The sequence below is a fragment of the Choloepus didactylus genome, chromosome 27, assembly GCF_015220235.1.
Source record: "Choloepus didactylus isolate mChoDid1 chromosome 27, mChoDid1.pri, whole genome shotgun sequence".
In the NCBI taxonomy this organism is placed as follows: domain Eukaryota; kingdom Metazoa; phylum Chordata; class Mammalia; order Pilosa; family Megalonychidae; genus Choloepus; species Choloepus didactylus.
This window is the reverse complement of record NC_051333.1, coordinates 5314375-5433437: the sequence shown is the minus strand read 5'-3', so window position 1 is coordinate 5433437 and position 119063 is coordinate 5314375. Positions and strand designations below refer to the sequence as shown.

The window sequence follows — 119063 nt, the reverse complement described above, 5'->3', positions numbered from 1 at the left end:
AGAATCAGAGTCCGGATCAGATGGGGTGAACTCCAGGAAGACAAAAATCAGTTCCAGGAGCATCTGCTGTAATATAACAGGTGGGATCTTCCTTTTTAGCACCAAAAGGAACAGGTTGGCAAGCAGGTCACTCATCCAGTGAGTGGGCAGAAGCAAGGTGCATAGTGGCTGAGAAGGGTTTGGAGATCCCATGATCCAAGGAGAATTTGGGACTGGGGATGGATCATAGTCTCTCCTCCTTCTAGAGACTAGGGGGCAGAGGATGTGATAGACTGTGTTTGTGAGAAGATCCATGGAGAGATGCTGGTATGTGAGTACATGGGCCCAGGTCAGGCTGGGCTCTCAACCACAGGTTTTCCTCTCAGTGGGCTCTGCTGGTGCTGAGCCCAGAGTGAAGTTGGGAAAGAGGAACCAAAAGGCACTGGATCCTGGTGACAGCAGTGAGCCAAGGGGTACCAGGGATTTTAGCAAGAGAGGACACAGAAGGTTGTGCATTGCAAAGCGTCAATGTCTGTCCCCAGGACACCAGCCATCACCACCCCAGAAAAGCCCATGGCCACTCGACACTATATCTGAAGCCATTTCATGAAAAAAAATTCATTTACTATTTAATAATATTTAATAAAATATAAACAATAATAGTTGTACATATTGATATATTGTTTTATGTTTCTTCCAATTTCCTATTTGCATTTTCACCTATTCATGGAATTTATTTATCTACAAACACACATATATATATACACACCCACACTATTTAAATATATAAGATTTTATGAAATTAAAAAAATGAAAGTACTTGGCTCTTGACTCTAGTCATTTACTCTTTGCTTAATTTTAGCAAATGATAATTATAATGAAATAAATGTTAATGCTTGCTAGTATTTTATAGTTTAAATAATTAAGTATTTTATCTATATAAAATTGCTTTCACTGCACATGTGAGAGAGAAGTCCCCCTCTCTCCTCACTCCTGCTTCATCTCCACTTGCCCCCCTTGGACCCCACAGCTCTCATTACAAGTAGAGAAGAGTGGTTTCATATTCCAGTGAATGACCTAGGATTCTGGTTTGCTAATGCTACTCTTATGCAAAATACCAGAAATGCATAGGCTTTTATAAAGGGGATTTATTAAGTTACAAGTTTACAGTTCTAAGTGTCCAAAATAAGGCATCAACAAGACAATTCCTTCACTGGAGAACGCCTGATAGCGTCAGAACGCTTCTGCCAGCTGGGAAGTCACATGGCTGGCGTCTGCTGTTCCTTTGCTCCCAGACCGTGTTTCAAAATGCCTTTCTCCAAAATGACTCTGGGCCTCTCTCAGCTTCTCCGAGGCAAACGCTGTGTCTCATCTCTTAGCTAAATGTCCTTCTGTCTGCATCTCCAAGCATGTCTAAGCATCAGTGTCAGCAGGTGTCTGGGCTGTGTGGCTCTTTTTAAAGGACCCCAGTGAACTAATCAAGACCCATGCTGAATGGGTGGAGCCACACCTCCATGGAGACAATCTAATAAAATTATTACCTACCATTGGGTGAGTCACATCTCCATGGAAACCACCTAATCCAAATATCCCACAAGATTGGGAACATAATATTTCCAAACTGGCACACCTAATATGGTGAATTATATTGATTTTCAAATGTTAAACTAATCTAAAATTTCTAAATTACTCTCACTTTTATTTTCCTTTTAAATAAAATGTTACATTTAGTTTGGTAAAAAAATTTTTGTGGGTGTCTGCATTTATCTTTACAAGGCATAATTTTTCTTTTTCCTTTCTACTAATGCCTATGCCTGGTTTTAGCAGGGAAGTCTGGCCTCAGTTAAGATGTTGGGAAGTTTCCTCTCTATTTTCTTAAGGAGCTTGGTAAGTTTGGTATTAATGCTAGAATTCTCTAGTGAAGGTACCCGAGTCTTGAGTTTTCTCTGTGGGGAGGTTTAATTATGGATAGCACAGGTGCTATGTTGAGTGGCTTGGGGCAGACAGGATTCTAAGTGCTGATCCAGAGGCCCGGGTTGGTCAAAGGACCAGCTTGCAACAGCTGTTTTGTTCCTGCCCGGCCCTGGAAGGTGCCAGGAGACCCCTGGGGAGCATATGCAGGATTGGCAAGGGAAGGTCTTTTAGCGCAGGCCATGGGGAGTGAGTTCTCGGAAGGAATCTGGTGCCAGACTGTTTGCTGTGCAGGTGCACTGTGCACGTGCATGGCTGTGGTGGAATCTGCCAGGCCGGGCTGAGGACAGGGAGCTCATAGCTGGTCTCCCTTTCCAAGCCTCCCAGGCTTCTCCATCCCTGTTATGACATCACAAGACTTGGAGTCAACAGACCAGGAGACCCAACGTCAAAGTGCTGGTGGGTAGACCGTCCCTTCACCTGAGAGACCCTCAGCCACGTGGCCGAGCACCGCTGGGTGTGGTTCATGGGCCCCCCATGTGTCCTTCCTTCCATCTGGGTCACTCTCGCTGGGGACACCTGGCCTCGGTGTAAAAGGCCTTTATAACACTATTGATTTGACCTGCAATTCTCTGAGGAATTGAGGGACTATCCAAGAAGATATTCTGTTTTTAGTAAGAATAAAAAGGAGCAGTTGATTTTAAAATATTTTTTTAAAGTAAATTATTTACACTAGTGTTTGGGCTGTTTGTACTGACTTGTAAAAACATGTTTATGTCTGAAATTCAATAACTATTGGGGGTAGGATGCAGACAGTATGTTCTAAAGCTCACCAGGTGTTCTGGCCGGCACGGGCTGCTTTGGCAGGAAGGCCAAAGAATGCATCAGTAACTGAGCGCGAGGTAAACTTTATTATGGGAACTTACTTATAGGAGTGAGGCAGGAAGTCAGTCAAGCTGCTCTGATGGTGGTTGGTTCAGGGCTCAGTGTGAAAGTACTCTGCAATTAGGCAGGAATTAGTAAGGCCAGTTATAAGGGCCAGAAACGAAGACATTCCAAAGAGTATGAGGACATAGATACATGAAGGGGGTCGGGTCTTGTGATATAGGGGGAAGATTACCCTCAGAATGTCAGATAGCACCTCAGGGGTTCTGGAGAAGAACAAAGGCACAGACTGACATCCTACACAGGGGAAAGCCTGGTGCTTACATTGACCATCTGCACACACCTCCTCAGGGAGGTTAGCATAAACATTAGCTGACCCAGCTCACGCAGGCTGCTGTGTGCTTTTGGATTTCATGAGTGTCAGCGAGAGGCCTGGGCCTTGGGCTCCAACACCAGGTGACTCTGATGTGCAGACAAATTAAGAAAAATCCATTTTTCATGGTTATCAAACTTTAATATGCATACAAAACACCTAGAATTCAAAGGGTAGTACCAACTCGGTGGGGCTGGCTTATACCTAAGAGTCTGTTTTCCTTACAAACTCCAGGTTCACAAATCACACTATAGACCAAAGTCCTCTTTACTCTCAGGTAAATAAATTTTGGTGAATTAATTTTTTAATTGGCCTGAAATGATAAGAAAATATCAAAACTCCTGTAAAACATGTCATATTTTTGGATAATTTTATTAATACAGAAAATAAATTAACCCAATGTAATTTTACAATGATTTTTAATAAGAGAATGTGTAAGACCAAGAGAATTATTCACCATTGAAGTGTCCACTAAAATTATCCCTCTGAATCAAAAATTCTAGTCTCGAGAGAGCACTTTGCTTAAAATATGCAGGCCCTTTATACACGCAGAGATGGGTCCTTTACACAGTTACCCAAATTTCACCATGAGGTGAGGGGAAGGTGCTCGGGTCAGGTTCTTTTGATGACAGATTGTGTAGGGCTGAGTGATCTCACGTCAGGTGTCTTAACAGGTGGTCAGTCTGTGAGAACAGTCTTCTTGGTTGTTTGGATTAGCACTGGCCTGGTAGGGTTCTGCAAGGGAAGAAACCTCATGTTAGACACCTCAGGATTCAGGATTATCAAATGGTATAAAGTAAAAATTGACATATTTGACCATATCAAAATAAAAAAATATGAGAAAACAAAAAGAAAGTTAGGACAAAGGGAAATTGGCAGACTAATGTAAAAAATAGGGGGAAAATTAGAAATACATTAGGTTTTCCTCTAACTCAGGGGGGGAAGGTACAGCCCACGGTAGACAGAATACACATATGAACTTAAATTTCACCGAAAAAGCCATGGAAATGTCCCCTGTACATATGCAGAGATTCCCACCTCAGGGATGGTTTGAGGGAGAAAATTAAAACAAATCTGATTTTTTTATCAGTCAGACATGATAATTAAAATTCCATTATGATGTCTGTTGGTAGAGCAGGGTAAACAAGCCTTCTCTAAATACTGTGGCAAGTGTAAGTGACAAATGTCCTTTTGAAGGGCAATTTGGGACTATTTGTCAAAAGTTAAAAAATGCTTCACCATGATACAGAAATGTAGAAGGAATCTAATAAAACATGATCAGACATGCACAGACATGCCTCCACTAGCATGTGCCTTCAAACTTGAAAATAGCACCAAAAAATATTCAAATTTAAAAACTGGAAAATGAAGTGTATGCAAATAAGACAAGAATATGGAGGTTTGTCCCAGTTTAGATGTATTATGTCCTCCAAAAGCCATGTTCTTTGAGGCGATATTAGGCGGCAGACGTATTAGTGTTGATTAGGTCGGAACCTATTGATTGTTTCCATGGAGATGTGACTCAATCAACTGTGGGCAAGAACTTTGATTAGATAATTTCCATGGAGGTGTTACCCCACCCAATCAGGGTGGGTCTTAATTAAGACAGAAGAAGCAGAGAGCAGCTGAGAGTGACATTTTGGAGAGCAGCTGAGAAATACATTTTGGAGATAGCCCCTGGAAGCAGACTTTTGCTGACACTAGCCCAGAGTTTGCTCCAGAGAAGCTAAGAGAGGACACAACATCCCAAGAGCAACATTTTGAGGAATGCACAGGAGCTGAGAGAGGAGCTGGAACACAACCCGGAATCAGCAGATGCCAGCCATGTGCCTTCCCAACTAACAGAGGTTTCCGAACGCCATTGGCCTTCCTTTGGTGAAGTTATACTCATGCTGATGCCTTAATTTGAACATTTTAATGGCCTTCAGACTGTAAATTTGTAACGGAATAAACCCTCTTTATAAAAGCCAATCCATTTCTGGTATATTGCATAATGGCAGCATTAGCAAACTGGAACCAGGTTAATCTGGGTTTTAATATCATCCCACACAGGAGGGGCAGACTAGGGAAGCAAACTGGGGATCTTGAAGAGAAACAGAGAAGGGAATAAGGGGTGAGACTCACTCTCAGATAGTAACAAGTTTCCATTGATTCCTTCCAGTTACTCTGCTCCCTTTCTTGGTATCTCTTGGGAAATTTCTGGTGTAGGTATTTTCTCTGCTGCTCTTCTTGCCTGCAAAACAAATCATGTTAACCGGATGTAGCTGACCTTCCTGTCCACACCAGGGACTGGAAACCAAAAACAACCCTGGGGCCCATCCTAGCCCTTGTTTTGGAATAAAGCCCCTGTGAACTTTGCCAAGTCTGCTCCTCCCCTTGTCTCAGAACTAGTCCCACTTCCAGGAAATTCCCCACACTATGGTTTCTCTAATATATACTCATTTAGACTCTGTTTCTCCTCAGCCATGTGTGACACTTTAAGATACTCCTTGTCCTTTCTCCCTTAATGATTCTGAGGACTAGAATGTGTCTGATGTGGATCTCTGGAGAGTACTGAGTTCTTGTCTATTTCTCTTGAGATAGCCTTACAAAGAGAGGAGGTGGAGATACAATATCCTGGGGTTGCAATGCCCAAGGGCAGTTGTGATCCTGCGGATGCCTCACCTTTGTCTTTGTTCTTTCCTTCTGTGAGTCTTGTTAAAAGGCTCAGATGTCAGGAATTCTTGGGGCTTCCTTGGTTCCAAGTTTTCCTTCCTCTTTCTTGAGGCCAAGGACTGGGGTGCAAGGGCCCCACCCCAGCACTTCATGGGACACCTGCTGCTGCTCGCCTTGTGCCCAAAGGCTCCACAGTTCTTGCACTTCACCTGAGGGTGGAGAAGGAGGGCATTCTGTGAACCAGTACCAACTACAGGCAAGTTCCAAAGGTGGACAAGGATAGATTTTTAGAGTTGGGTATCAGTTTTGGGGAGGGGACATAGACATGTGTCTTATTACTTGCCAGGGAATTCAAGATATTATGGTCCTGCCCAAAGCCCATGTTAGAAAGAAATCTGAGAACGAAGGACTTGTATGTGTCTAAGGGTGATTATGATGAATGAGAATTTGAGAATTGGGCAAACAAAGGCTGAGCATGACACGAAACCGGGAACGAAGTTGCCCTTCAGAGGCTTGGAATGGGCCAATCGGCCAGGTAAGAAGGCATGAGCCAGGCCAGTGTGAATTATGGAAAAAGAATTTTCCACACTCAATAATCCCATTCTCTGAGGTCTATGCAGTCCCGCTGGTTTCTGAGAGGTCCACTCCTCTACTTACCCTGGTATTCTCTTCTTCTTGTGGTGACATTCTCTGACCATCTGATTTCCTCTGTTGCTTCTGCAAGTTCTGGACTGTAGTGGGTCTGTAGAGTTGATGGTGTTTGTTATGATCGGCCACCTGCCTCATGTCCTCAGGCCTCTGGTCACACTCCCTCAGGAACTGATTTTTTGATTTCCTTAGTGACAGAAATAAAAATTTAATGTAGTCCAATAAACTAAAGTCCCTCATACTTTACTAAAGTCCCCTTTACTTCCCCAAGTGGAGTTGGAGGGGGTGCCCCAAGTAATTTGGTCTACTCCTGGATTGTTGGCCCATTGTACGCCACTTGACATCATCTACCATCATGACTTCCTCCCTGAATAGGATGTTGCCTTTGAAAAGACCACTGGATTTATAAACGGTTAATTTGGATTTTCACCATTGAATACTTGACTCTGCAGATTTTGGGATGGTCAAGGCTGACTGTGCTATTTCTCCCGAAGAATTTCAATGCAACTGAGGCCTTTGCTCTGTGGTTATGTTCAGCCATGCCCTCTGAGTGTAAAGCTTTTTCCAGTATTTATCAAAGTCAGTACACAGGCACCCAGCAACTGATTTTTTTCACATAGTTCCAGAAACCTGCCAATTTCACAGAATAATTTCTTACTGAGAAAACCAGCCAAATCCTATGACAAGGCTTTGCAAATCTGATAGCTAAGCTAATGAGCCTCTGTGAAATTTCACACAAGATCCCCATAACCACAAGCAAAGCTTCACACAGAGGCATTCTGAAAGGCACACAGTGACATCCGAGGATGCCTGTGCAAGCAAACACATATGTGCTAGTTCACACCAAGGAACTCACAAATAAAATCCTATATTATAGTAAGGGACACACAAGACAGAAGACTCCATGTATATATAAGAAAAAATCTAGAGCCCTACAGCTATGCCCTATAGGGGGTCCATGCAGATGTCACTTGCATTACTTCCTGATATTTGTCTTACCCTTCCTCCTGGTTTCCACGTTTTTGTGAAACTGTGTAAGGTAAATCCACTGAAGACTGACGTCTTGTATCCGCAACACAACGGGCTGTTGGATCCTCTCCTGGCAACAGAGGAAATCGTAGCAGAACCTCCACAGAGGCAAGAACTACCCATTTCTCTGTCATCAAATCAATCTGATAGAAAAGAGAGTCAAGGTACAATCAGAGTTCTGCATGCAAGTGGAAGCCTAATGATAATAGAAGATAAACTCAATTTCTTGGGTTCTTTAATGTAATGTTAATCAGAGTGTAATGTTTTTTATTCCTCCACATCCCACAGTGAGTTAGCTGCTGATCTCAAAGTCAATAGTATCGGTCCCCAGTTTGGAACTGAGGGGTCACAGCAGGTGCATATTGCTGTGTCTATCCTGATTGGTTGCAGGTTGATTTTAAATGCGCAGAGTCCATTTTTACAGGTTCTTATACACTCGTCACACCTGGGAATGGGAGGAGTCCCTGCCCAGCCCTGACTCTAGACTTTGACTCCACCTCATTTTTTCTGTGTCTTACTTAATCCAATATCTCCCACACTTACATCTCTTTGTGGGATCCCAACCTGCTTTAAGAACTGTTTCCCCTCTTCCATTGAAAGAGCGTTGGGATCCATCAGGGTTGACACTGTCCCAGGTGTTCTGTGGCCCTGTGAAGGAAAAAAAAAGAGACCCCTAAGTTCACCATATTCCTGGAATATTCCAATTGCAGGATTCAGCCTGTCAGCTCACTTTGCACCCACCATCCCCCCTTATGACCCTTTAGTTCCTCCTACATGTACACTTCCTTCTACTAGTAACCTGATACTTACTTGAATGGTGTTTAAGGTGATAAAGCAAAAAAAAATTTGGTCACTAAATTTAGCATAATTTACATATATGGAATGCAAATCCCTTATCTAGAGATATAATACAAATACTTGGAAAAACTGATCATGTAATTGATCTCAAAGAAAACTCAATATATTAGAAAACTGGATCTTTTACAGCCTCTATTCCCCCTTTGCCATAATTTAAAAAAATAAATATAACTAAAATATTTAACTCCTTTGTAAAATTAATGATTTTTAAAACTATGAAATATTTATATTGACATACCTGGGTCAAAAATGAGATTCAAATGGAAATCATAATTTGTTGAGAAAACAAAAACTTTGATCAGAGAGCAAAAGTTAGCTTATAGTTTTAGTCTAAATACCCACATTGTTGAAGAAGAAAGAAGAAATTTATAGGAAGTGCTCATGTTATGAAATTAGAGACAGAAAAATAGCAGTCCAACCAATAGAGGGAATTGGGTGAAATAAAAGCAAATGGAATATAATAGGAAAGATAAATACAATGTAATAGAAAAAAATATCACTTCTTTGACAACATCACTGGAATATATAAGCCACAAATTGTAAAAGATAATAAAATTTAATGTCATAAACAATGTTAGGAAAAAGAAAAGACAATACTGCCATACAAACAGGAAAAAAGGATCGAGGAATGCTATATTTAATCCTGTGGCCAACCTATTTGGAAAACCTACAATAAAATATACTTTCCTATTCAAAACTTAACTTATCAAAATTTAGAAGGGAAGGAGCATTATTTTTCAAGCATCAAATTTACATAATTTCTTCATCCACCATTTGACTGAGAGCTTCACAGCTGAAGCCCTTGTCTGTTTTATTTACTGTTTTATCATCAAGGCCTCCATTTCAACCAGTTCCTACCAAATGCTCAATGCATCCTGGAATGCAGGATGGATGAATCCTGGAATGCAGGATGGATGAATCCTGCATCCAATGCATCCTGGAATGCAGGATGGATGAATAAATACCTTACAGTGTTTAAAAGCCCTCAGGCAAAGGCACCAGGTCTCCATAACTGCTCATCCACCATCCTGCACAAAGAAGGGTACCCAGTGATAATTCCTTGGAAATTCTGGCCTTTATTTAATAATAATCATTTCTGAAATATTTATTAGATCAGACTCTGTTCTAAGATACACCACTGAAAAATTAAATCTGCCTTACCCTGCACTCAGAACCACCCCCTTATAGATTTCTCCCACCCTCCTTTTCTTCTAAAAGATATATCTAAACCCAAAACAGTAAAGCAAACTAACCTGTTGTCCTCTCTGTCCAAAAGCCTCCCGGTACGTGGACAATTATCAAAGTCTGCTGGAGATGGTGGAGCTTCCAGGATGACTGGTGAAGAGACGGATTGGTGGAAGTTGCCTTTGCCTGTGGTTTTATACAGCTTGACGACCCACCCACGTGATTCATTCGCTCTAATCCAATCATTTGAACCTAATCATGTTTGATCCAATCTTCTCTCACACTCCTATGATTTGATGGAATATTTTATTTGGTGTTTATTTTTCCTTAGCATTTTCATTTTACATCGTATGTGTACATCTAAAACAATACACTAGTATAGCATATGCTGTTTGACATCCCAAGGATTAAAACTTTTAATATGTAACTCCATAATTTTAACAAAATATCCTATTTTCTAAGTGTTTAAACATTTATACATATGTCTGACTCATTCCGCATCTTCCCTTTTCACTCAAATAATTGTTTCTAAAATTTCTCCATGTGGATACATGTAGCTCTAGTTTATTCAGTTTTACTATTGTTTCTGATTTATTTTTATAGATGTACTGAACTTTTAATTTTTATTCCTTTATACATTTGGTGGACTTTTATGTTGTTTCAATGTTTCCTTTCCAGCAGAGATACTGCCATGAATATACTTGGGTATATCTCTTGTTAATATGAACTGAAAGGGAGGAATGGAATTGCTAGATCATCATTTTCAGGCATTATCAAATTCAGTCTATGGGACCATCTTGTTCTAAGAAGTGGTTTACCAATTACACTTCCACTAATGCTAGCAGGAGGTGTCCATTCCCCACATCATGGATACATTGTGGAATATCTGAACTGTTACGAATTTTCTGTATGTGAAATGCTATTGTTTTTATTTGCATTTTTCTTATCAAGGTGCAGTTTATGACTTCATATATTATTCACCTCCTGAGGTTACTAACCTCTGAGTTTCCTTTTCGCATACCTTTTAGCATTTTGGAGGGGTTGATTTCCTTTTGCTTTTGAATTGGCAGAAATTGTTTAAAAATCTCTTCTGGATCTTACTACTTTCTGAGTGAACAGCATTGCAAATAAATTCTTCCATTTTGTACCTGGTTTTAACTTCTGTTTTCAAAGGGCATTTACTAGTTGTGGTAGTTTGAAGCTGTTATATACCCCAGAAAAGGTCATGTTCTTTTAATCCATTCCTGTGGGTGTGGACCTATTGTGGGTGGGACCTTTTGATTAGGTTATTTCGAATGAGATGTGACTCACTTCATTCAAGCTAGGTTTTAATCTGTTTACTGGATTCTTTTATAAGAGGATAAGACACATGCAAAAGCTGAGAGACGAAATTAAGAGAAGCTCAGAGAAAAGTCCTGGAGAAGCTGAGGGGACCCACAGACACTCAGAGAGGAAGCCACTGGAACCAGAGGTTGAAAGCAAGGAAACCTGGGAGGGAAGGACCAGCAGACACTGGCCGTGTACAGAGGTGTCCCAGAAGCTGGCAGCCTACCTTCAGAGTCCAGGTATTACCCTGTTGATGCCTTGAGTTGGACATTTTCACAGCCTAAGAACTGTAATTGTAAGTTTATAAATCCCCATTGTAAAAGCCAACCCATTTCTGGTATACTGCATTCTGACAGCTTTAGCAAACCAAAACTCTGGTTTTAATGTCAACTTTTTGTCTTTTCCTTTGTAGTTTATATTTTATATCTTCTTAAAGAACTATTCCTTTGCTGGTTTGAATGTATTATGTCCCCCAGAAAAAGCCATATTCTTTGATGTAATCTTGTGTGGGCAGACCTACCAGTGTTAATTAGATTGTAATTCTTTGAGTGTTTCCATGGAGATGTGCCCCACCCAGCTGTAGGTGATAACTCTGATGAGATATTTCCATGGAGGCTTGGCCCCCTCCATTCAGAGTGGGCCTTGATCAGTGGAGCCATATAAATGAGCTGACAAACAGAAGGAACTCAGTGCAACTGAGAGTGACATTCTGAAGAGGAGCTACAGCCAAGAGGGACACTTTGAAGAAAGCACAGGAGCTGCAGATAAGAGTCATTTTGAAGATGGCCATTGAAAGCAGACTCTTGCTCCAGAGAAGCTAAGAGAGGACAAATATCCCAAGTGCAACTAAGAGTGACATTTTTGAGGAGCTGCAGCCTAGAGAGGAACATCCTGGGAGAAAGCCATTTTGAAACCAGAACTTTGGAGCAGACGCCAGCCACATGCCTTCCCAGCTAACAGAGGTTTTCCGGACACCATTGGCCATCCTCCAGTGAAGGTACCCAATTGCTGATGTGTTACCTTGGACACTTTATGGCCTTAAGACTGTAACTGTGTAACCAAATAAACCCCCTTTTATAAAAGCCAATCCATTTCTGGTGTTTTGCAAAAAGGCAGCATTAGCAAGCTAGAACAATTCCCTTGTGCTGAAAGTTATCATTTTTTAATTTTCTATTTAATGTTTTCCAGTTTCAAACTTGGCCTTGATGCATCTGATATTTATTCATATGAATCATGTAATAAAATTTATTGTTTAAATTGATGAGAAGTATAAATGAATGCTATTAAGCATTAAATGTACATTGATCTTAGACCTAGAAATTTCACTAAAATCTTCAGTTACTTCTAGTAGTTTGGGTATCATTTTACTTCAATTTGCTGTGTAGACAATTGCATCACTTGACAATAACAAAAATATTGGGTCTTTATTTCCAACATTGCATGCTGTCTTATTATTTTATAATTTCTCAGTGCTAGCACAATGAAGCCTATTTACCTGCTTGCCTCTCTTTAAAGGCTCTAAAATTTCATCATGAAGCATCATGTTTGCTATAAGTTTTTGTTATGATAATTAGTGTTCTACTATTTTGTTTTCTATTCTTTGTGTAATAATTATGTTTACTTAACTTTATCAAATTTTTAGCCTTTTCATCAATTAATTTAGTTATAACTTCCCTTTAAATAGGTAATATTGTCAACTACAGTAATACATTTTTCTAAACTTAACACTTATAGCAAGCAATTTCAATGCAGGAATTTTGTTTAGTTCAAGGAACCAGTAAAAAAAAAAAATTACTTGAGTCACTTAAAAGAATGTGAATATAAATTGGGTATTAGATGATATTAAAGATTTTAAAACAATTTTTTATACAATAGACCAGGAGTTTCGTTGTTTTTAAATTTTTGATTAATTATTTGTCAGAGATGAGTTTTATAAGATAGAAATAGTTTATGAGATTCAAATTATTTATGAGACAATGTTGGCTCTATGATTTTCATTGAAGTATTCCATCTCAGCCTCCCTCCAAAAGAATAGATTGGAATAGATGTTTCAAGGCTGGCCAAATGTTGAAAAATTTTGAAGGTGTCTTTCGGGTACACAGAAGTGAACTTTATTTTTAAATTTGTGAATGTTTATTTTCTCTATAAAAATTTTTAAGGAAAAAAATAAAATATTCTTGCATTACTGAAAAATATATTTGTAACAAATTATTTTAAGATCAATAATGGTTTCATTTTGATTTACAAATTGTCACGTATATTCATAGGTATGATTGGCTCACACGTTTTCCTTCAGTGCCATCCATTTGTTCCAGACCAGGTGGGAGTTTTCTCCCTCTTTGTAAGGGACAGACTGCCTGATGAAGCGGCAACCCAAGGTAATGGTTTTCATGTCAGGGAAGTCTGAAATCTACACTTGTTTTTTGATTATGGTGAGACTCTCTTGAAATCAGGGAAGGAGTATTCAAGGAAAAGACAACTTCCATGACTGTGATGGTTGGTTCATGTGTCAACTTGGCCAGGTGAGGGTGCCCAGATATCTGGTCAAACAAGCACTGGCCTAATGGTTCCTGCAAAGACATCTGTGGCTGGTTAATAAACCAGAAAGCTGGTTTATTAAATCATCAGTCAACTGATTGCATCTGTGGTGGATTACATCAACCAGGGGAGTGTCTTCTGCAATGAGAGAATTCAGTCAGCTGGATTTAATCCAATCAGTTGAAGACTTTTAAGGGAGAAGAGAGAGAACGTTCCTTTTTTCTTCAGCCAGCCAGCCTCTCTTGGGGAATTCATTGAAGACCCTCATCAGAGTGCCAGCTCTCAGACTACTCGACAGAATTTCTCTTCTTCAGCTAGCCAGTCTCTCCTCAGGAGTTCATCAGAGACCCTCATTGGAGTTGCCAGCTCGTTACCTATGCTACAGAATTTGGAGTCGTGTGTCCTGCCCTATGGAATTTGGACTCGTGCATCCCCACAGTTGAGTGAGAAACTTTCATAAAATCTAATATTTATATATATATCTCCTGTTGATTCTGTTTCCCTAGAGAACCCTAATACAACGACCTTAGGTTAAAACAGTAGAAAAAGGTCCAGGACCTTATATAGTTTTCAGAATTAAGCTATTTTGAGAGATTTATTTTGAAAAAAAAAAGTTCTAATATTCCCAGGCCCAGTTCTTATCACCATACTTTTAAATTTATTCAGTGCATGTTTCCATACCTCCAGATTTACTTTTGCATCAAGACTTAATTTTAGTAGCTTAAACAATTGACATTATTAAAACAGTATTTCATTTACTACTCCACTAATAAACAAATAATTATATGCTCTATTGTTAATGGCAATTTAATATCTCCTCAGCCATGTTTCATTTCCTATGTCATGTCCCACTGTTACCATGCAATCATTCCATTGTATGTTTTACCCATGGTTTATGTTTATGAGGGTAAATGGATATAGATTAAAATCAGCAAAGGAAAGATCAGATAGGGCAAGGTAGAGGAATCAAGGTGCAAGCTTCCTGTTATCCTCTTCCAGTAGCGTCTTGTGGATAGCCCCGCTCCCTAGGATCCCAGGACAGTCGAATATTTCTAAATTCTGACAATCAAGTTTTGGAGGCTTAAGGCAAACAGTCGCACGGATACGCCCCGCAGGCCCCGCCCCACGCGTCTACAGCAGCTCTTCAGGCCCCGCCCCCCACGCCGCCTCCGCTCTCATGCAGACGCGCACCCCGCCCGCTGCCAGGACCCGCCCCCTAGCCCGCCGCGGCCTAGCCCTGGCCACGCCCCCTCTCACGCGTCGCCCGGCCGCGCATGCGCAGTTTCCTGCAGACGCAGAAGCGGAGCGAGCGGAGCTGAGGAGATGTTCGCGTGAGTGAGTTTCCGATTTTTTTGATTAAAACCTGCGTTTTCTGGCTCAGCATACGCCCACCCTCCACACCCGGGGTCCCTGCGCCTGCCAGTCTTGGCTGCCGGGAGTCGCGGCGTCGCCTTGAGATGTTCCCAGTCCTGTCGCTCCGCGGCGAGGCCGGGTTTTCGCGTCCCCGCTCCGGCCTCTCTGCCTTAGGTCCCAGTGGGCACCTCCGGCCGCGTCGTTGTCCTGCTTGAAGCCCTTCTCTGACTACCCGGGTTCAGCCCCGGCCCCTGGGGCCCTCTCGGCGGCGCCGCTCCGCCGCCGGCCCCGGGGTTCTGCAGACCCCAGCCTTCCTCGCGCCCCGCCGTTCCCTGATCTTCCCCTGCGCAGGCACCGCCTTGTGGAGGCCCCTGACCCCCGCGCTGGGAGGGGGACCTGCACCTGTCGGGTGACCTTCCGTGTTTGTTTCTGTCGAACCCGTCGCATCCCAGCGGCGGTGCCTGCCATGGTGGATTTGCATTCCATATACCACACTGGAAGGTGTTCTTCCCGAGTAAGGGACGTATTTATGCTGTGTGTGTGAGTGCAGGGACGGGAGTAGGGGGAGGAGCAGGGCATGAGACGGAAGGAAACGAGAAAGTGAAGGAGGAAAGAATGAGGGAGAAACAGGGAAAAAGAGAGGATAGAGCAGGTGGACTCGGAGAGAAAGAAGCAGAGGGAGAGAAGAAAATGTAGAAATCTAGAGAAAAAGAGGACTCTCCAGAGAGATTAAGGGTAGCAATATAGGAAGAGGGAGACCTAGAAGAGCCGTTGGGGTGGGGCAATAAAAGAAGGAGGTACATCTGACTGAGAAAGGTAGGGGGAATCAAAGAATCAGGGCCGTCAAAGACAGAGTGACGTGGTGCTGAGACAGAAAGAGGAGGGAAATGTGACAGACCAGATGGAGATAAAAAACAGAGAGGGAATTTAGCAAGCTGAGGGGGCCAGAGTTGGGGAAAGGGCTTATAATAGGGAAACAGGAATGTAGCAGGGAAATCAGAGGGGGAACAAAGATGGGGAGAAACAGAGACAGAAACAAATGGAGTTGGAGGACAATCAAAAAGTTTGGGAAGAAAGAACAAAAGATGAAACAGAGGGGTTGCAACAGAGTGAGGCCAGACTTCATTTAGGAGGACTAGAGAGAGGGGGAACAAAATGATCAGCAGAAACTGGGAGATAAAAAACACAGAAATGGAAAAGAAGGAGAGAGACATGTACAGAGAGAACAAAATACAGAGTGCTAGAGAAAGCATAGTTATTGGTCCTGGAAAGCATGAAAAGGAATCAGCCATAGAAATAGGCTCTGAGCAGTTTCTTCATCACGATCAGATAGGCTCTGATGGAACAAATTTCCACGTCAACCAACTTATCTTTTAATATATGCAGAGAAAGGACAAGGGGAACTGAACTGAGGGGACTGTCTACTTAGTTAGACTTTGGCTCACAGATCACTAATTTAGCAGATCACATAAGGAAAGAAAAGAGGCTGTTAAATGTTAAACAAACTAGTCTTTGTAATTTCATATTTTAAATATTTTATTGGCTTTTTTTTTTTTCTGGAAAAGAGGAATCGAATACTTGGGAGTTTTTTAAACCCATTACAGAAAAGCTTCTCTGACCCAGTGGCATGAAAGGTAGGCTGGAGTATTTAGAGAAGGTATGAGGACAGTCTGCCGACTTCCCCATTCAAGCCATCATTTCAGAATTCCCACTTCTGCTCAGACCTCCTCTGGGCCTTAGTGTGCCCCACCTGGAACATGGAGAAGATGGAGTAGAATGGGAATTCGGAATCTGAGCAAAAGCAATCCTTGAAATGGCTTGAAATTTGGATTTGTGTCTGTGCGTGACAATTTTCTGAGAGAGAGTGCCCAGTTGTATTTAGAATCTTAACTGGTCTCATCAAAAATGATGAAAACTCCTAGGAGAGAGGCAGAGTCAGAGACAATGAGATATCTCCATCTCTCTCTCTCTCTTATCAGGCTAAATCTTAACTTTGGTCACGTTTTTCTCTGACATTAAATCCTCTAGTGTCTTCCATTGTCTTCAGGACAACACCAGACTCTCAGCATGGCCATAACATGGAGCTCTGGAGCTGGGATGGCCCTTCAGAGTTAGTCCAAATTGAATAAAGGGCCAGGGTCTCCTAATCTGCATTGACCAGGCATTGGACGCTAGCTGCTTAGCGGGGTGCAGTGACCCTGGGCCGGGCACTCCCTTTGTCTGGGTCCAGCTCACAGGGAGGGATTGATTTGTGAGTCAGCAGCAGCAGACTCCTGGCAGTAGGGCAGGTAGTGCATTGGGGACTCCTAAGATGTGAGGATAATTGTGCAACCTATGGGGGAACTATAAAGTCTCACAGAACATTTTGGTTTCAATTTGTGGTGGTTTTGGTGGGGAATCTCACATGTATTTTGTGGTACAGAGATGACTAATGTATAGGGTATTTCAGAAGATACTGGAGTCTCATTGGATTGAGTGGTCATTAGAGACATCTGTCTTTCATTTAGACATTATGGAGGTACCAGGGTTTAGGGTGGGGTCTCCAGGAAGGAAAATGTAGGATCCTGGGTCTTTGGGAGTCTTCCTGAAATAACATGCATTATGGATGTTTGAAATTAACTGTGGGGTTCTATGGCACGAGTGTGGATTATTAGGGGTCCCTGTCCTGCATTATTGTGAGCTCTCCAGTGGGTGTGTGGGACCTTGTGAAGCTTCTAGGAGTGTCTGAATCTAGAAGGAAAGCAGTGAGGGTTAAGGCTCAGATGGCACATGGATTTCATGGGGGGTAAATCTCTGGGCACAACTGCAGAGGGACTCTAAGGACCGTTTACTTTAGAGACACATTGTCCCAGGAATCAGAGAGGAATCACCACCACAGTGACCTTGCAGCTCAAAGGGTCACATTTGGAACTGTCCCTGAGGAAATAATACTGATGGAGCTGCCACTTCCTTGCTGCTTGGCCAGAGCTAGATATTCTCTACTGGCCTTAAACTAAGTATGGAATAAGGGCATTTCTCCAGTTAGGAAGGGTCACTAGGTTCTGGAAAGCTTAGGGGAGGAAGGAGAATGCTGTTTGGGGGGTTAAAGCCCCAGTAATAGGAAGGACACTCAGGAAATGGAGAAAGAAAACACGCTGCTCATCCTTACCAGGTGACCCTGTGCTCAGCAGTTACTAGAAGAGATTGACTTGAGTCAGTGGGATCACATTTTGAGGAAGGATTTTGTTGTTCCACCCAACACATACAAATGGACTCACACACACGATAGATACTTCCTGGTTCATCTGATATCTTCTCTGGAAAGGTAAAATTGGTGCTGAAAACATGGTTTTCTCTGGTTTTGCCTATCCTTTTCCCCTCCTTTGGTCTGACAGCTTCCTGTCTGTTCTGGCAAACACTTCCTACTATTCTATAAATTTGCACAATCCTAAAACCCATTCAAGTCAAGAATAGGGGCTATGAATAAATAAGGCAAAGTAAGAAATCTTAGATGCCAGTAACTTTTCTCCAAGGAGGTGTCTAAGCAGCCTGGAGGCCTTTCCTCTTTAGGCCATGTTCCATACCCCATAAAAGACGGTTCTTTTAATCCACTCTTGTGGGGGTGGACCTGTTGTGGGTGGGATCTTTTGATTAGGTTGTTTCCATGGAGATGTGACCCACCCAATTGTGGGTGGAACTTTGAGTAATTATTCCCATGGAGATGTGACCCACCAATTCCAAGTGGGTCTTAGTTTCTGGAGTCCTTAAGAGAGCTCAGGGAGAGAGAGTGAGTCCAGAGATGACACAGACCCAGATGTTTGGAGAGGCAGACAGAAAGACATTTGGATATAAGAGATGAAGTCCAGAGTTTGCCCCTGGAAGAAGAAGAAGCCCAGAGACATTTTGGAGAAAGCCGTGGAAACCAGAAGCTAAACCCGGGAGAGGCCCAGCAGCCTCTGGCCATGTGCCTTCCCATGTGACAGAGGAACCCTGGATACCACCATTGGCCTTTCTTCAGAGAAGATATCGTCCTGCTCATGCCTTAATTGGGACATTTTCATGGCATTACAACTGTAGATTTGTGAACTAATAAACCCCCACTGTAAAAGCCAATCCATTTCTAGTCTATTGCATTCTGGCAGCTTTAGCAAACCCAAACAGGCAGAGTCTAGACCCTTAGTTTCAAATTGGGACTGCTTAGCTTGAGGCAGACACCCAGTGGATCAACTCGCTGGGTTTCTGGTTATCCTTACGCTTGCCCTTCCCACCTGTTCTGGCAAAGAAAGTGGTCTGGGTGAAGGACCCTCTGTACACTCCTCCACTGAAGACCATTCCATGAACAAACAGGACCCCTGCATGCATCAGTCCCCCAATGAAAGGTGTGTTAGAGGATAAATTAGCGTCATTCTGAGTCCTTCTCATTTGTTCATTCAGTATATATGGAGCCTCTATTATATATGAAGGCCTTTTATATTAGAAACAAAAATAGCAAACAGATGACTATTTTCTCAGACCTCATCCAGGTTATCTTTAAACGCTGGAGAAAGAAAACCCCTTTCAGTACTGGTAGTCATAAAGATCAAATGCCCTAAAGCACAGGACTGATGCAGTCATCCCTTCACATGCCTCTGACTTCTTTGCTTCTCATCGCACATCCAACTCCACCTCTGCTGTGCCTGTCCCCACGTGGCTGATAACAGCTGGAGGAAAACAGAAACCAAACTGACTGGCCTCACTTCAGAGGCCTGGCCCAGCCTCTTTGCGTGCTCCTACTTGTCTAATCCGTACTTTTTCCTCTACAGCCCCTCTGCAGTCCAGCTCCGCCATCCCCATCTTTTCTCTATTCCCTGAGCACCTGAAAGAGTGGGAAGAGGTCTTCCCCAGCTGGCCCTCAGGCCTGCCTCACGCCTGTGTCCTCTGTCATCTCTGACAGGGAATGGCCTGGCCCTGTTCCCGGGTGCAGCTGACCTGCTGATTCTCCACCAATTCTGAGCCCTGCTCATGGGCTTGATGTTTCCACCGCAATTATAGACTCAGGACAGCAGGATAACTCTCTCATCAGTTTTTACCTCTAGGCAGTTATTTACTTCAGCATACGCAGGTGGCCAGTATTGTCCCATTTTTTTTTTTAAAAGAGAAAGGGAACGAAAAGCCTTTATTTACCACATTCTCTCATCTTTTAAACAAAAAAAAATCCTCCGTTAACTATACTCCTCCTCTGTGCCGGTTTGGATGTGTTATGTCCCCCAAAATGCCATGTTCTTTCATGCAGTCTTGTGTGGGCAGACTTACTAGTGTTGATTAGGCTGAAATCCTTTGATTGAGTGTCTCCATGGAGATGTGACCCAATGAACTGTGAGTAAAACCTTTGATTGGATAATTTCCACGGAGGTGTTACCCCATTCATTCAGTGTGGGTGTTAATTAAATCACTGGAGTCCTATAAAAGAGTTCACAGACAGAAGGACCTCAGAGCAGCTAAGAGTGATATTTTGGAGCTGCAGCCAGGAGAAACATTTTGAAGAAGGCCATTGAAAGTAGATTTTTGCTACTCCAGAGTTTGCCTGGGAAAACTAAGAGAACGCCCGCAGATGCCTAGAGAGAAATATCCTGGGAAAAAGCCATTTTGAAACAACCTGGGAGCAAAGGAAGAAGATGCCAGCCACGTGCCTTCCCAGACAGCAGAGGTGTTCCAGACGCCATTGGCCATTGTTCTGTGACGGTACCCTGTTGTTGATGCCTTAGCTTGGACATTTTTATGGCCTTAAGACCGTAACTTTGGAACCAAATAAACCCCCTTTATAAAAGCCAATCCATTTCTGGTATTTTGCATAATAGCAGCATTAGCAAACTGGAACGCCCTCTAGAAAGTGCCCCTTCACTCTGCTCCATTTCAGAGCAAAATACCCTCAACTGTGTTTCTACTCTCTGTCCTAAGTTCTTGCCTTCAGTTCTTGCTTGAACCCTATCCAGTCTAAATTACATATCTACCATCACCGATACTTGCCTTGTCAGAGTCATCAGTGACCTCTCCTTTTCAAAATCCACTGGTTGAGTGGGTCTTATTGTCTTAATGTGTCGTATTAGCTACCTGCTGCATAGGTGATCACTCCCTCATTCTTGAAACACTTTTTTTCTTGGCTTTAAGGGCATCACACCAAATCTCTAAACAGCAACTCTCTTATCTGTCCACCTACCTGTCTCACAATGTGGGTGTTTTAATTTTCTTCTCCACTTCCTTACTTCTCCTCAGTTTTCTCCTCAGCTGCCTGGTCCCTGACTGTGGGATTACCCCCGGCTTAGCCCTTTTACCTGTTCTTTGCCAGCACCCACTGCCTTTTCATGTCATGCCATCTCATGCCTTTAAGTGCTCTGATGTCTCTCAATTTCATGACTCTCCGCTGAATTCCAGACTCAGTTATCCAGTTGGCCCCTCAGCATCTCAGCCAGGGCATTTAACTGTCATTGCCACCTTAATATGTCTAAAAATGAATCCCCCAAGTATTCCCATTGCAGTCCTGCACATTTCGGTTAAGCACGACCGTAAACTACCTGGTGATTTTAAAAATGTGGAGTATATTTGTTAGATTATTTATGAAAAAAAAATAACTTAAAATGGATGAGGAATGCATGGCTTCCAAAATTCCTTTGGGGTGTGGGAGAAAAGTATTGAAGACCATGGCCTTCCTGATCAGATTCCTCTAGTACCGCTCTGACATCATCTGATTTTCTCCTCATTCATTCCATTCCAGCCACACGGGCCTCTTCCTTTCCTGTAACTGGGGATACCACTGCCTTAGGCCTTGACATGGGTAGACCCTCTACCTGAACTGTGGTTCCTCAGATGCAAATGACAGCCACCTTCCCTTACTCAGATTCAGATATCACCTTCTCAGTGGAGCGTCCTCTAATCCCCCCCATTTAACATTTCAGCCACACCCTCACCTCAACCCCTGGCAGATAACACATTCTCTGCATGTTTCTGTCTGCTCCTTTTCCTTTCACTGGCTGGATATTGTTGACAAAAGGGCTTTAGAGGAAAGCAGAGCCACAATGTGGAAGGTATAGGTGCTTACCTCTGAGTGGTGCTCAGCACTGGCTTCACATTGAATTGCTGGGGCATTTTGCAAATGTGTTGCTTGTGTCCCAGATTCCCCTTCAGATATTGTGCTGGTTTGTAGACATTATGTCCCCCAGAAAAGCCATATTCTTTAATGCAGTCTTGTGGGGGCAGACTGATTAGTCTGTTGATTAGAGTGGTACCTCTGACTGAATTATTTCCATGGAGGTGTGGACCCTGCCCATTCAGGGTGGGTCTTAATTAGTTCACTGGAGTATTTAAGAGAGAAGCTAAGAGCTGACATAGACCCAGATGCTTGCTGACACTTGGAAATGCTTGGAGATGCACACAGAAGGACCTTTGGAGATGCTAAGCTAAGAGATGGAAGCCCAGAGTTTGCCCTGTAGTAGCTAAGAGAGGACCCCCAGATCTTGGAGAGAAATGCCCTGGGAGAAAGAAGCAAGAACACAGAAGAGCAGAGAGAGAGGAGCTAAGGCAGACACCCAGAGACATTTTGGAGAAAGCCATTTTGAAACACAACTCAGGAGCAAAGGACCAGTAGACACCAGCTACATGCCTTCCCAGCTGTGCCAGTTTGAATGTATTGTGTCCCCCAAAACACCATTATCTTTGATGCAGTCTTGTGTGGGCAGACGTGTTAGTGTTGATTAGATTGTAATTCTTTGAGTGTTTCCATGGAGATGCGACCCACCCAACTATAGGTGATAACTCTGATTGGATGATTTCCATGGAGATGTGGACCCACCCATTCAGCATGGGCCTTGATTAGTTTACTAGAGCAGTATATAAGCTCAGACAGAAGGAATGAGCTTGCTACAGCCAAAAGGGACACTTTGAAGAACGCACAGGAGCTGAGAGAGGAGCTACAGTTTACAGAGACATTTTGGAGACGGCCTTTGAAAGCCGACTTTTGCTCTAGAGAACCTAAGAGAGGACAAACGCCCCGAAGAGCAATTGAGAGTGATATTTGAGAGTAGCTGCAGCTAAGAGAGGACAAAACGCCCCAAGAGCAAGATTTTGGAGAATACCATTTTGAAACACAACCTGGGAGCAAGCGGACCCCAGCCACATGCCTTCCAAGCTAACAGAGGTTTTCCGGACGCCAAAGGCCATCCTCCAGTGAAGGTACCCTCTTGTTGGACACTTTATGGCCTTAAGACTGTAACTCTGTAATCAAATAAACCCCCTTTATATAAGCCAATCCATTTCTGGTATCTTGCATAACGGGCAGCATTAGCAAACCAGAACACCAGCTGACAGAGGTGTTCCACATGCCGTGGGCTCTTCTTCAGTGAAGGTGTCCTCTTGTTGTTGCCTTAATATGGACTCTTCTGTGGCCTTAGAACTGTAAATTTGTAAGATAATAAATCCCCTTTATAAAAGCCAATCCGTTTCTGGTATTTTGCATAACAGCAGCATTAGCAAGCCAAAACAGATGTTAAAGGTGGGGCCCAGACTAAATAGCATTTATAGTGCCATAGGTAATTATAATCTGTATCTAGCATGGAGTACCAAGGGTCTGGGTCATTCATTTCTGAGAGCTCAGTCCAGTCCCTGGTGTAGGGAGACGTCCTGGGGACTCTTCTCTGTATGGGGTTTGGTATCAAGCCGGGTCTATGACCTAAAGGCATAGTAGGGTCAGTCTAGCCAAATCTTGCTGCAGCAGATGTGTAGCCTTCACCAGGAGGGGAGGATGTTCTGAAGAAAGGGGTCAGAAAACTCTCTTGTTGAGCTCTTTGTAGAAATTTATTGTCCCTGAATCACTCCAGTTGCAGTGGACTCTCTTCCCCATGTTACAGTTCTCCCTGTGTGTGTATTTGTGACACAGGAAGGGAATATGATTCTAAGCATTAAGCATCATATTTTTGACACACAGAATGATTTTGGCTGAGAAAGAAGCCCAGAGGAAGAAGAAAGAGGAAGGAATGGCTCTTTCCCAGGTAAAAGTCATATTCTTGGTTGATTGTTCTACCTCTACTTCCTGAAATGTCGGTTATTGGGTTTGCTCATCTTCTCTGAACCTGAAGTGTTCTGCCAGTCACATTAGCTTACACTCACTGAGTTTTCCCTCCATTCCCCTCTTCTCCACGCAGATTGCATCTCACTGTGGACCAGTAACATGGAACTTGTGAAGAGGCTTCAGTGGGGTGGGGCTGGGTGAGGTTGTCATGGGAAGAGTTTCACACCCAGGCATGGATGGAGGTGGGAAGTGGGCCCTGTGCTGTCAGGAAGATTGGCAGCAGGGATTGTTTAGGGAAGCACATTTGGATGCCCTTTCTATTCTCTGTAGACCAGCATTAAGGAAACCGCACATAAAAGTGATGTATTAATGTGCACAAAAACCCAGAAACTCTGGAAAAGGAAGACTGATAAGGGGAAACCAACTCTTTTTGATTTATAATGCATTCAAAAGTAAACAAGTAAATCAGTGTGTTTCTGGCTTCAAAATATTAATGATATGGAATAGAATGGAAAGCTCAGAAATAGACATCAGGATAGAAGGTGTTTTGCTCCATAATCTGTTTTAAGATATGGAATCAACCTAAATGTTTAGCAATAAGAGGTTCTTCAAATCATTCACAGCACATCATCCCCTAGAGACCAAGGTGTTGTTTCAGAGACTCGTGCACCAGCTGTTTAGGTAAAAATGATTATAATTTAGCCAAGATGTAGGAGCACAACTTTCTTTGTTATCAGAAGGGACGGAGCCAAATTCTTGTTCCACTAATTGTGATTAAATATTATATTTCTTTTATTTTAAATACCACATGATGTGTGTATTTGTTGTAAAGCTGCAAACAATGATGCTGCTTAGAAAGTAACATCTCCTTTCCTGTCATGGCCACCATCATCGCTCTTCATCTCCGTCAGGAACCACTCTTGTTGGTTCTCTCCTGTGTAAGCCTTTTAAGAGTACGTTTACACAATGTTATGTGACGTAGAAAAAATTCTTCCGTGAATGTTTTATTGTGATATTTTATTCTACAATTTTTACAATTTCACATGCCATATGTCTTGGGGTATTTTTCATGTTAGCAAACACAGAAATAGGTTGCTTTTTAATGTTCTTTTTATATTTTGAAAATCTGGAAATAATGGTTACCCTTTATGTATATTTCCACTTTCCAACTACTTGTGAGTCTAAGTGGTTTTTCATTATCTTGTGGACATGTACATATAAAATGGAGTTCATACTTTGCTCAGTTTTCCTTTAATGTACTTTTAGGAGCTGCTTTGTATTCTATAGTTTAATTCTTTACATAAGCCCTGGAGTATATTTTAGTTTAGAAATTTTTTTGTGTGCAATGCCATTCTGACACTAGCTACCCAGATTTAGTGTGGATTTCCCAGGTTGAGTTTACCGTCTTCCACAAGACTGCCCTCACTTCAGACACCAGCCCTAAGTGCAGGGATTCCCACTTCTGACCAACTGCCTAAAATTCAGGGATACCCCTCTGTCTTCTCAGGTTCGATAATTTTCTAGAGTGACCCACAGAACTCAGTAAAGCACTACACATAGGATTACAGTTTTATTATAGAAAAAGGATACAAAAAAGAACCAGTCAAAAGAAGAGAAGCATGAGGCAAGGCCCAGAGGGTATCACGTGCAAAGCTTCCAGTGTCCTCTCCCTACGGAGTCAGGATGTGTCACCGTGTGAGCACAATGATGTATATTACCAACCTGGAAACCTCACCTGAGCCTCAGTGTCCAGAGTTTTTATTCGAGTTTGATTATGTAGGCATGGTTGACCGACTCATTGGCTGTGTGGTTCACACCAGTCTCCAGCCCTGCCTCCCCTCCTCAGAGGTTGGACTGATATCACCTAGCTCAAAGTCCTAACCCTAAAATCACAACGTTGGTCTTTCTTTTCCAGTTTGGAACCCCCCACCCTAAGAATACAGATTTGGCCTCCCTACCCCAAGCCATCTCCTCAGCATACACTGTCAGGTATGGTGGGGGGAACACCATAAATAACAAGATGCTTCTATCACTGAGGAAATATTAAAGATTTAGAGGATATCGCCGAGGATCCAGGGACAGAGGCCTGCCAAGTCTTTCATCATACAACACAGTCAAAAATAAGTCTCCTTTCCCTCAGGTCCTCTGCTTTTTCATCCTGCTTTGGAAGGCCTTACCTTCCAAAGGCCATACCTATTACATGATTACAAAACATTATGTACTACTAATGATTATTGTTTAAAATTATATTAGTCTGTTTCTGATTTGAGTTTTTTGTGTATATCTTGTATCAGCTATTATATTTCAGACATCTTAAAATTTCAGGTTATATACATAATAAAAGGATCATGTGTAGTTTGACAAGCCTTTCCTTTTTTTTTCTTTTTTTTTTTTGCAAAATTATGTTCAGTCTCCTTGACTCAGCAGAGACTTTTGTTTGAAATTCCATGTTTCTTTTGCATTTGGATTTTTCTGAATTTCTGTAGTTACTGAGATCTTTATATTACCACATTTCCAATAAAATTTGTGTTTGTCAGTCTTTGATCATGTCTTTGTTATGTCCTTCAGTAAAATTTTTAAATTTCTTCAAATGGGTCTGGAAATGTCTTCTAAATAGAAGTCATGATATTTTTGTTAATGGAAATGCAGGCTGTTTCTTGTTTTGTTTGTATTGTTTTGTTTTCTGCTCTTGAAGAACAGGAATTATTTACAATATGTTATTAGTTTTTACAATCAAAATATGTTCTCGTGTTTTTTCTAGGTTGTAGTCATGTCATCTATGAATAATAATGCCACTTTATTGACTGTTTTGTTTTCCTTGCTTTTCCCTCTTCTCTGGTCCTGGATCTAGAATCCTGTAAGAAGTGAGTGGCAGGAGCCCTGGTCTGCTTCTTGGTCTCCCCTGACCTTTACTGGAAATTCAACATGAATTTTAAGTATCTAGTATTTCTTCAAGGATCAACTTCTATGATAAATCTTTTCTTTCCATTTTAGTCTTTTAAATTAATTTATTACATTAATAAATATTTTTATTTTGAATCATTATTTTAGTAGTTTTTTTTAGTGTTTTTATCATGTTAATGTTTATTAATTAGTGTTTTGTTAGTTACAAAAATATGAAATTCAACACTTCCAGAAACTGGAAGTCAGCAGAACCCAGAAGAGAAAGGACATCAGCATGTGACATGAGGCAAGGATGCAAGCCAAGGAACCCTAAGGATCACTGGAAGCCAGCATTGGAATGCAAGAGTCGAGGAGAAAGCAAGCCTTGCCATTATCTTGATTTTAGACTAAATCTGTGCCAATAAATTCCTGTTGTTTAAGCCAACTCATTGAGTGGTATTTGTCATACAGCCTGGTAAACTAAGATAGACGTTTCAGTATATGAAAATCAGTTATTAAATACACCACGTTAAAAGAATGATGGAAAGAAAAAAACACATGATCATCAAAAAACCTTTGACAAACTGCAATACCCCTCATGATAAAGAAACACTCAGCAAACTAGGAATAGAAGGGAACTCAACCTGAAAAGGGGCATTCATGAAAAATCCACAGCTAACATCATACTCAGTGGGGAAGGACTGAAAGCTTCTCCCCTAAGATCCAGAACAAAACACAGATGTCCACTAATGGCACTGGTCTTCAGCACTTAACTGAAATTTCTAGCCAGAACTCTTAGACAGAAGAAAGAATAAAAGGAATTGAAGTTGGAAAAGAAGTAAAACTATCTGTGTTCACAGATTACATTTCTTATATAAAGCAATGGATAAAGAATCCTTGAAACTATTAGAGCTAATAAATTCAGTAGAATTGCAAGATACAAGATTAATATGCAGAAATCAGTTACATACACTAGCAAAGAACAAACCCAAAAGGAAATTAAGAGAAATGGAAATGGTTCCATTTAAATAGTGCCAAAAAGAATAAAACACTTAGGAATAAATTTAACCAAGGAAGTGGACGACTTATACACTGAAAACTACAAAACATTGCTAAAAGAAAGAAAAGAAGACCTAAGTAAATTGAAAGACATTCCGTGTTCAAGGATTGAAGGTTTAGTACTGTTACAATGTCTGTATTCTCCAAAGGGGTCTATAGATTCAATGCAATCTCTATCAAAATTCCAATGGCCTTTTTTGCAGAAATGGAAAAGTAGATCTTAAAATTCATATTGAGTTGCAGAAGACCCTGTATAGGCAAAACAGTCTTGGCAAAACAAGAACAAAGTTGGAGGACTCAGACTTTCTGATTTCAAGATATACTACAAATCTGCAATCAAAAATATTTGGTACACAGCCTCTTCAAGATCATCAACCAGTTTCATTACTCTACCCCATAAGGTCAACACCCCTTTACAGCACATGGAAGTTAAAATGGTCATTGCCTAGATATCCCTGAAGATTGAGAGAATGATTAAATGAGAGACAGGAGGTGTAACTGAGAAATTAGAATTTAACAAATGATTATGACTGCTGACTCATTATACAGATATTTCTTTTTAGTTTCTAGTGAATTAAAATAGCTAGTAGGAAATACCTGAATTTGTTGAACCATAATCCAGTAGCCTTGATCTTTGATAACGATTGTATAACTATATACCTTTTATCGTGTGACTGTGTGATTGTAAAAACCTTGTGACTGACACTCTTTTTATCCAGTGTATGGTTAGATGAGTAATAAAATAAAGACAGATAAAATAAAGGGGGGGGGGCGGAATGAGGGGTGTGGGATGTTTTAGGTTTTCTTTTTTATTTTTATTTCTTTGGAGTAATGCAAATGTTCTAAAATTGATTGTGGTGATGAATGTACACCTATATGATGATACTGTGAACCATTGATTGTATACTTTGGATGGATTATATGGTGTGTGAATATATCCCAATAAACTAGCATTAAAAAAACACTGTGTGGTACATATTGACCAGTGGAATAAAATTGAGACTCCAGAGTTAAGCCCATAAATCTGTGGTCAACTGATTGTTAAGAAGTGTGGCAAGAACATTCAGTGAGGGAAAGAATAGTTCCTTCAACAAATAGTGTTGGGACAAATGGATATCCACAGGTAAGAGAATGAAAGTGGATCCTTAACTCACCTCTTATAAAATAAATTAACTCAAAATGTGTCAAAGACCTAAGTGTAAGAACTAAAATTATAATACTGTTAGAAGAAAACATAAGGGTAGATCTTCATGACCTTGAATTTGGCAATGGATTCTTAGAAATTACACCAAAAGCCTCAATAAATTGGACTTCATCAAAATCTAAACATTGTACATCAAAAGACACTATCACAAAAGTGAGAGTACAACCTATTAAATGGTCAAAAATATTTGTAAATCATATATCTGATAAGGGTCTAACATCCAGAATACATACAGAACACCCTCAATTCAGCAACAGAAAGGCAAACAACCTAATTAAAATTGGTTAAATGATTTTAATAGACACTTCTGCATAGAAGATACACAAATGGCCACCAGGTTCATGAAAAGATGCTCAATGACATTAGAGAAATGCAAAATCAAAACCACAATTAGATTTCTCTTCAAACCTGCTAGAATGGCTGTAATCAAAGGGAAAATAAGTGTTGGTGAAGATGTGGAGAAATTGGACTCATCATACATTACTGGTAAAATGGTGCATTGCCTGTTGAAAATAGTTTGGTATTTCCTCAAAAAATTAAACATAGAATTACCCTATAAGCCAGCAAGTCCATACCTGGGTGTATACCCACAAGAGTTTAAAACAAATATTCAAATAAACACTTGTATATAAATGTTTATAGCAGCTATTCACAATAGACAAAATGTAGAAAGAACCCAGTGGCCATCACTGGGTTATGGTGATGGAATGTTATTCAGCCATAAAAAGGAATGAAGTACTGATATGTGCTACAATCTGGATGAACCTCAAAAACATTATGCTAAGTGAAAAGGGACAGACACAAAAGGTCACATTTTGTATGATTCCGTTTATGTGAAATATCCAGATGAGGTAAATCTATAGAAACAGAATTAATAGTTGCCAGGGCATGAGGGGAGAGCAGTGTGGAGAGTGACTACTTGTTGGGTATGGGGTTCTCTTTGGGGGTGAGGAAAATGTTTTGTAATGAGACGATAATTGTACAACATAAATGCTACTGAATTGTACATTTTAAATTGTATGTTTTGTTAATATCACATCAATTGACAAAAATAGTAATATAGTTTCCTCCAGTTCTCTTTATTGGATCTGTCAAAATACTTCAACCAAATCAATCCTTACACACCTCTTCTTTCATTTTGTGTGAAAATAAGAACACTCCCCATGTCCATTTGGTGAAATATGTTTTTCATTTTAGGAAGTGTTGACATTCCAGGATGTGGCCATAGAATTCTCTCAGGAGGAGTGGGAATGCCTGGACCCTGAGCAGAGGGCTTTATACAGGGACGTGATGTTGGAGAACTACAGGAACCTGGTCTCCCTGGGTGAGGACATGCCCTTGTATAACTTTGCGTTGTCTCTTGGGATGACCCTGCCCTGTTTCACTGAATTTCAAATCCCTGATCTTAAGGGAAACATTGAAGCTGTGTTCAGAAATGAAAAGCTTCGTAATGCTGTGTGTAGACTTTAACCTTCCCCTTTCTTTGGATGATCTGCAGACTTCATCCTATTATTCCTGGTTCCAGAACTTGAGGAGGCATAAAACCTCATGGCTGGATATTCTCCAGTTGTTACTAACAACTACTGTGAAGTCAGTTGACAGATCTTATGAGTCCCATTCCTACATGAGAAGCATATCTCAGTCTTTTAGGTGCTCTGCCTGGGTCTGTGGGCAGAGCACATGGCCCCTTCTAAGGAACTCACAAATTCTGACCCCCAGGATGCTGAGAATGAAACTGTCTCGAGAGCTTGACTGAGAAGTGGACCTAGATATCCTTCTGGTTTTGTGGACTGTCACAGTATCTCTCAGGGGCAATGTGGCCGTGTTGATCAAATATACTAAATGACCATCCCCTGTAATTGTAATTCCTACAAATTACACTGTAGGAATTTGTCCTAGGGAGAACATTGCCCAAGTTCACAACCTCATATCTTTGAAGCTGTTGATCAGACTATTGTTCATGCCATTGTTCATCCATGTGTGTGCCCTGTTCATTCTTCAACAAATCAGTTTGGACACATCCTATTGAAAGAGCTTATGAAGTTGAATTATGCCTATATTTTTTTAGCTCTACCCTAATTGTTTGGCGTTAAGCCACTGGTGCTTTCATCTGCACATTTCCAACTATTTAAAATGAACTCTTTTTGTATTCATTTAATTATCAGTTATATTTTTTTGATGATACTCATAGTGTTCTTTGTTTTATATCTGTAATTTTGCAGGGTTGTTAAATCAAAGAATGGATATTTGATTTCTTTTGCAAGATTTCTTTCTCTAATGTTTAGGGTTATGGCTCAGCAGCAGTTCCTCTAAAACCTTATACAACCTCCAAATTTTTTGATAAGATAGTTAATTATTCCATCTACTGTTTCATGTGACTTGGTACCTACAGTGAAAGTACATTTTTCTCAATAAATCTATTGCATTTTTTAAATTGGAAAACCAGATATCTTGAGAATATACCTTTTTATTAAGTATTAGTCCCAGAAATATCATTAAGTCGATTTGCCATAATCTGTTACATAAAGATACATTGTGTTTTCTATAGTATATGTTAAGTTTTTTAAACCAAACTTGTTGGGCTTAATTTGAATTACACTGACTTTTAATTTTTAGGTACAGATGCTTTGTTCTAACAATTATTCTCCATATCCAGATTGATCATGTCTATCTTGGCATACTAGGCTAATATTTAAGTATCTTACTGTATTTTATAGAAAGCCAATTTCTTGCACACCAGGTACTTTCTCACCACTGTTGCTTATAACACTGGTGTTTTCCGTAGAATTTCTAAAGTCACATGATTAGTGACACACCTCAGGTCCCGTATCTCCCTTGAAGCGCTTCTTCCTAAGCCCCTGAGACTTGCTGTGACCTGTTGTAATCTGTATTGCCTGAGTGGACATTACAGACATGTTATTTTTGCCTGCAGGCCCAGGTTTCAATCCCTGCTGTCGAATTGACTTTATGTATTAAGGATAAATACGAAAACCCTGTAGACCCATTGTTTTTGTCTGAAAAATTGTGATAATTGAGCTCAAGAATGTTTAAACAAGTTAATACTGTAGAGGGCTTAGAATATTGCCTGAACCTATAGTAAGGACTGAAGAGTTACCTTTGTTCAATAAGATATGTGAACCTTTATGTTTATTAGGAGATTGACCTTTGCCTGCATTATATCTTGCATGTTTTTATTTTGTTATGGGTTCAATATTAATGTTGTCTCAGATCTTAGATAGTAAGTTTTCACAGCTCACACTGTATTATATATATTTTGTGATTACAGAGCTGGATTATTAAAAACTATTCCATAGTTGGGGATTTGCGCTTCTTATTGGCTATTACATAATGGCTGGCATGGAATCATAATTGTGATTTCAGCCTGCCTTCCCCCATTTTTAGTCTTTATAATATTGTATATTTACTTGAATCTGAAATTTGAAAGTCAGGGATTCTCAACATATTTTCCCATTCTCCTATTTTGTGTTCCTTCTGGAATATAAGTTCTTTTATTCTTTCCACAGTCTATATAATCTTGTATAACTGTGATTACTTATTAGTTACCTGCTAGATTTATCAAAAATTACTAGACTATTTTATTTATTTTCATTTTTTATTGTGATATATAACAGGAAAGTGATAACTCAAAGTGCAATTTAACAAGTAGCTATAGAACAAATTTCAAAGAATGTTATGGGTTACAGTTCTGCCATTTCAGTTCTTTCTTTTCAGCTATTCTAATACCCTAGCAACTAAGAAAAAAATTTATATATTCAGTATTTGTAATCCTTTGTTAAATTCTGTCTTTCTGTTGCTACCCCTTATTCTAGTTTCCCAGTCTTCCCAATCTTTCCCACTTTCCCAGTCTTCAGGGATGTCTGGGCAGTGACCACCCTAACTTGTTCATATTGAAAAGGGGTATCGACCTTGTGGGAAAGGGGGAAACATCTGATTGAGGTTCTTGAAGACGCTGTTGCCTCTGGGTTTTGGGACTTATCTGGCATAGGAACACTCTGGAGGATTGACGTTTCTGAAAAATAAACTTAGTAAGTGAAACTTTTATAGAGTCTCAGATAGGGACCAGGGTATTCTTTAGGGTTTTGAGGACTACTATTAATTTATGGATGATGGTTTTCATTATCTGCTTTAGACATAACTGCAATACGCTAATTGTTAATGTTACAGAATGGTTGCAGTACTGTGCTTTAGCATTTATTTGTATACAATAATTATGCAGTAATGATAAAGTAATATAGTATCTTTTTCTCTTGACACAGCTATACAGCTACACCAGTTGGTGTGTGCTTTTGCACTGGTGTGAAAAAGTACCCCTTCTGCTTATTTTCATTTACATAGTGTGAGTGATTTGCTGATAGGATGTTTGAAACTAGGCTTCCCTTAAAATAATTTGAATTACATGTAAGCACCCTTTCTTTATTCGTGATTATTTTTCCCTTCATGTTCCTACATATTTGAAGATAATGGTTGAGAAGTTTCATAACTCTGTTCAATATAAATATTATTTTTGGCATAATATATTTTTTTTGCAGTATGAAATATTCATCTTCCAACTCTAGTTAACAGGAAGCCTCTGGTTCTTTATATCTTTCAGATATTTCTGCTAGATGTATAATCAAGGAATTATCACCAAAAGAGGATGTTAATAAAGGAGAATTATTCCAAACAGTGATGTTGGGAAGCCATGAAAGCCACGACATTGAGCATTTTGACTTTAGGGAAGTCCAGGAAGATATATACGAGTTTAAGCATCAGTGGGGAGATAATGAAAGACATTATGAAGGAGTGACTACAACCCACACTAAAAATCTCACTGGTAGAAAAGAACAGCCGCCTAACAGATCCTGGAATAATTTTCCTCTAAATCAGAGTGTTTCCATAAGAAAAAGTACCTGTCCATATTACAAACATGAGAAGCCATTTATAAGGCATTTGTTAAAACTCAGAAGTAGCACAGGCTATGGAGGAAACAAGTATGTGAAATGTTTTGAAAACAAGATTGAATTAAACTTTCAGTCACATCTGGTTGAACAGAGATTTCAGACTGAGGAGAAAATTTATGAATGTAATCAAGTTGAGAAGTTAGTCAATAATGGTTGCTCAGTTTCACAACTTCAAAGAATTCCACATAGTGGCAAAACCAACACTTATAATAAATATGGGAAGATTGTTATATACCCTTCATTATCTACACAATTCGGAAGAACAAGAACATACATTAGAGAAAAAATGTACAAATGTAATGACTGTGGGAAAGCTTTTAGCAAAAGGTCAAACCTCACCAACCATCAAAGAATTCATTCTGAACAGAGACCTTTCAAATGTAATGAGTGCGGTAAAGCCTTTAAGCAGTGCTCAAACCTCACTAGACATCAGAGAGTCCATACTGGAGAGAAACCATATAAATGCAATGTCTGTGGCAAGGCCTGTAGTCAAAATGCAAACCTTGCAAGTCATCAGAGAATGCATACTGGAGAAAAACCTTACAAATGTAATGAATGTGGTAAGTCTTTTAGCAAATGTTCACACCTTAGGGCTCATGAAAGAATTCATACTGGAGAAAAACCTTACAAATGTAGCAAGTGTGGTAAAGCATTTACTGAAAGTTCAAGCCTTACTCAACATAAGAGAATCCATACTGGAGAGAAACCTTACCAATGTAATGAATGTGGCAAAGCTTTTAATCAGTGGTCACACCTCACTAAACATCAGAATGTACACCCTGGAGAGAAACCACACAAATGTAATGTGTGTGGCAAGGCTTTTATCCAAAATTCAAGCCTCGTGGAACACCAAAGGATTCATACTGGAGAAAAACCTTACAAATGTAATAAATGTGGTAAGGCTTTTAGCAAACGGTCACACCTTTGGGGTCATGAAAGAATTCATACTGGAGAGAAATCTCACAAATGTAATGAGTGTGGCAAGGCCTTTACTGAGAGGTCAAACCTTACTCAACATAAGAAAATCCATACTGGAGAGAAACCCTACAAATGTAATGAATGTGGCAGAGCTTTTACCCAATTTGCAAACCTTACCAGACATCAGAAAATACATGCTGAAAAGAAATGTTGTAAAACTAAAGTATGTGGCAGTGCTTTTATCCAAAGCTCAATCCTTGGGGATCATCAGATAATTAATGATGGAGAGAAGCATTAAAACTAATCAATGCAGCAAAACCTCTAATGTGTGTTTAAGCCTTACTTCAGAGAATACTTAGTGAAGAGAAACCATGTAAAACTAGTCTTTAACCAGGACTCATTTCTCACTAGATATCAGAATGTGTATCTTTGGGAGAAACCACACAATAGTAATGTGCATGGCAAGGCTTTTATCCAAAATCCAAGTTGTGTGCAACATAATTTCTACTAGAGAGAAGTCATAAATGTAAGAAATGTGATAAGCTTTTATCAAATGTTCACACTTTTGAAATCATGAGACAATTCATACAGGAGAAAAAACAAATGCATTGAATGTGGCAAGGTCTGACTTCAGGATTCACAAAAAACTTCATACTGGAAAGAAATCTTACCAGTATAATGAGTGTCATAAATTTTCTAACCAATTCTCACAGTGGACTACACATTAGATAATTCAAATGTAGGGAACTAAGACTAGTCATTTTTGAAGAATTGTCAACCTCTGATGTTTATTCCATAGACAATTAAAGGTGCAAATCATTTAAAACTTATTAGATGATGCATGTCAAATGAGCAGGGACATCTGTGGGATGGTCTTAAGGTTATAAAATATTTTTCAGTTATTGGAGATTTCTTTAAAATGCTATGTTATTATTGATAACTTTCAACCTGAAGTTTGAAATCTGTTGATGTCATACCTTTATTACATGCTTTTCATGTGTCACCATTATGGTCTCTGGGAAGGAATCAGTAAGCAAGGATCTATTTCATTGGGTGAAGTTCAGTCATATCTACAAAACCTGTCAAAACAAGGACACTGAATTTTAAAACAATATGGTTTAAATTAGAGCATGGAAGTAGCAGAGAACAGATGTAAAACTGTGATCTAAATCATCATGATTTATGTAATCAGGGCTCCTCTCCATCATATTTCTTGTTATGATAAAGGGCCATTGTTGATTTTAGAAAAAGGTTGCTCTACCAACTGACCAAGAAACAGGAAAAGCATGCCAGGATACTGAAATTTTCTTGGGAGAAGAAAGAGGTTACTAGGGACTACACATCGTCCCTTTCTTCTTTGAGAGAAAATATCTATTGTATATCAGATATTAATGAAAAATGGTATGATTTTTGGAAAATGAGAGCAAATTTCATAGAGAATAGCTTAATCAAAAGAACCAAAAATAGAATATGCACGTGTAAGATTCACATTTAACTACTGAAACTGCATTTTGGTATCATTTTATTTAGAATGTCATAGTTCCCACGTTTTACTAAAATACAATCTTTTTCATAACAAACATTAATAAGGCATTGTTAGCCTCTATTCTTTACTCTGAGAATTTGCTAAGTAACTCCAGGGAAATTCACAGATTCCAAGATTGCTGGACAATTTATGTCCAGAGGGTTCAAGTCAATAATTTGTTAAAAGAAATAGTGAATACTATTAGGCTAATGTAGTAGTTTGAAGTTACATGTACCCCAGAAAAACATGTTCTTAAACGTAATCTATTACTATGGGTGTGAACCCATTTTAAGTAGGTCCTTTTGATGAGGTTACCTCAGTTAAGGTATGGCCCAATTCAATCAGGATGGGTCTTAATTCTATTGCTGGAGTCCGATATAAGCAGAATGAAATTCAGACTCATAAAGAGCCACAAGAAGCAAGAATTGAAGGTCAGTGGAACCCAGAAAAGATGGAAGAGGCAACTGTTCCATTGCCATGTGTTAGAGGAGCCCAGGATGCCAGTCTTCAGAAAGAGCCTCAAAACCATGAGCTAATAGATTCCCATTGTTTAAGCCAACCCATTGCATTGGTATTTGCTTGAGCAGCCAATGAAACTAAAACAATGTAAGTAATAAAACTAAGAATAAACTTTATATAGAATATTATGAGAAATGGAATAAAAAGACACTTGTTCAGATAATTGACATTATTATTTCAGTGTATATAAAAATGTAAACAGACCCATAACCATTACTACTAATGAAAATTAGATAAAATGGTCAGAGAAGAGATTTAAAAACCCCTCAAGGCTAAAATAAATTAGTTAATAAATTTGAAAATTGAGAAGAAAAGGATAATTTTTCTAAAATGTGGATTACCAAACTAGTATCAAGTGGATTAGAACCTGAAAAATCAGAAAACTCTTTACTACTTTAGATAATCCAATTAAAATTCTAACTTTTATATGACAGTTCCCATATTTTCAAGTTATAGTTTATTCTCTAACTTTAGAAACTTATACATAACAGGAAAACAGAAAGGTATGGAAAAATTTTATGTAGCTGTTATAATAAAACATTTAAGGATATAAATTCTGGATATAGCAGAATGAATAATGAAAATATTCAACAGGAATTTGGAATGTTTATTCAGGAATACTAGACATTAGATATGATCAGTGTGATAACACCATGTTAACTAATAAATGAGAAAATCTGTATCCATTTTGTTCATTTCTAAAAACTACTTGAAAAGTACAAACATTTGTTCATATTAAAAACTACGTCTACACTCATCACATTAGGATCAGGAGGAAACTAAATGTGATATGATATCCGTCAACAACTATTACAAAACTTTAATTTGATGGTCAGATGTTAGAAGCATTTCCATGTAAGTCATGAATTAACTTGTGGAATCACCACTTTTACTCAGGAACATAGTCTTTTCTGTCCATACAATTATACAATAAAAGGAAATAAGATGAATATTAAGGAGTGACAATACTATTTTTATTTGCAGTTCATGCAACTGTAATTTAGTTGCTCTGAAAGATGTGTTTTTAAAAATATAACATTCAGGCTACAGGCTACACCCATGAATGTTTATATCAGAATCTTCTAGAATGGGACATAGGAAAGGAAGTGCCCAAAGCTCGTCACGTGCTTCCACATGCAGTCTATTTCAGGAACCAGTGATCTAATAGAGAATTCCAAGTGAATCTACAGCTATATTATTATAACCAATGTCAGTCAGCCATCAGTTTACAAAGAAAATTCATTACTGTCCTAAAAGGAATTTTAAAAAGCAGTGAGAAAATGTAATAAGCAAAAAAACACATTTCACAAAAGCATAAATATATTTTTGGATAAATATAAATGATCTAGTGTTTTGTGGGAAAAAAATTGCAAAAAAATAGTAAAAGATATTAAAATAGCCTGGAATTAGTATCCTAGGAACCAATGGAAAGTGCAGCATAAAGATTTTAATTCTTCCCAAATGTAATCCATAAATTCAATATAATGCTAATAAAATCCATGCAGTTGTGTGTGTGTATGTGTGTAGCTTGAAAAGCTATGTTTAAAATCTTCAGTGGACAATAATGTCATAAGTTCCAGAAATAGCAGAGACTTATGAAAAGGATGAACAAGCTGGATAGGCTTCACTTAATAAAATAAGCTGTTTTTAAAAAACTTTATTTTGAGATCATTGTAAATTCACATATAGTTGTAAGAAATAATATGGAAGGAACCCATATACCCTTTGCCAATTACTTCTAATAGTAACACCTTACCAAACTGTCATACAATATCACAACTTTGATATTGACATTGATGCAGTCAAGATGTAGGACATTTCCATTATCACAGAATCCTCCATGTCTGAAGTGTCTAGTGAAATGATACCCTGTTTCATTCATTATATGTTGATTATGTCTTCTCTTTTTGTCAGCCTTGATAGAGGTTTTTCCATATTATTGATCTATATGAATTTTCAAGCTGTTTGATTTATAGATTTTCTGTTTTCAGTTTCATTGATATCTGTTCTTTATTATTTCATTCTTTCTGTTTGCTTTGGGCTTGTTTTGCTCTCTTGTCTGTGAAAGTGGGAGCTTAGATTATTGGTTTCAGACTTTTCCCTTTCATTGAAGCATTTTTTTCCTATTACTTTGCCTTTTGGCACTGCTTTAGCTACATCACATAAATTTTGATATGTTGTGTTTTAATTTTCTTTCCATTCAAAATGTTATAAACGTTTTTTTCCTTAAGACATTTTCTTTGACCATGGATTATTTTGCAGTGTGTTGTTTAATTTTCAAGTGTTTGGAGATTGTCCTGTTACGTTTCTGTTCTTGATGTTTGGTTTGATTCCATTTTGGTGAAAGAAAACTGTATTTTTAACACTTTTAAATTTGTTGGGGTTTATGGCAAAGTATACGGTCAATCTCAGTACAGGTTCTGTCTCACTTTAAAAGAATGTGTACTCTGCTGTTGTCAGGTGGAGTTTCTTAGAATGTCAGATCCTACTAGTTGATTTATTGTTGAATTCTATGTACTTGCTGCTTTCTATCTAGTTCTGTCAATTAATGAAAAGAGTTATTGAAGTCTCAAACTATAATTATGGATTTTTCTATCCCTTTCAGTTCTGTCACATGTTGGTTAACACATGGTGCAGCTCTATTGCTTGGTTTACACACATTTAGGATTGCTGTGTCATCTTGGTGAATTGACCATTTTATCATTATGTAATGTCACCTTCTGTCCCCGGATATTTTCTTTACCCTGAAGTTTGTCTGTTATTAATATAGGCACTCACGCTTTGTTTTGTTTGTTATTTGCTTGGTATATCTTTTCCAAACTGTGGACATTTGGGACCAAATAATACTTGTGGGAGGCTGTCCAGTGCATTTCCCTAGCCTGTACCCGCTTGACCCAGTTGCACCCTTCACCAGTTGCGGCAATCAAAATAACTCCAGATATTTGAAAATGCTTGCTGGAGGGCAAAATCACCACTGGTTGAGACCCCCAATGCAGAGGTTAGGAAAGCAAAAATACTACCATGACGTATTGCTTTCAACAGCATCTAACAATATTACAATAAAGTGTAATGGGTGGTTTGCATGCAGGGATTATGTGCATAACTATGTCCCATCTCCAAACAGTAAAACGTAAAACTGAGAAATGCTTTGAGGGGCAAGGGCAAGTTCAAATTCAGAATCATAACCAGGACCAAATCAAGGACGTGGTTCTAATGCCCTTTGAAGCAACCTTCCTGTTGACTAAAGAGGCTCTTTAGGACAAACTTTTTGAACAAAATGCTTTAGTGAAAAAAACCTAGAAGTGGGGTTCTTTTATAGAGGCCCAATGAGCTTAAAGACTCCATAAAACTAACGAGCTAGACTCATTAAAAACTTCGAGCATAACTAATGGAACAATACGTGTGGATGGAGTGCTTGCTGTAATTATGGAAAAATCCATAATTATAGTTTGAGACTTCAATAACTTTTCATTAATTGATAGAACTAGATAGCAGCAAGTACATAGAATTCAACAATACATCAACTAGTAGGATCTGACATTCTAAGAAACTCCACCTGACAACAGCAGAGGAACTGTCCTAATCACTAGTGATCTGGTAGGAAATAAAACCAATATGATATGGTGATAAAGCATGATATGATAAGTACAATGATGGTGTTCCTATAAGCTGATAGATTGACAAGGCATGATAAACATTGTGTTCTGGGAATACCTCATGATAAGGTTACATTTGAGCAGAATCCTGAAGGAATTGAAGCAGTGGGCCATGCAGATAGATACAAGGGATGAAGGGCCATTGGGCTTAGAAAATAGGAGAAAATTCCCAGGATGGAGACATACTTGAAATGATTGAGGAGTAGCCAGGATTAGTGTGTGGCTTGGTGAAGTGTGTGATAAGTTTCTATTGGAGACATTCAAATCTGGAACTTCTTGCAGTTAGTACTTTTTATTTTTTTAGGACTTAAAAGGCAACACCTGTAGAAACTGGTTGTGTATATTTTTGTGTGTTGATGCTTCTTTTTAACAAAAAACAAAAATCCTTAGGAAATAAGGTATCAAAACACAAGTACCAAAGGAAAAAAAAAAGATAAATTGCACTTCATTTAAATTACAAACTTTTTTTGCTTCAAAAGACACTTATCACAAAAGTGAAAAGACAGTCCACAGCATGAGAGAAAATATTTCCAAACCATATGTCTGTTAAGGATCTAATACCAAGATTATAAAAAGAAGACAGAATTCAATGATCAAAAGACAACCCTTTTAAATCTGTGTGACACCTGAAACTCAGCTCGGCAAATAACGAATGTCAGTATAAATGCATGCAGCAACTATTAAAAAAAACAGCTGAAAAAGAGCCCAGACTTCAATTAGAGATATGAATGAAGCAGATCTGGTTAAGACTAGGGCAAATCAAGCCAAAGGGTAAAGGTTGAAACTGACTGTGTTAAAACTTCCAACTTCCATGGGAAGAGATGTTTATTTTTGGTGCGGGATCTTTATTTTCTAAACAATAGGAGTTCTACAGTCAGTTTGTTCAAACACCACAATTACATGGAACTTTGAATAGGAAGTGAGCCATGGTAGGTCTGCACGGACTAGAATGAAATAGGAACACATCCTAAAGTAATTTGGATGGAGAATAAAAATATGTATATGGGGCCCCCGTGAAGAGCTGGGGGAGAATGCAGAGGTGTTGGACTTCCTCACCTGGATCGTTGCTGATGTTCTCACAAACATTGGGGACTGACGGCTTGATATGCTGAGGCCTCTGTCTTGGGGCTGGCCCCTATGAAGCTTGTTACTGCAAAGGAGAGGCTAAACCTGCTTATAATTGTGCCTAAGAGTCTCCCCCTGAGTGCCTCTTTGTTGCTCAGATGTGGCCCTCTCTCTCTCTAACGAAGCCACCTCGGCAGGTGATCTCACTGCCCTCCTATGTGGGACCTGACTTGCAGGGGTGTAAATCTCCCTGGCAATGCAGGATATGACTCCCAGGGATGAATCTGGACCCAGGATTGTGGGATTGAGACTATCTTCTTGACCAAAAGAGGGATGCAAAATGAAATAAAGTTTCAGTGGCTGTGAGATTCCAAATGGAGTCGAGAGGTCACTCTGGTGGAAATTCTTATGCACTATATAGATAACACCTCTTAGGTTTTAATGTATTGGAATAGCTGGAAGTAAATACCTGAAACTATCAAACTCCAACCCAGTAGCCTTGACTTTTGAAGACGATTATATAACAATGTAGATTACAAGGGGTGACGGTGTGATTGTGAAAACCTTGTGGATTGCACTCCCTTTATCCAGTGTATGGATGGATGAGTAGGAAAATGGGGACAAAAACTAAATGAAAAATAGGGTGGAATGGGGGGGGGATGATTTGGGTGTTCTTTTTTGCTTTTATTTTTTATTCTTATTCTGATTCTTTCTGGTGTAATGAAAATGTTCAAAAATAGATTGGGGTGATGAATGCATAACTATGTGATGGTGCTGTGAACAGTTGATTGTACACCACAGATTGTATGGTATGTGAATATATCTCAGTAAAACTGAATTTTTTTAAAAAAAACTCTTTAAAATGTACAGAAGATTCAAATCAACATCTCTACAAAGTTATATAAATGGCCAATTAACATATGAAAAGATGGCCACCATCACTAGTCATTAGGGAATACGAATAATTAAAACTGCAGTGAGATACCACTTGTATCCATTATGTAGTGTATAATAAAAAACATGGACAATAAGTGTTGGTGAGAATGTGGAGAAATTGGAACACTCATATATTGCTGGTGGAGAGGTGAAAAAAAAAAAAAAAAGCATATAGTTACCGTATGACCCAGCATTGGACACCTACATATGTACTCAAGGTAATTGAAAAATATATCCAGAAACGTTTGTAAACAAATGTTCATAGCAGCATTACTCAAGTTGTTCATCAACTGATGGATAAACAAAATATGATATATCCAAACAATGTAATATTATTCAGACAAAAAGTGAATCACTGGTACATGTTACAGTGTGGATGAATCCTGAAGACATTATACTATGTGAGAGAAGACAGAAAAAAGCCACATATTGTCCAGTTGCATTTATTCAAAGTGTCCATAATAGGCAAATCCTTAGAAAGTAGATTATTGGTTGCCAGGTGCTGGAGGGCCCAGGGAGTGACTTCTGTTGGGCACAGTGTCTATTTTTAGATGATAAAAATGTTTTGCAATTATTGCTTCTGTTTTGATTCATATTAGTTAAGTTGGATTTTAAATTTGGGTTCTGGTGAAGATTGGGTGTAACACAATAGGAAACTGAGACCATAGGCATGAGAAAAGATAGTTTCTTACCCACAGGTACCAGAGGGGGGGGGACCCTGATGGGTCAATGGGAAGGGCGATCAGCTCAGGGGGCTCACCCAGCAGGTGGGGAGCACACACAGAGCTTGAGGGACCCATGGGTTTATGCCTTTATTGTTGTCCAGGGGTAGAGGTTAGTAAGTTTCCTGCAGGAAACAAGGATTCATTAGCTCAAAAGCAGACGCACACAGAAAAGAAAAGGGATTGGGGGTCTGAGGGTGGAGGGGATAGTGAGCTTATCATTTGGGACCAGCTGTGGGTTTTGGGCGAGGTGTGTGGGTGGTAGCCATAAACACTACAGTAGTTTATGCCCCAGGGCTGAAAAGCTGCTTATTAATGAGGCCACAGGTCAGCGTTGAGGCAGTTGGCTCAACCCAAGTAAGAAAGATGCCAAGGCAGCACAGGAAAATTTTTGATATTTGTAACAATCCATCCCTTGATGCCTCAGCGTCACGTATTTGGAGAACTGTGGCAGTTTGGATGGCTGATATATTTACTGCTGGGGCATGGCATTCTCTAGCCAGCATAAGGCACTTGAGGATATGGTTACTGTAAAAATGGCAAGAGATGGAAACTTTATGTAGCCATTCCTTCCACCCTTCATGGGATGGTTAGGAGGAAATGTCAGAGGTTTTTTGGGGTCAGAAGTATTTGTTGACAACCCTTGGTTTGTGTGAAAACACCCTGATCTCTTCAGCTGTCTTTTGTAAGTTGATTTTGCCTGCTCCAAATTATTAGTATACATGCAGCAACAGGTGCATCTTATGGCACAGACATAAGTTGAGCATTTTGCCAGTATTTTTGTATTTTTATAGAAAAGTGAATTTTTTTAATTACTGGAATTTTTTCCTTATATTTTTTATTGTTGAGTGTAACATATATACATAGAAGTGATAATTTTCCGAGTGAAATTTAACAACTAGTTAGCAAATTTCAAAGAATGTTATGGGTTACAGTTCCACAGTTTCAGTTATTTCCTTATGGTGAAATATAACATACATATTTCTGGCCAACAGGTAGTCTGAGGCTAGGCAGTTATCCAAGATGATGTGGGCTAAGGAGTATATTTATTATGTCTATAGCCCTTAGTAGCACATAGAGGGACAGGAGTAGCACGTAGGACAGGGGCTCAACCAAAGGAACTGAGGGCAAACCTGTGGGCCTCTAGTTGTTGGAAGATGGTCCCCGCTGTGTGATATTAAAGATTCAAATGTTTAGTATGCCGGTAAGGGAGCGGCAGAATGCAAGGCAGCTTTACAATCCTGGGGGTGCAACCTACAGCAATAAGCATTGCATAAAGAAGAGTAGTCAGAGATGTTTTGTTTTTCATTTCCCAAGGCAGCATCTGGGGTTATCAGCTGGCTCAAGTGTAGGGGTGGCTCTAGTTCATCAGGGTGACAGGAGCAGTATGGGTGACCCTCACTGGAGGTCTTGAACAGTGCGGTCTTCACTGATGAATTAGTGGGCTGGGGTGATGTCCTCCGAGGTGCTGATCTCCCGTGGTCAGTCTGGGGTGGGTATCTGTTCTAGTTTGCTAGTGCTGCTGGAATGCAAAACACCAGAGATGGACTGGCTTTTATAAAAGGGGGTTTATTTGGTTATACAGTTACAGTCATAAGGCCATAAAGTGTCCAAGGTAACACATCAGCAATCGGGTACCTTCACTGGAGGATGGCCAATGGCGTCCGGGAAACCTCTGTTAGCTGGGAAGGCACGTGGCTGGCGTCTGCTCCAAAGTTCTGGTTTCAAAATGGCTTTCTCCCAGGATGTTCCTCTCTAGGCTGCAGCTCCTCAAAAATGTCACTCTTAGTTGCAGTTGGGCTATTTGTCCTCTCTTAGCTTCTCCGGAGCAAGAGTCTGCTTTCAACAGCCGTCTTCAAACTGTCTCTCATCTGCAGCTCCTGTGCTTTCTTCAAAGTGTCCCTCTTAGCTGTAGCTCCTCTTCAAAACATGACTCACAGCTGCACTGAGTTCCTTCTCTTTGAGTCAGCTCATTTATATGGCTCCACTGATCAAGTCCCACCCTGAATGGGCGGGGCCATGCCTCCATGGGAATATCTCATCAGAGTCATCACCCACAGCTGGGTGGGGCACATTCCAAGCAAATCTAATCAGCACAAAACGTCTGCCCCACAAGACTGCATCAAAGATAATGGCATTTGGGGGACACAATACATTCAAACTGGCACAGTATCCTTCCCCAGTAGCTATCCATAAATCATGGGGAATTTCATCTTGGCCTTTTAAATACCATTGGGCAGCTCTATAGGCAGTTGTCATCCCAGAGCTCCATGACTTTTAGAGGGTCATCTAAGACACACCTATAAAGGTTTTGACTGTGTCCCCACACAGCCCCCTGCACTTTCCTCCACAGGGAGACTGTTTTGTCCACACTTATATGCTAACCCTCTCTGCTTAATCTGAACTCTTGTCTAATAATAGTATGTCTGGTAAGCTGGGGTAGAGGACAATTAGCCATGCAGGTTTGACTCGATTACCCTTTGAGGTGCTGGTGCTGTATGAGAGTCTTACTTAGGTTATGCCTGGATTGATAATCATTATTGCCTTGGTGCCAAAGGGCCCATTTGATACATATACAGGCTTGAGAGCTTTGGGTCATCAGCTACGCCCAGTGGCATCTTGGACACAGGTGATTGAGGAGCAACAGCTAGCAATCTCCTGTGTCCCATCCCTGGGTACAATTTTAGGATTGTTTGAGCATCCCAGGGCCTGCATGGTGACATCTTGGGGGTCAGTAAATAAGCCTATGACCCATGCAGTCAGCAAAAATATTAAACCCAGAGGCAGGGTGAACACTGACATTGTACCAGTTGGCAAGAACCAGCTTCTGGGGCTGCTACTTGTATCATGACAGCCGGACCTGGTGTTGTTTCTCCCTTGCTGAGAGATTGCTTGGTGCTTTCTCTCAGCGCTTGCTCTATGCATGTTTGCCGACCCAGGTGTTGTGCTTTGTTTGCGGAATGGGCACTCAGGGCAGGATAAAAGGAGGTCATGTTTTTATTTGCCTGCCATCTACCAGCTGTAACTTATTATTATTATTATTCACATCTATAGGTGACTCAGACTGCTCCAGTGCTTATTTTGGGAGCAATAATCTCTACTTCTGTTGGCTCTGGCAGTATTTGGGAAGTGGTCCTATGTAATTAGTATGGCAATGGGAGAAATGCCTCCCCCTCACACCCATGGACTGTGACCCCATCTCTAGGATGCCAGTATTTAATTTTGGAGCATAAGTCACAGCCTTTAGTAACTATTTTGCTAGTGATGGGCCTAGAGGCAATCCCTTTTAATGGGCCCACTCCACCAGGGTGGAGGAGCCTCTGAGGCCTGAGATACTATGCCCCAGACCACCAGTTGGTAGGGGAAGTTTGCGAGGCCTGAGAGGGCAGTCTCTGAGGGATCTGTCGGACATGCAAGGTAAGAATGGATTTTAGGTATTTTATAGGTTGTGCCATTTAAGTGACTCTAGTGTAGTGAGTCAGGCATGGGTGGCAATGGGTGAGGTTGCAAGCTATTTCCAAATGTGGAACCCGCACTAGGGCCTTTATGAGAAAATTGTTTTGTTTCCATTGGCCTGAATCCCTTTCCAGGAAGCTTTGAGCTGCCATGTGCCCAATCTCTGAATTTTCACTGATTCTTAGGCATTGGCCAAGGGGCTGGCAGGTTGCTTATATAGAAGTGTGAGATATTGTGTTCTGTATAATATGAGACATTCTAATTCTAAATGCACTAGAGCAGAGATGGTGTCTTCAGGGGTGACAAAGTCCACAGTAGCATTTAAAGAAAGGTCAGAATCTAAAAACTGTAATGATTATAATAGCAACAACTAAAATATTTTGGACAGGTCCATGTGCTAAGCAGCACTCTAGATGCTTTGCGTATACTAACTTGTACAACAATCTTAACAGACCATTAGAGAAAGATACGTTCCCACCATTCTGAGTAGAGGAAACAACTGTCACAGATACTCTGAGAAACTTGCCTCAGGCCAAAGAGCTGATAAATGGCACTGTCAACGCCTGAACCCAAAGAATTGAATTGAATCTAAAGATTCAAACAGCTCAGTAACAGATACAGCATTAAAAGTGTGCTGGCAGTGAATTTCCTACTGGAAGAAACTAGAAAAAAGTTCAAGGCTAACAACATGGAGGATGAAGAACGTTATATATGTGCACACATGCAAACACGTAATGAATTACTATCCTTATACTATTAACCCATTAACATGATACTGTAGAAAAAATTGAAGGCCATGAAAAATATTTTGAGATGTATTTTCAACTGGAAACAAATATAAATTTATTTATGAAATGATGGTGTGTGTTTTTTTGCAGTTTTTGACAATTATTTTTATTTTTTTTTAACTTTATCAAAAAATTAAAAACAAACAATAAAAAGAACATTTCAAACAAAACCAAAACAAAGGAATAAGAAAAAACGAATAACCTAAAATAACTACATTGCTTCAACATGTTCCTACCATTTAGATATTTAGCCATTAACTCAAGCAAATGGAATTTATTCCACTAATAAAACAATGATTCAAGATTAGAAAATGTATTAATGGTGTACATTTATTTAGTATATTAACATGGAAAACAATATTTATTATAGCAGTAGATCCTGGAAGAAATCATTGCATCATTAAAAATCATGCTGAATAGGAAATTTTTAAAAACTATTAAGCAAGAAAATGTCACCAATCATCATTATCAGTAGTAAACACTGGAGGCATTTTCATTATAGGTGTGTAAATTGTTTTAAATTTGCAGAATAAAATATCACACAATATTCACTGAATAATTTTTTCTAAGATCACCTAACAATGTAGAAAGGCATTTGTATAAGGCTTATACCAAATTCTTGTCACTGAACTAACAACAGCTGCTCCTGATGGAGATGGTGAGTGATGGTGGAGGACATGGCAGCGAAGGGGGTGTTTTAATTCTTACTCTCTAAGCTGAATCTATTTAGAGTTTTACCACACACAAAAAAATATACATATCATGTGATGTTTAAAATAAAATAAATATAATATTTATCAATTGGAACAAGAATTTGGCTCCAGCCTCTCTGATGACAAAGATAGAACTCTTTGCTCCAATGTCTTCATTGCATTATAACCATTTTTACCTAAAACACCTGCAGCATGAGAATCCCTGTTGAACGGCACCGTCTCCTTGGGGTGGAAGTGCTGACAATGATTTAATGAACCTCCTACTGTTAGCCATTAGGTTGAATCCACACTTCGAAACCCCCTATCGTTTGATGTCTGTTTCTGAACTTTCCATTCCATTCGACATCAATAATTTGGAATCAGAAACATGCTGGTTCACTTGTTGAGCTTAGAAGGCATTATAAAATCGGGCAGAGCAGGTTTCTCTTAGCAGTCTTCTTTTCCAGAATTTTCCAGGTATTTGTGCATATTAATTCATCACTTCCATATGAAATTTCTTTAATCCTGGTCTACAGAGAGCTGACAGTGCATCCAGATGTGGTCCCTAAATAAGCCCTGCTGTCAACCTTCTCTGACACCTCGGGGTCCACTCCCATCTCCAGTCCATGGTAGTGGGAAGCTATTTCCATGACAACCCCCGAATGGAGCCTTTTCATAAGTTCATGTGATGGTCACAGTGAGACGGAATCTGTGTGGAGAGGAGGGGGACTGAGGGAAGGCCCTGGGTGAATGTGAGAAAACATGTTAGACAGGTTACTTCAGAGTCAGAAAAGATTGGCAAGTCCTAAAAATGGCATTTCAGGCAGGAGAGATACTAACAGAGAATGTGGCTTTTACCTGGGAAAGAGCCATTCCTGACACCTCTTTCTTTCCTCTTCCTCCTCTTAGCTTCTCAGGCAAGATTACTCTGCATGTGGAAAATATGCTACTTAATGCTTATATTCAACACACTTCCTGTGCCACAACCATACACATAGAAGGACTTCAACATGGGGAAAAGACAGCCACCTGCTCTCTACTACAACAGGATGGATTCAAAGAGAATAAACTTCTACCTGGAGACCAACGGTGAGTTTCCCACACTTTCTTCAGAAAGCCCTCCCCTTCAGGGCATAGATGTGAACGTGATACCAAACCCCATGAAGAGCAGAGCCCTCTGTACCCCTCCCTGGTTGAGGGGCTGGTCTCAGCCCTCAGAACTGGATGAGCCAGAGCCCAGGCGTCCAATGCAGGATACAGATTGGAATCACCTGCAGTGCTTTCAATCCTATTGAGTCTTGGCCCCACCTTGACTGTATGAATGGGAATCTCTGGGGATGGGGCATAAGAGCTGCATTTGCCAAATACCTCAGCAATCCAGTGTGAAATGAAGTTTGAGCATGACTCAGAGGAGGCGAGCCCAGCACACCTCCCACCTTGTGGCTCTGCTCTCCCCTGAGGTCTTGTGAACTGCATGTGGCCACTGAAAGAAGGAGCAGAGAGACAAATGCAGACATTAAGGGCTAGGGATGGGGGTGAGGGTGTGGCTGGAATGTTAAATGGGAGGGTCAGAGAAGGCTCCCCTGAGAAGGTGGAATCAGAACAAGGACTTGAGGAAGGAAGGGTGTTTGCCAGGTGCACCTCAGGGCTGGAGAGGTCCATTCAGAGGGACACCCATGTGAAGGTGCTGAGGCACCTGTGTCCCCAGCCCCAGGCAACACAGAGAGGCCTGTGTGGCTGGAGCAGAGTGAGTGAGAAGGAGTCAAGAAGGAGGTGAGGTCCAAAGGTATCAGGGGAGGCAGATCAGAAAGGGCCTTGGTCTGCAAACTTTTTTCTCCCACACACATATTCCCTCACCCAATTTAAGTAAACATAAGATGTTTTCTATATTTTATCCTAAGTTAAAACACTAACAAATAATGTAGTATCTTGGACATTTTTAAAACATGCCAGGACGTTCACCTAAGCCTCAGGAAATCTGGACTCACCCTTAACTGAGATGTGGAGGACTGCCAGGGGAACACTTTTAGGGGAGTTCAGGTCATTTTGGACGTTTGAAGGTGGAGATAGTGCTAGAGGACTCTGCAAGGATGTCGGGAAGCCAGCAGGAGCATGAGACTGGATGAAAGGGGAGAGGTCTGGGCTGGATACATTGAGATATTCAAATCAGTGAGATGATACAATACTTGTCCTTCCATGTCAGGCTCATTTCATTCAACCTGATGTCCTGAAGGTTCATCCACGTTGTCGCATGTATCAGGACTTCATTCCTTCCTACAGCCAAGCAATATTCAATTATATGTATATACCACATTTTATTTATCCATTCATCAGTCATCTCGTGATTTTGAAGGCTAGAATTACAAAATCAAGGTGTCAGTAAGGCCATGCTTGCTCCTGGAGTCAATAGTGTTCTCGTGCTGGCTTGCTGCAATCTTTGGGTTACTTGGTTTTCCTCACTGCCTCTATCACATGGTCTCTTCTTGAGGCTTTTCTCTGCCTTCTGGCATCTATGTTTTCTGGCTTCTCCTTTCTGCTCAATTACTACCTCCAAATTTCCTCTTTATAAGGCCTCCTGTAAGAAGACCCACCCTGATTCAGTTTAGCCGTAACTTAACTAATCACAGCATCTTCAAAGGGTCCCTATTACAAATGGGTTCACACCCACAGAAACGTGGACTAGGACTCAGAACATGTCTTTTGTTGGGTACATGATTCAATCTATCACAAATACTACATTGAGCCTGCCTTCATGACTTCCTTGCCAGCCAGAGGGAGCCCTCGTTTATTAACAGTGATTATGTTCATGGTACAGCTACACAACACCTCAGGACAGATGAGTCCCAAAGCGAACAAGAAGTTGGAGGTGGAATGAATGGGAACAGAGGAAAAAGAAGGCAGAGGGGAAAGAATGACCTGTTTGGTGGGAAGGACTGAGAATGTCCCACTCCTACGTGTTGGTGCATTTCCATGTTGGTGCGTGGAGCTTGTCTTTGAGCACAAAAATAGTTTCTGAAGGGTGTCACCACTCATTTGGGGAAAGTCAACTGTTGCTTGCCCTCTAGCCATGTTAGATGACATTATGCAGGAACATATACTTTGTCCAAGCAGTTTGTTTATTGGAGATGAGGGGACACCTTGTCACACACTTAGGGGAGCAGTAGTAGTTCTCCCCAGCAATAACCTCAGCTCACGAACTGCAGGTCAATCCTGCCCCTTGTGCTGAGGGCACTGCAGCACCCTGGAGGACACGTTTCTGACAAGTTCCAAAGGACAATCTTCCAGAATGTTCTGTCAGCCTAGCACTGGTCTGCCATTTAGTGAGTAACCACCTTGCCCTCTTCAGCAATGTCCGGATCTCAGCCCTGGAGTAGTACCTGCTTGTGGTATCCACTGTTTCTCTATACTGAAGAGTTCTTTTGACTTCTTGCTTATCAGTTCTCTTTATGCCAGTGGTGTTAATTACATTCACAGTGTTGTGCTGCCATCACCACCATCCATTACTAAAACTTTTACATCATCCCAAACAGAAATTCTGTACCAGTTAAGCATTAACTTCCCATTCCCCACACCCACCCCTACCCCTGGTAACCTGTATTCTAATTTCTGACTCTATGAATGTGCATATTCTAATTATTTCATATAAGTGAGATCATATAATATTTATCCTTTTGTCTGGCTTATTTCATTCAACATGATGTCTTCAAGGTACAACCATGCTGTCACATATATCAGAACATTCCTTTTTTATGGCTGAATAATATTCCATTGTATGTATGTGCCACCATTTTTTTTTTTTTTCTTTTTACCCATTCATCCATTGATGGACATTTGGGTTGCTTCCATCTTTTGGCAATTGTGAATAATGCTACTATGAACATCAGTGTGCCAGAATGCTTTTATAATTTCCATTTTATTAAATGTTGCATTGGAGAAGATTAAAGTTTGAGACTCCTTCAAAATTGGGGGCTTTATTAATTTGGAGATAATGGAAAATTATATGACTATGTAATAAATTAAATTAAAATTTCCCTGGAATTAGCTGAACAGAGAAGTGTGAGAAGAGTTTATTAACTATTATAGCCTCTGTGATTATTAATCAAGATCCTAAGAAGGAAAAATAATGGCTCTGTAGCAAGTGGCCCTGGATGGAGCAGGATATATATCAGACATTGTAGGACACTGAAGAGCAGTTTTGTATTTTTACTGTAAATCCTGAGAGGAAAGGTAAATCCTGAGAGGAAATATATGACTTTTTGGGTTGTGGAGTGGCATACTTAAAATACTTCCAGGTAAAAATGGGCAGACTCCTCCCAAATGCCTCTTTGTTGCTCAGATGTGGCCCTCTCTCTCTAGCTAAGCCAACTTGAAAAGTGAAATCACCACACTCCCCCCTACGTGGGATCAGACACCCAGGGGAGTGAATCTCCCTGGCAACGTGGAATATGACTCCTGGGGAGGAATCCAGACCTGGCATTGTGGGATGGAGAACATCTTCTTGACCAAAAGGGGGATGTGAAAGGAAATGAAATAAGCTTCAGTGGTAGAGAGATTCCAGAAGGAGCTGAGAGGTCACTCTGGTGGGCACTCTTACGCACAATTTAGACAACCCTTTTTAGGTTCTGATGAACTGGGGTAGCTGGTGGTAGATACCTGAAACTATCAAACTACAACCCAGAACCCATGAATCTCGAAGACAATTGTATAAAAATGTAGCTTATGAGGGGTGACAATGGGATTGGGAAAGCCATAAGGACCACGCTCCCCTTTGTCTATAGTTTATGGATGGATGAGTAGAAAAATAGGGGAAGGAAACAAATAAACAAACAAACAGACAAAGGTACCCAGTGTTTTTTTTTACTTTAATTGCTCTTTTTCACTTTAATTATTATTCTTGTTATTTTTGTGTGTGTGCTAATGAAGGTGTCAGGGATTGATTTAGGTGATGAATGTACAACTATGTAATGATACTGTGAACAATCGAATGTACGATTTGTTTTGTGTGACTGCGTGGTATGTGAATATATCTCAATAAAATGAAGATTAAAAAAAAAAAAAAATGGGCAGAATGACCTGGCTGGGGTGAAGTGTTCACAGGAAGCAGTTTAAGAGGTTTTAACAAGAATTCAAGTCAGAGCTGATGAATTTGAGAGGGAAAAGAGAGACCCAAAGAGGTGGTGACAGACCTTGGTTTACTCAGATGATATCTTATCTGGTATACATCCAAGAGGAACCACTTTAGTTGATTTGGAGAATTATCAAGCACATGTTATATGGGAGCAGAGTATTTGATGAAATAGGTGAGTTGGGGTCCCCCAAGTCAGGCAAGATGGGGCTAAGGAAAACTAGGGGGTTCAGATTTCAGGACACCATTGACCCCAGCTCTTTAATCTGAGTCTCCTTAAAGTAGGTTTGAGTGGAGTGGGCAGAGCTCAGGGGACCTGAACTCAGACTTGGGAATCAAAATGTGAGGTGGAGATGGGACAGGGCCTGTCCTCTCCTTACCCTAAATGAGCCTCAGGGTTGTTTCCGTTTCCTTGCCCAAGAGAAATTTATCCTCCAAAATTTAAATCCGTCGAAGTTCAAGCATTTAATTACCTTTATAAAAATTAATTTTCAATAAAATATTACGGGGGAAATCCCCAAACCCTAAAAGCTGGAGACACTGGTATTATTTCTACGAAAAACAGAATGGTGCCCTCTATTGAAAATTATCTTTTTGAAACTTCTGCAGCCTGTAGTTGTGATCTCATAGGGCCAAAATCCAGCTAGCACCACTTTCAGAATTTCCACAGGGAACAGAAACAGTGATATTAACTCACATTTAAGGGTGTAAATGATGCTTTTGAAGATCTGAAAATCTAGTTTTAATATTTAATTTTATTTTTCACATAAAAGAACAGAAAATCTCAAATGTCTCTGGAAATATTGCAAAATTAATTTTTCATTAGTTCAAAGCAAATTCAAATATCTCTAAAAGAGTACACCTTCTACAAACCTCATTATCTGCCTCTGTCACAGAACATTCAGAAATAGAAAACATAGATTAAAATATCGAATCTCTTTAATTTTCACATTAAAAATACTCTTCCAAATAACTGAGAATCAATATAAATTTGAAATTACTAAATAATGATGTAAGCAAAATTCGGGATGCCAACCAGTATGTCTCCAAAGTATCTGAATTCACCTCTAGAAGTGTAGACTAGAAAAACATGTTAAATGTAAAGAAATAAAAATGAATTTATATCTACACAAGCAGAACTATTTCTTCTTTTAAAGCAACTTCTCAGCCCTCCAGCCCAACAGCCCAGGTCTTGTCCCCATGAAGTTCCTGGAACTGAGGTGTGGGTTGCTCCGCCCGCCACACCCGGGAGAAATGGGGAATAGAAATGGAATTTAGATTCTGATGCGAGGCAAGAGTAAGTTGCATCTTCTGCACAGGCGGACCTAGTTCGCATCACCTACACAGACCACTGCAACTCCTGCTCAATTAGATGAGAAGTCGGGACCCTCGGGCGTTCCGGGATCAACCACAGCCGAGGCCCAGCGCCCCGACGTCCTCGCAAGACACACGCCTACACCCGCCCGCAAAGAGAGCGTGTTAAACCGTTTAAAACATCTCCGTTTCCAGGGCTTCTAATCTTTTCCCGTATATGTCTGAAACAGTTACTTGTTTGTCGGCGCTCCACCTAGAGCACGCCGAAGAGATTAAAAGGTGGAGTTCCAGTTCTTCTCCGCCATTGGACAGACAAGCCCCAAAACGCCGGGGCGCGCAGGCTAGGCGAGACCCCGCCCCGAACGCCCCGCCCCCAGAGCTGTAGCCCCGCCCGTTTGGGGACCTCCCTCACTCTGCGCACGCGTAAATGTCCGCAGACCCGGAAGCAGATCGAGCGGAGCGAGGGGTTACGTTCCGGTGTGAACGTGTCCGATTTTCCGACTCTAACCTGCGTTTCGCGGCCCCCGAGACCCCTGTCCTGCACGCCCAGGGTCCGGGGGTTGTCGACGTTAAGATCCCCACACCCGGTGAGTCCCGGCGCCGCTGTGAGAGGCTCCGAGTCCGGTCGCTCCGCTGCGGGGTCCCGGGCTCCGCGCTCGGATTTCCGGCCTTTAATGCCTTCGGGCGGTGTGGACACAGCCTGTCGCGTGGTTTTCCTGCTTAAACACTCCGCTGACTCGCTCCGACCCAGCCCCCTCCGGCCGTGTGCGCCGGGAGATGGGTTCACGCCCTTCGCAGCCCTCCTACCCCCGACCCCCACTCGGGTTTCGTCCCTCTCGGTCCCTCAAGAGGAGAGACGGCCGCGCCGCTCCCTCGGGAGCCCCAGGACGCCTCGTCCTCTCTGGCACTGGGATCCCACAGACTCCACGCTTCCTGAGACACCCCTTTCGTCGAGTCCTCTGGATTCAGGCCCCAGCCCGCCCTAGTCCTCCCTAGTGGCAGTCACCGCCTTGTGGAGGACCCTCACCCCGGTTCTGGGGGAGGTGTCCCGCACCTGTTCGGTGGCACTCCCTGTTTGTTCTGCGCAAGTCGTATCTTACGGTGTGTTTACATTCCCAATGCGCCCATGGCTAGTGCTCTTCTAGGGCAGGGGACATCTGTATTCCTTACCTCTCAACGTGCAGGGCCCGGGTGGACTCGGGGGCGCAGGGGAGGTTTGGTGGAGGGTGAAAGACCGACTGAGGGAGGAGGAGAAGGACTGTGAGTCTGGGGAATAATGGAAGAATGGGGTTGAATCAGGGCAATATAGAGGATAGAGTGGGTGGACTTGGAGAGAGAGAATTAAGAGTGAAAGAGTGAAGCAGAGGGAGGAAAGGAAAGAAGAGAAATCTAGAGAAAAAACAGTCCCTGAAATGATTTGTAAATCATTTTAAGTGTGTCTCAGTGTGGAAGTTTTCCGGGAGAGGGTGCCCAGTCCTCCAAAATGATGAAAACCACTGGGATCGAGGCAGAGTCTAAAAGTCAGAGATAGACCTTCCTCCCTCCCTCCCTCACCCCCTCATCCCTTTCCCCACCCCTGTAAGGAACTTCTCCACTGAGGGATCTGGGTAGCCAGGAGGCGTCTCCTCTTTCTGCTGAGTTTAGGCTCTTTTGCCGCGTGAGTGGGTCTGCCCAGCCTCAGGCTGCCATCCCAGGTGGTCACCTCACCGAGTTTCTGGTTGAACTTTACACTTGAAATGTGAACTAGTGTCACTCTGACCATCTCAGTCTTTCATCCATTCAGTACCTACGTAGCCTTTACTGTGTGGCAGTATTTTTGTCATAGCATTGGATTAAAAAAAAATGTGAAAAGGTAGAATATTCTCCTGGGCCTCTCAGGTTATTTTTAAACGATATATAGAGAAAAACTCTTTCAGTTACTAATAATCATATAAGCAAGAATGCCCCGAAATCAAAAGACTGACATAATCATTCTCTCACATGTCCCTGAGTTCCTTGCTTCTCCCTCACATCATCATCACATCTAGCTCTGCCTCTGTGTCTGTCCCCTTGTGGCTGATAAGAGCTGGAGGGAATCTTAAACCCAGATTGACGGGTGTCACTTTAGATACCAGTTCCTCTTGTATTCTCTAATTTGCGTGTTCCATACCTTTTCCTCTAGAGCTCCTTGAAGTCCAACTTCTCCTTCCCCATCTTGTCTCTCAGTCAGAGACCTTGCTTCTTACTCCAAGGAAGCAGTGGCAGAGGTCTTCCCCAACTGGGCCACCCACCTGCCCCACATCTGTGTGCTCGGCTTCGCTGTTGACCGGGAATGGTCTGGCCTTGCCCCTGTGATTGTGCACAATTCCCCAGCCTCCCTCATAGCCTCAGGAGAACACTGCATCCTTTTCCCACTGCATCTTCAGTGTTTACTTCTAGGGAATTGTTTCAGTAAGCATACACAGGTGGTTGTCTTATTCCATCTTAAAACAAAAAACCCAAAGCCTTTTATTCAATACATTCTCTTTTATTCACTACATTCTTACATCTTTAAAATAACAAAATAAGTCATCCATTAACTACATCTTCCCTTAAGTGCCCTTCTCTATTTTCCATTTTAGAACAAAATACACTAACAACTTGTTCATCTTCTCTGACTTCAATTCTTGCCTCCTGTCACTTGAACGCCATCCAGTCATGCTTTCACATCCACCATTTCATTGATACTTTCCTTGTCAGAGTCACTAGTGACCCGCCTTTTCTAAATCCAGTTGACTGATTCTCCCGCTTCATCCTTTATTATCAGCAGCATGTTGCACAGTTGATTTAGAACACCCTTCCTGGCTTTCAGGACATCAGGTTATTTTTAAATCTTTCTCTCTGTCTAGCCCAAAACCCTACTCTTGCAGCAGAATTTGTGGGTTTCATTAGGAGGGGAGGGCATTGTGGAGAAAGTACGGGACTCTCTGCTGGTCTCCATGAAGGAGAGTATTGTCCCTGAATCCCTCCTGTTGCAGTGGACAACAAAGGACTGTCTTTTCCCCATGTTGCGGTCCTTTCTATATGTGTGGTTGTGGCACTGGAATGGGGCACATTGAATCTAAGGGATTAAACAGCATATTTTCAACACCTAGGATTAACTTCTCAAGACTGATCTTGCCTGAGAAAGAAGCCTGGAGATCTTACCTGAGAAAGAAGTATCAGGAATGGCTCTTTCCCAGGTAAGAGTCGTATTCTTGGTTGGTTATTTTGTCTCTGCTTCCTGAAATGCTGCTTTTTGGACTTGTTAATCTTCTTGACTCTGAATGCCTTACACAGTTGTTCGCACTCACCCAGGTCCTTCCCTTGGTCTCCCTCCTCTCCATGCAGATTCCATCCCACTGTGACTCAGAAATGTGGAACTTAAGAGGCTCCATTCTGGGGTTGTCATGGAAAGGGCTTCCCACCCAGGCATGGACTAGAGACAGGAGTGAGTCCCATGGTGTTAGTGAAGGTGAACAGTAGAGATTCTTTAAGATTACACCTGCGGATGCACTGTCAGCTCTCCGAAGACCAGGATTAATGAAACTACATTTACTAAATTAATGTACGTGAGCTCTGGAAAATCCTGGAGAAGAAGAGTGATAAGGAGAAATCTGCTCTGCCTGATTTTATAATGTATTTGAAGCTAAACAAGTGAATCATTGTGTTTCTGGCTCCAAAATAGTAATGCTTTGGGATAGAGTAGAAAGTTCACAAACAGGCAGCAGTGATAGAGGATGTTTTATTCCATAATTAGTTTTAAAATGTGGAGCCCGCCTAATGTCTAAGAGTAAAAGGTTCTTAAAATCATTCTCAGCACATCCTTCCAAGGAAACTGTGGTACTCACATAGGGACTCACATGTAGCAGGTGCTTGAGGTAATGAAGCAAAGGATTTTATCTTTGTCATCGGAGACAGTGAGACCAAATCCTGACTCCACCATTGGTTTTTTACTAGGTCATATAGAATAATGTTGACAACCTAGTTTGAATTAAGTACAATTTATGTATGTTCATTGTACCAAAAATGCTGACATGAATATGCATATAAAATGATAGATCATGAAAATTCATCCAAGAAAATTTATCACTCAGAGACAACTACTTGTTATTGCAGTCAATTTAAGTGTGAGTGTGTATGTGTATATGCATGCACAGGAGTCCCTGGTGTGTACAAAAGACACATTGTTATTTCATCAGTGCATTTTATATTCATATTAACATTTGAAAATATGTCTTAGATGTTTTTCATGGGACTTAAAAGTTTTGTACACTATCACATTAGTGAGTTAATATTAGTAAAAATAGTAACTCGTGTTTATATGTGTGTGTGGACATACATAATGACCTTTTATCCAGTTCCCTGTTGTTAGCCTTGAACTTGGTTCTGGTTTTCTCAGTTAGGAAACCTTCTGCAAACATACTTTTAATGCTGCATGTGTCATGCAACTGTTTGATTCTTTAGCTTCAATTGTAAAGCCCGATTTCCCAGGCTCAGGTGCTGGCTCTGCCTTTTATTAGCTGTTTGACCTGAAGCAAGTTCCTTACATGCTTTGTGACACAGTTGTCTCCTCTCTAAGGTAGACTTTGATCATTCTCTAATAAACCTTTATGTCATTATCCAAGTTGACTCAAGAAGAGCATTTAGAATAATGCTTAGCTCATGATAAATGCTGAAAAACTGTTAGCCATTGCTGTTGCTGTCTCCTCAATAATTTTTAGATTCTGACCTTTCTAAACCACTGTGGACTTTGTCGTCCCTGAAGACTCCACTCCTGCTCTAGCTCATCTAGAAATTAACAATCACTTGGTGTGTATATTATATCTAGAACTTCATATAGAGGACCCTGTGTTGAAGACTTTTCATTTAGATTTGTTTATCCTCCACAAAAACTTGAAATACATAGTGATTTAGAGTATTTCATATCCTTTTATGAAACAAAATGTTTGTATGATGAAACAAAATTAGGGAAATATAACTTACTCAAAATTATCTTACATGAGTCTCTCAGAACACTCTCTTCAATCTAGTCTCTCCTTAGCATCTCTCTCCTCCTTTCCTTTTGTGGGAAACTTTCACCATAGCCCCTTGGTGAAATGTGTTTTTCATTTCAGGTACGGTTGACATTCCGGGATGTGGCCATAGTATTCTCTCAGGAGGAGTGGAAATGCCTGGACCCTGAGCAGAGGGCTTTGTACAGGGACGTGATGTTGGAGAACTACAGGAACCTGGTCTCCCTGGGTGAGGAAAACTTCCTTCTAGAAGTCAGTGTGTGCCTTTGGGTATCTTTGCATTTTCCCTTGTGAGCCACTTGGGATCCTCAGCCTTGCTTAACTGAGTTAAGTTGTGTTGATTTCAGAAATGAGAAACATCATACTATAGCATCTGGACTTTAACCACACACTTCACACTCAATTAGTGGTGGTTCTAAGGACTTGAATAAGCACAAAATCTTATGTCACTTTTTCTTAACAGCTTTATTGAGATATAATTCACATACTGTTCAGTTCACTCATTTAAAATGTAGAATTCAGTGGTTTTTCACAGATATTTACATCACCTCAAAAAGAAACCCTTTACTCCTAGCTATCGCCCTTGTATCCCCCCATCCCCTCCATCCTTAAGCAACCACTAACCTTCTTTTGGTGCCTATACGTTTCCCTATTCCCTACTTTTCTTGGGAGTGGACTAGATGTACTCTTGTGACTGGCTTCTTGCACTTAGCACCATGTTTTCAGTATTCACTCATGTTGTTGCATGTATCAGTACTTCATTCCTTTTTATGGCCAAATAGTATTCCATTATATTTCATTTTTTGTTTATGCATTTGTCACTTGATTGGCATCTGAGTGGTTTCCAACTGTTTAATTATAATAAATAATGCTGCTATAAACATTCATATTCAGTTTTTTACATGAACATATGTTTTCATTTCTCTTTGGTATATGTGTAGGAGTAGAATTGCTGGGTCATGTGGTAACTCTGTGTTTAATTGTTTGAGGAAATGCCAGACTTTATCAAAGTGCTGTGCCATTTTACATTCCCATCAGGAGTATGTGAGGGTTCCTGTCTTAGTTTCCCAGCTTCTAAAACAAATACCATACAGTGGGTTGGCTTAACAACAGAAATTTATAGGCTTGTGGTTTCAGAGGTTAGAAGTCTTGCTTCCTCCTGGTGTTTGTATCTTCTTTGGGGTTCCTTGGCTCTTCTGTCACATGGCAATGTCTTTTTTCTCCTCTAGGTTCTCTTGACTTCTTGTTTCTCCCCATGGCCTTTTCTCTTTATAAAGGACGCCAGTTATCATGATTAAAGCCCAGCCTATTTCCATTGGGCCACACCTTAACTGAAGTATCATTGTCAAGACATCTTATTTACAATGGGTCCACACCCATCAGAATGCTGACCAATGCCAAGAACATGCCCAGACTGGGTACACAATTCAGTCCGCCACAGTTCTAGTTTCTCCATATTCTCACCAACATTTACTTATTATTGCCTTTTTGATTCTAGCCATCCTAGTGGGTGTGAAGTGGTATCTTGTTGTGGTTTTGATTTGCATTTACCTGATGACTAATGATCATGAACATCTTTTCATATGTTTATTGACTATTTGTATATCCTCCTTGGAGAAGTATCCAGATCCTTTGCCCACTTTTTAACTGGATTATGTGTCTTTCTGTTATTCATTTGTAAGAGTTCTTTTTAGATTCTAGAAACAGGTCCCTCATCAGATATATGATTTACAGATTGTTCCAGTTTGCTAATGCTGCCGTGTTACAAAACACCAGAAATGGATTGGCTTTTATAAAGGGGGTTTATTTGGTTATAAAGTTACAATCTTAAAGCCGTTAAGTGTCCAAAGGCATCAACAATAGGGTACTTTCATTGAAGGAAGGCCAGTGGTGTCCAGGAAAACCTCTGTAACCTGGGAAGGCACATGGCTGGCATCTGCTGATCCTGGATTGGGTTCCAGCTCCTCTCTCAGTTCCTGTGCATTCTTAAAAATGTTGCTTTTGGGGCTTTTGTCCTTTCTTCGCTTCTCCAGAGCAAAAGTCTGCTTTCAACGGCCATCTTCAAACTGTCTCTCTAAGTTGCAGCAAACATGTGGGCCTGCGTGGCTCTCTTTAAAGTACTCCAGTAAATCAGTCCAGACCCACCCTGAATGGGCAGAGCCAAATCTCCATGGAAACATTAAATCAGAGTTATCACCTACAGTTGGGTGGGTCACATCTCCATGGAAAACTCAAACAAAGGATTCCAACCTAATCAGCACTAACACATCTGCCCCCACAAGATTGCATTAAAGAACATGGCTTTTTCTGGGGGGTGTAATATATACAAACCAGTACACAGATATTTTCTACTGTTCTGTGAGTGGTGTTTTTACTATCTTGCTGATACCCTTTGAAAAGCAAAAGTTTTTATTTATTTTAAACCAACACTCCATATCCACCAAACATACACACCCTCTCTGCCCTCATCCCCTGGTAACCTCTAATCTACTTTCTGACTCTGCAGATTTACTGTTTCTGGAAATCTCTCTTCTACGTGACAGGATACAATATTTGTCCTTAGGTGTCTTTCTTATTTAACTAAACATGTTTTCAAGGTTCTTCCACATTGCAGCACATCTCAGAAGTTCTTTCCTGTGACTGAATAATATTCCATTGTGTGTATTCCATTCATCTCTTGATGGACTTAAGTTCTTTCCACCTTTCATCTATTGTGAATAATGCTGCTATAAACATTGGGGTACCCATATCTGTTTGAGACCCTGTTTCCACTTTCTTTGGTTATGTATCTAGAAGTGGAATTGCTAGGTCATAATGGTAATTCTATCTTTACTTTTTGAGGAACTACCATATTGCTTTCCACAATGGCTGCACCATTTTACATTCCCAAAAACAATATAGTAGAGTTCCAGTTTCTCTGTATCCTCTCTAACACTTATTTTCTGTTTTTTAAATAACATCCATTTTGTAGGTTTGAAGTGGTATCTCATTGTAAATCTGGTTTGTGAGCGATAGTTTTAAATGTTGATGAAGTCATATGTATCTGTATTTTCTTCTATTGTTTGTGCAATTGGTGCCATATCCAAGAATCCATTGTCAAACACAAGGTTACTAAGATTTACTCCTGTTCTTCTAAGAAGTTTATAGTTTTAGCTCTTATATTTAGGTCCTTTTTCCAGTTTGAGTTAAATTTTGTATATGGAGTGAGGATTGTGCTCAGCTTCAGTCTTTTGCATATGGATATTCAGGTGTCCCAGTACCACTTGAAGAAACTATTCTTCACCCATTGAATGATCTTGGAACCTTGTCAAAATGAATAGACCATAGGTGTATGGGTTTATTTTTGTACTCTCAGTTCTATTCCATTGATCTCTGTGTCTATCCTTATGCCAGTACCAATCACAGTTTTGATTACTGTGGCTTTGTCATAAGTTTTGAAATCAGGAATTTTTTTTTTTTTAAGTCAGGGAATTTAAGTCCTCCAACTTTGTTTTTCCTTTTTTGAAATTGTTTTGGCTATGTAAGGTGCCTTGCAATTCCACATGAATTTTAGGACCAACCTTTTTCCATTTCCTCAAAAAGGTCCATTGAGATTTGGTAGAGATTGCACTGAATCTGTAGATCCGTTTGGGGAATATTGCCATCTTTACAGTAATCCTTCAACCTGTGAACATAAGCTGTCTTTCCATTCATTTAGGTCTTCTTTAATTTTTTTCCAAAAATGTTTTGTAGTCTTAGTATATGTCTTTAACCTCCTTGGTTAAATTAATTCCGCAATATTTTACTCTTTGATTGCTATTATAAATGGAATTGTTTTCTTAATATCCTTTTCAGTTTGCTCATTGTCAGCATATAAAATCAAAACTGTTTTGTGCATTTTTTTGTTTGCTAAATTCATTCATTATGTGTCTGTTAGTACTCTTGATAGTGGTCTCCTACGATATGTTCTTTTCTTCATTCTTTTTTCTTTCCGATCATCAGATTGAGTAACTTCAATTCACTTATCATGAAGTTTACCGATTATTTCTTCTTCCTTTTCAGACTTCCTGTTGAAACTCTCTATTGAATTTTTCATTTCAGCTATTGTAGTTTTTCAGCTGCCAAATTTCAGTTGATTCTATTTTGTAATTTCTTTCTCTTTATTTATATTCTTTATTTGGAGAGGTATTGTTTTCATTTTTCATTTTTTCTTTTTTTTGCATTTTTTAATTGTGAAATGTAACATACATACAAAAAAGTGATAACTTTCAAAGTACAATTTAACAAGCAGTTATGTAGCAAATTTCAAAGAATGTTATGGATTGCAGTTCTACAGTTTCAGTTATTTCCTTATTGTGAAATATAACATATATACAGAAAGGTGATAACTTTCAAAGTACAATTTAATGAGTAGCTATAGAGCAAATTTCAAAGAATGTTATGGGTTACTGCGGTCGCAGTTGATTCGTCTGGGGGAGGGTGGTGGCCGGTTGCTAAATCCTAGGCTCTCAGGATTGCTCCGAGGGTACCGGCGGCGGGGGCTCTTTCCCGGAGGCGAGGGCGAGGCGGGGGACTTGGCCAGGTCCCCGGCGGGAGGCGTGCAAGTATGGAGGGCGGCGAGAAAGGAACAGGCGGGACACGGTTTCTTTTAAGGATGATGAAAAACCAAGAGAGAGAGAGGTTTATTAGGGGAGAGTACAAGTTTATATCGGGCGGTTTAGAGGGCGGGGTAGCTGTAAGGGTTAAAGGCTTGGATTGGTTCTGAGAGGGCGCGGAAGCTGTTTGTCGCGGGCAGGAGTTGCTCTGGCAACGGTGCATGCGCACTGGCGGTGGGGGAGTTGCTCTGGCAACGGGGAGTGGGTGGGCAAGGTAAAGGGGGCGGTTTTCTCCGGCAAGCCCTCCCCAATGGTTTTTACTTTGGGGTGAGGAAATGGGGCCTGCATTCGGCTCCACTTTCTCAGGCCCGGGGGGCCGTGGAGGGCGCAACCACCCGTGCCCCACTACCTTTCCTAGGGGCTGATCAGTTCCCCTGGCCCAGGCCCGCCAAGTCAGAACTTGATAACAGTGTCCCGCAGGTTACAAGTTCCACGATTTCAGTTATTTCCTTCTAGCTATTCTAATACCCTAGCATCTAAAAAATATATATTCATATAAAGATTCAATATTCATAATCCTTTGTTAAATCCTATCTTGTCTTTGCTACACCTTCTCATGTTTAATCACTTTCTTGATCTTCAGGGGTGTCTAGGCAGTGACCACTCTAACTTGTTCATATTGAGAAGGGGTGTCAGCATTATGGGGAAAGGGGTTGCATCTGGTTGATGTTCTTGAAGAGGCTTTTGCCTCTGGGTTTGGGGACTTATCTGGCATAGGAACACTCTGGAGGATTTACGTTTCTGAAAAATAAACTTAGTGAGTGAAACTTTCATAGAGTCTCATATAGGGACCTAGGTATTTCGGGAATACTGTAGATTAGGGCTTGACATAATGTGGCTGCATTGTTTTCTGTAGCTCTTTGTATATGGTTTTGTTTAGCTCTTTTTGCATATTTAAGTGGTAGATTTAAAGTCTTGGTCATGTGAAGTCCAATATTTTTGCGTCCTCAGGAACAATTTCTATTGATTTCTTTTTTTCCTGTGTTTGGGTCATACTTTCTTGTTGCTTTGTAGCCTTGTTATTTTTTTTTAAAACTGGACATTTATGGAAATCAGATTTTCCCCCTTACAGAGTTTGTTGTTGTTTCTTGTTGTAACTTTAGTGACTTTTCTGAACTAATTTTGTAAGGTCTGTATTCTTTGCCACATGTGGCTGTTGAAGTATCTGATTAGCTCAGTTGTCAGCTAATTTGAGAAGAGATTTCCTTTAACACATGGAACAATAACAGAAAAGTCTCCCACTCTTGGCAGACGGGCTCTTTGAGTTGGAGAATGCCTTTAACATTCAGATGTGCAGTTTAAAACTATGGTTTAGTCTTCACTTCCTCCTTGTGCAGAGCTTGAAAGTCAGCCAGAAGGGAAATTTTGGGCCTGTTCTCGTGTTTTCTCAGTACGTACCTAAGCCTGGACGCACACATGACCCTCTAGATTTCCCAGGAATATGGAGGAGCCTTTCAAAGCCCTTATTCCGCAAAGCATCTAACTCCCCAGCCTTTCTTCCCAGCCTTTTCAGTTTGTCTGTTCTGTATGTCTGTAATCCCTTGCTCCTGACGTCACATACATTTGCCTTTAAATTTAAGCGTTGGGCAGTCTCCCTGCTTCCCCCTCCCTACCCCCCAGTAATGTCTTTCCTGTGGGAGAGTTCTGAGTTAGGCAAAATAAAGGAAAGTTCTTTGAGCTATGCCTTCAGGGAGCCATCAGCCATCCAGCAGGTAAAAAAAAAAAAAAAAAATCAGCAATTCTTTGAGAGTAAGAATAAGGTCCGTCTGTTTCCTCTGGTACCAGGCATTTTTACCAGGAATGTGGGCTGCTGTCTTCAAGGCTACTGCCTATGAGGGGAGCATTGCATAGGGCCAGGGCAAATTAAAACACTATAAAGCATTCCTACTTAGAACACTTCTGATTAAGTGTTCATTTGATTGCTCTATACTTCTAACTAGTTTCCCAAGTTGTGATAAATTTGATTCTGCTAGTTTCTGCCAGTTTATTTGCTGTTTTTGTGGTGGGATACACTTTTAAAGAGTTCCCTACTCTGCCATTTTCTTTGGCATCATTCTTCCCCAATTCTTAATCTTTATCATACTTTGTATTTTTCTCAACATATTTTCCAGTTCTCATATTTTGTGGTCCTTCTGGAATATAAGTCCTTTCTTTTGTTTTTTTTTTTTGTTTGTTTGTTTTTTTTTTAATCATCATTTTATTGAGATATATTCACATACCACGCAGTCATACAAAACAAATTGTACTTTCGATTGTTTACAGTACCATTACATAGTTGCACATTCATCACCTAAATCAATCCCTGACACCTTCATTAGCACACACACAAAAATAACAAGAATAATAATTAGAGTGAAAGAGAGCAATTGAAGTAAAAAAGAACACTGGGTACCTTTGTCTGTTTGTTTCCTTCCCCTACTTTTCTACACATCCATCCATAAACTAGACAAAGTGGAGTTTGGTCCTTATGGCTTTCCCAATCCCATTGTCACCCCTCATAAGCTACATTTTTATACAACTGTCTTCGAGATTCATGGGTTCTGGGTTGTAGTTTGATCGTTTCAGGTATCCACCACCAGCTACCCCAATTCTTTAGAACCTAAAAAGGGTTGTCTAAAGTGTGCGTAAGAGTGCCCACCAGAGTGATCTCTCGGCTCGTTTTGGAATCTCTCTGCCACTGAAGCTTATTTCATTTCCTTTCACATCCCCCTTTTGGTCAAGAAGATGTTCTCCGTCCCACGATGCCGGGTCTACATTCCTCCCCGGGAGTCATATTCCACGTTGCCAGGGAGATTCACTCCCCTGGGTGTCTGATCCCACGTAGGGGGGAGGGCAGTGATTTCACCTTTCAAGTTGGCTTAGCCAGAGAGAGAGGGCCACATCTGAGCAACAAAGAGGCATTCAGGAGGAGACTCTTAGGCACAAATATAGGGAGGCCTAGCCTCTCCTTTGCAGCAACCGTCTTCCCAAGGGTAAAACTTATGGTAGAGGGCTCAACCCATCCAACCACCAGTCCCCTATGTCTGTGGTCATGTTAGCAACCATCGAGGTGGGGTAGGCGAATACCCCTGCATTCTCCACAGGCTCCTCAAGGGGGCACTACATCTTTTTTTTTTTCCTTGTTTTTCTTTTTTTTTTCTTTTTTTTAACTTTCCCTTATTTTTTAAATCAACTGTATGAAAAAAAAAGTTGAAAACAAACATAGAATAAAAGAACATTTCAAAGAGACCATAACAAGGGAGTAAGAAAAAGACAACTAACTTAAGATAACTGCTTAACTTCCAACATGTTCCTACTTTACCCCAAGAAAGTTACATAATATAGCAACATTTCTGTGAACTTGTTCCTACTATATCCATCAGAAATTAACAGACCATAGTCATTTCTGGGCATCCCCAGAACGTTAAATAGCTTATCTGTTCTTTTTGGATTATTGTTCCCCCTTCCTTAATTGCTCTCTATTGCTAGTTCCCCTACATTCTACATTATAAACCATTTGTTTTCCATTTTTCAAAGTTCACATTAGTGGTAGCATATAATATTTCTCTTTTTGTGCCTGGCTTATTTCGCTCAGCATTATGTCTTCAAGGTTCATCCATGTTGTCATATGTTTCACGAGATCGTTCCTTCTTACTGCCGCGTAGTATTCCATCGTGTATATATACCACATTTTATTTATCCACTCATCTGTTGAAGGACATTTGGGTTGTTTCCATCTCTTGGCAATTGTGAATAATGCTGCTATGAACATTGGCGTGCAGATATCTGTTCGTGTCACTGCTTTCCGATCTTCCGGGTATATACCGAGAAGTGCAATCGCTGGATCGAATGGTAGCTCTATATCTAGTTTTCTAAGGAACTGCCAGACTGACTTCCAGAGTGGCTGAACGATTATACAGTCCCACCAACAATGAATAAGAGTTCCAATTTCTCCATATCCCCTCCAGCATTTGTAGTTTCCTGTTTGTTTAATGGCAGCCATTCTAACCGGTGTTAGATGGTATCTCCTTGTGGTCTTAATTTGCATCTCTCTAATAGCTAGTGAAGCTGAACATTTTTTCATGTGTTTCTTGGCCATTTGTATTTCCTCTTCAGAGAACTGTCTTTTCATATCTTTTGCCCATTTTATAATTGGGCTGTCTGTACTATTGTCATTGAGTTGTAGGATTTCTTTGTATATGCAAGATATCAGTCTTTTGTCAGATACATGGTTTCCAAAAATTTTTTCCCATTGAGTTGGCTGCCTCTTTACCTTTTTGAGAAATTCCTTTGAGGTGCAGAAACTTCTAAGCTTGAGGAGTTCCCATTTATCTATTTTCTCTTTTGTTGCTTGTGCTTTGGGTGTAAAGTCTAGGAAGTGGCCTCCTAATACAAGGTCTTGGAGATGTTTTCCTACATTATCTTCTAGGAGTTTTATGGTACTTTCTTTTATATTGAGATCTTTGGTCCATTTTGAGTTAATTTTTGTGTAGGGGGTGAGGTAGGGGTCCTCTTTCATTCTTTTGGATATGGATATCCAACTCTCGCAGCCCCATTTGTTGAAAAGACCATTATGGCTCAGTTCGGTGACTTTGGGGGCCTTATCAAAGATCAGTCGGCCATAGATCTGAGGGTCTATCTCTGAATTCTCAATTCGATTCCATTGATCTATAGGTCTATCTTTGTGCCAGTACCATGCTGTTTTGGCAACTGTGGCTTTATAATAAGCTTCAAAGTCAGGGAGTGTAAGTCCTCCCACTTGGTTTTTCTTTTTTAGAGTGTCTTTAGCAATTCGAGGCATCTTCCCTTTCCAAATAAATTTGATAACTAGCTTTTCCAAGTCTGCAAAGTAGGTTGTTGGAATTTTGATTGGGATTGCATTGAATCTGTAGATGAGTTTGGGTAGAATTGACATCTTAATGACATTTAGCCTTCCTATCCATGAACATGGAATATTTTTCCATCTTTTAAGGTCCCCTTCTATTTCTTTTAGTAGAGTTATGTAGTTTTCTTTGTATAGGTCTTTTACATCTTTGGTTAAGTTTATTCCTAGGTACTTGATTTTTTTAGTTGCTATTGAAAATGGTATCTTTTTCTTGAGTGTCTCTTCAGTTTGTTCATTTCTAGCATATAGAAACATTACTGACTTATGTGCATTAATCTTGTATCCCGCTACTTTGCTAAATTTGTTTATTAGCTCTAGTAGGTGTATCGTTGATTTCTCAGGGTTTTCTAGATATAAGATCATATCATCTGCAAACAATGACAGTTTTACTTCTTCTTTTCCAATTTGGATGCCTTTTATTTCTTTGTCTTGCCGGATTGCCCTGGCTAGCACTTCCAGCACAATGTTGAATAACAGTGGTGACAGCGGGCATCCTTGTCTTGTTCCTGATCTTAGAGGGAAGGCTTTCAGTCTCTCACCATTGAGTACTATGCTGGCTGTGGGTTTTTCATATATGCTCTTTATCATGTTGAGGAAGTTTCCTTCAATTCCTACCTTTTGAAGTGTTTTTATCAAAAAGGGATGTTGGATTTTGTCAAATGCTTTTTCAGCATCTATTGAGATGATCAATTGATTTTTCCCTTTCGAGTTTTTAATGTGTTGTAATACATTGATTGTTTTTCTTATGTTGAACCATCCTTGCATGCCTGGAATGAACCCCACTTGGTCATGGTGTATGATTTTTTTAATGTGTCTTTGGATTCGATTTGCAAGTATTTTGTTGAGGATTTTTGCATCTATATTCATTAGGGAGATTGGCCGGTAGTTTTCCTTTTTTGTAGCATCTTTGCCTGGTTTTGGTATTAGATTGATGTTAGCTTCATAAAATGAGTTAGGTAGTCTTCCATTTTTTTCAATGTTTTGAAAGAGTTTGAGTAAGATTGGTGTCAGTTCTTTCTGGAAAGTTTGGTAGAATTCCCCTGTGAAGCCATCTGGCCCTGGGCATTTATTTGTGGGAAGATTTTTGATGACTGATTGGATCTCTTTGCTTGTGATGGGTTGGTTGAGGTCTTCTATTTCTTCTCTGGTCAGTCTAGGTTGTTCATATGTTTCCAGGAAATTGTCCATTTCTTCTACGTTATCCAGTTTGTTGCCATACAGTTGTTCATAATATCCTCTTATAATTTTTTTAATTTCTTCAGGATCTGCAGTTATGTCACCTTTTTCATTCATTATTTTGTTTATATGGGTCTTCTCTCTTTTTGATTTTGTCAGTCTAGCTAGGGGCTTGTCAATCTTGTTGATCTTCTCAAAGAACCAACTTTTGGTGATATTTATCCTCTCTATTGTTTTTTTGTTCTCTATGTCATTTATTTCTGCTTTAATCCTTGTTATTTCTTTTCTTCTACTTGGTTTAGGATTGGTTTGCTGTTCATTTTCTAGCTTCTTCAGTTGATCCATTAGTTCTTTGATTTTGGCTCTTTCTTCCTTTTTAATATATGCGTTTAGTGCTATAAATTTCCCCCTTAGCACTGCTTTTGCTGCATCCCATAGGTTTTGGTATGTTGTGTTCTCATTTTCATTCGTCTCTATATATTTAGCAATTTCTCTTGCTATTTCTTCTTTAACCCACTGATTGTTTAGGAGTGTATTGTTTAACCTCCAGGTATTTGTGAATTTTCTAAGTCTCTGATGGTTATTGACTTCTAATTGTATTCCATTGTGGTCAGAGAATGTGCTTTGAATAATTTCAATCTTTTTAAATTTATTGAGGCTTGTTTTATGTCCCAGCATATGATCTATTCTGGAGAAAGTTCCGTGAGCACTAGAAAAGTATGTGTATCCTGGTGATTTGGGATGTAATGTCCTGTAGATGTCTGTTAAATCTAATTCATTTATCAGATTGTTTAGGTTTTCAATTTCCTTATTGGTCTTCTGTCTGGTTGATCTATCTATAGGAGAGAGTGATGTGTTGAAGTCTCCCACAATTATTGTGGAAACATCAATTGCTTCCTTTAGTTTTGCCAGTGTTTCTCTCATGTATTTTGTGGCACCTTGGTTGGGTGCATAGACATTTACGATTGTTATTTCTTCTTGCTGAATTGCCCCTTTTATTAGTATGTAGTGGCCTTCTTTGTCTCTCAAAACATCCCTGCATTTGAAGTCTATTTTATCTGAGATTAATATTGCTACACCTGCTTTCTTTTGGCTGTAGCTTGCATGAAATATTTTTTTCCATCCTTTCACTTTCAGTTTCTTTGTGTCCCTATGTCTAAGATGAGTCTCTTGTATGCAACATATTGATGGTTCATTTTTTTTGATCCATTCTGCGAATCTGTATCTTTTAATTGGGGAGTTTAATCTATTTACATTCAATGTTAAAACCGTGAAGGCATTTCTTGAATCAGCCATCTTATCCTTTGGTTTATGTTTGCCATATTTTTCCCTCTCTCTATTAATATCCTTTATTGTACCCATACCGAATCTCTTTAGTACTGAACCTTTCTCCAAGTCTCTCTGTCCTGTCTTTGTTTCTCTGTCTGTAGGGCTCCCTTTAGTATCTCCAGTAGGGCAGGTCTCTTGTTAGCAAATTCTCTCAGCATTTGTTTGTCTGTGAAAAATTTAAGCTCTCCCTCAAATTTGAAGGAGAGCTTTGCTGGATAAAGTATTCTTGGCTGGAAATTTTTCTCACTCAGAATTTTAAATATATCATGCCACTGCCTTCTCGCCTCCATGGTGGCTGCTGAGTAGTCACTACTTAGACTTATGCTGTTTCCTTTGTATGTGGTGAATTGCTTTTCTCTTGCTGCTTTCAGAACTTGCTCCTTCTCTTCTGTGTTTGACAGTGTGATCAGTATATGTCTCGGAGTGGGTTTATTTGGATTTATTCTATTTGGAGTTCGCTGAGCATTTATGATTTGTGTATTTATGTTGTTTAGAAGATTTGGGAAGTTTTCCCCAACAATTTCTTTGAATACTCTTCCTAGACCTTTACCCTTTTCTTCCCCTTCTGGGACACCAATGAGTCTTATATTTGGACGTTTCATATTATCTATCATATCCCTGAGGTCCATTTCGATTTTTTCAATTTTTTTCCCCATTCTTTCTTTTATGCTTTCATTTTCCATTCTGTCATCTTCCAGGTCACTGATTTGTTGTTCAGCTTCCTCTAGTCTTATACTATGAGTGTCCAGAATCTTTTTAATTTGGTCAACAGTTTCTTTAATTTCCATAAGATCATCCATTTTTTTATTTAGTCTTGCAATGTCTTCTTTATGCCCTTCTAGAGTCTTCTTGATTTCCTTCATATCCCGTACTGTGGTCTCATTGTTCATCTTTAGTTCTTTGAGTAGCTGCTCTAGGTGCTGTGTCTCTTCTGGTCTTTTGATTTGGGTGCTTGGACTTGGGTTATCCATATCGTCTCGTTTTTTCATATGCTTTATAATTTTCTGTTGTTTTTGGCCTCGTGGCATTTGCTGAACTTGATAGGGTTCTTTTAGGGTTTGTAGACCTATTGAAGTCCTTATCTCTAATTTATCAGATCTACAGCTTCGTGGAGTACACTTTCTCTAACTAACCAGCAGGTGGCGTCCACGAGCCACCTGTTCTCCACGAGCCAGTTCTCCCCTGCTTAGCCTTTTTGGTGAGTGGGGGAGTGAGTCTTGTGGGGCCCAATTGGTGTACCAAGCTTGTGTGTGTAGTTGGTGTTGCCTGCCCTGTATGTGGGGCGTGTTTCTGGGCAGTCGGGGAGGGGGGGTGGCCCTAACAATCAAATCTCCCTGATGATCCTAGAGTTTTAAAGCTGCTGCAATAGTCTAATCCTTCAGTTCAGTCCTGCCACAGTTTGTCTCTGCCACTGACCCACAAGTCTTTGGTATTGGCGTATGGCTCCTGAGACTTGCAAGTGGGCTCCTCTTCCAGGCTGTGCACCCCGGGTCCTCTGTTGAGGGATGACTGTGCTATGTCACAGGTGAGTGCCGTCCCCCCAGGGCAGTTCTGGGCTGCTGGGCTGTGTAGGGAGGCTCCCAGTCTGCTCAAATGATGGCTGAATGGGGCTTTGTTAATTCACACTGCTCCACCTTCCCAGCTCTGGGACAATCAGCTGAGGTTGCAGGGAAGGCTAATGTCCACGCCCAGTTTTGTGGTGTGTGCCTGTTATTTGAAGCACTTCCGTCACACTGGGTTGTCTGGGGCAGCTCTGGGCTATGGGGCTGGCGATGGGCAGGAGTGTTTCCTGTCCACCAGGATGGTGGCTGTGAGCGTACACCCCCCTTTTCTTGGGAAGTTGTGGTGTTTAGTGAATTTTCTCAGCCAGTGGATTATTGCCTTTTGTCTCAGAGCTCTCTTAGTTCTGCTCTTGACTTGATGTGCCCAAATTGCAATTCTTTGAAGCTTTCTATATTGGGCTTCTTAGAGTAATTGTTTAGAAAAAGAAAAAAGGATAAAAAAAAAAAAAAAAAAGGGCCCTCCTCAGAGATCTAATGGGTTATTGAAATGCTAATAGACAAAGCAACCAGGGCCATTAAGGAAAGGTCCACAGGGCAGAGAGATCAGCTTTTCTTCGGGATTTGCATATGCGCCTCAAGGCCTGAGCTCCGCCCTTCCCCTTTCTGTGTTCACCAGAACTCCAAAAATCCTCTGCTTTTATTTTGGAGTTTTTCTTGTTATTTTTTTTTTTCTATGCCTGTCTCCTCTCTGCTGGGCTGGCAGCTCTCAGATTCTCTGGTGTCTGGTCTCAGTCTATCTATGGTTGGAGTCTGGATCAGTAGAATGAGTTTCCGATAAGAGCAACCACTGCAGTTCTCCCTTCTCCTTCCCGGAGCTGACAGCCCCTCCTCCCACGGGACCAAGCCTGGCAGGGAGGGGCGCGGGTCCCCTGGCCGCAAAAACTTACAGATTTCGCTGATCTCAGCAGTTCGACATTTTCGCTCATTTTCATGAGCAGTTCGACATTTTCATACTTGTATGAAGTATGCCCAAAGACAGATTGCTCTGTGGTGTCCAGTCCATGCAGTTCCTGGCTTTTTACCTACTTTCCTGGAGGAGTAACTAAAACTTACAGCTCACCAGTCCTCCATCTTGCCCCGCCTCCCTTTTTTGTTTTTTAAGAGGCATACCTTAGAGTTTCACACACTTTAATTTAGTTTAATTGTGGATACTTATGATTTATTGTATTTAGTATGGGTTATTGAAATTTTTTATTTATTTTTATGAAGACTTACAGAAGTGGATTTTCAGTATCTGTTGTGGAATGTATATATATATATATATATTGTGGAATATATGTAAGGCTCTAAATGTTCATGATGCAAATGCTTATACTGCATGGATAAAGTTAGTTTTTTAACAGCTATTCAAAAGAATATTTTGTTATTCTTCCAATGGTTTTTATTAAATTCTTCCTCATTTGCCTGTTACCATTTTAGTTTTGCAGTTCTAAATTGCTGCTTATGTTATTCATTAGATAAGTTTTTGTGTACTATTTTCCATTACATTACATAATGCTATGCTTCTGCATTTATTTGTATACAGTAATTATGCAGTAAATATGCAATAATGTAATATCTATTTCTCTCCAAATATCAAACATCCATATGTCTACCACCATTTGGTGTGTGCTTTTAGATGGCAGTGGAAGAATATTCCTATTTTCAGGGCATATGTAAGTTTACATAGTATGAGTTGTTTGGTCATAGGGTGTTTGAAACTGGGCTTCCCTTAAAATAATTTGAATTACGTGTAATTACCCTTTACTAAAGAGTCCTGGTCTCTCTGTGTTCTTAAACATTTGAAGACCGTGATTGAGAAGTTTCTTAATTCTGATCATTATGAGTATTACTTTTGGTATAGTATTATGTTTTCCAATATAAAATATTCATATTCCAACAGTAATAGGAAACCTGTGATCTTTTATATTTTTCAGATATCTCTCCTAAATGTACTTTCAAGGAATTATTACCAAAAGAAGATATTAATAAGGGAGAATTATGCCAGTCGGTGGTACTGGAAAGACATGAAAGCCATGGTATCAAGGATTTTGACTTCAGGGAAGTCCAGAAACATATACATGAATTTGAGAATCAATCGGGGTATGACAAAAGAAATTGCAAAATAGTGCCTATGACCCATAACAGAACTCTCACTTGTAGAAAAGATCAACAACGTATCAAATCCTGTAATAATTTCCCCCTAAAGCAGAGTGTTTTTGTTAGAAAAAGTGCATATCGATATTTCAAACATGAGAAGCCATTTTTAAGGAATTCATTGAAGCTAAGAAACGGCATAGGCTATGCAGGAAACAAGTATGTCAGATGTTTTGGAAATAGGCTTGGATTTCAGTCACATCTGGCTGAATTGCAGAGATTTCAAATTGAGAAAATTTATGAATGTAATCAAGTTGAGAAGTCTATCAGAAGTTGTTTGTCAGTCTCACCGCTTCAAAGATTTCTTCCTAATGTCAAAACCAACATTTGCAGTAAATATGGGAAGGTGTTCATGCCACGTTCATTGCTTGCACAACAGAAAACACACATTAGAGTAAAACCTTACAAATACAATGACTGTGGGAAGGCTTTTAGCCAGTACTCAATCCTCACTAATCATCAGAGAATTCATTCTGATCAGAGACCTTACAAATGCAATGAGTGTGGCAAAGCCTTTAACCAGTTCTCAAACCTCACGAGACATCAAAGAATCCATACTGGAGAGAAGCCATATAAATGTAATGTATGTGGCAAGGCCTTTAGTCAAAATTCAAACCTTGCAAGTCATTGGAGAATTCATACTGGAGAGAAACCACACAAATGTAATGAATGTGGTAAGGCTTTTATCAAATGCTCAGATCTTTGGCGTCATGAGAGAATTCATACTGGAGAGAAACCTTACAAATGTGATGAATGTGGCAAAGCTTTTACCAAACGTTCATACCTTTGGGATCATGAGAGAATTCATACTGGAGAGAAACCATACAAATGTGTTGTATGTGGCAAGGCCTTTAGACAATGGTCTGGCCTCAAGATACATCGAAGAATTCACACTGGAGAGAAACCTTACAAATGTAATGAATGTGGCAAAGCCTTTAAGCAGTGCTCACACCTCTCTAAGCATCAGAATACACATCCTGGAGAGAAGCCACACAAATGTAATGTGTGTGGAAAGGCTTTTATCTATAGTTCAAGCCTTGTGAAACATCAGAGAATTCATAGTGGAGAAAAACCACATAAATGTAATGAATGTGGTAAGGCTTTTATCCGAAGTTCAAGCCTTGTGGAACATCAGAGAATTCACACTGGGGAGAAACCTTACAAATGTAATGAGTGTGGCAAAGCTTTTACTGTGCGTTCAAGCCTTAGTAAACATAAGACAAACCATACCGGAGAGAAACCTTACAAATGTAATGAATGTGGTAAAGCCTACACCCAATTTGCACACCTGAGTAGACATCACAGAATACATACTGAAAAGAAACATAGCGAATCTAATATATGTAATAATATTTTGATCGAAAACTCTAGCCTTGGGGATCATCAAAGCATTCATAGTAAGGAGAAACTGTATAAATGCAATGAATGTGGCAAATCCTTTAACTGGTGCTCACGCCTTACTCGACATCAGAGAATCCATACTGGAGAGAAACCATATAAATGTAATGTATGTGGCAAGGCCTTTAGTCAGAATTCAAATCTTAAAATTCATCTGAGAGTTCACACTGGAGAGAAACCTTACAAATGTAATGAATGTGGCAAAGCCTTTAAGCAGTCCTCAAGCCTCACTAGACATCAAAATACACATCCTGGAGAGAAGCCATACAAATGTAATGTGTGTAGTAAAGCTTTTATCAAACGTTCACATCTGTGGGATCATGAAAGAAATCATATTGGAGGGAAATCATACAATTGTATTGAATGTGGCAAGGCCTTTAGGCAGTGGTCTGACTTCAGGTTTCACCAAAGTATTCATAGCGGAGAGAAAACTTAGAAATGTAGTTAGTGTGGCAAGTCATGTAACCAGTTCTTATAGTGGACTATACATCAGGAAATTCCTGCTAGGGAGAACTAAGTATTTGTCCTTCGCTTGTATTCATCAACCTCAGATGTTAAATTCTGCACAGTAATTAAAAAAGAAAACTTTTCAAACTCATGAGATGGTGGGTGTTGAGAAAGCAAGGAAATCTGTGGAAAAATAGTTTCTTTGGTTTATGAAACAATTTTATTCTATTTGAGGTTTCTTGAAAAGGCTGTATTACCATTGATGACTTTCAAACTGAGGTTTGAAATGTGTTGATGTTATGCTTTCATTACAGCCCTTTCGTTTGTCTCCATGAAGGTCTGCAGGAGGGGATCAGTAGGATGGAAGGGTCTATTTCTTAGTGGGGTTCATTTATATCTATGTTCCCTGAAAGACCAAGGGCACTGAATCTTAAGATGCAGTATTATGTGAATGAGGTCATGCAGAGTGGGAAAGAATGTATGTAAAACTATGGTCTAAATCATAATTAATGTGTTCAGAGTCCTCTTCTAGAGATTTGATGGTACCACAGGAGGTCACTGGATTATCGAATAGGATTCCTCTACCAACTGACCATGAAACAGAGCAGGCCAGGACATTAAGAGACTGAGATTTTCATAGGAGCAGAATAAGTTATTCGAGACTGCTCAGGTGGAGGAAATTATTAGAGTATAAATGATGGCCGCTCTCTCCTTTGGAAGGAAATTGTTGTTATATGTCAAAGATTAGTGAAAAAACGAGTCTTAATCTTGGTAACTGAAGAGAGAGGAAAGTTTAATGAAAAGAAACAATAATTTGTGTTCCGGTGTGCTAATGCTGCCGTTTTGCAAACTACCAGAAATGGATTGGCTTTTATAAAGGGGTTTTATTTGGTTACAAAGTTACAGTCTAAAGGCCATGACATTGTCCAAATGAAGGTTAGTGGCTTCCAGAAAACCTCTGTTCGATGAGAAGGCATCTGGCTGGCATCTCCTGATCTGGGTTGTGTTCTAGCTCCACTCTCAGATCTTGTGCATTCTTTAAAGTGTCTCTCTCGTCTGCAGCACCTCCTTCTGTCTGAACACTTTTATAGGACTCCAGTGATTAAATTAAGACCCACCCATTCTCCATGGAAATTATCCAATCACAGGTTTTGCCCACAGTTGACTGAGTCACCTCTCCATGGAAACACTCAAAGGATTCCAACCTAATCAACACTAATACATCTGCCCCCACAAGACTGCATCAAAGAACATTGTGTGTTGGGGGACATAATACATCCATACCAGCACAGTGTGCGTGTGTAAGATTCACATTTAATTACTGCTCTGTATGTATTTGGTAGCATTTTGTTTCAAATGGGTGATGGTTCTCATGTTTCAATTAATAAAATTTAATCTTTTTTTTCATAACTGAATGAATCCATTTCCTTCTGTTAACTCAAGCCTCCCCTCACCTCATTGCAGTACTTTGTAACAGACATTAACAATACACCAGTAGGTTCACAAGCATGAATGACAGCCATAACAATTCCTTTCTATTGTGGAATCAAACATACAATTTGGGGAATATGTCTTCATATTTGCATTTGAGTTCTCTTTGCATTCAGCCTCTTGGATTTTTCTGTGGCCATGATTAAAATAGCATAGCGCTGCAATTTCAGACTGCCCTTCTAAAACCTGCTTTGCTATTCATGAATATGCACTATATGATTGTATTTCCACACGCCCATTTGATGCCTAAGTAAGATCTCTGGCTTGCATTAGCCTTGACTTCATGAGGTGAAAATAAATATATTAAATGTATGAAAAATGTTAGGGAATAAAAGTTCAGGAATAAAGATGAAGACAATGTTTTTCCTGCTTGGAGCCCTCATTAAATAATTTGAAAGGATCCCTTTTCATGAATTTCCCCTTATGAATGAACATACAAAATAAAGGAGAAATACTTTTTTTGGAGATAATCAAGGAACGTCACATATCCATCCCTCAGTTTTTAGTCAATTTGTTCTTGTAACCATCTCACAAAGACAGTTTTGATTGCAAAAATTTGATTTGGATTTTGAGACTGATAATTCCACACACAAAAGACAACTGAGAGAGAATGTTTGCTACATAATGAGGCTTTCTGGAAAGAGCAGGGCAGGCTTCCCAAGGTGTTCCAAAAATGGCTTCAGAGACCATGGCCAGGAGACTGGCTTGGGCCATTTATGGTGCTTAGGTGTGGGCCTGGGGTGAGGATACCCAGGCATGGTTTGACATTCCTGCTCACGCCAAAGGAATGGCTTTTGCTTTCTGCCATATAAATTCCAAATAGGTTTCCCTAACTGACAGTCTTTAGCCAGAACTTACAGGGAAAGGTCTTCTGCAAAACAAAACCCCCAGCTTTAGAACAGAGTGCTGGTAGTGCCAAGTGAACAAAGAAATGCAGTGCAGAAAAAGTAACAGAGGAATATTGATATCAGTGTTGGAGATGAATTTTTTTTTAATCATCATTTTATTGAGATATATTCACATACCACGCAGTCATACAAAACAAATTGTACTTTCGATTGTTTACAGTACCATTACATAGTTGTACATTCATCACCTAAATCAATCCCTGACACCTTCATTAGCACACACACAAAAATAACAAGAATAATAATTAGAGTGAAAAAGAGCAATTGAAGTAAAAAAGAACACTGGGTACCTTTGTCTGTTTGTTTCCTTCCCCTACTTTTCTACACATCCATCCATAAACTAGACAAAGTGGAGTTTGGTCCTTATGGCTTCCCAATCCCATTGTCACCCCTCATAGGCTACATTTTTATACAACTGTCTTCGAGATTCATGGGTTCTGGGTTGTAGTTTGATAGTTTCAGGTATCCACCACCAGCTACCCCAATTCTTTAGAACCTAAAAAGGGTTGTCTAAAGTGTGCGTAAGAGTGCCCACCAGAGTGATCTCTTGGCTCGTTTTGGAATCTCTCTGCCACTGAAGCTTATTTCATTTCCTTTCACATCCCCCTTTTGGTCAAGAAGATGTTCTCCGTCCCACGATGCCGGGTCTACATTCCTCCCCAGGAGTCATATTCCACGTTGCCAGGGAGATTCACTTCCCTGGGTGTCTGATCCCACGTAGAGGGGAGGGCAGTGATTTCACCTTTCAAGTTGGCTTAGCCAGAGAGAGAGGGCCACATCTGAGCAACAAAGAGGCATTCAGGAGGAGACTCTTAGGCACAAATACAGGGAGGCCTAGCCTCTCCTTTGCAGCAACCATCTTCCCAAGGGTAAAACTTATGGTAGAGGGCTCAACCCATCAAACCACCAGTCCCCTATGTCTGTGGTCACGTTAGCAACCATGGAGGTGGGGTAGGCGAATACACCTGCATTCTCCACAGGCTCCTCAAGGGGGCACTACATCTTTTTTTTTTTTTTCCTTGTTTGTCTTTTTTCTTTTTTTTTTTTTTAACTTTCCCTTCTTTTTTAAATCAACTGTATGAAAAAAAAAGTTAAAAAGAAAACAAACATACAATAAAAGAACATTTCAAAGAGACCATAACAAGGGAGTAAGAAAAAGACAACTAACCTAAGATAACTGCTTAACTTCCAACATGTTCCTACTTTACCCCAAGAAAGTTACATAATATAGCAACATTTCAGTGAACTTGTTCCTACTACATCCATCAGAAATTAACAGACCATAGTCATTTCTGGACATCCCCAGAACGTTAAATAGCTTATCTGTTCTTCTTGGATTATTGTTCCCCCTTCCTTAATTGCTCTCTACTGCTAGTTCCCCTACATTCTACATTATAAACCATTTGTTTTCCATTTTTCAAAGTTCACATTAGTGGTAGCATATAATATTTCTCTTTTTGTGCCTGGCTTATTTCGCTCAGCATTATGTCTTCAAGGTTCATCCATGTTGTCATATGTTTCACCAGATCGTTCCTTCTTACTGCCGCGTAGTATTCCATCGTGTGTATATACCACATTTTATTTATCCACTCATCTGTTGAAGGACCTTTGGGTTGTTTCCATCTCTTGGCAATTGTGAATAATGCTGCTATGAACATTGGCGTGCAGATATCTGTTCGTGTCACTGCTTTCCGATCTTCCAGGTATATACCGAGAAGTGCAATCGCTGGATCGAATGGTAGCTCTATATCTAGTTTTCTAAGGAACTGCCAGACTGACTTCCAGAGTGGCTGAACCATTATACAGTCCCACCAACAATGAATAAGAGTTCCAGTTTCTCCACATCCCCTCCAGCATTTGTAGTTTCCTGTTTGTTTAATGGCAGCCATTCTAACCGGTGTTAGATGGTATCTCCTTGTGGTCTTAATTTGCATCTCTCTAATAGCTAGTGAAGCTGAACATTTTTTCATGTGTTTCTTGGCCATTTGTATTTCCTCTTCAGAGAACTGTCTTTTCATATCTTTTGCCCATTTTATAATTGGGCTGTCTGTACTATTGTCATTGAGTTGTAGGATTTCTTTGTATATGCAAGATATCAGTCTTTTGTCAGATACATGGTTTCCAAAAATTTTTTCCCATTGAGTTGGCTGCCTCTTTACCTTTTTGAGAAATTCCTTTGAGGTGCAGAAACTTCTAAGCTTGAGGAGTTCCCATTTATCTATTTTCTCTTTTGTTGCTTGTGCTTTGGGTGTAAAGTCTAGGAAGTGGCCTCCTAATACAAGGTCTTGGAGATGTTTTCCTACATTATCTTCTAGGAGTTTTATGGTACTTTCTTTTATATTGAGATCTTTGGTCCATTTTGAGTTAATTTTTGTGTAGGGGGTGAGGTAGGGGTCCTCTTTCATTCTTTTGGATATGGATATCCAACTCTCGCAGCCCCATTTGTTGAAAAGACCATTATGGCTCAGTTCGGTGACTTTGGGGGCCTTATCAAAGATCAGTCGGCCATAGATCTGAGGGTCTATCTCTGAATTCTCAATTCGATTCCATTGATCTATAGGTCTATCTTTGTGCCAGTACCATGCTGTTTTGGCAACTGTGGCTTTATAATAAGCTTCAAAGTCAGGGAGTGTAAGTCCTCCCACTTGGTTTTTCTTTTTTAGAGTGTCTTTAGCAATTCGAGGCATCTTCCCTTTCCAAATAAATTTGATAACTAGCTTTTCCAAGTCTGCAAAGTAGGTTGTTGGAATTTTGATTGGGATTGCATTGAATCTGTAGATGAGTTTGGGTAGAATTGACATCTTAATGACATTTAGCCTTCCTATCCATGAACATGGAATATTTTTCCATCTTTTAAGGTCCCCTTCTATTTCTTTTAGTAGAGTTATGTAGTTTTCTTTGTATAGGTCTTTTACATCTTTGGTTAAGTTGATTCCTAGGTACTTGATTTTTTTAGTTGCTATTGAAAATGGTATCTTTTTCTTGAGTGTCTCTTCAGTTTGTTCATTTCTAGCATATAGAAACATTACTGACTTATGTGCATTAATCTTGTATCCCGCTACTTTGCTAAATTTGTTTATTAGCTCTAGTAGGTGTATCGTTGATTTCTCAGGGTTTTCTAGATATAAGATCATATCATCTGCAAACAATGACAGTTTTACTTCTTCTTTTCCAATTTGGATGCCTTTTATTTCTTTGTCTTGCCGGATTGCCCTGGCTAGCACTTCCAGCACAATGTTGAATAACAGTGGTGACAGCGGGCATCCTTGTCTTGTTCCTGATCTTAGAGGGAAGGCTTTCAGTCTCTCACCATTGAGTACTATGCTGGCTGTGGGTTTTTCATATATGCTCTTTATCATGTTGAGGAAGTTTCCTTCAATTCCTACCTTTTGAAGTGTTTTTATCAAAAAGGGATGTTGGATTTTGTCAAATGCTTTTTCAGCATCTATTGAGATGATCAATTGATTTTTCCCTTTCGAGTTTTTAATGTGTTGTAATACATTGATTGTTTTTCTTATGTTGAACCATCCTTGCATGCCTGGAATGAACCCCACTTGGTCATGGTGTATGATTTTTTTAATGTGTCTTTGGATTCGATTTGCAAGTATTTTGTTGAGGATTTTTGCATCTATATTCATTAGGGAGATTGGCCGGTAGTTTTCCTTTTTTGTAGCATCTTTGCCTGGTTTTGGTATTAGATTGATGTTAGCTTCATAAAATGAGTTAGGTAGTCTTCCATTTTTTTCAATGTTTTGAAAGAGTTTGAGTAAGATTGGTGTCAGTTCTTTCTGGAAAGTTTGGTAGAATTCCCCTGTGAAGCCATCTGGCCCTGGGCATTTATTTGTGGGAAGATTTTTGATGACTGATTGGATCTCTTTGCTTGTGATGGGTTGGTTGAGGTCTTCTATTTCTTCTCTGGTCAGTCTAGGTTGTTCATATGTTTCCAGGAAATTGTCCATTTCTTCTACGTTATCCAGTTTGTTGCCATACAGTTGTTCATAATATCCTCTTATAATTTTTTTAATTTCTTCAGGATCTGCAGTTATGTCACCTTTTTCATTCATTATTTTGTTTATATGGGTCTTCTCTCTTTTTGATTTTGTCAGTCTAGCTAGGGGCTTGTCAATCTTGTTGATCTTCTCAAAGAACCAACTTTTGGTGATATTTATCCTCTCTATTGTTTTTTTTGTTCTCTATGTCATTTATTTCTGCTTTAATCCTTGTTATTTCTTTTCTTCTACTTGGTTTAGGATTGGTTTGCTGTTCATTTTCTAGCTTCTTCAGTTGATCCATTAGTTCTTTGATTTTGGCTCTTTCTTCCTTTTTAATATATGCGTTTAGTGCTATAAATTTCCCCCTTAGCACTGCTTTTGCTGCATCCCATAGGTTTTGGTATGTTGTGTTCTCATTTTCATTCGTCTCTATATATTTAGCAATTTCTCTTGCTATTTCTTCTTTAACCCACTGATTGCTTAGGAGTGTGTTGTTTAACCTCCAGGTATTTGTGAATTTTCTAAGTCTCTGATGGTTATTGACTTCTAATTGTATTCCATTGTGGTCAGAGAATGTGCTTTGAATAATTTCAATCTTTTTAAATTTATTGAGGCTTGTTTTATGTCCCAGCATATGATCTATTCTGGAGAAAGTTCCGTGAGCACTAGAAAAGTATGTGTATCCTGGTGATTTGGGATGTAATGTCCTGTAGATGTCTGTTAAATCTAATTCATTTATCAGATTGTTTAGGTTTTCAATTTCCTTATTGGTCTTCTGTCTGGTTGATCTATCTATAGGAGAGAGTGATGTGTTGAAGTCTCCCACAATTATTGTGGAAACATCAATTGCTTCCTTTAGTTTTGCCAGTGTTTCTCTCATGTATTTTGTGGCACCTTGATTGGGTGCATAGACATTTACGATTGTTATTTCTTCTTGCTGAATTGCCCCTTTTATTAGTATGTAGTGGCCTTCTTTGTCTCTCAAAACATCCCTGCATTTGAAGTCTATTTTATCTGAGATTAATATTGCTACACCTGCTTTCTTTTGGCTGTAGCTTGCATGAAATATTTTTTTCCATCCTTTCACTTTCAGTTTCTTTGTGTCCCTGTGTCTAAGATGAGTCTCTTGTATGCAACATATTGATGGTTCATTATTTTTGATCCATTCTGCGAATCTATATCTTTTAATTGGGGAGTTTAATCCATTTACATTCAACGTTAAAACCGTGAAGGCATTTCTTGTATCGGCCATCTTATCCTTTGGTTTATGTTTGCCATATTTTTCCCCTCTCTCTATTAATATCCTTTATTGTACCCATACCGAATCTCTTTAGTACTGAACCTTTCTCCAAGTCTCTCTGTCCTGTCTTTGTTTCTCTGTCTGTAGGGCTCCCTTTAGTATCTCCAGTAGGGCAGGTCTCTTGTTAGCAAATTCTCTCAGCATTTGTTTGTCTGTGAAAAATTTAAGCTCTCCCTCAAATTTGAAGGAGAGCTTTGCTGGATAAAGTATTCTTGGCTGGAAATTCCTCTCACTCAGAATTTTAAATATATCGTGCCACTGCCTTCTTGCCTCCATGGTGGCTGCTGAGTAGTCACTACTTAGTCTTATGCTGTTTCCTTTGTATGTGGTGAATTGCTTTTCTCTTGCTGCTTTCAGAACTTGCTCCTTCTCTTCTGTGTTTGACAGTGTGATCAGTATATGTCTGGGAGTGGGTTTTTTTGGATATATTCTATTTGGAGTTCGCTGAGCATTTATGATTTGTGTATTTATGTTGTTTAGAAGATTTGGGACGTTTTCCCCAACAATTTCTTTGAATACTCTTCCTAGACCTTTACCCTTTTCTTCCCCTTCTGGGACACCAATGAGTCTTATATTCCGATGTTTCATATTATCTATCATATCCCTGAGGTCCATTTCGAGTTTTTCAATTTTTTTCCCCATTCTTTCTTTTATGCTTTCATTTTCCATTCTGTCATCTTCCAGGTCACTGATTCGTTGTTCAACTTCCTCTAGTCTTGTACTATGAGTGTCCAGAATCTTTTTAATTTGGTCAACAGTTTCTTTAATTTCCATAAGATCATCCATTTTTTTATTTAGTCTTGCAATGTCTTCTTTTTGCTCTTCTAGGGTCTTCTTGATTTCCTTCATATCCCGTACTATGGTCTCATTGTTCATCTTTAGTTCTTTGAGTAGCTGCTCTAGGTGCTGTGTCTCTTCTGGTCTTTTGATTTGGGTGCTTGGGCTTGTGTTATCCATATCGTCTCGTTTTTTCATATGCTTTATAATTTTCTGTTGTTTTTGGCCTCGTGGCATTTGCTGAACTTGATAGGGTTCTTTTAGGGTTTGTAGACCTATTGAAGTCCTTATCTCTAATTTATCAGATCTACAGCTTCGTGGAGTACACTTTCTCTAACTAACCAGCAGGTGGCGTCCACGAGCCACCTGTTCTCCACAAGCCAGTTCTCCCCTGCTTAGCCTTTTTGGTGAGTGGGGGAGTGAGTCTTGTGGGGCCCAATTGGTGTACCAAGCTTGCGTGTGTAGTTGGTGTTGCCTGCCCTGTATGTGGGGCGTGTTTCTGGGCAGTCGGGGAGGGGGGGTGGCCCTAACAATCAAATCTCCCTGATGATCCTAGAGTTTTAAAGCTGCTGCAATAGTCTAATCCTTCAGTTCAGTCCTGCCACAGTTTGTCTCTGCCACTGACCCACAAGTCTTTGGTATTGGCATATGACTCCTGAGACTTGCAAGTGGGCCCCTCTTCCAGGCCGTGCACCCTGGGTCCTCTGTTGAGGGATGACTGTGCTATGTCACAGGTGAGTGCCGTCCCCCCAGGGCAGTTCTGGGCTGCTGGGCTGTGTAGGGAGGCTCCCAGTCTGCTCAAATAATGGCTGAATGGGGCTTTGTTAATTCACACTGCTCCACCTTCCCAGCTCTGGGACATTCAGCTGAGGTTGCAGGGAAGGCTAATGTCCACGCCTAGTTTTGTGGTGTGTGCCTGTTATTTGAAGCACTTCCGTCACACTGGGTTGTCTGGGGCAGCTCTGGGCTATGGGGCTGGCGATGGGCAGGAGTGTTTCCTGTCCACCAGGATGGTGGCTGTGAGCGGACACCCCCCTTTTCTTGGGAAGTTGTGTTGTTTAGTGAATTTTCTCAGCCACTGGATTATTGCCTTTTGTCTCAGAGCTCTCTTAGTTCTGCTCTTGACTTGACGTGCCCAAATTGCAATTCTTTGAAGCTTTCTGTATTGGGCTTCTTAGAGTAATTGTTTTAGAAAAAGAAAAAAGGATTTAAAAAAAAAAAAAAACGGCCCTCCTCAGAGATCTAATGGGTTATTGAAATGCTAATAGAGAAAGCAACCAGGGCCATTAAGGAAAGGTCCACAGGGCAGAGAGATCAGCTTTGCTTCGGGATTTGCATATGCGCCTCAAGGCCTGAGCTCCGTCCTTCCCCTTTCTGTGTTCACCAGAACTCCAAAAATCCTCTGCTTTTATTTTGGAGTTTTTCGTGTTTTTTTTTTTCTATGTCTGTCTCCTCTCTGCTGGGCTTGCTGCTCTCAGAGTCTCTGGTGTCTGGTCTCAGTCTATCTATGGTTGGAGTTTGAATCAGTAGAATGAGTTTCCGATAAGAGCAGCCACTGCAGTTCTCCCTTCTCCTTCCCGGAGCTGACAGCCCCTCCTCCCCCGGGACTGAGCCTGGCAGGGAGGGGCGCGGGTCCCCTGGCCGCAAAAACTTACAGATTTCGCTGATCTCAGCAGTTCCACGTTTTCATGAGTGTTGTATGAAGTATGCCCAAAGACAGATTGCTCTGTGGTGTCCAGTCCACGCAGTTCCTGGCTTTTTACCTACTTTCCTGGAGGAGTAACTAAAACTTACAGCTCACCAGTCTGCCATCTTGCCCCGCCTCTCCGGAGATGAATTTTGAAACTTTGAAAGGGAATTAGAATGGGACCCCAAATTATTTGTTCAATTATATGGTGGCAACTACCATATTACCCTTGTTAAATAAAGTGGTAGCACAAATAGAATGTGGTCTTGGAGTTTTGGGGGACTATCGAAAGAGATTGACAGTGGAAACCTGATACAGAGATTTACAGCAATTACTGAGCAGCAATGAGGAATGGATGATGTTGGGAGACTGTTTATTGCCTGGCTCTTTCCTGCTTCAGGCCTATATCCCTGGCAGTGTTCAATGAGAGGTATTGATAAAGCAAGCTTTTAGAGTTTTGCTTGCAAAAGCTTTTGGGATGAATGTGATGGAGACGGGCATGTTTTGTGATGTCTGGAAACACAAAACCAGTTTTTTAAAAAGTCCCAGAGACTTATTAGATAAAGGATTGTTTTCCATCAGTTACTCCACTCTATGTTGGTTGATCCTCAGGTGCCTGTGTGATGAATCAGCAGTGCGGGTGTTTTCCATTTTCATGTTTTGTCCATCTCAGAAGTGGGCCTCTGTCATTATTGCAAAGGAAAAGAGTACAATAGTTTGGACTGGAAGTGAGACATTACTTCAGTAAAACTAATGACATGGCCTTGCCTGGATGCAGGGGGCTGAGAAATATGGGAAACACATGGCTATTTACTCCCAAGCTGTTAAAAGAATGAAGAAGATAGCAATCTCCTCTGTTTGCAGAGCGCAGAATATTTTACATATGGCATAATATTTGGTGTAAACAACAAATCAGAATGAATTTTAAAATAATACAAATATTTGCCTGTGGAGGAAAATCAAAAGTGAGAAAAGGCAGATTGGAATGGAGATTCTCTGAGTATATACTTTTAATATAATTTTGATTTTTGAGAATCCTAAAAATTTTATTTGTAGAAAAGAAAATGAATAAATAAGAAAAATCAACAAATTGAAAAATTATAATTGATAGCAAAGAGAATTATTTCAGGTGATTTGGAACAAACATAGCATTAAAATAATTTTTAATGAACATCGTCAATGGAATGTATTCTAAATGCATGAAGAAATCTAATTGAAATCTCTGTTGCTTCCCTGAAAATGTCAAATGTTGTTTTACCAGTTGTGAAAGTCCTTGAGTTATAACATGACAGTTATATTGTTGTCTAATATTAAAATACAGTTAAGAAAACCGGGGCAGGATCCACAGAGAGCTGGAGTAGGATCTGTGGCCGAGAGGTGGGAGGAGGAGGAGGATGAGGAGGTGAAGGAGGTGCCGGCCTGGGAGGGGATCGATTCCCAGAAGTGGGATAACTGGATCAGAAGGTGTTACCCTGTGTATAACAGTGTGTGTCTCACAGCACCTTCAGTGGCACTGAGTAGATTGTCAGTAGTTAAGCAGACCACACCATGCATGAGTAAAACCAGTGGTGCTTAGTTCAGGAGGTGTTAGGAAGTCTGCTTTGACAATTAAATTTGCTCAGGGAATTTTTGTTGAAAAATAAGATCCAGCTATAGAAGATTCTTACAGAAAGCAAGTAGATTGCCATTAGTATATGATCAGAATCCTGGATACAACAGTTTACAGCAGTGAGGGATTTGTATTTGAAGAATGGCCAAGGGTTTGCACTAGTATATTCTATTACAGCTCAGTCTACACTTAATGACTTACAGGACCTGAGGGAACAGATTTTTACGGATTAAGGAACACAGAAGATGTTCCATTGATTTTGGTTGTCAGTAAATGAGACCTGGAAGATGAGCGAGTAGTTGGCAAAGAACAGGGTCAGAATTCAGCAAGACAGTGGTGTAACTGTGCCTTTTTAGAATCTTCTGCAAAGTCAAAGATCAATATTAATGAGATATTTTATGATCTGGTCAGACAGATAAATAAAGAAACACCCATGGAAAAGAAGAAGCCTAAAAAGAAATCATGTCTGCTGCTCTAGACCCACGGTAAGCAGCAGCGCTGAGCCAGATTACAGGAATGAATAACTGTTGCCTAATTGGAAAGTTCCAGCATTCTAGACTTCAAAAAGTAAATCTGAAGAGGCTTCTCCTGTTTTATATATTATATGAAGAATTTAGATCTTATATTGGTTTGTGCAGGTTCCCTGGAGAAAAAATTGCTATGTGTATCTCTTGAAAAATAAGACAATATTGTTTCTCCTTTGCAATAGCAGTTGTAAGAGATGTGAAAATAAATATAGTTGACTCTAATATGATTACACAAAAGAGCATGGATGCATTTCAAATGTTAGATATTGCAACTATAATCAAATGAAAATATATATAATTGACTATAAATAATCAATTTGATCAATTGATCTTTTTATCATGATTCTTCCCTGTCAAGCACTACAAAGTTGAATCATTATACTTTATATCTGTGATGATATAGATTATGAAATTTCCCCTCAACTCATTGCAGCAGATAACTTTTTTGAGTCATTGACTTCATTTTGTATTTAAAAAATTATAACATATCATTGTCATTATATTCTAATTAAAATTTTGCATAATGCTTTGGAAAAATGGGTCTTTTATAGGAAAAAAACTGGGATAACTGATTTCTATGGCTTTCAAAGCTAGAATATGTAATAAACTAAACCAAAAATAATACAGTTGGATATGATGTTCGAATGCTTCACAAGTACAATTGTCTTGCATATTTCTGCCATTTTAAGATAGGATGGTAGTGAACAAAAAATGCCTCATATTGGATGACTTCTTTTTCCTTCCCTGCTAATGGAAGTTGAATATCTATGTTAAAACCACGAGAATTGTTCTAGTTTGTTTAGATTCCATTAGAGCTCCAAGGAAATAAATCTAAATCACAGAAGTATACACACACATCCTACCAATGTCAATTTCCTGGTTTTGATATCACACTATAATTAGGCAAATGTAGCCAGTTGGGGAAACAGAATGAAGGGTACATAGCACCTCTCTGCACAATCTTTGCAACTTGCAGTCAATGTATAATTATTTTGAAATAAAATGCTCACAGGTATGTATTAATTTTAATATCAGTTCTTGACATCAGGTTCTTTTATCCACTCATTCCATTGATAAATCTTTCTTCCATTAATTTTGTCACCCCACTTCAACTCCCATAACTCAAATGATGGTGAAGCTCAGGGGTATTAGAATTAACCAATAACTAGATTTCGGGTAGAACTTTTCTGGGAAGCACAGATTCCAGTGAGACACATGTGCTTCTCTGCTGGGCCCCCAAGTGTGAGACCCCAGTATTTTCTGCTCCCTTCCCTGTGAGTCCCTGTCTGCCTCCAGGGATCACGGAGAGGAAGAGCTTGGTGGCGCCTCTTTGGTGGTGCTCATTAGGAACTTGTAATTGTTTCTGCAAACTGGCAACTGAGACAAAGGTTTTCAGAACTATCCTAAGCTCCCTAAGCTTGCACTGTCATTGTCACTGCAGGTGACATGATCGTTGCAGTTCTGTGAGAAGGTGAGGCACAGGATAATGAACCTGTTTTCTCAGGGTCTGGCTGCTTCCCTTCCCCAGACGCACTGGCACATCACTCTGAGCTACAGCCCTGACAGAGGAAGGGTTCTAGTTCATTCTGAGCGGCCTGGTCTGTAAGGGAAGGAAGCATATCAGGAGTCTGGGTAAGTGAGCCTGGCTGGAAATGGGATTTCTCTGGGGTAGCCAGCAGTCCAGTGCCAAAGGCACACGTGAAAAAGGAGCAGCTCCTGAATTGTGCACAGGGCTCATGGAGTGAGGCTGGAGATCCTAGACCCTACACTCATCACTTAATGTAATCCTCACTAATGGAGGTAGTTACTATTTTATCTTTGTAGACTTTAGTTTTCAGACTTCATTCTCTTGCAGGTATTCTTCTCTCTTAATAATCTCCAGGCCCCCTGAAACACTCTTTTTTGGATTTTTCCTGGAGCCATCTACCATGCACAGAAAGATTGGGCTATTTGGACAGAAGCCCTGGTCCTCACTCTGACCTTCCTCTGTGCATTCTGCTTTCCTAGAAGGATGACATTCTAAACTTGCCTGAGGGTGCCCATACCAAAGCGTCTCTTTGTGCCGATATAACTGATTTAGTAAAGTTGGAAGAGGAGTGCATAAAATTAATTTTATACTGAGCACTGGTTCTAGGGATCCCTTACATGGTTTATGTCTCTGGTTTTCCCAAATGTTTATAAAAATTGATTCCTGTCTAGGTGGTAGAAAAACGGAGCAGCAGAACTGAGCACAGAAAGCAGAGAACTGAATGAATGCTGCATAAAGGCAAACTTGACTCTGCCAAGAGGCACTATGTCTCCTTAGAAAAAATAACAATTCTCCGTCATGTGACGCGCATTTCTGCCACTGGGCATACAAGCTGGAGAACGTGTGCTACAGACTGGAGTCTCAGGCTTGCCTCACACAATGATGGGAAAAATCCAAAGGATTCTTCAAGGTGGGGAAGAGGGCAAAAGGGATAAGGTGAGCCTTTGCTCCCCCCCACCAATGCACAATTCTACCCTATAGGACCATGTCAGTTTCTCCATTCTTCTTCGGACCTCTGCTTATTCTACCTCCTTCCTGTCATCATATAAAACATACTCTTTGGGATAACTAACTATTTATTCCATTTATGACCAATATATCAATTGGGTCACCCCTTGGAAATACTGGCTTTTATCCAACCAATTTCACAGTCTTGAACGGCTGAAATTTCCCCAGGAATCTGGGCTGTTTCCAAGGGCTTATACTCCTGGGATCTCCTCTGTCCTCAGTTCCATCTTCCTCATAAAACTGGACTTTGCCTTATATTGACACAGACATAAAACTCAACCCTCCCTTCAAGTATCCCCCAAAGAATCTACTTTCAAGTAAGAGCCTCGGTGAGCCACGTGGGCTTTATTAAAGGGATTGTAAGAGTGATAGCGAGTGAGATTCCAGGACACTCAAGGACAAACAATTATAAAACCTCTTATAACGAATGGTTTCCTTTCAAAGTCCCTTCCAGGCTCTTCTGCCTATAAGGCCTCTTGGCTCTTGTCCCTCCACCTAAGCAGTCCTGCTCTCCTCTCTCCCATATCCTTTCCGTGCTCCAACAATTTACATTTTCCTCCATTTTGATACAGATCAACTTGCACAGCCTAATCTAAACACCTAAATTTATCGTGATCTGGAGAGAAGGTAAGCTTTTGCTTTCTCATAATCCAACTTTTTAAAAAAGTAATTACAGTTGTCTCTGTATCTATCCATCTAATCTATCATCATCCATCTATATCTATCTATATTTATCATCTCTATCTCATCCATCTATATCTATCCATCACCATCCATCTATCTATATCTACCTACTTATTTATCATCTACCTATCGTCATCCATCTACATCTGCTTATCTGTAGACCCTGTTACTCATGACACATCAGGCATCGTGAATATCCTGATGCATCAGTTTCCCTTGGCCCCCAATTGCAATGGGGGTGATGCAGACAGGACAGGTGAATGCTGGACATGCAAAGTGGGATTGTGTCAGAGCCGAGGAAACTTGCACACATGAAAACCCATTATTTTAAAGGGCACTGCTAGCAAACCTGCCCCACCCTTTGCCACAGAGGGAAACATTATCTTTGTTTTCATGTACATACAGCAAACAAATCTGTCTTCTTTCCCAGAGAGTGACACCATCCCTGTCTTCCATGGATCTTTTTTACACAAATGTTAATGAAAAGACAGTCCAGAACAAAAGCTTCCAATGCCTTTTCTCATAAGACATGTACATACATGGAACACTTATGGAGAATTGACTCCCAACAATATCCACTGCTCATTTTTTCACTGTATGCACTTATGGAAAATTTTTCCATGAGTACACCACTCAGTCAACCACGCTGATTAATCTCACACAAGGAACTAGGATCAAATCCATTCAGTTTGCCTCAAGCAACATTTGTGTAAAACAGTTGGTTTACAGAAAAATCATGTAGAAAGTACAGAATTCACATATACTGCCCCCACCCCACACACAATTTTCCCTATTATTAATGTTTTACATTAGGGTGGTACCTTTGTTAGAATTGATGAAACACTATTTTATAATTATAATATTAATGATAGTCCCTAGTTTACATTTAGGATTCACATTGTGTGTTGAATGGTTCAAGCAATATTTGATAAAGACTGCTTTCAACAGGATACTGTGCAAAAGGATGAGGCTAGCGTGCTTTACTGACCTCCTCAATGTCCACTTGAATCCCATATTCAACCAGGTGAAGAAATGCCAATACCTATTAGGGTCTAACTTACACGACATGTGGCTTGCTTCTTAAGTTTCTGTATAGACCTTTTAAAGGGTGATGAATCAGTAAACAACATTTATTGTTTATTGAACTGAACACTTGTCCAAAACCATACAATTAACATATTTCCAATAAGATTAGGGGATTTCCTATTTCTTAAGCAGGCAAAGCAAAGTCTGGATACAGTAGGGTCCCGGCTCTTGAGAACAAAGGGATTATAGTTGGGAAACACGCGGAAATAGGACAGAGGTGTTCACGAGCCACCAACTGGGATTATTATAAAAAGCAATATAAAAAGATGGAGGAGAGAGTGGAAAGGACAGAAAGGTGATTACCAACACAAGGATTCTTTGCTTGGCTCTGGACTCAGGAGGATCTGGGGTATGCGTTCTGTGAATGTGTTTGACCCATTTCTTGTGTCTGTACAGGGTGAATATCATGGTGTAAGGCATCAGATGAACTGTGCTTTCTTCCTTCAACTTAGTGCTATGGAAACTGCAATCTGGGGGGAGCAGCAGCAGTAGCACTAGAGACCTTGTTAAAAATACAAGTTCATGGACCCCACCGCATGTCCATTCCAAGGTAATTTCTTTTCAGTGGAGCCCCCAAATCTGTTTCAAAAGATCCCCAGATGATTCCTGTCCACATGATAATTTGAGAGGCAAGATTAACTAAGTGGTCCTCAACACTGGTTTCCCACGAGTGTCACCTGGGGAGTTTTAAGAACTACCTAAGCCCTCCCACCTCCCACCTCCATTTGGGCAGTTGGTTTGGGGTGGGACCCAGCCTCAAGGTTGTTTGAATAAAATGCCCCCTGGGAGTTCGTAAGGTATATGCAAGGTTGGACACTATTTGAAATCTCTTAGACACTGAAAGTTTATTTTGTTTCATTTCTTTCCCCCCTTTTGGTCAAGAAGTCATTGTCAATCCTATGATGCCAGGGCCAGGCTCATCCCTGGGAGTTATGTCCCACATTGCCATGGAAACTTCCACCTCTGGGAGTCATGTCTCACGTAGGGGGGAGGGTAGTGAGTTTATTTGCAGGTTGGCTGAGAGTGAGAGACCACATCTGAGCAACAAAAGAGGTTCTCTGGGGGTGACTTAGGCATAATTATAAGTAGGCTTATCTTCTGCTTTGCAGGAATACATTTTATTAGGGCAAGCCCCAAGATCGAGGGCTTGACTTACTAAATTGGGAGACCATAATGCTTGCAAGAATATCAGGAATTCCCCAGGTGGGGAAGTTTAATATTTTCACATTTTCCCCCAGTCCTTCAAGGGGACTTTGCAAATACTTTTTTCTTTTCTGCCCCAAATTCTCTGGGATGTATTGGGATATTACATAACCTTTATAGAATAACAAGATCTCATTCCCTATTCTTGGTTCCATGTAAATATGGTGTTTAAGTAAACTGACCATACAGTTTAAATTAGTGTTCTACAGGGAATATAAATTTTGTATCAAATAAACATCTCTTAAATAACAGTTAAAAATCAGGAATGGATGTGACTGCTGTAAGAGCTTACAATCTAGGAACATTTACAACAAGCCTTACTGAATATTCTATACTCCTGCATCATTGATTGCCCAATCTCTGCCCACCTTCTATCCCCTAGTAACCTATACTCTTGAATTCAATTCTTTTTTCTCTCATTTTTACTCTTGGATCAAATTAAGAACTCTAGCCCTGGCTATTTGATAAATTCTTTTTTTTTTAATCTTTATTTTGAAATAATTTCAAACATGTAGGACAGTTGCAAATACAATACAAACCCCATACAGAGAACTCCAACAACCCCCCCACCCCCAGATATCCATATCTACCAATTTTACATTTTGCTACCTTTGCAGTACCTTTCTTTCTCTTTCCTTCCTTCCCCCCTCCTTCCCTCCCTTCCTTCCTTCCTTCCTTCCTTCCTCTCTCCCTCCCTCCCCCCTCTTTCTTTCAACTATATCTATTATCTTTCTATCAATTATCTACATACCCATTTATCATCTTCTGAATATTTGAGAGCAGATTGCCTATATCATACTCCTTGAACTTATAACACTTCCATATACATTTCCTATGAACAAGGATATTCACTTATGTCATTAACTTAACTGCAGTTAATTCAAGAAAATTAATATGGATATAAAGCTAAAATTCCATATTCAGTTTTTCCTTTTGCCCCCTTTGAGCTTTTCTCCTCCATTCTTAGATCCACTTCAGTATCATATATTGCATTGATTGTCATTAACTCGTTATTAACTCTTTTTTTTAAATTAACTATATCAAAAAAATTTTTTTAAATATATTACAATAAAAAAACATTTCAAACAAACCATAACAAGGGAGTAAGAAAAAGACAACTAACCTAAAATAGCTACTTTACTTCCAACATGTTCCTACTCTACCCAAAGAAAATAACCTAATATAGCAACATTTCTGTGAACTTGTTCCTACCATACCCATCAGAAATTAACAAACCATAGTCATTTCTGGGCATTCCCAGAACATTAAATTTTCCCACGATAGCTTATCTGTTTTTATTGGGTTATCATTCCCCCTTCATTAATTGCTCTCTATTGCTAGTTCCCCTACATGGTGTTTGTGAATTTTCTAAGTCTCTGATGGTAATTGACTTCTAATTGTATTCCATTGTGGTCAGAGAATGTGCTTTGATTAATTTCAATTTTTTTAAATTTATTGAGGCTTGTTTTATGTCCCAGCATATGGTCTATTCTGGAGAAAGTTCCGTGATCACTAGAGAAGAATGTGTATCCTGGTGATTTGGGATGTGATGTTCTATATATGTCTGTTAAATCAAATTCATTTATCAGATTGTTTAGGTTTTCAGTTTCCTTATTGGTCTTCTGTCTGGTTGATCTATCTATAGGAGAGAGTGATGTGTTGAAGTCTCCCACAATTATTGTGGAAACATCCATTGCATCCTTTAGTTTTGCCAGTGTTTCTCTCATGTATTTTGTGGCACCATGATTGGATGCATAAACATTTATGATTGTTATTTCTTCTTGTTGAATTGCCCCTTTTATTAGTATGTAGTGGCCTTCTTTGTCTCTCAAAACATCCCTGCATTTAAAGTCTATTTTATCTGAGATTAATATTGCTACTCCTGCTTTCTTTTGGCTGTAGCTTGCATGAAATATTTTTCCCATCCTTTCACTTTCAATTTCTTTATGTCCCTGTTTCTAAGATGTCTCTTGTATGCAGCATATTGATGGTTCATATTTTTTGATCCATTCTGCCAATCTATATCTTTGAATTGGGGAGTTTAATCCATTTACATTCAACCTTATTACTGTGAAGGCATTTCTTGGTTTATGTTTGTCAGATATATTTTTTCTCTCTCTTAATGTCCTTTAATGAACCAATATTGAATCTCTTAGTACTGAACCTTTCTCCATATCTCTCTCTCCTTTCTTTGTTTCTCTGTCAGTAGGGCTCCCTTTAGTATCTGAAGTAGGGCAGGACTTTTATTAGCAAAATCTCTCAGCATTTGTTTGTCTGTGAAAATTTTAAGCTCTCCCTCAAATTTGAAGGAGAGCTTTGCTGGATAAAGTATTCTTGGTTGGAAATTTTTCTCTCTCAGAATTTTAAATATATCGTGCCACTGCCTTCTCACCTCCATGGTGGCCGCTGAGTAGTCACTACTTAGTCTTTATGTTGTTTCCTTTGTATGTACTGACTTGTTTTTCTCTTGCTGCTTTCAGAACTTGCTCCTTCTCTTCAGTATTTGACAGTCTGATCAGAATATGTCTTGGAGTGGGTTTATTTGGATTTATTCTATTTGGAGTTTGCTGGGCATTTATGCTTTGTGTATTTATATTGTGTAGAAGTTTTGGGAAGTTTTCCCCAACAATTTCTTTGAATACTCTTTCTAGACCTTTACCCTTCTCTTCCCCTTCTGGGACACCAATGAGTCTTATATTTGGATGTTTTATTTTATCTATCATATTACTGAGGTCCATTTTGATTTTTTTTATTTTTTCCCCATTCTTTCTTTTGTTCTTTCATTTTTCCATTCTGTGGTCCTCGAGGTCACTGATTCATTGTTCAGCATCCACTAGTCTTATACTATGAGTATCCATAATCTTTTTAATTTGGTCAACAGTTTCTTTTATTTCCCTAAGATCATCTATTTTTTTATTTACTCTTGCAATTTCTTCTTTATGCTCTTCTAGGGTCTTCTTCATGTCCTTTATATCCTGTGCCATGCTCTCATTGTTTGTCTTTAGTTCTTTGATTAATTGCTCCGAGTACTGTGTCTCCTCTGATCTTTTGATTTGGGTATTTGGGTTTGGGTTCTCCATATCGTCTGGTTTTATCAAATGCTTTAAAAATTCCTGTTGTTTTTGGCCTTTTGGCATTTGCTTTACTTGATAGGGTTCTTTTAGGATATGTAGGGTTATTCAAAGTTGAATCTCTAATTTGTCAGATCTACAGCTTGGTGGCGTACACTTTTTCTAACTAACCAGCAGATGGCATCTGCGAGTCACCTATTCCCCTCAAGTCAGTTCTCCCCAACTTTGTCTTTGTGATGTGTGGGGGTCTGGTTCTTGTGGGGTCCAACTGGTGCACCAAGTTTGGGTGTATTGTTGGTACTGTCCGCCCTGAATGTGGGGTGTGTGTCTGAGCAGTTAGGGAGGGAGGGCAGCTTTAACAATCAAACCTCCCAGGTGTTCCTGGAGATTTAAGGCTGTTGCGAGAGTCTAAACCTTCATTTCAGTCTCACCACAGATTGTCTCTGCTGCTGACCTACAAGTCTTTGGTACTGGCATATGGTCCCTGGGATTTCCGAGTGGGTCCCTCTTCCAAGCCGTGCCCTTTTAGGGCCTCTGCTGGGGGAAGGTTGTGCTGCGTCACAAGTGCGCGCTGTCCCTTGAGGGAAGTTCTGGGCCACTGGGCCATGTAGGGTGTTCCCAGCCTGCTGAAAGGATGGCTGAATGGGGTGTGCCAATTTTCCCCCTGCTGCACGGCTCTGCCCTCCCAGCTCTGGGACAGTAAGCTGAGGATACATGAAAGGCCACTGTCCATGCCCGATATTGTGGTATGTAGTGTGTTGCTGGAAACACTTCCCATCACGCTGGGTCTTTTGGTACAGCTCTGGGTTGCGGCTCCAGTGCTGGGCAGGAGTGTTCCCAGCCCGTCGGGAAGATGACTGCAAGGGGCATGGTTTTTTTTACCCTTTTCACCAACCTCTGCCTTCCTTGCTCCGAGACAATTAGCAACGGGTGCACGAAAGGCTATTGTGCATGCCAGATATTGAGGCATTCACACACCCGTTCCTGCTGCGCTTCACTGTGCAGTTCTTGCTGCCGTATCTGCAGCCGCCTTTGGGCTTTTTTAAAAAAGAACTAGTCTGCCTCCAAATGCCAATCCCTGGCTTCCCCACACTGCAGCACAGCCACCGAATATTCAGCGGCTCACTCATTCATTTCAGAACGTGGACTCCCGGTTTCACCAAGTGCACTGTCCCCGTGGATTTAGCAGACCCTGTCCAGCCGGTGCATCACTGCAAATGGTGTTCTGGGTCACCCTCTGGCTTTTATCTAGCATTTTTCACGGAGGTGTTCCCTTTCCTGTCTCTCCCAGCCACATCCTAGGTTCTCCCTTGGTAAATTCTTTTTAAATTTCAGGTTCTGTTGACATTCAGGGATATAACCATGGGATTCTTTGTATTGCTCAAATGTTCTGTTTATTCTTGAGTCAGTTTTGGTAGCTTATATGTGTCATAGTTTTCCAGGGCTGCTGCAATAAAGTACCACAGACTGGCTGGTTTAAGCGACAGGAATTCATTTTCTCAGGCATTTGTAATCTAGATGTTCAAAATCAAGGTGTTGGTAGAATGGTGCTTTCTGCAAAGTTTGTAGCATTATGGTGGTGGCATAATGCAGTCTCTATCTCCAACACATGGCCGTATGTCTCAGGTATCCCACTGCTGTGTCCAAATTTCCTCTGCTTGTAGGACTCCAGTTACACTGGATTAAAGCCCACTCTGACCCAGTGTGGCCACACCTTAGCTGATAATGTCTTCAGAGAGCCTATTTACAAATGGGCTCACATCCACAGGAGTGGGTGTAAGACTTGTATGTGTCCTTGCAGGGGGCAGGAGTCAATCCATAACAGTGTATTTGTAGGAATTTTTCCATTTCATCTAGTTTGTCTAATTTTGGTGTACTGTTGTTCATAGTATTCTCTTACAATTCTTTATACTTTTGTAAGTTTGATAATATTCCCCTTTCATTCCTGATTTTAGTAATTTGAGTGTTCCATGTTTTCCTTTATAGTCAATATATTAAAGGTTTACTAAATTTGTTGATGTTTTGAAACAACCAAGTTTTGGTTTCATTAATTCTCTGTCTTATTTCTATTCTCTAGTTTATCTCATCTCTAATCTTTATTAATTCCTTCCACATGCTTTGCTTTTAGTTTACTCTTCTAATCCTTAAAGTATGAAGTTAGGTTACCAATCTGAAATCATTCTTCTTTTCCAATGTAGGCATTGCAGCTATAAATTTCCCTCTGAGCACTGTTTTTGCTACTTCCCCTAAGCTTTGATGTGTTTTCATTTTAATTCATCCTAATGTATTTTCTCATTTTCTTTGTGATTTCCTCTTTGACCCATGGGTTGTTTAAAAGTGTGTTTAATTTCCACTTATTTGTGAATTTTCCAGTTTCCTTTCTGTTACGGATTTATACTTTCATTCGATTGTGGCTGGAGGAGATACTTTTCTGATTTCAGTCCTTTTAATTTTATTGAGTCTTGTTTTGTGGCCTGTGGGGTGGGTGTGGGGGACAGTCCTTGCGTGGCCTGCCACCTTACCCTGGGATCCATAAATTCATCCTCTGCTCAGGACAAGATGTGGCAGCCTGGCGGGATAAAATACATCCCTGGTAGGTGAGGGGACTGCTGGAGCATTCCTTCCTGTATTGTCCTGAGCATATGGAAACATTCACTGGAGGTGGTCTGATGCTGGTAGTCGTGTTTTATGACATCCTGTCCACTCCCGCTATATCAGACCCTGGCATGGGGGGAGCAGGGTTCCTCACCACGGCAACAGATGAACACAAGAAAGAGATGCTGCCCATAGGACATCTCTAGTGCTGACCATAGATCGAGCCTGCTGGCTGTGGTGAACCGACACCCACTGGTGACGCTGACCTTGCTCTGTCTCTTTGGTACATGAGGAAACATCTTTGTGCCGGAGCCTGTGTGAGTCGTGCTTTTGTTGGCGACCCTGACAACTATATTGGAGTGGGTCACCGTCTCTCTAGGTGTCTCTCCTTCTTGACCGACACCCATCATGTGGTCTATCCTAGAGAATGTTCTCTGTGCACTTGAAAAGTATATGTATTCTGTTGTTGAGTAGAATGTTCTGTATATGTCTGTTAGGTGTAGATGGCTTATACTATTGTTCAAGTCTTGTATTTCCTTACTGATCTGCTGTCTAGTTTGTTCTCTGCTTTGGTGAATATAGGGTGTTGAAGATGCCACCTATTATTGTAGAACTGTCTATTTCTCCCTTCAATTCTGTCATTTTTTACTTTATATATTTTGGAAATCTCTCGTGTGTGTATGTTTATAATTATATATTCTTGATGGGTTGACCCTTTTATCATTATATAATGTCTTTCTTCATCTGTTGAAGCACTTTTTGACTTAAAATGTATTTTGTTTGATATTAGTGTAGCCACTTCCACTATCTTTTGTTTACTGTTTGCATAGAATATCTATTTCCATTCTTTCATTTTCAACCAATTGGGGTCTTTGTGTCTAAAGTGAATCCTTTGTGGATAGCATATAGTTGGATCATGTCTTTTTTATTCATCTTGCCAATCTCTGCTTTTTAATTGGATAGTTTACTCCATTTATAGTTAAAATAATTACTGATGAGGAAGCATTTACTCTTCCACTTTTCTAATTATTTTCTATATGCCTTAAATCTGTTTTGTTTCTCAATTCCTGTTTACTGTCTTCTCTTATGTTCAATTGATTTTTGTAGTGTATCATTTTGATTTCCTTGTGGTAGGTTGAATTATGTACCCTAGAAAAAAACATGTTCTTAATCTTAATCCATTGATGATAATCTGGATTAAGGTCAGTGACTAGTAATCTCAATGACATATGCAACATTCCTTTTGCCATGTAATATAACAGCTCTGTGGATCACAAGAGGTTGGAGCTCTACCTATGATGTATGAGACCACTCAATTTTTTTTGCCCTGAAAACACATTTTTTAAGACTTGTCAGTATATGTATCTACAAAGCTATTACCACTGTTTTCCTCTTGTAATTGCTTCCTGTGAGGAAGAAGAGAAAAATATTCTTAAATTTTTCAGTTGCCTTATTATGTGTTATTTTCTTATAATGAAGCGCATGTTATACTTTAGAAATACTACCACACAATACTTCAGTACACAAGTGCAGCTTTGGAAGGGAATGGTCTGGCACCTCTTTCCAACACCGAGCACTGAACACCAATACACAGCCTGTGTTGCCAGACTCTCCATGGTCATATCTTATACCTGGACCTGAGATGAGAGAAAATGCTGTGGAGTGTTCATCCAGAATCCTCCCTGTGCTCTTCTAATGTACTTTCAATTTAAATATTTTTCAGAGGTACTTCATATAAGCAAAATTTTTGCCTCATGAGCTTAAATTATAAACTATCCCTAAGTTATGAGTCAACTGTAAATAAATGAATTAATAAGTGGGGAATGAATTACTGGCCTCCAGTCTGTCCCCTGTGACCTTCATCAGTAGCCCCCATCCCCAGCCTCCAGATTCCATTCCTCTTCTCCCTTCACCTCTCCTGCTGGGACCTCCGTCCTCCACGTGAATGGTCTTTGGCCATCCACGTAACATCCAGCTGTCCCTGCCCCTCCACCCAGCCCTGCCTCCCTTTTGCTTCCTTTCTCCCTTTTGACCTACATCTTTCTGTGACTCTTAATCCAGGGACCTGAGCCTAACTCTCCTTACCTTCCATATCCCCGTGTGTTCCATTCTCCATGCCCTCCTCTCCCCTTGCCCTGTGTCCACTTCCTGTTACAGTGATCTCAGCCTGTTCGCCGTGTCTTCCATGCCTGCTGCCCGCAAAGCCCCTCACCTGTCAGGCATCCTCATCTCCCTATCGGCAACATGGCACCCATTGCCCCCAACCCCACAATCCTTGCCCTTTTCTCCTGGGCCCCTCAGCCCACGCGTGCTCACTATCTTCACCACCCTGCACCCCTTCACTCACTTTCCACACTCTGTGCCTGCCTTGGGCCAGTAATTACCCCCTGGACCCGCACACCCTGCACATTATTCACCTTCTTCCAGAACAGATGTCCTTCACTCCTTATAGACATTGAGCCTCCCGTGACTTTTATCCACTCTCACCCCTTAACTCCTACTGCTGTCATCCCCTTTGTTCCCATAAAGCCCTGAACCCCCCTAATCCCTGGAACCCAATTCTCTCCATACCCTTAACTTCCTTGCACTTTCCCTCTTGTACCCTTGAACCTGGCAGTGCATTTTAACCTTCCACAACACTGAACACCTTTTGCCTTTTATCCCTCTGGCTTCTCTCTATCCCTGCACTCTCTATCTCCTCACACCCCCAGTCTCCCTGCACCCACTTTTAGTCCCTGTGGCCCCTTTCCACGTGCCCTCTTTCTTACCACTCTGCCACCATGCAATGGATCTCCCCCAAACATGCCAAGTTTCCCACCCCACATCTTGTCCTAAGACAGCAATACTCATAGCACTTTTTAAATACTGTACATTGCAAATATTGCCCTTGTGAATTGCTGCAGGGTTGGAAAGATTATAAAGGTGGAAAGTGCTTCCTTTTCAGGCACACAGGGGACCAGTTACCACTATTCTTTGGGGTACAAATATGTCATTGAGATACATGCATGGTGACTGACTGTGATTTGATGAAAAAATGAGTGTGACTTTATGTGTCTGGGGGAGTGTGTATCATTATGAGTGTGTATGGATGTGAATTTGTATGTGGTACGTGTGTTCATAGTGTGTGTGATCAAATGTGACTGTGAGTGTGGGTGTCAAGTGTGAGTGTGTGAGTGTATATGATTGTGTATTTGCATGATTGTCCATGCACGTGTTTGCCTACATATGTAAGTGTATAAATGTGTGCGTGTGTGTTTGTGTTTGTGGAGTTTGCATTGTCAACCATTATGGCTCTAATCCCCTACTTGTAAATTTGGGAGGAACAGATCATAGACCTGGATGAAATTATGGATTTGCTTTTAGAAAAAAAAACAAAGGATTAATTTGAACTCATAATTTTTATTTCTTAATTATAAAAGCAACCAGAGCTCATTCCTTAAAAATTCAGCAAAACTAACTAAATAAATAAGTGTAGACACTCCATTTATCCAGTGTATGGACAGATGAGTAGAAAAACAGGGATAAAAATTAAATGAAAATTGGGTGGGATGAAGGGTATTGAACGTTTTAGGTGTTCTTTTTTACTTTTTTTAGGGGGGAGTAAGGAAAATTTTCAAAAATTGATTCTGGTGATGAATGCACAACTATATGATGGTACTGTGAATAATTTAGTGTACACTATGGATGATTGTAGGGTATGTGAATGTGTCTCAATAAAACTGTATTTAAAAATAAGTGTAGCGGACTACGGTATCCATTCAATGTCCTTAAACTGAGAAAACAGCATTGGCCTATCTGATGGTTGAACAGGGAGATTCTTCTAATCTTTTAACAATCTGTTCCGTGTGTTTTAATTTCGTAGTGGCCCATTCATAATCTTCCCTCTTTCTGCTATGAATATTGTTCTGTTTCTACTTCCTATCACTGGTGGGTTCAATATTGATTAAATACATTTTCTCCTAAAATTTCCATACTAGTTGGCATTGAATTGTGCAAATGAGTCCAAATTAATTGACACTGAGTTGTGAAAATGAATCACATGGTTTCTATGTAAACTGTTGCACGATGTTCGTCCTTTTACTTATATCTCTTTGAAAATCTGTCAGGTACTGGGGTTTATTCCATTTCTCTGCCTATGACATAAATGATGATGCAGCTCAGTCTCTGATGAACTTTATTTTGAGAAGAAAAGCTTCTCAGGGAAGCAGAGCACCCAGTGAGACACACTGCTTTGCCGCGAGTCCCTCGCATGTCAGACATCAGCATTTTCCTCTCCTCTCCATGTGAGACCCCGAGTGTCTCCAGGGATGGTTGGAAAGAAGGAGCTTCTCCAAACACTCCAAGGGGCTCACTGGAGATGCTAACTAGAAACTTGTAATAGTTTTTGGTAATTAACAACTGGGAAGAAAGGTTTTTCAGAAGTGTTCTCAGCTCCCCAAGCCTGCACTGTCATCGCTGCTACATGTGAAATGGTAATTGCAGCTCTGTGGGGAGGTGAGGTCACTGAGTCGTAAACCCATATCCCAGGATCTGCTGCCTTCCTCCCTCACATCCACTGGTCGCCATGACAGGCACACTGAGCTCACCGTCGCAGCTGTTGGGAGTTGGTGAGTATTTTCTATTTCCATCTGAGAGGCAGAATCTGTAAGAGAAGGAGGCATGTGGGGAGTCTTGGTAAGTACTCATGTGGGAAAAAGTGATTCTTTTGAGTATGAGTCTGGTTCAGTGCCAAAGCTGCATAGAAATGAGAGCTCATTCCTTAGGCATGGCCTGAGCTAGGGAAGAGGGATGGGGAGCCCAGACCCCATACCAATCCCCAGTGACTCCTATTAAGATTTAACAAATTCCTCACTGATGATGACTGTTGGTTTATAATCCAAATGATAATAAACCTGTTTTTTAAGGAGCTTAAGGTCTTTAGTTCTGAAATCAATCTGCTGTTCAGCCTACCTTACAGGAATTTTAGACAAAATTTTTAGGATTACTAGAGGTTTCTGTGCTTACAGTAAAGAGTAGGATAGAGTTCTCTGCAGGAATCATCTAATCCTGTACAGAAAGTGTATTCAATGGCAATTGCTTGAGTAGAAATGTTTTCTCTAATTCTGGGTGTATGATACAATTAATGGAGATAGTAATTGTGTCTCCATTGAAAACATCCATGGTCTGTTGATTATGGTGGGACTGTTCACCCTCTTAAAGTTAGGGAAGTAATATTTAAGGAAAAGTTAATATTATAATTATGGGTTTCAGACAGCAGCTCTCCCAACTCATATGTATCTTGTGATATTTTCACTGGTTTGAAACATATTTTAATATCAATTCAAAAATCTCCTAGTTCAGTTTATAAAATGCAAAGATTTCATGCTTACAGATCTCATTTTGCATGTGTGTTTTCTGTTTTAATATCTTCACAAATCTTGCCTCATTGCTAATAGATTTATTTAATTCAGGTACTAATAAATAGATAAGTATATGATCTGAAACTTATAATAATTTAGTTTCTACCATACAAGATTTAATAATTTGTGTTTTATGTCCCATTGGTTAGGGGATATTATTCAATGATACCTGTGATGATAGGTGCTAGTGTGCTTTTGATTCTGACATAAAAGCAAATAAGTCTTTCCATTTGCTATCCTAATATTGAGCCATTCTTGCATTCATTAAATCCACACGCATATAGATCTGGATTATTTGAAAAGCAACACAGCAAATACACTTTTTAGTAGCATAGTGGTTCCACACTCAATCTTTGTTACCAGCCCAGCCAGGTTAAATCCCAGTTCTGCCCTAAGAAGCATGTGAATTTAGACAAATATTAAACCTCTCTGTGCTTGGTTCTCCGTACCGTTATAATTAAAGCAAAAGTCGCGCCTACCTCATAGATTTGTGAAGAATAAAGAAGTTACCACAAGTATTCCTTTCATAGCAGTGATTCTTACATTGTAAATGCTCTGTAAAAGTCAGACATTCAATTCTTGGAAACTCTTAATGAAAGAAAACGTTGAGTCATGATTTTTAAGAGGGAAATAAGGGTAAGTGGAGACCACTGGATTTCCGTTGACCTGGCAAATGTAACCCATGCCTCATGTTCCCGTGCAGAAACCTCTGGTTCAGAAGACAAGTATCCGTGACTGGGCACTGGCAGATATGAGTTCCAGGAATTTAGCAATGGGAACGATCTTCTTATTCCAGACGATATTTGGAATCCTGGGGAATTTCTGTTTTCTTCACCATTACAGCCTCCTTTACTGCTCTGGATACAGGTTAAGACGCACAGATCTGATTGCCAAGCACCTGATTGCAGGTAACTCCCTAACCCTCCTCTGTAAAGGAGTCCCCCAGACAATGGCCACCTTTGAGTTGCAAGATTTCCTCAATGATTTTGGATGCAAACTTCTTTTCTACCTTCATAGAATGGGCAGGGGTGTGTGCATTGGCAGCACCTGCCTCTTGAGTATCTTCCAGGCCATCACCATCAGCCCCAGTAACTCCAGATGGGCAGAGATGAAAGTGAAAGCTCCCAATTACATCGGCCTCTCCATATCCCTGTGCTGGCTCCTCTCCATGCTGGTAAATGTCATTTTCCCTGTGTATGTGACTGGCAATCGGAGAAATGATACTATTAAGAAGAGAAAAGATTTTGGGTACTGTTCTGCTAAATATCACGACAGAAGTGCAGACTCACTCTATGCAGCATTGTTATCATTCCCTGATGCTCTGTGTTTGGGGCTCATGCTCTGGGCCAGCGGCTCCATGGTTTCCATCCTGTACAGGCACAAGCAGCGGGTCCAGCACATCCACAGGACCAGCCTTTCCCCCAGGTCCTCCCCTGAGTCCAGAGCTACCGAAACCATCCGTTTACTGGTGAGCACCTTTGTATCTTTTTACACCGTCTCCTCCATTTTACAAGTTTTTCTGGCTCTTTTAAATAATCCCAGTTGGTGGCTGGTGAATACTTGTGCATTTATCAATACAAGTTTCCCGACGATCAGCCCCTTTGTTCTCATGAGCTGTGACCCCAGGGTATCCAGGCTCTTCTTTTCCTGGTTAAGGAATACAAAATCCCGTCATCGTATGAGGAAACTGTAAATGGTTTCCTTTTGCACAGTATTCGCGTGTTTACTCCTTTATGTCCCACGGAGTCCTAAGCACAATTATGAAACAGGCCAGCACAAGAGAGTGGTGATATATGCATATGTATAAATGTGTGTGTGCATATGCGTCTATGTGTGCACCATGAGTGTGTGTGTACATAATTGATCAGATTGTTTGTTATCCATCAAGCAAAAATGTTGGGAAATTATACCTTAAAAATGTAAAATATAAAATAATGCTAATTACAACAATGACAGATTGCTTTAACACAAAGTCTATTTTATCTGATATTTATCTTGCTATTCTAGTTGAATTAGCTATAATTACAGGGCATATATTTTTCATTTATCCACTTTAATTCTTATGTTTCAGCTATAGTTCCTTGAAATATACCCAACTGAATACAGTCAAACAGTATTCAACTTTAACAGGAGTAATTAGTCTTTTATATTTAATATAATAATGGTCCTATTTGGGAAGGATTTACGAATTTTGTTCTCTTTATAACACCTATTTCCTTTTTCTTTCTATGTTTACTTCTTCTGTGTTACTTTATTTTAATAACTCTGCATTTTACCCTTTTTGCCTGGGTGCTGTTTATTCGGTGTCTCTTCATTTTTAACCTAGAAATTACAACATACTTTTAAAAACTAAGCAGAATGTAAACTTATTTAATACCTTTAACAGCCACCTGGAAATATAAGGACATGCAACACTAATCAGTTTTCCTTCTTACAACTTTTTTTTAATTGCCCATAAGCCTTTTTTTATTTTAAAAATACATGCACAGATCATGAGTGCACAACTCAATGAAATTTCAGAAACTGAATACACCCCTGTATGCAACTCCTAGGCCAAAAAACAATATTATCAGCCCCCGCCCCCCGCCAGATAACTCTCATGCCTCCTCCCGCTCACTATTGCCAACAGGTACCACTCTTGCCATCTAACAGCATAGATCACTGTTGTCTCTTCTGTATGTTATATAAATGGAATCATACAGCATGGATTCCTCTGTATTTGTCTTTTTTAATTCTATAAGTTTTTTTGTGTGTGAATTTATCTATATTTCTGTATGTTGCTGGTGATCGAATTCCATTGTGTAAATATCCAAAAAAAAATCAATTAAATCCTTTCTCTGTTGATGTATATACAAGTATTTTTCAGTTTGGAGCTATTATGAATAGTGCTGGGATGTAAATTCTAGAACACATTTTGGTGACACGCATGAATTTCTATTGGCTATATGTATAGTAGTGGACCTCATAGATCATGGGTTTACATCAGCTCAGCTATAGGATATATTGCCAAACAGTTTTCCAAAATGTCCATATGAAGTTTAACCTCCATCAACAATATATGACATTCCTGGTTTATCCATATCCTTGTCCATACTTTGTGTTTTCTGTCATTTTCATTTTAGCCTTCTGGGTGGTATGTGATGGTACAAGGTTGAGACTTTATTTGCATTTCCTTAATTACTAATGAAGTTAATCATCTTTCACATGTTTATTAGCCATAGGGCACTCTCTTTCTTGAAGTGTCTTTTGCTTTATTTTGCCCACTTTTCCCTATTATGTTATCTGTCTTTTCCTTATTGATGTGTAAGAGTTCTTTATATATGCTGGCTACAACTCCTTTCTTGGCTTGCTCTCTCGATCTCTCTTACACACATCTCTCTCCCTCTTAGTGTCGTTTGGTGAGTAGAAGCTCTTAATTTTTATATAATATAATTTATCATGCTCCCCGTTTGTAGTTAATGGTTTTTGTTCTGTGTAAGAAATATTTTCCTATTATGAGACATAGAGATGTTCTCATTTGTTTTCTTATAAAAACATCATTTTAACCTCTAAAATTTGCATCAATAATCCATTCAGAATCGGTTTGTTATATATGTGGGTAGTGACAAGATTGTTTCCATTAAGTAAGAAATTTCTGTTTATTCTGAAAGTGTTGTATTGTGCTTTCTTTTTGTTTTTGCTGTCACCTGTCATTGTCTTACCCAGGTTAACATCACCTCACTGTTGACTTCTCTGTCAAGTCTCCTGGCAATTCTGTCTCTTCCTGCCTATTTCAGTCTTTACAACTCCACAGCACCATACAATCAAGTTTAGTCTAGTATCAAAACCTTCATTGGGCTTTGTTGCTCAGAGAATTGATTATTCCCATATTTTAAAGGGAAAGTTGCACCTCATTGGGACACAATTCTCCATTGATCTTTCAAGTTTTTTCACATCTTTTATCAGCTTTGGTTCTGAATTATCTTTTCAAGGACTTTTATATAACAAAAAGCCTTAGGAGATGGCAGTGGTGTCTGTCTCCAAGGCAAACATCAGATTTAGTACCTGGTATATTCCAAAACAAAAACAGACTGACCCCGGCAACATATCCTTTTTACAGGAAAAAAAAATGGTAGTGATCATTGGTGGGAATTTTATGTCCCTTCTGTGGCCTTGAAGCAGAGTCACTGTCTCCACTGAGTTAGAGCCACGTGGTACACTCCAGCTTTTTCTGTAAAACTGGATTCTTTGTGGGATAATTGAAAGGAGAGTCTAAGTTCTATATCTGGGCTGCTATAAGGCTGACAGATTTCTCAGGGAAGCCTCAACTGAGGACAGTGGCGATCCTGAGAGTATCAATCTCTGGAAATCAGCCAAAATTCCTGGGAAAACTTCAGCCTTTCAAGGGGTGAAGCAAGACACAGCTAATATTTGGGTTATGTGTGGAACAACTAGGGACTCATTCTGAAGTATATATAAGAAATGGTGACAGATGGAGGTGGAAAATCAGGGACCCCAGGGAAGCTTGGAGTGATCGACTTGGATCAGGATGGGTGGTGATATCAGCTCGCCCAGATGGCACAAGAGAGAGCTGTGGGTTCATCTTCTTTTTTATGCCTCCCCCACCCTTAAGATTCCTTTGGGTCTGTTCCGTCCCTTTGTGGGGTGCACCTGGAACTCTAGTGTGGAGCCAGCCTATCCGGGGCCACAGAGTGCTTCAGACGACAGGGAAATAGTTCTTTGTTCCAAGGAGACTCAGTGGCCCGTGGCTGAGCTCAGGCTGGATGGTATGCAGCATTGACATCGTTTTCTGCTGGCCTTGTGGGCTGGAGCTCCTCCCGTTTCTCTACCACCTAGAGATGAATTCATTTTTACCAATATTTGTAAAACCAGAGGTAAGGGAACTTGAGACTCATTCGCCAGCATAGCCTGATCCTTGCCTGTTCCTCTTCCCACTTTACTAAATCAATTCTTTTGGCACAAAGAGGCAGATTGAGTTGGGGACTCTCAAAAGAGATTAGAACATTAGCCACCCAGGGGGACTGTTTGGGTGGGGAAGGTCTCAGAGAGAGGGCTAAGGGTTTCTGTCCAAAGTTCACAGTCTGTAGCTCCAGGAAAAAATCCAAAACTGTGTTTCAGTGGCCTTGGATGAGTTTATTAAGAGAGGACAGGAGGCCTTCAAGAGAACAGAGTGCCCCAATACTGGATCATAGTCCAATCCTCTGTGATAGGGCTGATCTGGAGAGCGATGTGGCGTCTCTGAAAGTGTTATCCTGTGGGAAAGAGGAAGCTTTGGCCTCAGCACATTCCTCTCTGATGGAGCGTCGTGCTCCTGTGGGTCTGAGATTCTGTGTCCTTCCAGAGTAGAAGACCACTGACTGAACAATCAATTGAGGATCACACATAGACTGGTCTTTATTTGAGTTTCTAAGAGAAGGAAACAGAAAATATTTTTATCTGCTTTAAAAAATGAATGACAGCAAAGAAACACAGACCTGAATTAATTCAATCAAGAAATTCACAGTATTCATGTATGATAGGTGCCTGCAACTTGCCTAGAGAAAGGACTGTGGGAATTGGGTCCTAGTCCCTCATTCTCAGCATCAGTGCAGAGGCAAGAAGAGTGATGAAAGTGGGGCATTGAAAGTTAAGGTTCTACCTGTTCAACTCTGGGCTCCACAAGGGTTGTTACCCTTAATCTCTTCTTTCCATGAGGTCCCACATCCATAGTCTCTGAGGCTGTCAGCTGATGGAGTCATCCCCCTCAGAAGGCAGAGCCTGCAGGGGAGGAGCTCATAGGAAGAGGAATCAGAACATGGGACACTTCACTTCTCCATTCCCTGCCCATCTATGAGAATTAAAAGATGATGGAGCTTGTCAATAGGTCTTGCTCACTTGGGAGTGACATGAGATGTAGTTGGAGGACTATTGGTAGGTTATTGGAAGCAGAACTTTCTGGCCATGACTATGGCCAAGCTATTTAACCTCCCTTCGTCTTAGAATCCTCCTGTGAGATGGCATCTGGCCTGTATATCTCACAAGGATGTCGTGAGGCTCCCATGGGATACTGCATGAAAAAACATGTGTTAAACACAGCATTGTATATGCATGAACTTTCCTATTCAAGTCATAGACCATTTGACCTTGCAACCTAATTCCAGAAACTTTAACCTTGCATGAATCTACTCCCAGGCCATTCTTTACAGCCTCCTGTGAAGTTCCTTTGCTCCCAACTTCACAATGTGTATCTCAGGTTCCTATTTTCCCAACTCAGACAGCGTGCTCAAAAAATATATATGAAAAGAAAAAAGTCAGGTCATATGAGTCATTCTCTCCTTGGCAAAGCTGTTCATCTTCTTTCCTTTATTCAATTTCCTGGACTGGCCTATACAATTTCAGGCCCAAGTCCAGCCTGGGGTTGACATGGAAGGGAGAACTAATAATGAAGGGAATGTGAAAGAAAGTCTTGGGTTGCAGGATACAAGGATTGTTGAAGTCCGGGTTATAAACCCTACTCAGCCAGTGAAGTCGAATCAGCCAGAGGCACCAAATAGCTCTTCAGCCTCATCCACATCCAAATGATCTGGGTCAAAGAAGATGAAAAGCTGAGTAGAGCATCTGCTGGCAAACAAATTCTAACAAATAAGCAGAGTCATCAAAAGACACAAAAGTTATGCAGGGTGTGCCAGTTTGAATGTATTGTGTCCCCAAATGCCATTATCTTTGATGTAGTCTTGTGGGGCAGACATTTTGGTGCTGATTAGATTTGCTTGGAATGTGCCCCACCCAGCTGTGGGTGATGACTCTGATGGGATGTTTCCATGGAGGCGTGGCCCCACCCATTCAGGGTGGGCCTTGATCAGTGGAGCCATATAAATGAGCTGACTCAGAAGGAACTCAGTGCAGCTGTGAGTGACGTTTTGAAGAGGAGCAAGCTTGCTAGAGAGGAACATCCTGGGAGAAAGCCATTTTGAAACCAGAACTTTGGAGCAGATGCCAGCCACGTGCCTTCCCAGATAACAGAGGTTTTCCGGATGCCATTGGCCATCCTCCAGTGAAGGTACCCGATTACTGATGTGTTACCTTGGACACTTTATGGCCTTAAGACTATAACTGTGTAGCCAAATAAACCCCCTTTTTATAAAAGCCAATCCATCTCTGGTGTTTTGCATTCCGCAGCATTAGCAAACTAGAACACAGGGGTTCCCATGAATGGGGTAATGAAAGGAGCCACTAGCAGCAACCCATGTGCTACTGCTGGAATTCAGACAGGTGGGAAGGAGATACTGGACAATGTGGCTCATCCTGGCCCCACCCTGGTCTCTTCACCCTGACCTAGTCCTAGCATTGAGGGCCTAGAGCAAACTTTAGCTCCCGCAGAGAGGGGCAGGATTATAGAGCAAGCAAGGACTATAGCCTGGGGTGATACATATCTGCTCCTAGCAATATATTTAATATTATGCATTCATCATTTTATTTGATTCCCCAACTTGGAGATCAGAGGTGCTGAGGTTACCCATGGTGGAAAATCCAGGATTAGAGAACTCAGAGACTGTAACTCCCAGGAGGGTGAGCCTTTCCATGTGCCCCATGGCGTTGGGGTAAAGGGGCTATAGGGCTGGTCTCAGGCTGTGCTTCTCTTTCAGAACTTTTCTTACTTTGGAGACACACATGGATAGGATTGTCACATAGAAGAGGGTTAGTAAGTGACCTGTTGAAAACAGGGTGGGGGAAAACCAGGAGGTATCCCCAGCTCTCACCTGATCTGATCGCTTTCTCCCCTTCCTCAATGCTTACCCATATGATGGGGGTTGGAATTTGATGCTTACATTGTACAAAGTTTCTGTTTAGGGTGGTGAAAAGTTTTGGTGATGGATGGTGGTCATAGTGGCACAACACTATGAAAGTAATTAACAGTGCTGAATTGTATACACGAATGTGGTTAAAGGGAGAAATTTTAGGTTGTATATATGTTACTATAATAAAACTTTTTTAGAACTATAGGACTGTGCAATACAAATAGGGGGAATTGTAATGTAAACCATGAACTATAGTTCATAGTACAATTATAATATTCTTCTATCAATTGTAACAAATGTGCCACACTAATGCAAGATGTTAATAGGAGGGTTATATGAGAAATCTGTATTTTCTGCATGTTTTTTTCTGTAAATCTACAACTTCTCTAATAAAAATAAATAAATAAAAAAGAAATAGGGAACAAAAAAAAGGATACTTAATCCATATGAGAAAATAGGAGGGCACCCAAAAGAAGGAAAACTCATTAGCTGCATAATTGTGGAGATAAGAACCTTCTTTGCTAGAAAATATTTCCAGTGCTTCATGTCCCTTATCCAGCGTTCACGGTGTTGCACAGCTGCAGGGGGCATAATCTGAAATTGCATATCTTTGCTCCAGGAGGTGCTATTGACGTAGAGTACAGAAGATTGGGACTCCTGGAGTTACATCACACTAACCCCTACACCCCACACCTAATGTTAGGGCATCTATATGCAGAAATGGGTTAGCACCCAGGGAGGTGCAGGCACAGGGACCCCAGATCCCAGCTAATAGGGCTAGGTCCAGTCTAACATCCCTAGAGGTGGCATTTAACACTAAGAACTGAACCAGAAGATGAAAGTTTAGGGCAAAAGTCTGGTCTAGGGATAGTGGCTTCCCCTTTTTAGACCTTTCAAGTAGAAGTTCCATTAGTGATGGAAACCATAACCTCAATTAGCTCATTCTTTTTTCTGAGGCCACAGTGACAAGTTTGGGTTTCATTATGGAAGCCACATGGCAATCCAGGTTCTTGAGGCAGCTTCCCTTCACTCTTCTCCGGATATCCGGGATCTCTTCCTTCTGTTTTGGGGACCTGGCGGGGAACTGATGGCCATGCCAGCCTAGTAGGTATGGCAGTGATTTCGTGTTGGAGAGTTTGAGCTGACAGTGGCACAAGGGTGAATTTCCCCCAACAGGATTCTTGTTCGACCTACTTGCTCCATGTTAGGTTATTTACCTTTGTAGCAGGATAATTTGCCAAGGGTTCCAGATATCCTTTTATTGCCTCTGAGCTCAACTTTACCATTTAGGACCTCCTTCATAATAATGGACTAGATTCTTTAAGCATTTCTCTTCAGTGAGCACAATATAAATATTTGTCGATTGAGGGTATCGGATGGGGCGTCAAAGGAAGAAGAAGGCTGGTATTTCAGGCAGGAAGTAGGATCACAGCAAACCAAGTTGTGATGGAGTGCCAACTGAAGCAAATTCCTTCAGAGCTCAAGTGGCTGCTGCAGTTGATCTTTATGACAATAATGATGATAATAAGAATTGTAGTGTGAAATGGGTTCTTTTGAGTGCACTTAGGCACTTTCAGAGAGAAAATTATTTTCAGACCAAGGCTCTTTCTGAGTAAAAGTAACAGAAACACTTAGTTTTGAAACTTCAGGGCTGATATTGCTGAAAATCAATTGTACATTTAATTGTGCCTGTTACTGAATTACAATGACAGTTGGATCTGAGTTGTCCTAAATTTCTCACGTGAGATTTGGGCATTGGTCAAGAAAGAATCTGATCCTGAAACTTGGAATGGGGACACCTGATTGGATACAGATGAAACTGACAATCTTGAACCACCAGCTCATTCTGAGCCTTCCTTACCAGTTGAAGCAAGCTGACATCCAGTTTCTGTAAGGACTCGCCTTGCTCTGCATGATCTCCCAGTGATAACTTCATCTGGGACGGATGCCTTGAAAGTGGATTTCCATGGTCCTCATGACTCACCACAATCACCCCTTATACTAGCAGACCCATAACCAAGTCAACTCTCAGCATGATCTGGGGGGCAGATATACCCTACTACCCAGGAGGAAATAACTTACACAGCAAAGGTGTCACAAGAGTTTGCTAATATATATCAACAGAGTTGTGGGGAACATATGTGGCAGTCAGTTCTAAGAGAGATAAATCATGTAGGGTGATATGTAACACCAGAAAGGGCTGGATTCATAAATATGGGTGCACTTATTAGATATTGGGATTTAATGAGTTACTGCATGCAGTTGTGGGTGGCCCTAATAGCTTACTTGTTTTGTTGAATGACACTTGGACTCAACAGTGGCCTCCAGTTCATGAGGCTGAGATTTCTGAGCTTCCCTGGCATGATGTGGAGAGGGAATCCAAAGCCTTAAGTAGGTAGAAATATTAGATTGGATTTTCTTATGTGACTGACATATATCTTCCCACAACTCTGTTCCAAGAGAAGGCCCAGAAGACACTTCTTTTACTAGAGCATTGAGAAATACATTAGTGACAGGAGCACCTGAATCCTTGAAAAGCTCTGTAGTTGCAGTCCTTTGAAGGCCAGATTGTGGATGAAGTCATTGAACTAAGTTCCCTGATTTCAGTGGGGGTGATGGGACCCCAGAGTGACAGAGACTGAATGGAAGCAGTGAGCCGCAAATAAAGGTTTGGCAATGTGGTTGGCAGAATTCAAACACTGCTCTCTAGTGTACATGCCTTGTATAATCTCCTCTTCTTGACTGTGGCAGAACGTCTCAATATGGTGGGGTATCATTCCTATAATTAGGTTACGTCTTTTCTGAAAAAGACCATACAGTAAATATTTTTAGGCTTTTGCAGGCCTTGCAGTCTGTCATGCTACTACTCAACTATATCACTGTAGTGCGACAGGAGCCACAGACAATTGTAAACAAATGAGCATAGCTATATTCGAGTGCAACTTTAATTATGGATGCTAAAGTTTGAATTTTATGTAATTTTCATTTGTTAAATATTCATAGGTTGGTTGGCTGGTTGGTTTTTTCGTTGTTTACGAGTGGTAAAAACCATTCTCAGCTCATGACGCATACCAGAAAGACAGGTGGAAGGCCATATTAGATATATGGGCCAAAGCGTATTGACACCTCTCCTAGGGGAATTGCTTTATCTATATAACAGGGAAAGCAATATATTGGGTAGAAACAACCTGAGTTGAGTTTCAACAGTAGGTAGGTCACAGCCTCGCTGGCAGTTTCAGGACTGACATGAATTCACATTCTGTGAGTTAATGCTTGTACTGCCCTAGGAGAGGGGTGGTATTTGTCCACCTTTCCCAGAGGGATTCAGATCCTGGACCTTGTCTTCCAAGGGGCACAGATTCTCTTTATCTCTTCTCCTTCCTTATGGTTGATCACAAAAATAATCTTGTGTCAGATATAGATGGAAGAGAGCAAGGCAAAAAAAGAGGTGTGAATTAGTGGATCTGAGGGCTGTCATGACGGTTTGTTCATTAGTATTTGTGTATTTGTTTGTTTTTAACAAGTGGAGCTTCCAGTGGCTCCCAGGAATGGAAGTTGTGTTGCCATGAGACACTGTTGAGGCACAAGTTCTAACCAGAAAAATAAATTCACTCATCAAACCTTAAATTCTGTGTGGTCTGTTATCTGAGTCTGGGTGTCGGGGAATTGTGAGTGATGGCACAGACAGGCCAGAGGTGTCCTCTGAACTTTGTTCTCTGAACTGTTCTGAGAAGGAAGACCAAGAGGCGGGGGTAGGGGGCAAATTCCTGCAACTCGAGGTTATTTTAAAGGGAATTTGGGCTGACATTTTGTCAGGGCCTGCAGACCCCAGGCAGGCAGAGGGGGCTGCTTGCTGAGTGCAGATTCTGGGAGCAGCTGGGTTCTGTGACCACACATATGCTGCGCTGAAGTGTGAGGCAGGAATCTGGAGCCAGGGGCCACTCCACCTGCGGCCTGGGGGACATCCTGCTGGTGTCTATCGTGCAGGGTGATTCTGGGCCTCCAGTCCCAGGGCCTTGGTGCTGCTCTCCAGGACATTTGAATTCCAGGGGTCGCTGGATTCAGACCTGAGGGGACACCCCACATGCCCTGAGTGCACCTGCACAAGGGTTTGACAGGTAGGAGGAGGTGGAAATGGAAAGGGCTATCAAGGATCCAAGGAGAACGGGGCAAGGTTGGTGGAAGTGCTGGCTTGGACCACAGATGGCGATCCCAGGCAGGCCAGCGCTCTGTGGCTTCATCCTGTGGGCTGGGGGCAGACAGGAGTCCAGGCGGGTGGGGGACCCGGTCGCTGCTGCAGGTTCTGGTCCCGAGGCGCGGGGCTGCGCGGGCGTCCTCTGGGCGCCTGTGCTGCGTTGTAGCCGGGAAGGCTGTGCTGAGCAAAGCTGGAGGGCCCAGAATGTCCTGGAGAGAAGCAGAGTCACATCGGTGTCCTGCGCGTGTGCATCAGGTTGGGTGGGAAGTGCTGGTGACGTCAAGGACTCTGCCCTCAGGCCCTTCCTTCCCCTGAAGATGCCCTCCCTGAGAATCTGGAGCTTGGGAAACCCAGGAAGGAACAGTGATCAAACATGAAAGTGGAGGTATGTGGGGACATAGTTGTTGGATATGATGTTTTATAGCTGTTTGCAAGTACAAGATAGCAATTATCAACCCACAGTAAGGCTGTGCCACCTTGATGGTGTGCCATTCCTAAATCTCCAAAAGACCCAGGTGGTCTCCATGTGCACACGTCAGTTCCATGATGGGTGTGATAGCAGAAGACAGACAGACAGACATCCAACTGTTTAAACAGCTGTTTCCATAAGGATGGTTCTCTGCTAAGCATGAGGGAATATGGCATGAAAATATCTCCTTCATGGATTACTGATTGAAGAAAACAATTCCACTGGACAATAAAACCATTATGAAAATATTTATTTAAATTTTGAACCAAGACGGAATCTGTTAGTGGGATGTGTTTCTTATGTCCCTCACACACACTCTTTCTCTCTCTCTCATAGATAGATAGATAGATAGATAGGTAGGTAGGTAGATAGACAGATAGATAGATAGATAGATAATATGTATATAATTTATGTATAATTTAATTGCAATTTCAGGTACAATTTTAATTATATTCTGAAATTACGTAAAAAGAAAGAAGCACCTCACACAGATAGAAATGGTTGCATCTAGAGATCAAAATATTATCAGTTGGTGGATAACTAATGAAGATTTTCACTTTATTTTGCTGTTCAAATACCTTATCATTAAAATTGTTTCTGTGTGTATTAGTTTTCT

The 119063-nt window shown here is 40.4% G+C and overlaps 3 protein-coding genes and 1 long non-coding RNA gene across 7 annotated transcripts; all 4 read left to right on the top strand.

Moving 5' to 3' along the window:
* The first annotated feature begins 23692 nt into the window (after positions 1–23692).
* LOC119521300 (zinc finger protein 677-like) lies at positions 23693–57782 on the top strand. 2 transcript variants are annotated; one of them, XR_005214332.1, is made up of 5 exons: positions 23693–23739; positions 30103–30229; positions 33518–34426; positions 49053–49232; positions 57696–57782. XR_005214332.1 is itself a non-coding variant. In XM_037819417.1 (3 exons), exons 1-3 carry the CDS (start codon positions 23725–23727, stop codon positions 35080–35082), a joined length of 1707 nt encoding a protein of 568 aa, XP_037675345.1. In that variant the 5' UTR covers positions 23693–23724; the 3' UTR covers positions 35083–40204. The 2 variants fall into 2 exon arrangements, 1 of the variants encoding a protein (XP_037675345.1); XM_037819417.1 differs by lacking the exons at positions 49053–49232; positions 57696–57782 and having other exon boundaries at positions 33518–40204.
* Positions 23747–27087, top strand: LOC119521316. Its single transcript, XR_005214333.1, has 2 exons — positions 23747–25748; positions 26611–27087. It is a non-coding gene; the product is annotated as an uncharacterized LOC119521316 (long non-coding RNA).
* Positions 55032–108163, top strand: LOC119521305 (vomeronasal type-1 receptor 4-like). Of its 3 annotated transcripts, none has more exons than XM_037819425.1 (6): positions 89329–89389; positions 91631–91895; positions 92540–92594; positions 94134–94287; positions 105134–105209; positions 106709–108163. In XM_037819425.1, the coding sequence occupies exons 4-6, from the start codon at positions 94274–94276 to the stop codon at positions 107696–107698; spliced, it is 1080 nt and encodes a 359-aa protein (XP_037675353.1). In that variant the 5' UTR covers positions 89329–89389; positions 91631–91895; positions 92540–92594; positions 94134–94273; the 3' UTR covers positions 107699–108163. The 3 variants fall into 3 exon arrangements, with proteins under 3 accessions (XP_037675354.1, XP_037675353.1, XP_037675355.1); XM_037819427.1 differs by having other exon boundaries at positions 105134–105213; XM_037819426.1 differs by lacking the exons at positions 89329–89389; positions 91631–91895; positions 92540–92594; positions 94134–94287 and adding exons at positions 55032–55169; positions 59697–59823.
* LOC119521294 (zinc finger protein 677-like) lies at positions 55035–78209 on the top strand. Its single transcript, XM_037819401.1, has 4 exons — positions 55035–55169; positions 57696–57782; positions 59697–59823; positions 75076–78209. The coding sequence occupies exons 2-4, from the start codon at positions 57768–57770 to the stop codon at positions 77127–77129; spliced, it is 2196 nt and encodes a 731-aa protein (XP_037675329.1). The 5' UTR covers positions 55035–55169; positions 57696–57767; the 3' UTR covers positions 77130–78209.
* Positions 108164–119063: the final 10900 nt, after the last annotated feature.

Excerpts from the sequence above, each read along its gene's own strand:
- LOC119521294 (XM_037819401.1), top strand. Across the intron at positions 59,824-75,075 it reads CAGGAACCTGGTCTCCCTGG|ATATCTCTCCTAAATGTACT; the intron begins GTGAGGAAAACT and ends TATATTTTTCAG.
- LOC119521305 (XM_037819425.1), top strand. Across the intron at positions 105,210-106,708 it reads CACCGTCGCAGCTGTTGGGA|AAACCTCTGGTTCAGAAGAC; the intron begins GTTGGTGAGTAT and ends GTTCCCGTGCAG.
- LOC119521300 (XM_037819417.1), top strand. Across the intron at positions 30,230-33,517 it reads CAGGAACCTGGTCTCCCTGG|ATATTTCTGCTAGATGTATA; the intron begins GTGAGGACATGC and ends TATATCTTTCAG.